This window comes from Rhodamnia argentea, chromosome 1, assembly GCF_020921035.1.
Source record: "Rhodamnia argentea isolate NSW1041297 chromosome 1, ASM2092103v1, whole genome shotgun sequence".
Classification (NCBI taxonomy): domain Eukaryota; kingdom Viridiplantae; phylum Streptophyta; class Magnoliopsida; order Myrtales; family Myrtaceae; genus Rhodamnia; species Rhodamnia argentea.
In genome coordinates this window covers 3,863,375-3,987,073 of record NC_063150.1, presented here as the reverse complement: position 1 = coordinate 3,987,073, position 123,699 = coordinate 3,863,375, and the positions used below count along the sequence as shown (strand labels likewise).

Genomic DNA, 123,699 nt, shown 5'->3' with positions numbered 1-123,699 from the left:
CCCCGATGCGTTATAACGCGGGGTTTTGATATTATCCCGAGGCGTTAAACGCGGGATTTGACCCGATGCGTTATTACGCGGGTCTTGCCAAGTACCTCAAGATAGCCCGATGCGTTATTACGCGGATCTTGTTATAAAAAAAAAAAAAGATTACTATACCAAGACGTAGAGCTTGGTTCTGAACCACCGAATGCCTGGTTATTGTGATTGTTTAAATTGCCAATGTCTATATCTGCACCCGCATCATATCTATATCGATTTTATTGACGTCTTCAGACGTCTTTGATTTGAGAAGTAATTCGGAGGTACTAGTGGCTTAGTCTAGGGTTAGGGTTGATTTACCGAGATTTATTCTCACCCCGTCGTGGGATCCTTTTTTTTAGACCCCAAACCCCGAAGATGCTACCGTTTCGCCCGGGAGACCCCAAGGAGATGACCTCCACTTTTGATGAATTTCCCGATGGTAGAGGGTTTATGTACATTAGGAAGTGTACTACCGTCTGGGTGGATGAAGGAAAGGAATAGTTAGCACCTCATCGTTATGAGGCGTGGTATCGTGGGGTTAGGAACATTACAACAGGTCCACTAAAGCCAACAGAAGTCCCTAGAGGAGTAGTGCCCAACCGGTGTCACCCTATCCAAGATGACGTAGAGCTGGAAATTAGTATGGTTGGATCGACGAACATCCTGGAGAGTACTCATAAAGCTGAGGAGGACATAGAAGTGATTGAGATTTCTGACTCGAAGAAGGAGGAGGAGGAGGAGAATGCCATTGAGGTACGATCCGACAGTTCTTCCGATTACGACCCTGAAGCGGACCAAGACGAGGATGAAGATGAGACCGATAGTTCAGTGTAGTGGTGTTATTTCTCTGGGATCTTGGTTGTCTTTTGCTAGAGACTTTTGACGAGACCAAGTGGATGTCCGTTGTATTTTGACCCGACCTTCCCGTAAGACTTTGATGCATATGTTAATTATGTGTGGGGTACCTCGATGTACCTTTTGTTTGTCAGAGTTATTTATTTAGATCCGCGTGTACATCTAATTCGAGTTTTATCATTGTCCGGATCCTGGAGTATGATGATCGTAAAGGGGATGTGGCGAGCACTAGGGTACGCGAGCGTGACACCGGCTTTGGGCTAGGTGATCCTTGCCGCGGATGACGAGGTCGCAATGGCCTCGCCGCCAAGGGCTTATGGGTCATGTTGATTGTCGACGAGGGTGCGGGGGCCGCAACCCTCACCGATAAATGAAAGTTAAAGAAAGAAAGGAAGAATCATAAAAAAAAAAATTGTAAGAAAAATTCTAAATAAGGATTTGAAATGTCATCATTTTCTCAAATAAGTGCATGAAGTGAATCTTATTTCAAATAAGGCCAAAATGTCCCGATTGTTTCAAAGAAGGGCATGGCAAAGGACATTTTTATTTTTTATTTTTTTATTTGTTGCGGTTGATGAGGCCTTCCCTCACGACCATCTAGGGCATCCTTGCCTCGATGGCCACAAGCGAGAGATGATGTCGCATGGGCAAAGCAAGGTTGTCCCTCGCGGGCCGCGTAGCTTTGACAGCCATAGGCGGGAACGGCCGTAGGCGGGGACGGCCCTAAGCCTGTGGTCATCGAGGGCAGCCGCACCGATCCCTCACCGGTGGCCGGCCATCACCCGAAACCGGCCATAGGGGAAAATGAAGGAGAAAAAAGAAAGAATAAAAAGAATAAAAAGGTACATGATAAAAACGTCTTTGGTTAGGTTCTTCTTTGAAATAATAAAGGCACTCTAATCTTTATTTAAAACAAGATCCATTTTAGGCCGTTATTTGAATTTTTTCCAAAGTTACAAAAAAAATATATCTAAGTTAGCAATTTCATGCTAAAATTGGCCAAATGGACTAAATTGACATAAATATAAAAAATACAAGATTAAATTAGTATAATAAAATATTTAAGACTGAATTGACGTAAATACAATAGGTTTAAGACTTTTTTTTTGTTCTTTTCTTCGTGACAAATAAAGTTCAAAAATTTATTGCACCAGTGATTCACAAGTTACCGTAGAATATATTGTGATCGTGACATATGAAGATGTTTATTGGTTGGTCCAAACAAAGCATATGCGTGATCGGTAATATTTTAGGAGTAAAACGCCTACAATAATTCAAAGAACGATCGCTGGAGAGGCGAGTTGCTATGAATGCACCATAGAGAGCTCGAAATCCAACTCACCTTTTTCGGAGATATCGAGTTGCAAGACCGATGGCAATCGATTCCTCCGAGCTCGTGCAAACTTCCCGAAGTGGTCCGAAGGCTTGATTTGCCCGGGATTGTCCGGCCTGAAGATCCAGAGCTCTCGATCGAAGCTCTTATTATGGTATCTCTAGAGCTTCGTGAGAGCTTCTCTCTCTTCCTCTACTCTTTCTCTAATCTGCTAGTGGTCTGCGAATAGAATGAGCCTCCCTTTTTGTCCAAAAACGCGTTGAGTTGATAAAGTCCAATTCGAATGAAATTTACATGCGGGAGGAGCTTCACCGACTTAGAATCTCATGTGCAATTTGGTCCAAAAGGCGCCGGGGACGGAGAGAATTCCGTCCAATTCCATTTACCTCTCCAATGTGCGCAAATTGAAGTCCAATTTGGACGGAATGTAATGGTTGACTTTTCTCAACTTCTGTGGCATTGATCGGCTTCGTCGTCGCAGCTCCAGCAACTATTGGTCGCAAAACTTGGCTTGATCGCCGCAGAGTGGTTTGGTGATTAAAACCCTTCCCTAAGCTTCGTTGATTATAGGCGCTTGATCCCTCAATTTTGATGTTGAAATTTGGCCTGCAAATGTTTCAATTGCGCGGGAACTACTAGTTGGGGAAGAAGGTCGCTCGGGTTGCTGGGTCGGACTTGGCTAGATCCGGTTGACCTAATTTTGTCAAATTGACTTGGTGTGACGCTCCGAAAATTCGTAGTACGTAATTTGCCCAAATTCAATAAAAGGAAGAAAATTGAATTTCGATCTGTCCAAATTTCGGATCGCAAGGACGTAAGTGACGAATTTTGGACGATTCCCGATTTGTCGTTCGGTTTTGATTAGGTCTCGAAATCTCGGTTACCGCGATTTCGGATTTTTTATCCTCATGCCCGAGCCTAATTTCGACCGAGCTCGATCCGTGAAAAGATCAAAATTATTTTTCTGTTAGTTGAGCCAAATGTCCAACCAATCCTATATTACTTGATATTCGAATTTTCCTTCAGGTATTTATTCGCAAAAAGTCAAAAGACTTAATGGTAATGGGACACCACTTGTCCCATCACCATCAAACCACCCACCCACTCTCTCTCTCCTCTTTTCCCTCTGCTGCACGCGCGACCAGACGCCCCCTCCTCCCCCCACATGACTTCTCCTTCTTCTTCCTCTTCTTCCTTTCCTCCCCGGGTTTGCGACACCCCCCCTCGAAGCTTTCTTCTACTGCTGCTTCATCGCCCGTCCACGCTCGGCCGCCACCACCTCCACGCCATTCCACCGTCGCCTCACCGCCCGACCTCCGGCTTAGCTCGCCGGTCGTCGTCCACGGGCTACTGCAGCCAGCGGACCCGCGACCTCCGAAGCCGACCTTCATCTCTGCCTCTGTTCACTCGACGTCGATCGCCACATCCTTCCCTCTTCAGCCGCAGCAACCGTTGAGCTCACTGTCGCCCGATCGTCGGGTCATTTGGCCGCCACCCTCGCCGAGCTACCCCGTCGGACCCGCGACCCATCTGCGACCCGAGCCTCGGGAAACCCAGCCCGCCTATCCCATGCATCCGGGCGCGCCGCCCTCCGTCCTCGTCGCCAAGCCGCCACCGAATCGTGCCTCCACCACCAGCCCAACAGACTCGAGGCCGTACTGAGACCCGACCCGAAACCTCCAGCCCCGTTTTCCCCCGACCCGTGAGTCTTCGTCGTGGTCGCCCTCCTCCATAACGCCACAACGTCGAGCCCGAGCCAACCCAAGTTCGTGAACCGCCACCAGCCACCGTCTCGAGAGCGTACCGTCGAAATTACTGTTCCGTGAACAGCACCGATCGTGAATAGTGCCCCCGTAAAAGGTATCCCTCGTGAATAGTATCCATGAACAGTGCGGCTCGTGAATAGTAACCGCGACCCGAAACGGACCCGATACCGACCGCCGAATTTTGGGTGAGTTAAATCCCTAAACCCCGATTATGGCGCTAATTGCGCTTAGTTAGTGTAATTAGTGTAATTAGTTTAATATGGCGCTTATGTAGCTTAATCGTGGTTGGTTAAATAGAGACTTGGTTTAAGTTAAATGGCCACGATTAATTAAATCGGTTTGCTAGTTAGGTTGTTTGCGGCTATTTAGTGGTTAGATTGGACCGATCGTTTGGGCAGCAATTACCGGTGTGTGTTTGCGAGCGAGCGATAGGACAGAGCCAAGTGGACACTTGATTGCTGGTTGGGTTGGACCGTTGATAGTTCAATTTTCTGAAATTGTATCGGTATGTATCGTCGGAATTGTGGAGCATGTCCGGCTATTTGTCTTGATTGTTGCTTGCCCGAATGTTATGGTTGGATTGTTGGATGTAATGGGTGAAAAGTGTGGGTGTCGGTTCCACGTTTTCTAGATACAAAGTCTGGTGGATAATCTACGCATTCATGCGAACCGAGTGAAATCAAACTACATATTTTAGCATGAAAACGGCTTGGTGCCGAGTCTTTGATCATGATCGTATGTGCATCCAGCTAAGTGTAAAGATAAGAATTTGACCGATTGTTGTCGGATGCGCTTGAGTGGTGACTTAATGGTTGTTCCTCACATGATCGTGCTGTGTCGATCGGAAGTACACGACTTGTCATATGCTCGTCAATCCGTGTCGTTGGGTTGATCGGATGCTGGTCGCAACTTGTAACGGATCGATGCTCATTTTGGAATGCTTGCTATGTCGTGTCGTGACGATCGGAATTGCACCGGCATAGTAGTTGCCGTCGCCGAAGTAATGAGACGATGCATGGTCCTGTCGAGAGAGCACCAACCGTATAGTGTGCTAGGCACCAATTCTCCGGTGTGCCAAGCCATGTGACCTCATCTGTTAATAATTGGACTTCGTGTGATGTCTTGTGCATACAAATTAATGTGATGTCTTGCCGCTTGTTTGTCAATTGTGGTTGTTGATTTGGGGTCGAACATTGCATTATGCATGGCTGAAAACCGGTAAGTTTGCATGTGGTTGAAATATCTGCTCTTGGATGATGCGGCTGTTTGTTAGGATGCCCGAGCGAATCAACGTCATAGCCGGGCTTAGGCATTGAATCACCGAGATTATTCTCACCTTATCGTTGTTAACCATTTTTAGGTCCCGAGTGATGGAACCAGTGAATGTTAGGGCCTAGTTGTTAGAGCAGCTTTTTGGGAGTATATATGGGTTTAACCTTACTCGACCGTGTACCCTTTTGAGGTCCTAGTGAATCGCCCTGAAGAATGAGATTACATATATTTTTTTTCGGTAGCTTGGTAGGGTTAAAACTTATCTACTTTGACTTTATGAATGAAATTATCTTTTGTGGATGACTGTCATGTTTATTTCCTGCTTTACTATCTCATGTTATTTGTCGATTGGAGAGTTCACGTTTCCGCGTGTATCGTACGTGCGAAGGTCGATAGTGTACCCGAGATGCTATTCTTTATGACCCGTGACGAATTGGTAGGGATGTCGCAAGCTCGAGAGTCGGGGCGTGACACCCGAAATCCTTGAGAATTTTTTAAATTAAATAATATAATTAGAATCGGGGGCAAGAATTCTATTAGAAAATATGATTTTTGCCAAAAACTTGCAAGGAATTGTAGAAAAACCCCAAATTTCCCATTTGACCTAGAAGCTGAGATTGAGCAATTCCAACCCCGAATGGCCAAATCGAACACAGCCACCCCCACCAATCGATTTAGAAGGTTAAAAACTAGTGGTCTTCTCGTGTCCCGATGATCCCTAGATTTTGGTTAATTTCAATTTGAACGAAACCCAAGGACTAAATTGAAAATAATTTGTGCATTTAAGTCCAATCTGCGCAATTCGCGTAAGTAATCAAACAAACTAAATTGCAACACAGGGTATTAAAATCAAATGCCATGACTTTAAAAATGCAAAGATTGCAAATAGAATGACTCAAATTGTAATTTTTGGCTCGATTTAGGACTATGCTCAATGAAGAGACATGGGGTCCTGAATTGAATTTTTGTGGTTTTAAGAGGCTAAAATGAAAAGGGAATTAAAAGAAAAATATTGGCTATTTTTTAGTATTTTGTGGCCTCAATTTCAAATGCTCTTTTTCTTGAATTTTCAAGTATTTTTCTGTTTTTCGAAAATATTAAAAATCATGAAAAATATGAAAAATTATTTTTTTTTTGTTCAAAAGTGGTTCCCTAAGCTTAGCTAGGGTTACTAAAATTGATTTTGTAATTTTTTGACTTTTTATGAATTTTCGACAAATAAACTAATTAAAAATTAGGTGTCAACAGCTATATTTTTTTGAGAGGGATCTCAATAGAGGTTACTCTTAAAGACAAGGTGACACCCGAGTCTTAATCAACTCAACCGAGGAAAATTAAAAAACAAGTCATGACATTTAACTCTCATACCTTTACATGTAAGCTTGAGTCTAAGTGAGATCACACTGGCTTGAAAGACAGGGTGCTCCTTTTAGATTCCGAGAGAGATAGAGTAAGAGAGAGGGATTTACCCGACGCTTACCTCCCGATGGCTCGAATGGCGTTGATTTGTGATGATAGATGAAAAACCAAATGATTCGTTATAAGAATACCTAAGGTAAATTAAAATTTTGACATGTATGGTGGATCTAACCAAGAAATGACTCTTAAGGACAGAGATAGCCTATGAAAATATCTCTTAAGGACAGAGATAACGTATGGAAATATCTCTTAAGGACAAAGATAGTCTATGAATATTTCTTAAGGACAGATATAGCTTAAGATTGAGTTATCCTATAGAAAGGAGTTACCAAGGAAACTACCCTAATGTCGCATTTTGGGATCAACAGAAGCGATAGGAGATTAAAAGATTGGGTTATCCCGTAGAAAGGAGTTACCAAGAAAACTACTGTAATGTCACCTTTTAGGGTCGACAGAAGCGGTAGGAGATTAAAAAATTGGGTTATCCTATAGAAAGAAACTACCAAGGAAACTACGCTAATGTCACCTTTTGGGATTAACGGAAGCAGTATGAGATTAAAAGATTGGGTTATCCAGTAAAAAGGAATTTCCAAAAAAACTACCTAAATGTCACCTTTTGGGGTTGACAGAAGCGGTTGGAGAATAAAAGATTACCAATAGAGAAATATGATCCTAAGGCTTGGGGAGACTAGGAATCATAATAGGATATATCAAATTGGATTTATGAAGGAAACTTGTCCAAACACATTATCATATAACATTTAAGTTCAAAACTCCTCTGGGGAACATTTTGAATCACATGATTTAAACATTTTTTAAAAAGGTTGTTTCAAAAGATTCAATTGGAATACCTTCATCTAAGAGAACTTCTCACAATTTTCAAAGGAATTTTTGACTCCATGCTAGGGAAGTATTCTCAACAAAACACTTGAATTTCCTCACGAAATCTAGATCTAGGATTTCGAGATTATTCGCAGTGCATACAACTTGATTGATCCGAGAAGGTCTTTTCAAAGGACCGTAATCTAGGCTAGGTTAAAGAACCTCGAAGATGAGGTAAGACAGGATTGTACTTACTTCTTTATGTAGTAGCTTCTCGTGTGAACTCCCATGTTAATCCGAAAAATCTCGATTGGAGAAGTCTTCGGGAATAGTTGTAATGCTGGTTCATGGTAGGCTAAACGAAAGGCCATTTTTAGAATGAGGGGTGAAAAATGTTAGTGATTATCTTTGCATCATTACTCGCTTTCACATCCACCGGGGATATCCATTTTGGATCTTCTAAACCGAACACATGCTCGTTTTCTTGCACTAATGAGACTTGATCTTTTCTCTCATCATATTTTCATAATTTTTGTCTTTTGTGCTTTACTGCTCATAAAGTTTCTTGATTTTTCTTAGAAGTGGGCTTCGGCCTTGTTTTTACCAGGCACTTTGCTTTTTCTTGCCCATGAACCCATACATTCGATAGCTTTTCCCGACTTTTCACATTTGAAACTTTTCTTAAGGCTTTGTTCAAAGATCTTAGAAATTATCTGCTCTTGAGGTAAATCATATGCATTGCCCCAATGTAGGGAGATAATCACCAACGGGGCTTTAGAAATGGGAGATTTAAAGGGTCAAATTGGCTTAATCAAGGGACGAAGTGTTTAGGTAGAGAAATGAACTGCTTTTCTGCACTTCAAGATGTTTCGAGCTTTCACGGTATATCACATGGAGCTATCACAAAAAGATTGATGCAAGTTAGCACAATAAAGTCCTTCTCTATCTTTACCTCCAATTTGTCAACTACGAACCTCCAAACATGCCCCCCAATGTGGGATGGTTCTTGACAGGGTTTACATTCAAAAACTTCATTTGGCCTAGAAGGATTTGCATGGGATTTAAAAGTGTTTTGAGGCTATGAAATGAATGAATTTCGTCATTTCAACCCATATAATCACTGCGAATTATCCCTACGTCCAAAGATCATGATTTTCTTTTCTCAATCTTTTCTTTTCGCACATCACTCTTAAGTGTGTGGAATGTGTTTGGGATTAAGCTTGCCTCTTTTCATATGAGAGAACACCCTTTTGGAAATCCATTTAGAACTATCCCCTTTGAAGAATCTTAGGTCATTTTCATTGAAATTGACTCTCTATGGGGATTTTCACCATTAAATGTATGTTCAAATGTGTTTGGACAGTTTTGGGAGAAATTGACTCTTTTTGGAGATAGGATCATTTTGAAATTTGTGGGATCTTTTTGGAATATCAGAATTTTGACGGTCCTAAGCTCTAGGAAAATTTCGACTTCCAAAGAAGAGGGTTTCAGCTAACCTCCTTGTCTCATCGTCGGACGAACTTTCAATGGCGATCCCTGGGGAATAAAAATCATCAGAAGTGATCGAGGTTTTTTTTTTTTTTGTAATCAGCTGTTTCTCTATCTTTTATAACCGTCGGAGGTTCATGCATAATTTATCTTAAAGAGCAATTGAGTCGTAATTTTTGTTTATAAAAAATCCGACTAAATCCTAAACCTCTTGCGTTTGGCTCCATTTCTCGTTCATCCAATCTTTACTGACTTAGCGAGCTGGAAAGCCAAAGTTGCTTTTCTAAAATATATCTTGAGCACACGAAATTTTTATTAAAAAGAAAAAGGAAAAAAAAAGGAGCGAAGTCAAATTTGAAAGGAAAATAAAACAAAAAAGCTATAAAAAAAGGACTAGGATTTGCAGCGGCATACGCCGCCGCCCTGTCTTAGCCGGTGAGGTCATCCGGATCACCTCAGCTAAGACCGGGCAGTCAGTCTCAAACTTGAATACACTGTCCCAAGGAGAGAGGTTATAATTTAGCCAGCATTAGAGATGTTGCGCTCGGCTTCTGTAGCCATGGCAATTCTTGCCATAGGGACTTAGCCTTAGTGGTACAACAAAATCCCCGAGAAAACGGTCATGTGGATCGCCATCCGGCACGACCCTGTCAAAGATACTTCAGGACATGTCGGTATCGACAAGCTGGGGAATCTCATACTCTACTACACAAAGAGAAGCATCTCGGCATCTACGAGTACTTGCCCAACTAAAGTTTGGACTGCTTCATTTTCAGTATGGCCTCACCTTTTTCCTCTTCATGCTAATCTAATTGCTGAAACGCCTCACCATCGGCAACGATTTCATGACATACCAGCCAGTGAATTATTTTTTCCTGGCATTGGATCACAGATGAAGCAAACAGGACAGCCCTTGATTGGAACCAACGTTTCAAAATTACTCTTGGAATTGCCCGAAGAGTTTTCTATCTTCACCAAGATTCAAGACTTAAAATCATAATAGGTTGTTCTATTCGCATTTCTTTTGGAGAAGACCAGATCCAAGCAAATACAAACAGGGTGGTCGGAACATAGTAGGTTCTTCTATTCGCCTTTCTTTTGGGTCTTCAGCAAGTCCGACACCACCACTCGGCAAAAGGGGATAAGTAGTTCCTCTCTGAAAGGGAAAAAATAAGAATTGTGACGGACACCAAACATTCAGGATTCATGACACGGTCGGGCTCAACGTTCTAAAATTGTTGGCGTAATATTCTATAAAAAAAAATTCGAAAGATAATCAATGATGTTAGTATAATAGAAAAATAGTGCCTCAACCATTTGTTTTCTTTTCATCAATTATTATGTTAGCGGGCGAGCTCGAGCCTCGCCTGTGGCCGGTTGTCATTTGATAATAATTCACAATGGCCAGACAAATATTCTAGCACACTCAGACGCAGTCACCAATCTTTGCATAAATATTTCGACCAAAAAAAAAGAAAAGAAAATTTGCAAATCACTTCCATGATAGGGTGCAATTGAGAGAGGGCCCCGTGAAGGGGAACCCTTCGATCGGTTGCCTTCTTATCTATAAATAACATAGATAACTTCCAATGGCCGACTGGCGTTAAGAAAACGCGTTCATCTCTCTCTCCCACAAACTCAAAACAAAATGCATATGCAATTATTTTGAGAATAGATCGCATTTACGTTGTGGAACGTGGATATTTTCCTTTGGCCGTCGTGGGTTTGAAGATACATGGACGCATTATAATTCAACGACATTTCTAAGCAATTCTGCAATCGAACGTCGATAGAGGCTATTCGTACTTCTAGATGGATAATTCCCACACTTTCCTTATCAAAGTCGAAAAAACATCGGTTGCACGGGTAACCATCTCTCCAATGTTTAATGCAGCACACACCAGCATATTGTGCGTACTTGGAAGAAAATCTGGGTCTCACCAGATCCAAAATATAACTCATGGTGTATATCGGTGTCATTTTATATTAGGTTTTGGGATTAAGTCTGACTTTGACACTCCCTTTTACGCCAACTTTAAGGCAAAATAGAACTTAGTAGTTAAGTGGGTTCCAATTGTATTATTCCGTGGTGGATCAAAACTCAAACTTCAAATTATCTACGTAGAAGAATATAACATAGACTCGCTCTCGTGAAAAAGGAAAATGTTTTTCTGACAATCCGATAGTATTATCGGTTATTTCTGATTGTAGATCCACGTACCAACACCCCGTATTTTGTATAAAGCACTAAGTAATTAGAATGTTAGTGAGTCAAAAATAATGACAGTACTATCAAACTGTCGAGCTAGCGGCTTTCATGAAAAAAATAGTAGAAAGTATGTTTATCTTGAAGCGCTTTTTACGCTAGGGCCATAGGCGAAGATTATGATACGAAAAGACTCAACTCAACTATTTCGTTCATCATTTTTACAGTGGACCGGAGACAGATTGCACACCAACATGGCAGACGTCCAAGACAGGGTGGTGACGCCGCTCCTACCACTGCAAACCTCACCTCACCGGCTAAGACAGGGCGGTGGCTCGTGCTGCTTCAAATCCTAGTCTTTTTTAGGACTTTTTTGTTTTATTTTCTTTTCAAATTTGACTTCTCTCCTCTTTTTTTTCCCCCTTTTTAATAAAATTGTCGGGTGCTCAAGATATATTTTAAAAAAGCAACTTTGGCTTTCCCGCTCGTTAAGTAAGCAAAGATTGGATGAACGAGCAATAGAGCCGGACACAAAAGATTTAGGATTTAGTTGGATTTTTTTAAAGAAAACAATTTACGACTCAATTGCTCTTTAAGACAAATAATTGATATCTCACGAGGCACAACCATTGATTAAAAGATATATTTACGAGAAAATCATGCTTTTACTTGGCAGTTCAAACAATGACCAATTCGACTCCCAGCGGGAGCGGGATCGCCTTGGCTAGCCTTGATGCGTAATCCCTCGCTTCTCTTAGCTCGGCCGGCATGGGATATTGCGAAGTCGTTGTTCCTAACAAGGATGGTACGCGGGGATCCACGACGAGTCGCTTCAGCGACGATGTGTTCTCGAGCCAGTACCGGAAAAGCATGACGGCGAAGAACCTGATTCGCGGGTCGAAGCCGATTATTTCCACGACCTCCAGAGAAGCGTGAGTGTACAGCATAGGGCCCGGGATTTCCAAATCCTCCTTGTTCGGAGCATCCAGCATCTGCCAAGGAGAGAATGACATCATCATATCGTCCATCCTGGGATAAAATAAATAACAGTCACATGCAAATCGGTCTCGGATTCATCACGCACCTGGAGGGTGAGCCTGTTTAAAGAAGGAGCTTTCTCCACAAGGTAACTATACAAGGAAACGGGGTTGAGATCGTCGGGGTCGAATTGATCAGAAACGTCCAACGTCAAGTGCTTCAATTCAAACAAGGCTCCATCGATGTTAAAAAATACCGAAAGCTGCAAATAAAAAAAGAGGGGCGCGGATCTCATTAGAGATTAGACTCTGAATGTTTTCTTTCTTTGCGGGATGAACCATACATACCAGCTGAGCTTCTGACACCTTGAGATGCAGCGCTTCGAGCTGGGGCAGGTAGTGCCAAAGGGAATGTTGAACAGCACTGGTGAATCCACAGATGGTGAGTTCCGCGAGCCGAGGGGCGTCCTCGACGTGGAGTTCCACGCTGCTTCGGTCGTATCGAAAGGAAACGAGATTTGGAGTCGGGGCTGCGATGATGATGCTTTCTAAGCGCCGGCATCTGGATATGTCCAGGTGCTTCAACTCGAGAGGGGACGGGCCGGGAATTATGAGGTCAATCAAATGGTCGGAGCCCGACACGCACAACCTTTCGAGAGACGGACACTGCGAGAGAAAGAGCTGGAGAACTACGCCTCCCACGTTAACGTGTCTCAAGCACAGGGACTTAAGCGATCGCATGCTGGCGAAGTCGAGAGAAGGAATCCGCGGGAAAGTGTAACTCGCTCCACAAGGTTCGGGCCAGCAGGGCGTGAGATCTATCTCGAGGATTTGCACTTTCTTCCCGATTGCGAATCCAAGCCCCGAAGACTCGTCCAGAACCACGCGAACCCGGAACTCCTCCGGTAGACGACCTCGGTGTCCTTCTTCCAAGGCATGTCTGAGTTTGACCCAATTGACTCCCAAAATCCCGGGGTTGGCACCTCGAATGCTGAGGGCTGGCGAGACATTGAGATCCAGAGATAGCACATGCTTCCACAGATCTCGCCACGCGCGCGACAGAACACTAGTCCTTGCCGCTTCTTTCATCGGCAAGAGATACAGTATGGACACCAGAACGTCCCTTGGCAACTTGTCCATTCGAATGAAGCACGAATGTGAATTGATATCTTCTCCCTGTTCTATGACTGCACAGAATATATGGAGAGGGAAAGAGGTGCGTGGATATTCTACGCCACATTTTCTAAAGCCTACATCTAAAAGATAAGATTAGATAACAATCTACGCAAAATAAGCAACGATCAAATGAAATCAAATCGAATGAGAAGATTAAAGATTAACTTTCCAAGTTTGAACCGGTATCGGATAAGGATCTCACACCGGAGGACTCCCTCGCGGGTGATAGGCTAAGGCTGGACTTGCGGCGGTGTTTGTGGGTGGTATTCGCCGCGGAACTACTTTCGGTCACGGTGGTGTCTGAAGAAGGCAGCAACGGTGATCGAAGACGGAAACCTGCAAAAATAAAGTCTGCAAAGAGGGGCTGCTCGACGTCGGGCTTGCTGGTTGAAGGCTCAGTAGGTGGTGCTCAGCCGTGCTCAGTGACGATCCCCGGAAGAACAGAAACTGTACGTCAGCTCTTTCGTTCGTGTGATGACGAAAACAAATCAGAGAACGAAGCTCTCCTATTTAAAGACTAAACTAGGGTTTTTATTTCCTTAAGCAATTTTCTGAATTGTTTTTCAGGTGATTAATAATTCAATTATTCCAACTTGGTATTTCGGCCATAATGGGTTAAGGCCTTTCTCTAATTAAATTTTAAACGGGCCGTACTAAGCCCGAATTAGGCCAATTAAGGCCATTTAATTTTCGGTTCATAGCCTCTCATGCCCAAGCCGAATTCTCTGATGGGTTCTGACCCAGCCCGCACGTCAATTACCGGTCCGCTCCCCACCGTCGGTCCAATGCAAAGTGAATGCAGAAATTAAACTATCGTATATAGAAACTATATATAAAAAAAATGATTTAAATGCTTTTGAGATTTAGATTGAATCTTCCGATGAGCTTGCATCGAGGGGGTTTTTTTTTTTTTTCAAAAGAGAATTGTATTCATTTCTCAAAAAAATATATATGAGAGGTAAATATGTTTCATAGCAAAGCAAATCGGAGCAAAACATAGCCTAGAATACTAAAAGACAAAACCAAATCCAAAAAATAAAGATGATTAACAACACGGTTAAACATCCACTGGCTTTGAAGTGCTTTGAATTGTGAATTTTTTTTTTTTTTTGTCAGATTGAATTCTAGACTTGAACGTGCAAATCTACTCACAAAGAAAATAGGAACCCGATAAATGTGGCAAAATGGGTCAAGAGCTCATATCTTGACAATTGAATGACATGTTTTGTTTGAGAATGTAGGAAAAGCAAAGAATAATTATCATTAAACATTTGTCGTGACCCTCTCCTCTCCTCTCTCTTTCGGAGGTTTCTACGAGGGCTAATGGGTCGTCATCATCCACACTCGTAATTGTATTTCGAAGGTGAGGCAGGCTCCTCTCAAGGCCCATTACCCAATTTACAATGGTGAGGGAATTGAAAATCGAGATCGATCTTAGTATGGTCGGGTGACATGTGTATAGTGTGCATGCCAACGGAATCGCCACCAACCTTTTTTTGAGGGTATGGTCGGAAACCCTATGGAGCGATCGAGAGAAATCATTTGATTTTGCGGAAATCGGAGAAGTGGGTTCAGAGATTTGGTTACGTCGAGATTTTTATCAACGCCATTTTGGTACTTAAGTTGAGTGATTCCCTAGACTAAGATTTCATGCAAGCACGTCGGGAGATGAGGTAGGCTTTAACGATCTATGGGTTTCATGCGGATGAGAGTTCTATCCTATCAATCATAATCGTTATGGAAAGTATGCAAATCAAGGCAATCAAGAGCGTGCGGATAAAACACACCAAATCATTAATCAATATCAACATGGCATGTCGGTTCGAAAAAAAATTGGGATGAATTATCCAAAGGGGCAAAAAGATAATTTGAGAAGGCTTGGGAACTTAAAAATCACAAAATTGAATTGGGCTAGTTGAATGTGGCCTTTTTTGTGAATTTTTTTTGGAATTTTTCCTTTTTTAAATTTTTTAAATTTTTTTGATTTTTCTTATTCTTATTGAATTTTCTATTTTTCTATTTTTTATTTCTTATTTTTTATATTAAAAATTTTTGGACCGAGTTGAACCAACCCTTGCAAACCGGCCTCCCGGTCCAGATTGGAAGGGTCCCTAACCGATCTAACAAAAACGAGACCGTTTCATACATTTTTTTAATTTTTCTAATTTTTTATTCATTTTCTTAGAATTTAAAAAATATGATACTAAATCCTATGGTCCAGACTTGCCCACGTAGCTAAGCCATTGCCTTCGGATCAGTCGACTAAAATCTACAGCTTAGATTAAACGAAGACTCGATTTAGCCTGTCCGATCTAATTACCAATACGGATGGTCACAATTAGACGGTGAGACCAATTCTCGACTATCCTATCAGATTCTATTTTTTTTATTTCTAGAAATTATTTTAAATTTCAAAAAATGATTTTTAAATCTAAAAAATTTTCAGATCGTGACACTTGGCCTAATGCCAACCGTTCGATCTGGATTTTATTATTTTTATGAAAAAAAAATTAGGTTATCCTCCATGCTAACGTGGCTGCCACGTGTTAGGGCACGTGGCGCCACGTTAGTGCCACATGGGATGTTGACCAAGTCAGCGCGGGCTGACTGGTCATCATCTTCCTCGCGACGACAACACCGAATGAACGGCCGAGATTTCTCCCGCACCGAATATTATGAGAAAGAGACATAACTTGGGCGTTTATGCATAAATTAAAATGTACATCGACTTTAAATTAAGTTTAGCTTGGCTAACTCGACGTATGACACTAAGATTATACTTTTGAAAAAGGGTCATCGCTGGGGACCAATCAAGAGTTAATCTCAGCTTAATTAATGTGCTTTTTGCTTAGCAACAAAACACAAGCTCCAAAAGGGTTATTGACGACGAGGGTGGGTTTTTTTTTTTTTTTTTTATGCTTGTGATGGTCATGCGTTTGATTGTTTAATAGGAGTTAGTGTGGCGTCGAAAATGATGTGATTAGCTCGATATTACTGCGGTGTAATTATGGTGTCATACTTTAAAAAGTTGAAAGTCCATAACCGTTTGAAACTAGGGTTGGATGACTCGCTCACGACACCCGCAAAACAATAATACAAAAGGTCACGGATAGTGAATGAAAATTTTACCTAATACTGTAATACACTTGAGTTATTGGGCGACCGACGGTCGAGCTTAATATGTTCACCAAGTCCGCCCTTGATATAAAAGTGAGATAAATTTTTGGGTCAAGTTTAGATCGCATTTTGAGCATTGATGGCCACTCGGCGATTGAATCCATTTGTATTTTTAAATTTCATCATTAGAAACCATGTCCATTGCGTTCATAATTGTATCTTCTCTCCCTAACTTGGCTAATCGAGAAAAAAAGAAAAGAACGGGAAAATAGAGCTTTGCTATCATGACAACTCGATAAGACTGTCATTATTTTTGACCCCATGATTTTTCAATTAATGAATGTTTTATGAAAACACTCGGTGATGGCGTGTAGATCTATAATAAAAAATAACTGATAGTATTGTCGGACTATCGTGGAAGTATTTTTCGTAAAAAAGTATTATCATATATAGTATTGATCCAAATATAGAATGAGATTCGACCAATACATATTTGTATATGATCGCTCATCAAATCAAAAAGCCCAGCCCACATCGTACCCATTTATTCAGTAAGCCCATGGGCCCAAATCCACAGTATCCCCCAGTTGTGTTCCTCATCTGTTCGCTCGATGGAGGGAGCTAAGGTTCAAATTTTTTTCGTTCGGGTTCGAGGGTTGCGCTTGGAGTTGATTCATCTTCTACTTCTGGGTAAGCCATTCTTCGCCGCTTGGATTCAAATGACTGAATCGGAACGATGTTTTGACTTTTTGCTTTAAAGGGTACTCATGTCTGTTCGCCGCTGCGGGCCCTTCCTTCTCTGCCTGGGCATTGCATCTAACATGTTCGACGTTTTGTCCCGCTGGGTTTCACTCAAAAGGAGAGGGGTTTTTGTTAGTTTTGGGTGAAATTTCTGCTAACTGCCTCGATGAAACAGATGGAGAAGTGGGGAAGTGGAACTTGTGATGATTAACCTTGAGAGGGTTGAGTTCAGACCTCAGAAAAAAAAAAATGAAATTGACCATCTCCATTGCTGGGCTTGTACATTTTTGCAGGGTAGTGGTAGAATTGAAGGGAAAAACATGGCAGAATTAAGCATGGGTATACTCGTGGATATCGTGGATGAGGAATGGATGAGAGACACTCTGCCTGACGATGGTATTCTGCTTTCCACTCCCTTCACTTTCATGATTTTGCTCTCACTTTGCACCCACTTGGTAAATGAATATGTACCGCTGCTTTGTTAAGGATTCAATGTCTGAATTGGTCTCCACATGATTGCGGTGCTGTTGCAGATCTTCCCTTGCCCCCTGTGTTGCTTGTTCGAAATGAAGATGTTGAAGATTCGAGTATGTATTCGATCACTTGTTTGTACTGATCTTTGCAAAATTCATCATGTATTCTTATCCTCTGATGCTCGATCTGATAGTAAGTCTTCACTTTGTTATTAATTGTTTGTATAGATGCCACATGCTTTTTGTTCAATGAAGAGACCAACCAACATCGTAAGCGAATTACAACACTCTAGTTTAGATGCTACATGCTTGCTATTCAATGAAGAGACCAACAACATTGGAAAAAATGAATTATGACACTCCAGTTTTGACTGAGCTGGTTATTGGAGTTTCTCTATCTATCTGTTGCACTCTGCAGAGAGCTTCTTTCATCCTTCTGCTTTTACATTGAGTGAGTCCACTGTCACTCTTGTTGATTATAGTGATGCATCATTGTTTGGCCATTGAGCGAATAAGCTTGAGGCTAGAGAATTCCTTCCTTTGTACAGAATTGACATGAACATGTATAAATTAATTTAACTGTGAGGATTGTGCAATAAATTCCCTGAGCCTTTTTAGCCAATTGTTTGTTCTTATGAAGATCACAATTCTAACAATCATAACGAAGTCCCCAGTATTAAGGTGGTGCTGCTGTGAGTATTTTGATATCTTTAGTTGGTTGAAGCAGAGACAAGTGAACATGTACATGATGCGTAGGAATTGTTTGATGCTAACTTTGCTAAAGCATAGATAGAAGAACATGTAGAAGCGGTTGCTTTGTACGTTTTTCCTGAACATTTTCTCATGCGCGGTTTTTGATAGATAAGTTTATGCTCCTCATTTATGGTCTTGGCATATTTAGTGCTTTGACCAGTGTTATGCTTTGTCAGAAGACATGGATGATGACACTAGATACAATGCTTGCTGCATATTCTTATGAATTGACTGGCTAGTTATAGACTGTTTGCTGCATAATCCAGATCAGGAGACTAAACAAGCTGATGGAGATTCTTGGCATGATCTTGCTTTAAACGCCTAGTGAAGTATTACTGAGAGGCGGGTGGTTGATCCTTGAAACGATGTTTGGGTGCTGGATTTTTGTTATCTTAGCGACATGACTTTCTTGTGATGATGTTTCTTTATGTGTAGTTAAGCACTAAAGCGACCTATCTCTTCATTTTCAACTTGTGCGCAAGTGTTAATACAGAGTACTCGAGTGGCAGCCGAGAATCAGGTCCACCTAAGAGTGGGAGGAGTAAGGGTACAGAATCCGAAGAAAAAAGAAAGGTTTTAGTCGGGTTCGAGTCATCAAATCCCTGTTGCTAGACGTTTGAATTGCTGCAGTGTTCGACCGTAGATTACACACGGTCTGGCTAATTCGTAAGTCCATTAATTTGCTTCCAAACACCATTTGAATTTACAGCAAAAAGGCTTGCCATGCTCGTGCTGGTGTGATAAGCAGAGAATCATCATTTGGTCCGAAAGTCATCCGGACAAGTGGGAACTTGCATTCCCGGTTCAAAAGGTTGATTGAAACTTAGACAATGGCGCTGGTAGCACAGAAGTTTGAAAATGTATCCGTGACCGATCCTCGTGCAATATGCAGTTGTCCTACCGTTGATGCAAAATCAGTGGCAAATTATTTGCTTAATTTAAACATCTACAAACCACAATTATAGAAGTTAGTTTTCGAAAGAGTAGTTAGTAGTGCATACATTACCACTCTGCCTGAATTTTTACGATTGTTATCTACGATAGAATAGCAAATACAAATGCATACGGAGCATTACTAACTTGCATAGGCATTTAACAACTTATTTAACTTTTTATAGGCTGTCATTTAGCAAATTACTAAGATCCGTGAGAAAGTTGCAAAGTTGCCGGTTTTTCGCCGTGATACTATTGTGGTCCATGAAAAAGTTAATAATTTCGATGAAATGTGTCAATCTTTTTTCCAGTACGGGTAAGTCCAACTCGATTCTATGGATATGATATTTAATTCTCCGTTAATGCCGCGCTTCGGGTGATGGACTTCTTCATAGGACTGTCAAAATGGATGAAAAAATTATATTGTAAATCATGTTTATGGAAGCGAGTCATAAATTGATTAGCTTAAATTTAAAATATGGATTTGAGTTCTAAAGAAAAAAGGCCAACAAAGATGGACTTTAAAGAGTTATTTTTTTTTTTTGGTCGGATAATAAAGAGTAAATTTTTTTTGGTCGAAATAGAGAGTTGTTTTTTTTGTTTGTCTAAAAATGAAGAGTTAAGGCTTTTTTTTTTTTGGTAGAATAAAGAGTTAATTTTTTTTTTGGTAAAAAAAAATAAAGAGTTAATTTTTTTTTTTGGTCAAAAATAGAGAGAGAAAGTTCACAAGCCCACTTTCAACCCAAATGGGAAAACGAGCGTGAGTCCCCCCCGATCGGACGATCTTCACCTGGCAAGGCTACGCTCATGACTCCCGTCTCTCTCTCTCTTGTCCTGTTTGTTGGATGATCAGTGCTGCCTATTTCAGGCGAACAATCGTCACTCGAAGGTACATCTCGTGATTGCGTCCTCATGCCTGCGTCAAGCTTTCTCATCGTTTTTGTTTCCGAGTCGTTCGTTTCCCTCGCTGATTTGGGCATTTTCAGTTGCGATGCTCCTTACCCAATTGAATGCCGGATTACTGTTGTGATTCGAGTATACTTTGATGTGCGCAGAAGCACTTTGAAGGAGGCTTGGCTTCAATCTCTGTTCCATTGTAGATTCTTACGCAATCTGATTGGCTTCTGGAAACCGTCTTGTGATCTCCAGTTTCTACGTCGTTTTGGCTTGCAAAGTTGAAAGCACCCCCTTTCTTTCGCTCGTCTGCCGTGTCCTTTCCCTTTTGATCGTGCGATTCTTGATTTTGAACGGCGGTTGCGTTGATTAGTCACAACCTGCTCGACGATATTCTCACGAGAGCGAATCCCGTGAGGTTTTGAATTTTATGCGTCCCCGTGAAGTTTCCTAGCAAAGTTGTCATTGTTTTGACTTGGAGATGACTTTTTGTGCCTTTGGGACCCAGTTGGATGAATTAGCATATTTTGAGTTGATCATCACAAGGGGTTGCGACTTGCGAGTGGTTAAAGATTGTGTGCACAAATTGAGGACTCCAGATTATCTGGAGTTCGAGCATTTGAAGCTACTCAAACTGAAGCTCTCTCTTTTGTGAAGGCAGAGCTTGTCCGGGGTTGCTCTTGTTTCACCAGAAAACATTCTTGTCCGATACTCCACCGACAACGAACTTGGCGCATGTTAGTAGAGTTCTTTATTAGTATTTTAATTTATAGATTTTTTTTACCTTCTTTTATTTTATTTGCTAATTTATTTTTATTTTTTTAGTTTGATGTAGAAGTTTTTATCCAAATAACATATAAAAGTTGGTTAAATCCGTGGTTATGGGTTTTTCTAGATTGGGCTAAATATTAACATGTTATGGGTAGGGGTTTGGAGTACGAGTCGAGTTATTAAATTCACATTATATGGAATAGGTTAAATGGATCGAATGGGTTAGACCATTTTCGAGGCGACCTAATTCATCCATTTGATGGCCTTACTTTCTCACGATAGCTAAGAAACGATACTTTTAAGTGGTCCAATCAGTCTAAGGTAATCCGTAGATTAGGAATCGAGTGGGGGAAGTGAGCTCTACACGAAACTCTAAATGCCGCCCTGCCGCTTAGGGGATGGGATACTTTTTCCTTTTCGTCTAATTCGAGAGCTGGATCTTCTCGAAGATCAGCTTACTAAGCTTTTTCAGCAAGGCAAAAAAGGCCTTTACTATTTTACATAACCTAAAACGCCCTTTTTGATGGTTATAAATACTAAACGAGAACCGTACTAAATACCCTCAAGTTTATTTCTAAAAAAAGCAGTTCGACATGTTTTTTTTTTTTTATGTATTTTGCATTTCATATTTTATGGGCTACTGTTTTGTACACAAGCACGAAGATTAGGAGAAATATTCTCTCTATAGTAAGTGATCACATTTTCTTCTTATTTTCATCTTTAGAAACTACATACATTATGTTAATAACTGAATTTTATCTCTGCAACTCAGCTAATGGAAAAAAGAATTATCACATCCAATACTAATCCCTACATAAAAAAATAAAATTCACTCATTTTTAGTCTACAAGTCCATTTTTCGCCTGACGAGTTGTTAATTTCTTTTTGCTCTCTTTTTCCCTACAAAAATCTATTGCAATATCAGCAGCCTCGGCAATTTTCAACTTTTCACGAACAATGTCAAGAACGTGTGATCAGTTATCGAATTAAAAGCCCAGCCCATGTCTCATTGAACCCATAGGCCCAAATCGACATGATGCCCGACCCGAGTTCTGTTCCTCGTCTGTTCGCTTGAGTGAGGCGAGGCACGATCGGGAATTCGATCGGAGTCCAATTGTCTGAGGTACTCAGCTTTCTTCTTTCGCCGTTCATTTTGCACCGCCGGCGCTGTTCTCCGGAGAGATTCGCGTTTTTTCTCTGGTCGGCGATGGGTTGATGTCGATTGGTGCTTGATTTCTTCTCCGGCGATGGGTTGATGTCGATTGGTGCTTGATGTCACTGGTCGAATACGATCGTCGGAGACAAATCTGCAGCCGTGCCAAACCTGATCCTGCCCACCCAATTTGCCACCTCTGAGGTGCCAGTCGTGCCAGCATTAATCCACTAATGGTCATCCTGATTCTGAACTAGTTTGCTTGGTTGAAGATCGAGTTTTTATCTGTTCCCAGTGCTTCATTTTCACGGTTGGTTCTACATTTGTCCCTTCTCTTTCATTACTGGATGATGGGTGACTCTTTCAGCTTGATTTTGCTGGTTGTTTTAACGACATATGTACTTTTTTTTGCAGGCACAAGCTGACATCATGTGGCTCTTGACTTTTGCATCACTATTCTTTGTATGGTTTGCATCTTTGATAGCATACTTCCCCAGGAAACCTGCGTTTCTGATTAGTGGTTGGTGATCCAGGTCATGACTTGTCTTCTTGTCGAGTCATCTGTTGTTTTGTTTGTAATCGTTTTGTGGTAATAATCAGGCGAAAATGCTAACAAGCGCAATGTCTTGCTGGTTATAGCCCACCCTGACGACGAGTCCATGTAAGATTTTCCTTTGAATGTTTTCAAACCGAAAAGCAAAGCTGATTTTATCGTATATTGTCCTGTTAATCGTTCTGGATACATCCATGTCGGAGGCTCTGAGTTCAAGATTGTATACTATAGTGTCTTTTGTGAGCTGTGAAAATTACTCGTGTATCTTAGCAATTTCCATTTATGGAAAAATGTATTCATGGTTTTCATTTTTATGACTACACTATAGTTGTCCACAATCCAACGTGTTTAAATGGAAAAATGCTCATTATTTTATCTGTAAAATATTGAAATGCTCTCTCTCTCTCTCTCTCTCTCTCTCTCTCTCTCTCCCTCTCTCTCTGTATTGAAGATTTTCTGGATGATTCAATTGCAGGTTTTTCTCGCCAACAATAAGTTATCTCACTTCAAGGGGACATAACCTTCATATTTTATGCTTGTCAGTTGGTAATGTGATAGTTTCGTCATGTTATTGCATTAGGATTTTTCCAAAGCCCTTCTCTTCTTCACTCAAAGAGGCAATGCACCTGGTACTTGAGAGCAATATTAGTATGATCTTAGCAAAAAATAAGTTATTGGATCAGAATTTCATGCATCAGACCGCGAGCTTCCAAATGTTTTGCTAATTGTTTCAGTGATGTTGTTTTGTGTCATCTCATCGCGTGATAACTTGGGGAGTAAAAGGTTTCTAGCACATCTTCTCATGGTGCCTTTTTCTCAAGGATCTCCTTAGAACAGTTGTATCTTTACTCTGTGATTTATTGTGCATGTGCTTCTCTTGCTTAGCTTCATTTGCTTTTAAGGTGACGCTGATGGCAAAGGAAATATAAGAAAAGAAGAGCTTTACGAAGCTTGTGTGACTCTCAAGGTGATTTTCAGAACTTGTTCATATATTGTGTCCACATTTTTGACTGTCGAATGTGGAATCTTGTATGAAGGTTCCACGCCAACAAGTTAAAGTCGTGGACCATCCAGATTTGCAGGTACTACCTGATCAGTGAAGTCTATTATTGTCTATATTCATGTTATTAGAAATGTCGGCTTGACTTATCTTTAACTTTATCTATAATCTCTAGGATGGGTTTGGCAACAAATGGAATCACAACTTATTATCCAAGATCATAGAACAGGAAGTTCTTGATTGTGGCATTCATGTGGTAAGATATTGACTGAAAGTAGGCACTTTAATTAATCTTTCTGAAGTTAGATGCTCTTCGCCCTGTTTCTTTATTGGCCTTTGGTAATTAATTCTGGTAGTCGTGAAATTTCTTCATTTGTGTTGTATGCATTGAGCATCTTTATCCACTATGTCAAATTGAGAATTCTAGTTGCTCTGGTAACATGGTGATTGACGTTGTTTATAGGATGATACTCATCAAATGAGCTTCTCAGGTTATCACTTTTGATGACTATGGTATTTCGGGCCATTGCAACCATCGTGATGTGCATTATGGGGTTCGGTTAGTGAAACGTTTCATCTATTGTCTTTCCCTATCTGTTGCATCTTATAAATTTTCCAGAGATGTCCTTTATGCATGTGAGGTAACTTTAATATGATCAACATGTAACAGTACTAACGCACTGTATAATCTCCCTACCTCCCTCCCTCCCTCAGTGCTTTTCTTAATGCAATCTATGAATTAAGCATTGTCTATGGCTTATCACTCACCTTGCCACTTGACATTGGTTGTCCACTGCTAATGGGGGATTGACCTGTTCCAGCCGCAATTCTTTACCCATGGCGCGCCTAAATTGTTTATAAGTAACCTTATTCTTCTTTTCATGGCATTCTGGTGTGAGCAGGAAGCTCCTTCAAGAGACGGCGCGAAGAGATATTGAGGCCTGGGAACTTGTATGTTTTCTTTCCCTTGCTATGTCTTACCTTTATTTCTCGCTATCACAAGCTTTGGTCTGAAAGCCTGTTGTTGTAAAACAGTTCAACCTTTGGAATTCAGCTTCGTAGACTCTTTGACTATAGATTTACTAGTTGTTCTCTCTGTTCCGCAATTCAAATGATAGTTTTTCTTACTTTCTTTTTTTGGGGGTCAAATTTTCTTACTTTATTATGGATAATTTTGTTAGGTTGATGTGATATCCTCGGTCTGCGAGATTATGATCCAGCTGCCAAATGTTGAATGATTGTTATATTTCTGTCTTGGATATGATGTACTGTGTTGTATGTTATCTCGATATCCTTGGTGTTTTGCAGTTAAGTACCAACCTCTTACGCAAGTATAGTGGACCAGTTGATTTTTGGATATCCATGTTGTTTGCCTCGCGTAGCCCCACTGGGACGGTGCATTGCTTAATGAATGAGAATCCTCGCAGGAGCTTCATTGCTATGTCGCAACACTCGAGTCAATGGGTTTGGTATGTGTCCTGCCCTGTACCGACTTCAAAATTGTTCTGAAGATTTCTCCTCTCCTCTTTTACTCCTTGTTCTACAAGTTTTCCTCGAGTTCGAGCAAATCTTGGCGAAGGATTTCTTTCCTTCAAGTGGATAAGCTATGCTTCTTGGCATTGTAGGTTTCGCAAGCTTTTCGTTTCCTTCTCTAGCTACACATACGTGAACACGCTAAGAAGCATCGACAGATCGGAGCAAGTGCAACGAAAGGGCAACCATCAAGAGCTGTAGCATTGTATTTTCAAATGTTTTAGGCATTTTGCTGATGCTGAGGTTCTCCGAACACCGCTCGCTCTACAATTTCTTGGGATTGTTCATGATGAATGTCCTGTTTCGAGCTTGCTTTTCGGATAAGTTTGTTGCGGAGGCGACGTCAACGGTTTTGCTGATCACTCTGAACCTGTGTGATCTGTCTGTCCATGTGATAAGTCCGTTGACGTGTTCCTGTGACATCTGTGACACTTGTGAAAAAGACCAAGTCAAAGCATCTGAGGGGCGACAGGACAACCTGCACGTGTAATGCATGTGGAAGCCCACACTTGGACTTCAGGATTAAATAGGATCGCTAATCACACGCACCTCAACTATGATATTCAGGGAAAAACCCAATTAAAGAATTGAGGTGGATGGCCGGACTCATGTTGAAATTTGAACGGAGGAATTGGATTCGTGGTTTTAATTGACGGATTTCGTTAACGGGTATTCCTGGAACACCTATTTACTAATGAAATAAGGGAAAAAAAAATGTAAGTATTGCTACAAAAGTACAATTGAGTCTTAAAATTTTTAAAAAATATAATCAAGTCTGAAAAGGAAAAGTGCAATCGAGTTTTAAACTTTCAAAAGGTATAATCAAGTCTTAAAATTTATTACGAAAATGCAATCGAATCTTAAAAGTTTAAAAAAATGCAACCAACGAAAGGACTTGATTTTGTCGGCAAAAAAAAAAAAAAAAGGACTTGATTTTATTAGATTAATAAGTTTTAGTACTTAATTACATCTCTATATTAAGTTTTAAGATTTAATTGAACTTTTAAAAAAATTTAAGACTTAATAATATTTTCGTAATAAGTTTTAGGATGTATTTATTTATTTATTTTTTTTAAAGTAGTTTTCAATAATTGGGTAGTCGATGAAAAGTGAGACATTGTGGATGCCCCGGATACGCCACCAATAGAAGAAAGAAAAGAAGAGGGGAAGAAGCAAGCGCGTCGTGATGGCCGAAAAGTTAAATCCGAGATTGGTTTCCGGAGATTTTTAAGGGGGGATTGAAAAAAAGAAGGGAGTTCTTCAAGTGGGTCTCGCAATCATCGGCCACGCGAAGGAAAGGACAATCGGTGAGAGTTTTTTAAAGGCGCAAATATCAATGTTACCGTTCGAGGAAAGCAACGTTGCTTTAAACTCCATTTGAGCATTGGGCCACAGGAGTTGAAAAAGCTTCCTCCTTTCCAAGGGAAGAGAAAAAACCCAGTTTCGAATCTTCTCCCCCTTCTTCTTGCCGTTCTATTTGCTTTTGGGTGGTTTTTTTTCTCGGATTCACTCCCTTCACGCAGAAGAAGAAGAAGAAGAAGAAGAAGACAGGGTGAGACTGAGTTTGGTTGTGGAAGAAGAGGGAAAAGAGAAGGAGAATTGAGGGAAGGGAAAAATGTCGACTTTGACTGTCCCTCCGGTTCTCACCTCCCCAAGAGACGATGCTATGCAACTTTACCGTGCTTTCAAGGGTACTTCTCCTCTCTCTCTCTCTCTCTCTCAAGTTGATTGATTTGTTTGGCAATCAAAAGGGTTGTAATTCCGGTTCCAACTGTAAGTGTTGGTCCCCTTTTGTTTTACTTTCAATTTCTGCTTCGTTTTGCTCTTTGTTTGTGTTGACAGTTATCGAACGAAAGTTGTCGTTTGTTTTGCAATTTAACGAAAGATGGAAGAGTTCTTCAGGGTGGCATGTTATCATTGTGTTGTCCTTTTGGGAATTGGGTTTACTCACTCTTTCATGTTGTTGGTTGTGTGGGGTCAAATTTTAGCTTTTAGGCACATTGTGATGCTTATAGCAGTTACATTTTGGCCTGCTGTTTAGCTTAATTGGACCTCAGATCCTCCATCAGTCTCGCAGTTAGTAGTGCCTATGATTGATGGTAGAGAGAGGGTACGCTGTGTGTCTTGATATCTGTTTACCACTGGAGGATTTGTGAGGAGAAATCTTTGCTGCTGGCTTTTTCCTGTTGGATATTATTGATTTTTGTGTTCGTGTATTGGGATGATTTATGTGTAAAATGTGGCTATGCAATTTACTTTGAGGGGCTGAACAGCACTTCGAGACATAGTTATGAATGCCTACGCCTGTGGCGGCTTTAGACCCTGTTTCCACGGCTCTAAAAGTCAAGTAGCCTTTAGGAATGGGCTTGCTGGGCTCTCTACACTAAGTTTTCCTCTTTTTTCAGTTCTATGTTTCAAAGTAATAATTGAAAGAAGATATCGGATATTAGTATTACTCGAGGAAGAAGCTTTATAAAGGAGCTTTGGTAGGTGACAAGTTCTCTATTTCACATTTCAGGTTTGGGATGTGATACTGCAGCGGTTGTCAATATTCTTGCCCATCGGGATGTCACACAACGTGCTCTTATTCAGCAGGAATATCGCACCATGTATTCTGATGATATTTTCAAACGCTTAGAATCGGAACTGACTGGCAAATTAGAGGTATCAATTCTGCTCTTTCTTTCATAGTATGTTCTGCACTTTTTGACGCAATGTTACCGTTTTTAATCTTAGCATTTGTGGAGAGCTATTATGCTTCATGATCTTGTATTTTTTTGTCCATTTCCTTTTCCCAGACGGCTGTTTTGCTATGGATGCATGACCCAGCTGGACGAGATGCCATAGTTCTAAGGCAGGCCTTTATGGCGTCATCAACAAATGTTCAAGCTGCTACTGAAGTAATATGTTCTCGAACTCCATCTCAGATACAGACGTTTAAGCAACACTACTATTCCAAGTTTGGGGTTCATCTCGAGCATGACATTGAGAAATATACCTCTGGGGACCATAAGAAGGTGAGAGCTCTTCCGTTTTTGTATTTCTCCTGTTTTTAGCTCTTTTTGTGCATGGTTAGCCTTGGAAAATCGCTCTTTAGCTTACAGAAATCACTATGGTTTGTATTTCTTAGTTGAGGACTTCTTTATGACGTGTTCTGTTTTAAACCCTACCTACTCTTTGATTTCTTTTCAAGATTTTTTTCATGCATGCTGTTGTAGGGATGTTCCCGGTAATGAAAGACAGATCATGTTTAACACAAAGATATCTGCCAACTTTTAAATTTGTGTCTACTCAATACTAAGAGATGTTCAACCAAAAAAAATAATTATACAAAGAGATGTATATGGGATGGAATGATCTCAATTTTGTACAAGCTCTTGGAATCTTTCTGCAAATAGAGACAAGCTATCAATGGGACAGCATATCAAACTAGATAAATCCAGTTTCTGAACTTTAAGGCTTTCCGCAGCTTCTGCTTACATATGTCGGTACGCCGCGCTATGAAGGCTTTGAAGTCGATAGGATGGCCGTAGAACATGATGCAAAGGCTCTTTTCAAAGCTGGGGAGAAGCGGCTGGGGACCGATGAGAAGACTTTTATCAAGATATTTAGCGAAAGAAGCAGGGCACATTTGGCTGCTATTGATTCCGCTTATCATAACATGTATGGCAGTTCGTTAAAGAAGGTGAGTTTTCTTCAGATATACTTGCATATTACATGTCTGTTTTTTATTTATCCTTTTGTTAAGCATGATGCCTAACCAGAACATGAACCAAAGCAGGCCGTGAAGAGCGAAACATCAGGATATTTTGAGTATGGTCTCTTGACAATCTTACAGTGCTCTCAGAACCCTGCCAAGTATTTTGCAAAGGTATGTTTCTTTAATCTCATCTCAGGCAAAGCCCTTGCTTGCTTAGCTGCTGCTTAAAAATTTGTAGCCCATCAGAGTTGCAACCCTTCATGCATACGTACATTACGTTGCAGGTATTACACAAGGCGATGAAAGGTCTGGGGACCGATGACACGACGCTGATAAGGGTGATTGTGACGAGGACCGAAATCGACATGCAGTATATAAAAGCAGAATACCATAAGAAGTACAAGAAGACTCTAAACGACGCAGTTCACTCCGAAACATCGGGCCACTATAGGACTTTCCTGCTTTCACTTCTTGGCCCCAACCATTAGGATCATCGTCCATGAAAAGTTAGTCTGGGTCAGAAGCTTTGTGTGCTCATTTTCTTTCAGATGGATGAACTTGTATTTGGGGAATGGGTTGGTCAAAAGTATACCTTGGTGGAAGTGAAAACTGAAATTGCTTCTGTTTGTAAATTTCTGTCTGAGAATTGTACCGGTGCCATGGTTGTGTTTACCCTTCTTAAGGATAATGCTAGTGTGGTTTTCGAGACCCCTTATTCTTGAAAGGATCTTGTTGGGACAAGTCAATTTATTTTCAAGATATAACACGAGAGCGGTCAATCAATTTCAAGGTACTAATTGTGCGAAGACAATCAATGCATTGAAGAACTGACTTTCCTGTAACTAGGCCTTGACTGGGTGCCCCCTACTGTTTCTATTTATGGAATTGATCGATTTTTTACTTTCAACCATGGATGCGCGAATTCGGGAAACGGTAATGGAGAAATCGAAAGGAAATTTTACCCGACCAGGTATGGATGTAAACTCGTAAGCTATTGAGGATAGGAATGATGGTCCAGGCCCTGTTGTGGAACAAAAAAGCCGCTTATGAATTTCGTTAATTGTTTACTTGACGAGTGTTCTAAGACATTCGGTAACAAACTCTTTAGAATTTCAATTTTCATTCATCTTATTGATCATCTATATGAATTTCATATATCAATCAATTACACTGTACAACTGAGGGAGCTATCTCCTTCATTTCAATTACCCTGTACAATTCCATACATGAATGATGTACGCATCCATATTCTACAACTTTCACTTCAAAACGCCTCGCTGTGGCCCGTAGGAATAACCGTGTCCAGAAGCGATTCTCTGAAGCAGATCGTAGCCCGCAAGAGCTCCAGCGCCTGCCATACCAAAAAGCATATTCGCGGTGACTCCTCGATAGAGGGCCCTCAGACCTTCGCGTCGGACAATCTCCTGAAATGCATGCACAGAACTTCGGTACTTGACGGGTTGTCCAGATGTGAGCATCATTCTTCGCCTTACAGTGTCAAAAGGATAAGCACATACTCCAGAGACGGTCGTGATGCTCCAACCAAGCAAGAAGCTGGCAAAGAAATTCCCCTGCAGAAAAACAGAGGACCCAAAATAAGTCCTCCCACAGGCGAAATTGAAAATGAATTGGGTCACTTCCAACAGCATCAAGTAGAAGATATCTTGATAAAACAGACAAACAGTAACTATAAATCTTCAAGTCATGTTAGCATCTATTCGAGATTCTCGGCATCAAAAAGAGAATCTGGAGAGCTGCATACCTCAAGAGCACCGATCAAAATGATAGGCTTCATCGTGTCATAGATCCCAAAATACATGCCACGATACAAAGTAATTCCCACGATTGAAGCGCCAAATCCACGGTAAAGACCTGCTATTCCATCGGTAGATACAGTTTTGCTATATACATCAATTAATCCTGTGAACTGCCGTCGACCACGAACTGGACACTCCCTAGCATCAGTAGCCAGGCGTGTCCTTGCATAATCCAAGTGGTATAGCAACAGTGATGAGGTAGCTCCAGCGGCACTTCCCGAGGCTACATTTCCAACAAACCACTTTATATATCCATCTTTCTCTTTTGAATGGCCCAAATAACTTCTGAAATAACCTTTGAATGCGAAGTTGAAAGCCTAGGGACAGTAAAAGCTCTGTCAAATAATCAAAATCAGTGATGAATATATCGAATAGGTTCAAAACCAAGAGCTGCTGTTCCAAAGACACTAATAATCAAAGCTTGAAGTCCTGCTTATAACTGGGAGGTAGCCAAAGGCACTGATTCTACAATAAAACAGCAGCATTCTTTGCTAGTTCGTATCTATTGTAAGCACCCGATTTGGCTGTTCAGTTAAAAGTTCATTATTGTCTTGCAACCTCTTGAAGGAAGTATTTTGATATAGAGTAGAAATAAGCAGACGACTCTAGTGCTTGTGGGAGGAGATCACCTAGCAGTTAAGAGCATGGAATAGATATCTTATCACTGAGGCAAGCCACTAGCCTGTATCAACTAAACAAACATGTCATGAGCCCCAGTTCACTCTTCCAATCACAAGTTGTGGACCCTTGTTTTCGTCCTAAAAGTTCAAATGACTGGCATTTTGAAAAGACCGATGGGCATTACTTTTCCAAAATCACCGCTCCAGATGAAATCTCTGAAAGCGTTTCTCTTGACTAGGAAGGATGGACAAAAATCTAACAGGGACATCACATGATCATCCCCAAAGACAACCAAGGAACTTCTGTCAGCCAAAACGTAATGCCGAAAGCAGCCAATCAGGATTGCAACCGGCTATTAAGGGGGACATGCTGCTTATCGTTTTGCCTTTTATCTTCTATTTTTCTTCTCTCCATTTGCCTATCAAATTGTAGGTAAAAAAGCAGGCTAGTTCGGGTAATTCCATCCTCTTTCACTTCACATTCCATATTCCATTCTCACTGGCAAATCAGATTCCAATATTCTAGTAGAAAGACATCATGCTTAGTAAGAAGTTCAAAATGGAACATTCTCCATTGGAACCAACTAAACCATGCCAGAAATTTTTTTGTTTTTGGTCAAAAGCCATGCCAGTTGAACACCAACCTCTGAACCTCCCACTGAAACACCATTTAAGCCACTTTTTCCCACAATCAACCAAATTTTGCACCCAAGTATCATTTGCTGCCAAAGAATCAACAATAACATCCAGCCATAAAAGTTGTTCTACCTACAAAGCCCCAAACTTTTCTTTCTAACTTCAAGAAGACAACAAAAGAACGACAACCCACGATTCAAAAAATGGCAAGAGACGAAGTTTTAGCTCTTACCTGAGTTGGGAAATAGCGAATCACATTGGCCTGATTGCCTCTCCAAAACGACAAGAAACCGTCCTCTCTCAAGACCCTCCCGAAGCAATCGGCGATACCAAGGTAGGGTCGCCTCAAGTGACCCCTCCTCATCATCTCCCCTTGATTCTGCAGCAGAAGCTTCACTCTCTCGATAGGAGCGGCGGCGCTCTTCGATATCACGGCGGCCACTCCGCCCATCGCGAAATCCATCGAGAACTTCTCCGATTGCCTCGCCATTCCTGTGGTATTATCACCCCAAATTCTTTCCTCGAAATTTCTCTGGCTACGTGCACATGGCCCCTGCATAAGCAATCTGGTGAGAGACGGGACGGCGAAGGTTAAGGTGCGGGGTGGGCGGAGTTTTGGCTTCTTGTGGGATAGATTGTGGCGGTGATTCGATTCGGCCGCGCAATTTGCAATAACAAAACCGAAACGAAGCTTGAAATGAACTAATCCAAGGACTGTCGGATCCAATCCGACGTCGTTAAGCTCGGCTTAAAAGGGTCTTGTCAGATAGACATCATCGGGCGTTCGATGCGGATCTGAATACGCACAAGCCCGTGCCTTTAAAGATGGTCACGACAGAATGTGCGAGGACGCATGAAAATCGACATTCCGATCCATAACGACACATTATAAAATCAAGCTGCGATCGTTGAGAAGACGACGATGACGAGTAAACAATGCCCGAAGATCTTGGAGGACTTACATTCGTGCATGAGGATAACGATGACACGAAGGCACAAGCAGAAGATAAAACAATCTCAAGAAAGGTCAAACAGATGAGGGCAATGAGTAGCACACGTGTCAAAACAGTATTTTTGGATAAGTAAAGGAAAATTTCAAATAAAGATTTAAAATGCCCTCATTTTCTTCGATAAGAATTTAAAATGATTCTGTCACTCTCAAAAGAAGGCTTGACATCACGTCAAGAGCATTTTTGTCCTCTAGTTTTTAATTTTTCTTTCTTTCTTTTACTGTTTTTCAAAAAGAAAGAAAAAGGACAAACCCTTCGCGTGTGGCTACCACCGTTCCATCATCGATGGGGCGGGGCCGACTGCCAGCAAGCCCTCCCCTTTGGTCACCAACCATCGCAAATCCTCTTTCGAATTTGGGCGATTATTTTTAGAAAAATATTTTTCTAATTATTCATTTTTTATGGAACAAATGGAGCCGAAACTCACATAATTCGACTGACCTAGCCCTCGCTATAAAAGTCTTCCTTCTCTCTCTTCATTTTTTGGCCCCCTCATTTTCGTGGAACACCCCCACCCCGCCAAAACGCTCTCTCTCTCCCTCTCTCCCTGTCGTTCTTCCACCAATGACACCAAAGCTCGACGCAGGTGTTCCACGAGGCCTTCAACCACCATAGCTTATTAGCTTGCCCTCGACGTCCGCTCTCTCTCCCTTCCCTGTCAACCTCAACTACACGGCACCTAGGAAGGAACAAGGAGTTTAAGCTCGTCCGGATGGCAATTCGAGCTCCGTTTCTTCGTACGCATTCCCAAGGCAAATAGACCTCTATCCCTACGACTAGATTGCGCATTAATCGTTCGTTTTAGCGCATATTGTTGATTTTGAATATGGGTGTGTTGAACGATTGTTTGGCTCGCATGGTGAACAAGAAGGAGTTGCATGCGCGATCTGTTGGTTGAATTGGCCTCTTGGGGTCTTAGGGAAGTATAATCGATGCGTTGATCGTCTTATTTATTGTTCGGGTGCGACGAATTGGAGTGTGAATGTATAAAGGGAGGTTCGGCCATATGGTTTGGGGAAGGATCTATGAGATTCGACGCTTGTATGATGAATTCGTTGGTTATACGGTTGCCATCTGTCTTTGGGTAGGTTCAAAGTAGAGTGGGATTGCCCGATAAGTCACCGGATGGATGCGAATTGAAATTGAGATCACATGGGTGTTTTGTCGAGAGGCTTGGCGGAAAGGAAATGGATCCCCTAACATTGATCAAATCGGGCCGTCCAAATCAAAATGAACGATTTGATTTGATCCATGTCACCTCTTGAAAAGGGAGAGGGGGGAATTTTGAACAAGAATTTTTAAAATTTTTTGAAGAGGTGACATGGATCAAATCAGGCGTCCATTTTAATTTGGACGGCCCAATTTGATCAATGTCACCCATAACATTGCTATTGCAATATTATGGGATCCGGATCGTGGTGGAAAGGGGTCATGGAGTTTTGTGTTTTTCATGCTCACCTTGTTGGATAGATCCCTCATTATTCTACGGCTTCCTTGTGTATATGATCATGGTGGCTTTCCTTTGTATTCTGTTGTATGGTTGCCTGTTGAGATCCGCTTGATTGAATGAATGCATAGATTGCCTAGTTGTTTGGTTAGATGTTTATTTGTTGAGTTTCGACTCACTCCCGTTGATGTAACTCTATTTCGGATAAGCTCTCCATTCAAGAAGTAGTAGACTTCGATGATGGCATTGAAACTCACAGAGAATAATCGTGGATAGTACTCCGAAGTAGCCACTCCCCTTTGGATTCCTCCTAGTGTATTCTATGGTTTCGCTTTATGAAAATATATTGTAACTAACGGGTGTGTATATATATATAAACTTAGAAATTTATTTGCTGAGTTTCGACTCACTCCCGTTGATGTAACCCTATTTCGGATAAGCTCTCCATTTGAGAAGTAACAAACTTGGATGATGGTATTGGAACTCTTAGAGAGTAATCGTGGATAGTAATCCGGAGTAGACACTCCCTTTTGGACTCCTCCCGGTGTATTCTGTGGTATTTGTGGATAATGTGTGATTGTGTGATAGGTACAGGTTAGTGAACCCTATGAAAAGCCATACTCTTTTAGGCGTTATGCCTACCGTCTCTTTGCATGCATTTGCGTTCTATATGGCCACCTGGAGTGTTTTTAGTTTATTAAGTTTTTGCATGTGCCCTCTATTATGTATAATATTAGATTAAAACAGAGCTCATTAGTAAAGTGACGCCCTAGGACGTCACACTAGCGACCTCCGCAGGCCATCGACGAGGCCCGGTAATGGTCGGCGGGGAAAAAAATAAAAAAGCAAAAAGGAGACAAAATCAAAATGTTCAAAAAATATTAAAATATCATTAAGAATTGTCCACTTCAGCTCCAATCGTGCCATGCATGACAGCCGACGCCCATATCGGTGATTTTCAGATAAAATTGGCTAGATCAATTAGCAAAATGTGAAAAAATTTAGGACTCAACTTGCAAAATTAAAATGTTTGTGACTAAATAGATAGAAGTGCAATAGGTTTATAACTTTTTGGACAATTTTCCCTCACTTCATGTGATTGTAGATCTAACTTATGTATGTAATTTAAACCAACGCAACTAATATGTCCCAAGATTTTTCGAGCTTTAACAAATGCACAACATCGAAACAATTCATGATATTCAATCGAAGACATATTGCTTAAAGGTCCAATTCTTGTTTGGTGAAAAATCTCTAGTTTTAATAAAAAAAATATTTTTATTATTGACAACAACTTATGTATAATCATTTTCATTTATGATGAAAATATTTTTTTATATTTATTTTTGTAAGCGATATGGACGATCATTTTTAGGAATATATTTTTCAAATTATCCATTTTTTAGAAACAAATGGAGCCAAAGTTCATTTCGGACGGTATTATAACAACTTAAGTTTTAGTACATGAGGACTAGTAACACCAAACACTTCGTTCAACAAAGACAAGCTTTATCGAACTGGGTTCACCTCAAATTGCCCATCCGAGAGAATCAAACAAAGCAGGATGTCTTTCATAAATCGATCAAAAAGACGATGAAAAGCAAAACCCTAAATGGAACACCTCAAGTACCAGCGTGCGAAAATTGATATGCTTCCACCCTTTATCATTGTCATCTACTTTAGCCTTATTCGATCGGACATGAACCATCAAAATCCTAATCTCAAAATAAAGCAACTTTACTTTGCTAGAAAAGAGCGACGCCAGGAAAAGAAACGAGGCAGTCGGATGCAGTGGTCGTGGAAAAAATGACTTCGTTAAATCAAAAAAGTTATATCATTAATTAATGTGCTCTACACTATTTCCCATCTATATGCATTAAAAAAACATTTTTTTATGCGTCTAATTAGGAGTCATATACATTGCCACGCCAATCGGATCTCCCTAGGCTGAACTCCAAGCTTGGAGCGTTCATATTCAAGCTTGATCTCGTACAATCTCTCTGTTGGCCCATATACTCCACCTGCATATATATGGAAAACTATGTCATGTAATGAAAATTTAGTTTGAATGACTGTGTTTAAAAAGATTAGCCAAACTATAGAATAACATAAGATCACAGTGTGTGGAATCATTTGTTCAAGCTCTCTCTACTCTTATATACTTAACTTAGGCCGGATTTGTTTACAAACCGAGTTAGAACTACATGTAATACACGAGTCGACTCATTCAGACGTTCAAGTAGACTTTGTGCATGTTCTGCCGAACGGCAACTAATCAGCAGTTTTCAGCTCAAAAGCGATCTGAAACTTGTATTGTATAATCCGGCGATGAGTTGCATCCTTGTGCCTAGCTGTGGAAGCGACAGAGGCAAGCCCTCCGTCACATCAGTGGGACAAATGCATTGGTGACATCTTCATCTTGACGAGATCATACAAGAACCTAAGTATAGTTAAATGTCATTAGCTATGCATAGTTAGTTTGTGTACTGATCTATCCTCGAATGCAGTAAGCAATTGTTACTACAGTATATTAGGTTTAAGAGTAAGCTTCTGGCAGGAGCATCTAGTAATATATCGTGAGCTTATGTATCGACAAAGGTTCCGTATACTGTCTCATTAGTGTGTCGAATACCTTGGCATTGTCTATGCATCCAAAGTTCGAAAGAGGGACATAAGGAAAATCGCCTATTTGTATAAACTGATTTGTTTATCCAGTTCTTAGTTGTAATATAGACTTTCTTAATCTTAGTCAGTTTAAATGTTCTTTGTTCTTACTTAGACTGAATAGGGTTTATCTAGAGTTGTCAAATTTTTTTTTCACTTAAACTTTTGATACAGCGACTCGGATCTTGCTGTCATCTATTCATTGTATAATGTGATCTCTCATTATTGACTAATGTGAGTATTTTGAGAAAGTTTTTTCATAGCTAGAGATCCTTACCATTAACTGTCAAAAGTTATAAAGAAAAAGATCAATTTTACTACTTGTATTTGGGAGTAGTTAATTTGCCTAAATATACATATATTGATTTTGATTTTGTCAATCATGAATTCTGAGAACTATCGCCTCGACTGGTTTATTTATGCGAGTGGTCAATTGCAAATGAAAATTTATCGTCTTAATACATCCTTATAAACTAAGGTAATCATAAATCACGCAATAATGTAATTAACCTTCTTTCCGTAGAGAAGACAAACAAAACATATATTTCCTTGGACTATTATTTGACTTTATATGTCTATCGTGCATGTCGCAAAGATTAAGGTCACTCCATAATTTTCCTTTCTCCATACACGGTTGTCTTTTCTTAGTCTATCATTAGTTTATGCATATGATCGACGTAGAAGTATAAATATGTCATTTATGCGTATATATTTGAGCGACTGGGATTCTAACCTCAGAGTTATGTTGAGATGAAATGATTTCTGGCCTTGTTGTCCCATCAACATCTCTAGAATTGGTGCTATGCGGCCTCTCTCCATCGCTGCAAAAACATGGTTCCAAACAAGCACCGTTAGTTATTTCTTGATTCTAAGTCGTTTTTTCACTCATATACTTAAACTACCTTAACTACAATCAAACCATGTTCAAGGGCCTCAAAATAACATAAGCCAAAAGTAAATTTTGAGACTAGATAAAATCAAAGGCGCCCATGACTTTACGGTAATCATGATCTAATGTATGCATACCAACATTCCTCTTGTTATATCCAAGTCTCGACATCCCATAAACGACCGATTATTAAGTAACAAGTACCCAAAAAACAAACGCCAAAGTTTCCTTTTTTCGGATTTTTGTAAGATTGGAGGACTGCAAAGATATAGACATCTTGAGAAACAATTTAAAAATGTCTTCGTTATAGACTCCGGACCGTCAAATTTCACTTTGAAAAGACCAGAGAAGTTGCACAAAGGTGGTCGAACAACTTACTTGAGAAACTAATGACTATGATAATCGGCTAACTCCTCAAGTTTCAAAAGATTCCCAATAATTGTATCCAAAAGAAAAGGAGATTTACATAATTGGTTTTTGTAATTGGCTAAGGAATAGCTTCATGGACTAATGTATAAGTTAATAATGAGAATGAATAGATAATAGCTTAACGTCCCTAGAAAAATATTCAGCTTTTAATGCTTTCAGGGTGCTGGTCCATGCATGTGTCCTCGTACATTATATTATTTAGGAGGATCTTGGACCAGAGAAACAGGTGACTTAAAGGTTAAAGAACTTGTTCTGAACGATAGGGGAATCCAAGACTACAGATCTAGGAGTATGTCAATTGATGAGAATTGCTAAATTGTTCCATGAAAAGGAGACAACAAAAAAATGACAGTGTTGTATTCACACCAGTTACACTAATTATACACGGTTCCAATACTCTAATAATGCTTATGGACTCTTCATTTTTTTGGCTTAAGTTGTATACATTATGTAGTAAGTCATCTAGTTGAATTCATCCATAAGAATCTCTTGGCAATGGCGTGGTAATGGAGAGAGAAGGAACTCGGAACGAATCCAAGTCAACAATGCCAGTAGGGCTTTAACGATAAGCATATTTCCTAACGCCGAAATTAAGGGAAAAAGAGGCCGTTGCTATGTCTTCTAACATACTTTGAAATTTCCATAGAGAATTGACGGCAAAAGGGCGGATCATTTTTCATCTGTGTATAATGTGTAGGCGTTAAGTGGTATTGCCTGGTCGCAATATCTACATATGCAAATCGTCGTGTATCTTCGGTATCTCCTCTTTGTCAATCATGAACATGATTTTAAGGTTGGTTTGATCTACTCTCAGTCCATATTTTTAGTCATACGTCTCATCTTGAAAGTCATGATGATACATACTAGAATCAGATATTGAAAGACAAATGAGGAATAACTACTAGAAAGTCAAAGGAAACGCCTGATGTTTTGTAGATGATGGTGATTAACTAAAGACTACTGCAGCTCTATCATCACTTTAGATTGCATTACAGGAGAATGAAGAGAAAAGCCAGAAACTTTGCGAAACTTTGCTATGGCTATGCTTTTCTTCGACTGCATGCAAATATGTTTTTATTATCATTCATGTTTGATTTGATAAAGTTCCTTTACTTCTCAGCACAAGTCCATATAGATCAAAACAAGAAAGAGTGGAAAAAAGGAAAGCCAAGTGAAAAGCCAAAAACAAAAGCTGTGTTAGCACTTTCAAGTTAAAGAAAAGACGTTTCAACCAAACAAAGAAAGAGAAAAGATAAAGAAACTTCAGAAAAGGGCAATGATTTGATTTATTTTCACATCAGAAGTATCAAATGCAGACAAACAAATCCAGAAACATATGATGTGCTCATGACTCAGAAAGTTAAAAAAGAGAGAAATACAGTATGATAGCTTTCCATTACCTTGAACAGTTAGTCCACATGTTATGTCCAGTGGAAGCACTCAAATCAGAACCATCAGCTCTGTGGTTTCCATTTTGCTGGAATGTTTTTAAGGGGGGCAAGAAGTCTTCATCACCAGATCCATCTGATTTCCACTCAAAAAAATTAGAGGAAAAATAAAAGGAGGAACACAAGAATAGAGGTTTAGGGCATTTAAGAAGATGCTTGGGCATGTAGCATGTGTGCATGTTTGAACATGTCTGATCTTGCGGGGTGAAAATGCATGTGACTAAAATATGTGAGAGAGAGAGAGAGAGAGAGAGAGAGAGAGAGAGAGTCTCCTAAAGTTTTCAAAAGATTGATGGATGATAAAAGGCGCAAAAAAAAAAGTATCTACTTAATTGATTAATTCAATCTATACAGTAGCTTAAGACAAGGTAAGATACTTATTAATGTTTACCTGAGACCGCAGCTCCTTTGTCAGTGTTCTTAACAGTCCTATACATCTGAAAGGAGCAAAATAAGGCAAAGGAAATGAACAGAGGATGAATAAAAACACACAAAAACAAAAATTGACCAAGAATAAAGCAAAAGATAATGAAAAAAAAAAAGTCCACCTTTTTTCTTATTTTTTTCCCGTTTCTTAAAAGAAGTGAGCAATGTAGAAGTGAACATTAAAAGACACCCCCACTCCTAGTCAAGGAAAACCAAATCGGATGCTTCTTCTTTCTGGATTTTTCCTGGGTTTGTTTATTAACCACGAGGTTGATGTTTGGTGAGGTCAGTAATTGCTTTGTATTATTGAGAAATGATGGCTACTTTTTTCTCCTCTCTCTCTAAAAAGCAGCTTCTGTCCTGTGTATCAGAAAGACCAGAGAGAGGGAGAGAGGAGAGACTTCCAACTGTTCATTCACTGCACGTTCATCGACTCCCGTGCCAGTCGGAGAGATGCAGTCTTTAGAAACACTCAGAGAGAGAGAGAGAGAGAGAGAGAGAGAGAGAGAAACTGATATTTTTGGTTTCTTTCTGCTTCTTTTTTGGGGGGAGCAATATTAATTCTGAATTGTTGTTTTGATGCTTTGATCTCTTGTTCAACATCACCTTCTCATCCTGCTAATTTTCTTGAAGAAATTAAAGACATCTCAGCAGATGAATAATGAAGAAATGCAGCAATATATGTTACCTGCAAATGGCTCTTCACATGAGCTAGTGTTAGGTCCTTCACATCCATTAGCTCCAACACTGATTTTGGTGTAGCTCCTAGAAGATGAAAAAATCAACCAAAAGCAAAACATACCCAACAAAAATTATGCTCAGGAAACTTGTCTCTCATTTAGACAGCCTCATCAAAAGATAAGGAGAAAGAAGAGGATAAACCACGAGAGAGAGAGAGAGAGAGAGTTTACTTTCATGGCCACCAAGAAGCCCAACGGCGTGAACAAAGCGGGCATGGAGAGAGCTAGTCCAACGCATCCTCGGAGCCCTCATGTTCCTCTTGTTGCTCTGCAACTTGGGCGCGAACCTGAATCTCGAGACCATCGATTCGCCCGGCGATCCATACTGGTGGTGGTGATGTATGTACTGCATCATCATCATCTGCCTTGACTTGAAATTGTGGTTCAGATTATCCATCGTTATCCCGTTGAATCTCGAACCGCCCCCGTCGCCGCCGGAATTCAACACGTACATGGGCTCAAAGTAATTGCTTGGACTACTAGAACTATTGTTCATGTTCATCATGTTGTTGCTTGGCCGGGGCAAATTGCAACATGACTTCGGATTATTGTCCCTCGTTGTCATCACATCTCTGGGGAAATTGCGATCTGCCTGCAGAGGAAACGGGAAGGAATTGCTACAAGCGCCGGTGTTGTACACGGGAATGCCCTTGATCGGTCGAAGCTTGTCCGAGACACCGAGGAGCGACATCCCGCTGCTTATGTGGCCGAGACTTCCATTGCCAATCACATGCCTCCTGTTGAAATAATCTTCTCCTCGGTGATCTCCATTGTGCACATCGCCGACGGTCCTCCGCCACGGGCTCTCAGCCTCTAAAGGGTTGTTCGCGGCCTCGGCAGCGGCGGGGTAATTCGATAGGGAGAGCCGGGTGTCCGCAGCGACATCGGCCTTGAGGATGGAACTGTCGCTGTGGGACCTTAGGGCGTAGCGATAGTCTTCATCGTCATCCCCGGCGCCTCTCCGCCAAATGTTGAAGCTCGAGTTCGAGTCCCCTTCGTTGTTACCACCGCCGCAGATCGAGGAGGGGGCACTGTTGGGGGGGCTTATGTGGAGGGAAAGATCAGGAAAGTAGTTCTCTTCTTCCATCTGGACACCAACTTAGAGTTCACACAGAGATCAGAGTACGAGCTATGAACTTTTTTCTTGCTTGCTTCTGGTCTTCTGTAGAGAAAACGAGATAAGGGTCACTTTGTGCTCTCCCACACAGCTGAAAACTGGGGGTAGAAAAGGAGAGGAAGTTGTCCTGTGCCTTCAATTTTGAAAATCTGGGTTTTTTTTCCCAGTCTTTTTTTTTTTTTTGGTGGGGTTTCTCTATATCTTGGGAATATAAGAACAGTGATGCCTGTTTTTCTTTTTTGTGGGTGGGTTGAGAGAGTTGCAGATTACTGGAAAGAGATGGTGGTATGATGAGCTTGAAAAGGTTATAGCTGAGAGAGAGAGAGAGAGAGAGAGAGAGAGAGAGCTAAATGAGACTTTTTCTCGAGAAAGAGAGAGAAAGTGATGGGAAAATTTTGGAAAGAATTGGAAAAGGGGGAGGAATTGGAGGGGGAGCGTGTGTTGCTCCTGCTGCCTCGAGAGTATATATAAGAAAACGACACTGCAACAAAGAAGCTTGTCCTCTCTCTCTCTCTCTCTCTGTGCAATAGTCAAAACAGCATAAAGTTAGGCAACTTGGCATCTCTCTCACTCTCCCGGGGAAGACGGGCTGCAAGTGAAGTAGCAAATGCTCCGAGCTCACATACAACTTCACATGGTAGAATACGTATAAAGAAGGGCGAATTTTTTTATATAAAATCCCGAGAATACGATCATCAGTGGATCGTTCTTTGATGGTCTTTGAAGTTTTTGGCGGTACAACATTTTGTGTTTGATGCGCGATAAGTTGTACCGGGATACATAGCCTTAAGGATAGTAGATCGGCCCCTTCGAGGATACCCAAATGAGAAACGGACCATCTATCCCTATAATGTCCAACCCAGTCTATGTCGCACCATCGCATACATAACATCGCTTTAGCTCTACTTGGATGAGGGATATGAGGTTGACAACTCTATCACGAGGAGATCGCCAAATCAGAGGTCGAGTACAAGTATATTAACATACCTTATCGGGATCGTCTTTACTGAAAAAGCTTACCCAATTGAGGAGAAAAGTGTAAAAAAAGTCATAAACCTATTGCATTAGTATCAATTCAATCATAAACCTTTTTTTCGTATTAATTCAGTCATAGACCTTTCGTATTTGTGCCAATTGAGTGCTAAACATTTTATTATTGCCAATTGAGTCCTAGACCTTTTGGATTGGTGTCAATTTAGTCATAAATTTTTTTTTCGTGCTAGTTCAATCATAAACCTTCCGCATTGGTGTCAATTGAGTGCTAAACCTTTTATTGGTGCCAATTGAGTCATAAACCATTTGGATTGACGTCAATTTAGTTCTAAATCTTTTTTTTTGTCGCTAGTTCGAGTCTTATACCTTTTGCATTGATGTCAATTGAGTCATAAACCTTTTATTGTTGACAATTGAGTCTTAAACCTTTTGGATTAATGCCAAGTTAGTCCTAATTTTTTTTTGCACTAGTACTAATTGAGTCAATCCGGTCAATTTTGATCGGAAATCGTTGATGTAAACGTTGATTGTCCTACGTGACACAATTGACGCCGACGTGGACAATGTCAAATAATATTTCGGATGCAAAAATTATTACTAAACCGACATCAATCCAAAAGATTTATGATGTAATTGGCATAAAAAAAAGTTTAGTACTAAATTGACACCGAAAAAAAGTTTAGAACTGAATTGGCACCAATGCAATAGGTTTATGACATTTTGAACACTTTTCCCTTCAATTGAGTTATAACCTATTGGTAGATTAGGTTTATAATAAATGACATAATTGTCATTGTATTGTGTTAACCCTAAACCTTATGTATATATTGTAAATTACTTCATCAATGCAAGCTAAGTTTGCCCAAACTCTACATGGTATAAGAGTAGTGATCCATGGGGACCATCTCTCACGTCCATCTCTCTTCGGCCTTTTTGCTCGTGATCATCCGTTATTACCGCTACGGGGATGAGACCATGACATTGATGCCCACCTATGCCGAAATGGCTTCAATCGAGCACTAGGATTTCTTTCACCTGCTAGCCCCCGAATCCTCTAGATCGGCAAAGTCCGCTCCGGATCCGCAAGTCACCATGGCAACCGTGCTCCGTTGCCTTGCATGAATTCCTCATCCCATGGACCGCATAGCTCTCTTAGCACTCCCGCTCCGTCCGCTAACCTAGCTAAACGGACAAACACGTCTTGTGGCCGAGAAAGATGCACCCACTGTGGCATCCTAGGACATACACAAGATGTGTGTTATCGACTTCATGGCTTTGCTCCTAACCAAAAGCAGTGCTGTGGACAGCCATCTACCTTCTCTCGACCCGCGGCCACTTAGTCTAGTTATACTTCCGATGTAACACCTCCTCCGTTCACAAATAATCAATATAAGTAATTGATGCACTTGCTACAAGAGGTAAACATACTGAAAGCCAACCTCTCATGTAATGTTATTGGCTTATCTTTGAATTCATTTAATTTCGATACTTTGGTTATTGACACCGGTGCCACCAACCACATCACATTTGAATCCCGCCACCTTACAAACCCAACACGTTATCCCTCTCCACATGCCACCGTTGGAATTCCAAATGGTGTTGGTGTCCCGCCGACATCACACGGTTCAATCCCCCTTACCCCAACTATCTCCCTTGATAATGTCCTTTGCGCTTCCTCTTTCAAATACAGCTTATTATCAATCTCCAAGCTCACTTAAACCTTAAATTGCTTGGTCACTTTTTTTCATAACCATTGTCTTTTTCAAGACCTCTTGACGAAGAAGATCATTGGTTGGGGCCATGAGCGTGGTGATTTTTATTACCTAGAGATTCATATCGGATCTGCCGTTCTTTCTGCTACAACCTCTTCACTTCATCGTTGGCATGCCCACTTAGAACATCCATTTGAGTCAGTTTTATCTACTTTGCAACAAACTTTATGTTTTAGTCCAACAAAACAATTAAATCCATGTGCTGCTTGTCATTTATCCAACCAAACGCATCTGTCTTTTGAGTCTAGCATTGTTACTTCTTTACATCCTTTTCAGCTCATTCATATTGACATTTGGGGACCTTATTCTCATTTTACACATAAGATGTGTTGTTATTTTTTATCTATTGTTGATGACTATTCGCGCTATACTTGAATTTTTTTACTTACTTTTAAGTCCGATGTGATTGATTCTCCAATTCGCTTCTTTGCTTTTGTTGAAACTCAATTTCAAACTAAAGTTCAAAATCTTTAATTTGATAGCGGGACTAAATTCCTTTCCTCTCACTTACAATAATTTTTTTGTGCCCACGATGTTCACCACCGGTGCTGTTGCCCTTATACCCCTCAACAAAATGGAATTGTTAAGCGTAAGCATCATCACTTGCTCAATGTTGCTTGTGCATTGCATTTTCATTCTGGCATGCCTCTTCATTTTTGGGGGGATTGTGTCTTAACCGCTACTCATCTCATTAATAGACTACCTAGTCCTCTCCTATACAATGAAATCCTATATGACCATCTCTATAGCAAACCACCTTCCTATTCTCATCTTCGTGTCTTTGGCTCATTATGCTACGCTTCTACCGGTCATCTTCACTTCGATAAATTTAGCCCCTGATCTTGCCGATGTGTTCTAATCGGTTATCCCACAAACCACAAAGATCACTATCTCTTTGACCTCCAAGACCAAATAACTTTTACCAATCGTGACGTCATTTTCTATGAACAAGATTTTCCTTTCCGTCAAACCATCGAACGGACTCCGGTAATTCCATTACCCATACCCAACCTTGGTAAAACATCCATCTCGATACTTGTACCGACCTCACCTTCTCAACCTTTTGCACCCACGGTCGCACCATCACCCACTGAACTCGAAGCCGTACCTTGGCCATCTCGGCAACGCCATCCACCCGGATATTTTCGGGACTACTACTGCACCGTTGTGGCCTTCGATCAATCCTTTTCGGACTCTAAGGTAACTAAATCAGGTACTCTTTATCCCGTATCCAAAGGTTTATCATACTTGCGATTTTCACCCACTCATTGTACTTTTTTAGCCTTTATATCCTCCGAGCGGGAACCCGAAACTTATGACGATGCGTGTCAATCTCCCAAGTGGCGGGAGGCAATATCTTCCGAGATACAAGCCCTTGAACGGAATGATACTTGCAAAATTGTTTCTCTTCCACTTGGAAAACACCCAATCGGATGTAAATGGGTTTACCGAATCAAATTTAACTCTGATAGCACCATCGAGCGCTACAAGGCTCGGCTTGTTGCAAAGGGTTATGCTCAAACAGAGGACATTGATTACCATGACACATTTACGCCAGTTGCTAAAATGGTAACTGTTCGTACTTTGTTAGCTCTTGCTTCAATTCGTCATTGGCCTCTCTACCAATTAGATGCAAACAACGCTTTTCTGCATAGTGATTTTGACGAAGAGGTTTACATGAGGTTTCCACCGGGTTTTCATAGTAAGGGGGAGAATTTAGTCTGTCGTCTTTAGAAATCACTCTATGGCCTTAAACATGCATCAAGGCAATGGTTTGCTAAATTCTCTTCTGCACTATTTGATATTGGTTTTCAACAATCCAAGACGGACTATTCACTTTTGACATTGGTTCGTGGCTCTCTCTTGACCATTGTCCTTGTTTATGTTGATGATTTGGTAATCATGGATGATGATGAAGATATGATTCAACTTCTCATGCAATTTATTGACATATAATTTTGCATTAAGGACTTGGGTACTCTCAAATACTTCTTGGGCATTGAAGTTTCTCGTTCCAAGTTTGGGATTTTTTTGTTACAAAGGAAATACGCTCATAATATTTTGTCTAACGTTGGTCTTCTTGGAGGACGTCCCGGTGATACTTCGATGGAACCCAATATACAATTTTCAGACTCCTCCCCATCTCTTAAGGATCCATGTTCATATCGACAACTTATTGGTAGATTATTATATATTACAAGAACTCGTTCGGATTTACTCTTTGCAAAGCAACATCTTAGTCAATTTATGCACTTTCCTAATGAAGATCATTAGAATGCTGCCCTCCGCATTGTGCGGTATCTCAAGCATGATCCCGACATTGGTTTGTTCTTCCCATCTCATTCTACTCTCCGACTTAATGGTTATACTGATTCCGATTGGGCATCTCATTCTACATCCCAACGATCTGTCTCTGGTTAATGCATGTTTCTTGGATCTTGTCCCATCTCATGGCGTTCCAAGAAATAAACCATTGTTGCCTGTTCCTCAGCGAGAACCGAATATCATGCTATGGCATCTGCTGCATGCGAAATCACATGGCTTTACATGCTTTTCTCGAATCTTCACGTCAACACCGCCACTATTGATCTTTTTTGTGATAATAAAATGGCCTTCCACATCGCCACTAATCCTGTCTTCCACGAATGCACCAAACACATCATGATTGATTGTCACTTGGTTCGTGAAAAAAATTCAAGATGGCACTTTGCGTACTCTTCATGTTCCCGATCACTCCCAACTCGCGGACTTATTTACGAAACCGGTTACACGTGATTTATTTTGTACTTTTAAGAACAAGTTGTTAACATATTTACATTCACCAACTTGAGGGGGAGTATTGGTAGATTAGGTTTATACTAAATGGCATAATTGTCATTGTATTGTGTTAGCCATAAACCCTATGTATGTATTGTAAATCACTTCATCAATGCAAGTTAAGTTTGCCCAAACTCTGCATAACCCAACTAAGGTTTCTCCTTGTTGTGCAATGCGGGATTGATTCCCGCCGACCGCTGCACCTATATAATCACCACGGATTGGCTTATGTGATGGCACGCTAAACCTAGGGATGCATTGAGCATTTTGAAAGTCGGAGTGGACCGGCTAATTCAACCGGTTGTCCGTTGTGAAAACTTATTCAATTTGTAGTGCGTAGATTTTGAAAGAGACTATAATATTCGCCTTCGACTCATGGTCTCTTCCTTGGAGCCATGATGCTAATCTACCGCAAGATTCCATCCTTGACAGTTTCATCAAAGACCAACATATTGGGGACTCATGCAATTAATTATTGTTCTGGTACCAATTGGTTGAGACATGAAACGAAATCTAAGACATATATTGATAGAAAGACCGCAAAAAAGAGCTCCAATCCAAGCTTATTAACATCTTTGCTAGGTCGGCTTTCACTAAAAACTTGAGACAATGAGTTTCGAGCCAACTTAATATATCTTCGGCTCGGTATCATATGAAGTATGTTATTCGAGGCTCTTATTTCACTAAAACGTTCACAAGTGCACATTAGCAAAATAAATAATTAGAGATGCATTTGAAGACAACATTTCTCCTTTAAATCAAATTTTCATCTTTAAATAAAGGAACTGAATGCATTTACATCACATCTCAAATCATTCCGTCTTGCTTTAAGTATTCATTTTTTTTTCAAAGATGCTAATTATCTAAAGTTAATCAACGAAGTTGGTATACAATGTAATTTGATAGACTTTTGTTGAGTATTGAATATACATCGATCACTTATTAATGTGAATGCTCGCTTGCGGTTTGCAGCATTACCTAGTAGACCGCCGCATCTTAGCATTTAGCGTGCCGATTTTGACACGAGTAATGTTAACAATAGCAAGATTAGGCTGAAAGTTTGGTACCTCTAGTAACACGGCGGATTGTAAGTGGATGTTCAAATAAACGGGGTATTCCCAATCAAAGCCAAGACACGCCACTTGTTATACTTAATACCAAATTTGTACATCCATTTTAGTATACCGAGATATATAACAACTTAATATACCTAGTATTATTGCTCTTTTATGTTTTTTTTTCTGATTTTAGGTATGGTGTTAAGGTAATTTTGGAGCGTTTGATCACTATTCTCTCAAATGCATTAGCCAAAGGTAGGGTTCTTGGGTCTCCAACAACAATAAGAAAAGGTAAGCCTCCCTTTGTGACAAAGAGATTGAATGGGGTGCAATTAAATTTCTTGCTTAATAATGTATCATTTGACATTATGGGATCTCCGTGACACATGTCGGAGAGTTGACATGGCTATCCCGAGGGCACACGATGTAACATTTGTGGACATGATACCATAGTCTTTTTTTTGTTTTTCTTGGTAAATGCATAGAAAATTAAAAGGTGTGGGTGTTATTGTCTCCATATATTGATTTCTCAATAGACCCATTGACCTAAATGTGTGTAAGAGGAGAGAGAGAGAGAGAGAGAGAGAGAGAGAGAGAGAGAGAGAGAGAGAGAGAGAGAGAGAGAGAGAGAGAGAGAGAGAGAGAGAGCTTAAAGGTTTGTTTGCTTGCTTTCACATGGTGACCATTGCTCCCAAAGAAAACCCTAATTCGATGATATACCTTTGTAAGTTTCTATTATATTCCTTATCATTCTCCCAAATATTCCCCCTTCTAAATCCTTCAACAAACATCGTCTACCATTTGATTTATATTCGTTTGCATTGATTGTCGTCTCATCCCCACATGACCCCTCCCTCTTGCACCTCCCCACATTGACTATCAAACCCTAGAATTGTTTCTTTATTTCGTCTCTTGTCCTTCTTTCAAAATTCTAGAGCAAATCAAACCATAAACTAATCACAAAGACGAAAGAAACCCTTCTCGTTTTCTTGTCCCGATCTCTTTTTTTCTTCCTGAATTGCATTAAATACACATAGACTTGAATCTGTACCTCGAGTTCAACCCAAGTCTTGAAGTCACATCTAGGAATTTGAAAATAAAAATAAGGAAAAAAATTTAGAAAGAGAGAGAGAGAAGGATTGAATATGCTTATGCCCTTTTTCTTTTTCTTTCTTTCATCCGAATTGCAAGGTCCCAAGCAGACATCTTAATTGCTAGAAGCCTAGAAGGTGGTGAAAACGCCTCTCTCTCCAACCCCGTTCCTACTGAAGATTCTTCCAACTCATTAATTGCAGCTTGTGTTCTTTCTTTTCCCTCGCATCTTGGACCAATAGATAAATGTTTGTCTTTGGTGTTTTTACTTTTCTTGTTTGATCTTGATCACATAAAACAATTTTATCGTCTTGAAGACTTTCGATGTAAGATAAGTTATTGGGAGCATCATTGTTCTTCATAGACGTGGCTTCAGTGCGTGGTAGCCCATTCACACCGTCTTTAATATCAAGCCTCTAGCACGAATCATATCACGGACGGACCTCTGGTAAGTTTGTGCCTTAGGCATTCGTTGCATCGTGTTAAGAAATTTCCAAACTAAGAAATGAATATTCTTATTAGATTAAGGGTTTATAAAAGACTGGAAAAAGAGCTCGGTAAATTTGCCTTCTTGTTTCCATAAATCTCTTTTTTTTTTCCTCTGCTTAATTTTTTATATGTGGAATTAAACAAAACACAAAGTTCCTGTCGCCATGAACCGCCATGGGATTTAGAATTGAATTTCGCCGGCACCTTCACTACAAATCCGGGAGGTAACGTGCTCGGCTATCCAATCCCATCATTGATAAAATCATGGCCATTCTCAGTAAAAATAATGTGTGTTTGTGTGTGTCAGGTCCTCTTTTTGTTTTTTTTTTTCCCCTTTTTTGTGGGACAAATATATTTGAAGCTTTTGAATTTAAAAAAAAAACATTTTTTATAACATAGTTGTTGTAGCTACTGCTAGGGTTTTGAATCTTCCCACGCCGGTCAGCTAAAGCAGAAAACTAGGATTACCTGCAGTGACTTTAATTGCTTGTCTTTCCTTTTTGCCCTTCATTGAATTGCACCACCGAATGTGGGGAAGAAGAAGGAAGAAAGAAAGGAAGAATGGAATTTTGGAAGGAGGAGGAGAAGAAGAAAAGGTAATAATAATGACATGACACCTCACTGGTTCGGCATCTGTTGAAAGTTTTATTACATTCAAGCTACCACACTCCTATTTATTGTTTCTCCACCTTACAAGTCAAGGCTATCAAAACTTGTTCCCTCCCTCTTTTTCTTGCTTAGTAATCTAGGGTTCCCTTTGGATTATGGCAAGTATGTTCCAAAAGTTATTCGGTGAACCTAATTCCTGAACTAATGTGGGACGCCCCAACGGTTCAGGTTCGTTGTCATTTTTTTTCATTTTTTTCATTTGCGTTTGAAAAAATGACAAGGATTTTCGTGAGCGAATGCTCGAGATATACTTGTCAATTATTATTAAGAAGATTTCGTAGGTTTAGATACACTGAACACTCTTTGCTTCTCTTGTTATGTGTAATCATACTTTGAAAATTGAATTATCAAAATAAGTATATTTTTAACAATTACGAATGTCCCAAAACATGTATTAACATGATCCATGCATGAAAAAAATATATATATTTTTATGTGTTTTAATTTCTTGTTACAAGTAAATTTGTTGCGCTAAACTTATATGCAGTGCCTTAAAAACATAGGTTAATAAGATATTTGTTTCATCACATCTATGTGAAATCATTTTTCACTTGATTTTGATCTCGGTTGAATCTGTCGAGAAAGATAATTTCAGCCGATCCTCATCTACTACCCTAGCGTATTGGAAATGCTATAAACGAATGGTAATTCAAATATTTTCAATGGTTAGGGTTTTATGGTGAGATATGGTTAGGAAATGTTGGACACTAAACAAGTTTAACGGGGCATTTGCTGAGATAACCAAATCGAGTAATGTAAACCCTTTTTAATTGCAAATGACTTGGTTCGTCCACCAACTATTTTTATAGACCCAACAAGCAAATGGAATAGCAGTGATTATGACATTCTAGGGTTTGAACTACCAAATGGGGAGTCTTGCTCTTGACCACGAATTTTCATAGTTTATATATTGAGGAAAAAGACAATGATTAGTGTGAAAAATGCCACATTTTTGTGTGCCGCTTATGTCATTTGAGATCGTAATCCTGAGATGTGACAAAAGATTGACAACAGCTCCTACCAAAAGGTTGGAGAAAAAATTTCAAAGCTAAGCTTTTTTGAAACTTTGTAATCATATAGTATTTGCAGCCGACTTTGGACCATGCTTTATACACCCCTTAGTTTGGCTTAAGACTAATTGAACATCTAAGTTTACATGAAGACCAGGGTTTTCTTGAATATTTGCGCTTCTACAACCTTAAAATGCATTGTCATTGTTAAGTGATATGCTAGATGTACATTGGATAGACCGAACGATTTGTCTAGTACAGTATCAGGGCGCAATTCCAATCCTGAAATCTAATTGTCTCTTATTATGTTTCGGCGGATTCCTCCCTCATTTCCACTTCATTGTGGCTATGCCTACGATTATGTTCATCTTCTATATGTCAAGGCTCAACCGACATGAGAAAAATGCTAAATCTATATATTGGGAGGGAAAAGTATCGAAAAAGTCATAAACCCATTACATTGTGTCAATGCAATCCTAAATCTTTCAATTTGATCGATTTAGTCCTAAACCTTTTACATTCGTTTCAACCGAGTTTATCCAGCCAATTTTAGCAGGAAATTGTTGAAGTGGATGTTAGTCGTCTTATGTGGGGCGACCGGCGCCGATATGGATGCTTTCTATTTTTAAAACCTTTTTTGAATTTTGAATTTATTTTTTCCTTTCATTTTGATTGGAGAGGACCAATAAGCTCTCACCAGATTTAGCGAGGGCTGTTAGGAATCGTACACCGATTCCCGAAAAATAATCTTAGCAAACAATCTACGTTGACAGAATATAATAATAAAAAGAACATAATCAGAAGAATACACCATAAAATTTGTTATCGAAGTTCACCCAAATTTGGGCTACATCTCCGCGCAAAGACACTCTGCGAATCCACTAATCTTCAATAAAAGTAGGAATACAACTAACAATCTTCTCATAAGATCGGAGCAAAAAGAAATTGAGAACATTCAAGAATACCATCACAGCCTCTCTTTTTCTTTTTCTCTCTATTCGCTACTTTGTGCTTCTCTCTCTCTCTCTCTCTCTCTCTCTCTCTCTCTCTCTCTCTCTCTCTGCACTTACGATGGCTACTATCTTTACATCGCTAATGTAAGAGATATAGCTTTTAACCTAGGACCAAAAAAGGACAAAAGAAAAAAAGGCCCTTAATGAAATATTTTTGACTTCACATGCCAACAAGGGCTACTTAGCCAGCAGCAAGCGAGACTGCGAAGGCCTTCGCCCAAATCTGGCGAGGGTAGCCGACAACCCTTTCCAACCAAAATGAAAGAAAAAAGTAATTAAAGTTTCAATTTATACATCAGCATCACCCATGCCACATAAGATGGCTGGTGTCCACGTCAATGATTTCCTGTTAAAATTGAACAAGTGGACTCAATTAACATAAATACAAAATGTTTATGATTAAATCGGTCCAATTGAAAAGGCTAAAACTGAATTAGCACCAACGCGACATGTGTTTAGGACTTCCTTTTTGGTACTTTTCTCAATAATGGACTTGCTTATTGACAGCTTAACCTTTTGGAAAAAAATTACAAGCAATTACAAGTGCTTAATTCGAGTTATTTGAATTGATGAAAAGGGTACTTTTCCACTTGCCCGCCACGGCTAAAAAATTGATTCATAGGCAAGCCAAAAAGTGACAAAAAAATAAAATAAAAGTCAAATACTAAAAGATAAAAGTGTAAGTCAAAAGCGAAATGGAAAAACCATCAAAACACATGCTATGTATTTGTTGTGACTTAATTTTTTAAACAAAATTTGATTCGAAACCTTTTTCATTCCCTAAAAGATGAAAATAATTCTAATTTGTTGTGGGGAAATTTAAAAAGCAAGACTTCAAAGAAGTTGATCTGCCTCTGTTACACAATATAGGAAGCGCAGTCAAGACCAAAACGGTTCAAGCGAGAATGATGGTCGAAAGTAAAGCCGACAATATAATTTTTTTTGTAGTTCATCGGTGTGCCTACTCCACGAAAAGAGATCGACGAGAATGTTCCGCTATAATCAGCAAAGAGGAGATTGAAATGGCTCATTCACACTCACTCACAAGAATTTCCCACTTCGACTACCCCGGATTAAGACTCACAATAAATAATCAAGAAAATCTTCATCCCTTGATTTCTTGTGATGGCTCTCTAAAAACGCCCGAACAAATCGATTCGAACCCACAGAAGCTCGCCTTGATTGGCCACTTAATCTGGATGTCGGCCATGCAATTTAGGATGTCCTTAACATGTCCTCGCGCGCTCTAAATTACTTTTTTTTTTTTGGGTCGATACGCTCTAAATTACTTCGCTCGTTCCGGATGTCCAGGAATCCAATTCAAGCTGTTTCAAACCAAATCGGCTCTAACTTCGAGCCACATTCAACAACCACAAAAATTCACTTTTTTCCTGGCAAGTGAAGTCACTGTTAACAACTCATAAGACTCTATCCAGCTACCACTTCATTTAGGCAGTTGAAAAGACAGGAATGAGGAGTATATAGCTGGCCGAAACACCCCAGTTTGAAAACAGAAGCTATGCTGAAAGTATTAGAAGAGGAAGAAAAATGTGTTAGTATCACGAAAAAATCTTAAACTAGTATACTTGTGATAAATTTATTTCAAATTAATTTATTTAAACACAAAAAACTTCAAACTCGTGCAGTTTTGACGAATTTACCCTAAACTAACTTTTTAATCACTAAAAATCTCAAAATAATATACATGTGATAAATTTACCCCGAACTAATTTTTTTTTAATCACACAAAACCTCAAATTGGTACAAGTGTGACGGATTTATCCTAAACTAACTGTTTAATCACTAAAAATCTCAAATTGATTCACATGTGACAAATTTACACATCGTTAGTTTTGGTTAAATTAGGTTAATACCAAGAAAAACTTTAAACCGATACACTTGTGACAAACGTAGGCTAAAAACCCCAAATCGGCACACTCATCAATTGCTACGTGTCATTCAAGTCAGCAATTTGACAATAAAATTTAATGAAAACTAATTGAGGGATAAATTTGTCATATTTATAACAATTTAGAGTTTTTTGTGATATTAAGCCTAGAAAAATTTATATAGGTATGAACTGATGAAAAAAGCCGCACACACCCAATGGACCATGTGGCATCTCTGTAAATACAGAAGAGGGAGGAGGACAGGGGAGGAGAAAAAAAACGATAGAGAGATAAGGCCAACCTAGCAAAGCAGATGGCACAGGAAAACCTAATCAGTAAATGAAGGGAAGGAAAATGATTTTGCAATCGATGGCTTTATGATTGAAGGATGTGAGAGAGAGAGAGAGAGAAAGACAGACTTTATCAACAATTCCAAGGCTTTTCTTCTTGGACACGAGAAAGAAGGGCTACTGATTGATAGCCTCCTGTCTCTCTTTAAGGTGAAATTGCTGTTTTTTTTTCTTTTCTTACTCCTTTTCTTTTTTGGAGCTCTGCCTTTATTTTCCTCCTTTTTTTAGTCTTTTTGACTTTTGGGTTTTCTCTGATCTCGACACCCAATGCCCACAAAAAAGAGAGAGAGAGTAGGGAAAAGAATGACAAAAATACAGAGGTGGTCAGAGATGAGTGACTCAAAGGGGTGAGTGCAAAGTGCAAAGTGGGCTGTGAACGAGCTTTCACGTCAACCCCCAACAATGAGATTTGTGAAACTGAGATGGATGGAGACATTGCCTTGCATGGATTTATTAGGGGACCAGCCAGTTCTTTTCTTCTAGGGTTTCTGTGGGTGCTACTGCGGCTCAGCTGCTGTTACTACCTTGGCCGTTTTGACTCAGTCACTAGCCTTCTCTTTCTTCTTCTCCTCCTCCTCCTCCTCCTCCTCCTCCTTCTGGTTCACGATGTTGTGAGGTTTTTTCTCCAACCATGTTGGTGAAATTCGTCTTCCTCATTATTTGCGCAGCTCGTGTCTTCCTCATTATTAGCACAGCTCGTTCTGTCTGCATTATGTCCTAGGTGAAAGGCGCATGTCTCAAACCCTAGCTAGCAAGGCAATGGATATGGGGCAAGCCTAGCTCCAATGTAGTCTTAGGGTTTATGAGTTATTGGGTCCGTGGGCAAACATACATGCATTCAAAAAATCAGCTCTTGGTTTTCAATAATGAGGTGGGGCGTGATGCATTGGATTATTGAGTTGCCGATAGTAGACTCTCCGGTCAAAATACCCGATTGGACGGCATTCAAAACCAAAGATAAAAGAAGGCTCTTGGACTTTGTCCTAGGAGGAACGCCCCGATGCTTAAATCCTCGATATTGTTTGTGTAGACATTCGATAACATCTGGTCTAGCAACCGGGATTATCCCCATCTTCTGATAACATAAGTAGGGGTGGGTCGATTGTAACCATTGTTGACAAAGAAATTCACCCTCTCTCGTCTTTTCTTTGTTTTCTTTTCTTTTCTTTTCATTCGATTGCGTGGATAAAGAATTTTTTTTTGGTAGAAGTACTGATAACGAGTTGGAGAGACGATTTATTTGGAGGACTGAACGTGACAATTCATGTTTTAGATATGTTAACTCGACTCTGTCCGGATTCCCTCTGTACCATGACGTCGATCAAAAACATGATCCGCTCAGGTACACGGGTCAACCACCATTTCGGGTCAGAAACCTGGGTCAAACATTTGACAATTGGTTGGACCTCGGACCCCGTTATTTACTGCCTCTCTCTTTCTCTCTCCCTCACATCGGCTCTGGGTTTGGGAATCAGGAGCTTCAACTTGGGCCTTTTTAAGTTGTGAGCTAGAAGCTGATGTCCGGCCCGCCATCTATTTGGGCCATCTTTTCTGGGCCTACCCTTTGCCGAGCCCGTTAAACCCGCCAGTCTTCGGTTCTCCGGGTACTTCTGCCGTGTTTTCACCGGCGGCCCTCGGAGTGTTTTTTTTTTTTTAAGCAGGGCATGGCGTTTTGTAAGAAACTCTCCTTTCCCCGAAGAACTACGACCAAAAGCGGTGGCCTTGGGGCACTCGTTTTAACATGGCTCGACGGCTCGTGATTTTGAAGACGATAACGAGGCGAGCATGAGCGCCGTCGCGACCTTAATTCCGATTGTTCCCCAAGTAAATTAATTTTTAGATCTTTGCCGAGTACTTTAAAAAGAAAACAACCATCGGTGTTCGACGTTTCGAATTTTCCCATGACACACGGAATCGATGCGTCGACCCGTTAATAAAAGAAAATATAAAAAAAAATACAATATAATTAATTATAATTTCATTATTTGCCAGACAAAAAAACAATAAAAATCTACAAGATAATCTTATTTAAATTCAACTTGCCAACCCAAGCCGCTTGGATTTTACCGAGAGAAGACAGCCCACCCGTTTCCCAAAGTGGGCCTCTGGTCCAGGATCTTGGCCTCAGACATTGGAATATTCCATGATCCGACATTGCGGGATTCGATTGATCCCATGGCATATTCGCATTATTCTCTGTGAATAATGCCAGCACTTTTTTTTCTTTTTATCAAACGACGGAATAAATAATTTGTGATTATCTCAATTAACTATCTTTATGAGCTCCTAATTCTATCCCGGCCATTCTAAATTTTGTCCTTCTTTTTGTCTATATAAAGAAGGGCAAGGGAGCTCTTGCTTCTCGCGGCCGGCGTTTTGCCTCTACGGATTTACCGACTCTTTTGAGGAAAATAACGAGCCAAAGAAAGGGAGGACAAGAAAAGGGCGAGCCTCTACTATTTTATCCAAGAAGAAAGGGGGAGGTAATTCGAAATTCGGCAATGTTTATTGGGTAATTTTATTTTCTTTGGATCAAAGTCGAATTTATATATAGGCATGTCTACCGCATTGATCGATGATTAATGAAAATCTTTGGAGAGACAACATTTACTGTGGAGTTACCAAAGCAAATTAAAATGTCCAATAATTTTAAAAAGTATCGAGCAAGATAGTCAATAATAGAGTTGGAGATAAATCAAATTAAGAAAGTGGGCCTAATTCATTAGTGAAATGAAATCCGATGTTGCAGTTGGGTGCGATCAGGTTCAAAATGGATGGGTTCTGGCCTTGTTACCTAACACTGAATAGTTTTTATACGGTCGGTTCCAGATCTGTGGAACCGATCCTATTGACCCTATAACCGGCCCGGGACTTGACCGGCCGGTTCTGGCCGATCTGATTCCCCGTATAGACTAGGATCCGTGTTTGCCCTTACTTCCGCGATGAATAATGAATTTTATGATAGCCAAAGAGTGGTTGCCATGGCAAAGACGTGGCAAAACATGATTGGCGGCTCGATCTTGAACGGATGTCATGATTTATTATTAGTTCTATTTATTTTCGGGCAAACAGAAGTCACTGGTTAACGATGGTTTCGAGTTATCTTCCACACATGACTCGGATTTATTCCCCCACAATATACGTGGCCAGCTTTTTTGTTCTATAAAAGGGCACACTCACTTTCCTTAATGTCGAAATAAAAACCGCAAAAAAAAAAAAAAAAAAAAAAAAGCAAGGGGTCCATCACCATTATCGAGAGAGAGAGAGGAGCACTATCTATATTCAACGTTGTTGGATCTCCTTATTCTTCATCCTCTTCTTTGTTCTGAGCTTTTTCCTTCCTTTCATATTCAGAGAGAGAGAGAGAGAGAGAGAGCCATGGGAGGAGATTTGTGCAGCAGAGCCATGGCTCTTGTGGTTGGTGCGGGGCTTGTGCTCGTGTTGGCGTTGGTCTCGGTTCATGCAGAGCTGCAGAGATTCGAGCAACCCGTTAAGCCCGACGGGTCGCTCAGCTTCTTGGTGGTGGGTGACTGGGGCCGGCGTGGTGATTTCAACCAGTCTCAAGTTGCTCTCCAGGTAATAAAACCACCTCTCTCTCTCTCTCTCTCTCTCTCTCTCTCTCTCCCCCCCCTCATTTGTTCCTTTGTTCAAATGATGAAGGTTTGTGTCTTTACCTTCTGATTTCCTATCGAAACAAGAAAAGGTTCGATTTTTTCTGGAGTTGTCAAGAAAATGGCTTCTGGGTTTATGCCAAGATCATCATAGCCTCTCTTTTTTCCCCCATTTTTAGCCTTTTTTTTTTGCCAATGGAAGATAGTTCCTCCCCTCTCCCTCTGTCTCTCTCTCTACCTGACATAATGAAGAACCTACTATTCAAACCTAGCATCGATAATTGCAAACTCGTGTTTCTTCTCGTGACCCACTAAATTTGCAGGTAGTTGCACCCCCACAATCACGTGATATCTCTGACTTTGGAGGACCAAGCACAGCTGTTTTCTTTTCCTTTTTTTTTTCTTTTTGGCAAAGTGGGATTATAGCCTAATGACGGGTCATTTCATTAAAATACCATATATTAAAATTTACGTTTTTCGTGTTGTTTTATGTTTTGGTGCAGATGGGGAGAATTGGGGAGGAGCTTGACATAGACTTTGTGGTATCAACAGGAGACAATTTCTATGATAATGGCTTAACTGGTGAACTTGACCCTGCCTTTGAAGAGTCTTTCACCAACATCTACACTGCCAAAAGCTTGCAAAAACAGTGGTACAGTGGTTAGTATCACCATTCACCACCTCTCTATCAAGATGGGTAATTTAGTCTGAATCAATTCTTTTGTGAACTTTTTGGTTTTCTGGGTTTTCCTCTTGCAGTTCTGGGCAACCATGATTACAGGGGAGATGTAGAGGCACAGTTGAGCCCTGTCCTGAGACGAATTGATACGAGATGGCTCTGTTTGAGATCTTTCATTGTCAATGCAGGTTGATCTTACGTCCTTGCAACGTTTTTTCGGTTGCCAACATCACCTAGCTTCGGCTTGGATTTGGTTATCTGATGAACACGTTCATGAATTAAAGACCTTGATGATTTTCTTCTTTTGATTCTCCTCAGAATTGGTTGAGATCTTCTTCTTGGACACCACCCCGTTTGTCCTATCCTACTTCACCGATTCAGAGGGACATACCTACGATTGGCGCGGCATTAAAACACGCAGGACCTACATCGCCAACCTACTTAAGGTAATCGATTAAGACGAGCTTCATCAAGATCATGTAATCAATTTATTCAATGCTCATTTGATAGCTAAGCCAGTGCTCTTGGACATATGCGGCATGTCTGAGCCTCGGTTCAAACCTTTTGTGTAGGATGTGGAATCCGCGCTGAAGGCATCAACCGCTCAGTGGAAGATCGTCGTTGGCCACCATGCTATCCGAAGCATAAGTCATCATGGTGATACTAAAGAGCTCATCAAGCATCTCCTCCCGATTCTTCGGGTAAATCAAAGTTCCAAAACTGCTATATCTTTTTGCTAATCAAGCAATAGAAGGGTTTTCTGCTGCTTAAACTCGATCTAAAAGCTTCAAATTTGTTCCTGAATTTCAGGCGAACACGGTCAACTTCTACATGAACGGGCACGACCATTGCCTCGAACACATCAGGGACTCCGAAAGGTAATTACCATACAGACAAATTCCCTGTGCAGAGATGTGCACAGCAAATTGGTATCCTAATTTACTAAGTGGCTGATGGTGCATTTCTCTTTTCTTTGTGCAGCCCAATACAATTCCTAACGAGCGGAGCAGGGTCGAAAGCATGGAGGGGCGATATCAAACAGACTAACAGAGGCAACGTGAGCTTCTTCTACGATGGGCAAGGGTTCATGTCAGTGCGCTTGACTCGGTCCAACGCGGAGATCGTCTTCTACGATGTCTTCGGCGAGGCCTTATACACATGGAACGTGTCGAAGCAGCTTCACTCTGCCATCTAGAGATAACCCATTTGAGCAGGGAGAGGGATCAATCATCCATTGCAGGAAACAATGGCAAGATCGATGAAATCTGAAGGAATTGAGGGGGGCAATTTGTTTAGCAGCTCCCATAGCGAAGCATATGAGCTAGCAATTAGCATTGTAGTTGGAGACCGGTCAGTCGTTAGGATTGAGGGTGGCAAGGGGTTCGGCCATTCCCTTGATTTTGTACAGTGGTGAAGGCTGACATGAATAACATAAACCGAAATTCACTTAACAGCCTACGGGCATGGAGGCAATTACAATACAAAACAGCGTACAGTCCGAATGCAACAAAAGGAAATTTCCACGAAATTCAACAACGAGAGAGAGAGACAGAGACAGAGACAGATACCATTTACTTGAACCCATACAGTGACTGGCAAGCTTGGCTTTTTGCATGCTCTGTGCAGTTCGTTGCGCCGTCGTCTTAATGCAAGAGCCAACGGCTGTGTTTTGCTCCATTGTAAGCGGTTTGGTAAAGATTGTCATTTCCAGGGACCAACATTAACGAAAAAGGAGAACAGGCATTAAGGGGATTCAAAGTTCACGCTGCGGCAAGTGCAAAAGTAGGCTTGTGTCTGTGTATCGGTTTCATTCGGAGATCGTCGGGCCAAGCTTCAGCAATACAATCTGCTTAGCTTTCTGGGGTAGGAGCTCACAATCGATGTCAAGTTGCATTCGAGGCTTCCTGTTCTTTGTTCTTTCTATTTCTCAGAGTAGCCAAGGCATAGACCTTTAAAAGGTGCGTCAGATGCAATTTTCACCATTGCATCCGGCAAAATAGGCAGCTTGAAAGTAAAGCCGTATTCGCCGCTTGAAACTACCGACCATATTCGCCACTAGCAGAAACTTCAGTGAGATCAACAAGCACGACGCCGACATTCACACTCATTCGGGACTAACCAACCTTTGAACCTTCGGTGTCGATTTGGTAAGCAACCACCACTGAAATGATTGCCATTTTCACGAATAAGAAAAGAAGATGAAACATCCACACTGCGAAGAAATGAAAAAGCCCACTTTCATCCGCACAAAACGTAGCAGGCAGTTAGCCATTGTTTATGAGAAGTGAATAGCTAAACTAGATCATCCAACTAATTCACCCGCATGACTTATTTGCATGCAGCGTTGTCCAACTTCTATCAAGCGAAGTAGGTCCAAAAGCATTGATAAACTGAAGGGGTGACGTGAAGATACTGTGATGGACAAGGCTTCACATCAGTTCAACTTACTCGAGCTGACCTAAAATTAATGTTTCCCAACATTTTCAGCAAAGATACATCATCTAAATTTTTCCAAACCTATGTTCTCGGTCCATAGTAATACCTAATTTAGCACGCTCACTCACAAAACACAGCTGCAAGCCAGAAACCAGTAGCCACCTCCTTACACTAATGATCTCAAACAACTAGCAAGATAAAGCGGCATTTCACAAATATGAAATATCAAGAGACATAAAAAAATCCTCTTGGCTCTTACAATTATCCAACTCGGCGAAAGAGTTTCTATCAGCATGAGATAGCAGACACATAACAAAGTAGCTAGCGATCAATCTAGCAGGAAAGTTCAAGATATGATCTCCATGCATCACTCATGAAAATGCAATTGAATGTCAACAAGCAGTCACTGAACGTTGGCAGAATCTCTCTGTCATTAGTAAACAGTGACAAAAAAACAAGGGGGTAGATACCATTTTTTGCTGAAGTTGAAGTGGACAATGAATTTTACATATCCTTCAAGTACCATGCTTGGTTCGACCAAAAAAAAAAAAAGAAAGTACCATGTTTGGAGGCTTCTGTGCAACTTATCTCTGCTTTGGCCTTAAACATACTCCAACTCATGGCGTCTCACCTCAATGCTATACTAAATATATAGATAAACAGAACACACCTGTTGAGATATTGCTGGTTAATTAGTACTCAGCAAGTTTGTTTCAACAACACAGTCATACCAATTGTACAAGTGTTTCCTCCTTCTAAAGTAGACATTGATTTTTCCCTCTGGACTTTGAAGTTCTTTGGCTTCTCAATCACCAGCAGATAATTGATCAACTTCAAATGTATGAATACCATTTATTTCATATAACATATTCGAGGGTCAAAGGAGAAGGTAGTTTCCAAAAAGGTAACCGGATGAGTAATTGCATTAGTACCAAATTTGACTTTCTTCAATCCTTAGCAAGAGCAATCCCATGCATATGTACAGACAAGTAGCAGAAGCTATAGCCAGCTCTATCACCGGCGTGTTACACTCTATTGTCCAAGATAGCCAGTTGTGCAATGTCATCGGATTTCCCCAGCAAACATGCTTCAATTTGTCACAAAATGATATCTGGAATCAACAAAGCTCTCAACATCCCAGAGGAAAGAACCAAAAGTTACAGCTTCCAGGACAAGTCTCTTCAAACCACCAAAGCTGATCTTGATAAGCTCGTCCCTCGAAGAATCTACTGTGCCCTCAGGTGTTATAACAATCTCAGGTCTTCCAAACAAGGCCTCTGTGTGCTTCTCAATGATGCTCACAGCTTCTTTCGATCTGATCGTTGCATATCTTTGAAGTGTCTCTCCATCAAAGGACATCACGTAGGTGCGCAACCTGGAGGGTTTTAATCCATTACCAAAACCCCCGGGGCTCATGCTGCCAGGCCACGAGGAAGCTCCAGGATGGGACTGCACTGTCTGGAAAGTATCATCTCCAGTGTTCGGCTTTCTGTCTTCTCCAACAACTTGCTGAATGTTATTAACCTCATTATCATCTGACGCACTAGGAAGAACTTTCATTGTTTTCTCAAGCTGAAATCTCTGGTCAACCCGATTGAGGAAATACCCATACATCACTGAAGCTGCATAGACCTGTCCAACCCTGAGTTTGCTTATCTGGGCAACAGAAGTAGTATCACCCATGCGGTTTCCCAAAATGAGAGCCAGATGATTTTGGATCATTTCATAGGCTTCAGGAGAGTGAAGCTGCTCAAGCATCTCTTCTTGAGTAGGCCAACCGTCAACTCGACCTGAAGGGTCTGAAGGAGGAGAATTTATGGACGGTATCAAGGATACATTTGCATCCATGAATTTTTGCACCACCAATGCATACAATATCTCTTCCAGAACCTTTCTCCTTTCGTTAGCCTTTACCTCAGCAATTCTCCTGATGGATGAAAAAAATTATAAATTACAAATTATTAGCATCTAGAAAGATTATTCATGCCTTAACTGATTACACCGAGTGATATTCTTCTAACCTGTACAAAACCAGCTCTGTACCAGAAGCAGAAGGTTCTTCCTTTTTTATCTCAGCATCGCGGTCGGTTTGGAGCTGTTCAAGCTGCTGCTCAACTGCAGCAGGCACAAGATGTGGATGGCTCGCTAAGATCTCTGATAGAAACTGCCCAATGGGTGATTCCAGCTTAAGTGGTGCAATAGGAGCACTAGAACCCGCTGATTCAAAAGAAGCCGAAGCTCTAACAACCACGCATCTCCTGCTTCCCACGGCCACTCTCCGATGGCCTGCCCTTGAGCTAAGACTTGAAGTGTAACGCTGCTGCCATACATCAATTGATCAACGAAATGAACAAGTCAAAATACCAATACATCGCAAATCACCACAATAAATGTTCAGGCAACATGAATTTGCAAAAGGAAAACACGATCACACAATGAACTTAAAAGAATAATATCATTTTTGTAACGTTGGCTCTTTCCAGCTGATTCTGAAGCAACTGGACTTGTCGGGATTCACAATATGTGAGTTAAACATCCCACTAACTTAAAGAAGGAATAAGACGCCAGTAGAGAAACCAGAAACCTGATGTAACAATCTTGACAAAGCTCCATCCACAAGTCCAATACAAATCATGAACAATCAATTCCATTTGGCACTACATAGACAAATATATACTTGAAGTTTCCCAGAGACGCTTGATAAGTATATTGCAGGATAGAAGCAATGACATTCAAAAGCTTGAATATGACATTTCAACGAAACAGGCCCTGAGCTTTCACCAAGAAATGTTCCTCCAGCACCCATTTTACCGATTTTTTCGTCATATGTAAGACTCTGCTCCACAAACTCCAGCTAAAAAACATGTGTGGCTGTCGCTAAAAGAGAACACAAGGGAACAGGGACCGAAAGACACTATCAAAGCATTTGACCTGTTGGAAAAAAGTTCATGAAGAAACCACAATCACAGAATGAAAAATCTGGACATCTCATGCGACCAGCAGAACTCTCAGAATTACACTCGGGTTATTCGAAGTAAGCCATATCCATCAACCGGGTTCAAATGAATTCGACCGAAATCGCGAGGCAAAAGATAACCTTCGACGAGGCAGGCAATCCGGTGCCAAAACGCACAAAGTTAGGTCCATCGGCCTTCAAAACACCCGATCTACACATGCACGACGAGCGCCTCGACGTGCCGATCGGCGGCTGAAAGGCTGCTGCTGCGGCCAATTCCATGTTCAGCTCCTGCGAAAACCCGAGAGAGATCTAATAAAAAACTCAATCAAAACGAAAATCAAGCTCCCAGCGGAGCGATAAGCATCGACTACCGCTTCCCCCGTGACGGGAGCGATCGATCGCACCTCGAGAAACAATCGAGCGCAGAGACGAAACCGGATTCGTGCGGCAGGATAAACCCTCGCGAGTGCTGTCGACGCGCGGGAAGTTGGTGAGGAGAGCGAGCGCGGCTTCGAGAGATTGCGAATGTGGCGAGGCTCGGGCGACGAGGGCGTCTTATTAGTGTATCCGTGGGCCAATCAGAATGCTTCGTATAGTGTTTTGTGCATGTGAACGGCGATCCGCGTTGCCAGATTGCCGGTCCGTGCCCTTGGGTTTCCGTTTAATTACCAAAGTGCCTTCCTCTCCAAATTTTTTTTTTTTTAATTTCATCTTGTAACTAAGTAATTCCTATGGAGAAGATAGTGAGTTGATTAAAAAGTAATTGCTAATCGATAGACAGTGGTGGATGTATAAATTGGCTAAAGGAAAGATTAGTTCCAACATGTTGATCTGAAAAATTACAAAAAAAAATCTTAAATTTATTGTGTTAATTCTACCCTAAATTTCTTTTTCTTTTTTCAATTAAGATCTAAATCTTTTTTATTTGTGTCGATTCAGTCCATCCAATCAATTTTGAATGAAAATCGCTGACATGGATGCTAGAGTTCTTAGTGACTCGACTGGTGTTGACATTGACATTGTTTCAATAATATTTTGGCAAATTGTGGCCAACGTGGGTCGGTCGGCTAGCGACCCTAGCTAACCCTTTGTTAAAAAAAAAAAAAAGAGAATGAAAAAAACTATAAAAGGAAAAAAACTACAAAAATTCAAAAAATAATGAGGATATTATTGAAAAAATTGTCCACATCGGTGCCGATCGCATCATATGAGACGACCGACATTCATGTTAACTATTTCCTCCCAAAATTAGTTGGATAGGCTGAATTGGCATAAATGCAAAATGTGTGGGAATCAATTGGCAAAATAAAAAAAAATTATGATTGAATTGACATAATTGCAAGATATTTATGAATTTTTTGTAATTTTTCCTTTTAGTCATTCAGATATCGTAGCCATACTACCAGCATGGAATCGGAATTGTGTTTAATTTTTAGCTTAATGATCGATAGCGTGGAAAGAATATTTCATTAATTTTTGAAAATTGCTAATATTTGAAAACATGACCTTGAAGACGCATGGTATTAAATTGCGGTAAAATAATAAAAGCTTGAAAATGAGTGTAATTGAGAAAAAAGCATCACCGTCCTCGTACGCAGTCTATGAAACGGAGAAAAGATGAAATTCGATGTCTGGACGGGAGGGGCATGCGGGTAATTTAGGCGCGGGCGAGAGATCTTTCCTTTCCGCTTGCGTACGTGGGAACGGTCCGGACCACGCACGCTTCTGGAGATTTCTCGGTCTTTTGCGGTGCTCGCTTTGTTCGCGTTCACAAAATCCGCAGAGAGGAACTCGTGGGTGGCTTCGCAACTTGACATGAAATTTGGCTGGATGCGGCGTGTTCCGTGTTCGGGTCGTAATGTCCGATTTTACAACGATGTCGGGCTTAGTTCCGTCGTTTTCGTGATGAAACGTGCGTTCGTTGCCGTGCCCGCATTCGACGATAGGTCGGGGTGGAAATTCGCGTTTCCCGTCGGGTTTGTATCTAGCGAATGGGGAGAAGAAAGGATCCGAACGGGTGGGGTCCGAGTTAGATTTCCACGCACCAGATGACAGTAGAGCATGCCCCCGTGCCATGTGGCCTTCGTATGATTTTCGTCCTGAACTTCAACCGTATAGGGACAATCAAAAGGGCGGAGAAAATAATCGATATTTACGGGTCACCGATCCTTGCCTGTAATTCGAGTCGGGCTACTTTTCGAGTAGGTCGGCCTCGTTTCAGGAATTGCTCGAAGTCAGGTCGCCTAGTTTTGGAGTCAAGTTCGAGCTCGCTAATACTAAAAACTCGACAAGCTCGCGAGTTTAATCGAATTACTATTATTTCTTCCATGATTACAAACTTTTCCTCCATGATTGCGAACTTTTTGCACGAGCTCGAGTTCATGTATGTATGATCTTGTTATAATCGAGTCAAACTTGAGTTGAGCTCGAGCAGTTGGAAGTTCTATTCGAGCCTATTTTATGTACTTGAAGTAAATCAAGATTTAAGCGAAGAGCATGCTAGTCCGGTCGAGCTCGAGATTGATACTGTGACGTGACCTCGCTCAACTACACACTTGTATGGTTAAAGTACATGGTACATTTTAGTTATGCACTTAAGCATATGTACTATAGATAGGGGCGGCAAGTTGACAGTGTATGGGCTATGTTGGACTCACCCAATACATTACGTTGGGTCAACTCGACATGCTAGAGTGCCGAAGCGCGGCCGCTCATGCCGTGCCAGGCCGGCCCATTCGTCACCCTTCCCGTTGATGTACTCAGCACCTTTTTGTATTCGTGAAAAATTAGGGACAAGACTAAGAGCACCGCCGGTCCACGTAGTTCTTCGGTCTCCCACCGGAGCCTAGCAGCCCCGCCCGCCGCAACGACAGTTTCAACTTCGACGGCCGTTACCGTATCTAACGGAGTCAGAGTCAACTTCACTCTCCGCCGTTAGTCAGCTCTGTTTACTGTCTCTCTCTCTCTCTCTCCTCAGCAACTGTATATCTCTCTCTCTCTCTTCCATCTCTCTGACTCTCTCTCCTCCAGCTTCAACTTTCAACGCCATCTTCTTCTTCTTCATCATCTCCTCCTTCCTCCCTTCACTCTCGCGAGAAAACCAAACTGAAAATAAGAAAGAAAACCCACTTCCATCCTCAACGCGCATGGCCTCAGACCTCGAGGACGAGCGCGGGACCGCCTGGGAGCAAGTCCTCCGCAAAATGCTCCCCGCTGGCGCCCCCCTCCCCGACGAGGACCACCTCGACTACTCCATCGCCGTCGAGTACGAGGGCCCTCCGGTGCTCTACGACGTGCCCCGCGTCGATCCCGTCGAGATCGCCGAGCCCGTCTCCGTCCGATCCCCTCCCCTCGCCGATCTGTCAGCGATCCCCGTTGCCGCCCCGATCGCTGCGAAGATCCCCCGATTCAACCGCACGAGGAATGGCGTCCCCTTCAAGGACTCGCCAGTGGAGAGTCAACGAGCGTCCTCCGTCTCGAAAGCTCAGCTGGAAGTGGAGAATGAGGTTGAGGGCAAGAGCGAGAGCTTGTTCAGCGCGGACTTGTGTGCCCTAGATACGAATAACGGCGAGGTGGGAGGCGAGAATGCGGAGCCGAGGCGAGCTGCAGTGGTCACGTTCACTACGCCAAGGGACTCCGAGTACTCGGAGGAAGATGAGGAGGAAGCGCACAATTCGTCTTCCTCTCCAGTGTCGACTGCTGCCACCGAGTCACCGGCTGTCGCGAAGAAGACGCCACAGAAGCGAGGCCTGTGCAGTAGGTGTGGGAAGGGGAACAGATTGAAGGAGAGGGAGGTGTGCTTGGTTTGCAACGCGAGGTATTGCGGAAATTGCCTTTTGAAGGCGATGGGATCAATGCCTGAAGGTAGGAAGTGTGTGAGTTGCATTGGAGAGCCAATTGATGAAGCTAAGCGGTCAGGTTTGGGGAAGTGTTCAAGGATTTTGGCGCGGGTGTGTAGTCCATTGGAGGTCGGGCAGATAATGAGGGCAGAAAGAGAGTGCGCAGCGAACCAGTTGCGGCCAGAGCAGCTTGTGGTGAATGGGAGGCAGTTGAGGCAGGAGGAATTGGCCGAGATTCTTGGGTGTCCGATTCCGCCGCAGAAGTTGAAGCCTGGGAAGTATTGGTATGATAAGGATTCTGGGTTATGGGGAAAGGTAAAAGAAAGCAAATCGTTGATGAACAACTGATAGTAACATTTCTTTTGAGGTCCTGATTTTATTGCTTGATTATTTTAGTTTCCTGATGTTTTAATGTTTGTTTCTCAGGAAGGAGAGAAACCTGATCGGATAATAAGTTCCAAACTTAACGTCGGGGGCAAGCTGCGGGTAAATGCAAGCAATGGGAATACGAAGGTTTATATGAATGGGCGTGAAATTGCAAAGGTGGAACTGAGGGTTTTGAAGGTAAACCTCGAATCTTATCGTAAAGATATCATCAGCAAAGACAAATAAATGGATTAGGTATTTGTGCTTGTGGATTTTCTCAGTGCAGTGTTTTGGAATCATGGTAGTCGATAATGCAATGGGAAATATCTGTTAGCCGAAGATATGCTTTCTGCAGGTTATTTGAGACAAAAGCATGCATTTATGATCTCTGTGTTGTTCGCAGCTTCATGGGCACATACATGATTATTGTTCTAAGATTATAAAAATTAGGACTAGTGGGAAAATACGTTGCTTTTTAGTCTTTCTAAAAGATTCCATGAGTAATGTCTGTCATGGTTTCTTCAAATGTAAATTGTTGTCGGATATTCATTCATCATCAAGTATGTGTTTTGTCAAAGTGATCATTAATTTACTGAGAACTTTGATCCTTGAGAAAGGCTGTCACTTGGACTGGAGTTGGAGAGGGACAAAAGGCACCTGTATTTGCAGTATGAGAGACAAACCCATTGGAACGAATTGACTGAGAGTTAAGACTGAAAGATTGAGGTTGAGATCAAATCTGGAGAATGAACCGTTTAACTTATATTTTACTTTGGAGAACTGGAGGTAGATTCTTTATCTAAGTTGTTTAAAGGCGCATCTCTTGTTATTGCAAAGAGTTTGTTAGTACATGACAACCAAGAGTTGCAATACCGACAAAAAGATGAATAGGAGCGACTGAACAAAGAACGAATTTCAAAATTGTCTTGACTAATCAGCTGTAAGGTCGCTTAACTTTGTTAAATGATAAACAGTTTTGCCGAAATGATCTGGAAGTTGTTATCCAGGAAATTTCACTGGAAGCAAAAGTATTTCCTAATGTTAGTCAGCGGGCCTACCCTGATGTTTCACTTTCCTCACTTGCATTGTCAGCTAAGTGTATGAGTGAAGCAAAAGCTTTAACTGCAGGTTCCTATCCCTTTTAGCAATATTGTGGATGATTATTATCTGCTGGACTGTGTATTCGCATCTCAAATGACATTATGAAATACGCAGCGAGCTTTTCTTTGACCAGTCAAATGCTGAATCTAGTTTGCCAGCATAAAGCAACCACCTCACCGCACTATTTCTGTCTCGTGGGAGTACTTGCCCTCTGGGAAAGATATATGTAATGAAGCTACTTACTTCATATTTAGCAGAAGTCATTTTAATTGTCCCACATTTGCCCCAGTATTTATTCAGTGAGACGATAAAGTGAGCTCACAATGACAATCAATCACCGTCTGTTTGGGCTAGGGCGGGCTTAAACGGAAGGTGTGGAAATATAACTTTCCATCACATTGAGCTTGAGAAGTGCTATTTATTGCAATAGTGCCATCAAGCTATGCTTCTCATAGAGGGTGGCTGTTTTTTGGCATTTAGAATCATCTTCGGATATGGAGTTTTTGGCCTTACCCTCCATATTTTTTATGCATTAGCAGATTTGGTCCCTCGAAAGTTATCATATTGCAGAATCTGTGAGAATCGATGCCATTGGTTACTGCTATATTTGTCTACCAGCATGAATCTCTTCAATCCTGCAGCATAAACCACACTTCATAAGAAAAGAAAGATTCGTGTGCTTTAAATGATTGAGAAATTATTCGTTTGGCAATTCATGGGCTGATAGATCGACAGCTTCTTACCTCTTTAACAATATCTCGATTCTACTTCCTGCCCTTAGGTTACCTCTTCAACAATATCTCAATTCTACTTCCTGCCCTTATATGGATTCCTTTGACTCGAACTATTCTGCTATGCTGGTGTACTGCCATTCAGATCTCGACTTTTCTTATCGCGTCACATTTTATACTGCTCTTTTACACCGATGTTGTCTGTGGTGGAACATTTTCCTGCATTATCTCTTTGAAAGTGTCATTAGACATGTGATCTTTTCCCATTTTATTTCAGCTGGCCAATGTGCAGTGCCCTCGTGATACTCATTTTTGGGTGTATGATGATGGTTCTTATGAGGAAGAAGGGCAAAATAATATAAAAGGGAACATATGGGGAAAGGTTCTCTCATCATCTCTAACGACAAGCTACTCCTACCATTTGTCAAGTGTAATTTGGAATATGTGTGAATTGATTTTTTATACTGTCAACCTTTGTTTTTCGGTAGGCAGGCATCTACACGTTTCATTTGTTCGCTGTTGTCGTTACCTGTTCCGCCTGCAAATCCTCATGGGACTAAGGAAGATCCGTCGACCAACTCAGGTAGATCAGTGCCGGAATATTTGGAACAGGGAAGAGTTCAGAAACTGCTGTTGTTTGGTCTGGAGGGATCAGGAACAAGCACCATCTTTAAGCAGGTATTATTCAAATACGACCGTCCTTTACATCAAACAGTAACAATTTCTTCCTTTTATTTTCTTATGTTTGCCCTTTGTAGCAATGGCACACCATTCGATTAGTTCTCATCATCCTCAACATGCAATCACCATTTTGAACCAATATTTTCAACTTTATCTGTAGGGTTTGTTAGAACTGTACTTTATAAAGAAAGATATACATTTTCAATGCATTGATTGTGCATAACACTGAAAAATAGTGTTTTGGAAAGGACAATTTCTTTATTCGGATGTTTATTTATAAACATATAAAAGAAGGTTTGGATCTTCTAATGGAGCATTTGTGTTTTTTCACTGTCATATTTCACTTTCAGTGTAACATGACAGTCCATTTGCACGGTTATAGTTCTTTGACATTCGGCTATATTTTTGGAGGATGACATGTGAATTATTTTTCAATGGTGACAGGCTAAATTTCTGTATGGCAATAAGTTTACTCCTGAAGAGCTGCAAAATATCAAGCTTATGATTCAAAGCAATATGTACAAATATCTCAGCATACTACTTGAAGGCCGAGAACGGTTTGAAGAGGAAACTTTGATGGAGAGACAGGATGCTACCAATGTAACCGAAGAGTCTGCATCAGGTATCTAATGCTGATCTTTTGGCCTTTTCCTGCGGCAGCTGAAAGTAACAGGTTATAACTAAGTCAGGGCTATCTCTGCCTCCTCTCTTTCCTCAGATATTAAGGTCCAGGTTAGATATGTTTTAGCTTGCAGAAAAGATGCTTTAATTAATTGTGGAATAAATTTAGGTGAGGAGGAAGTTCATGAAAGCCAGCAATGCATTTACTCAATCAACCAGAGGTGCAAACACTTCTCTGACTGGTTACTGGATATCATGGCAACTGGAGACTTGGATGCGTTCTTTCCTGCTGCAACACGTGAATATGCTCCTCGTGTTGATGAGGTCTGGAAAGACCCTGCCATCCAGGAAACATACAAGAGAAGAGAGGAACTAAATGCCCTTCCTGATGTTGCAAAGTACTTCTTAGACCGGGTATCTTCATTGGTTACTTCCTGAGCCTCTTATATACTATCAAAAGTGTTCATTTTCTGCCTTTAATTTATCCCTGTAAGCTTTCATGGATTCAGGAGCTCCCCCTTTGGACATTGCTAGCCTCTTGATGTAACTTTTACCTATGTTCATTTATAATTGAAAGGGAATTAATATTTGATTACTAGCACAATTTTTAGTTCCAAATAACTCTCTGGGCGTTCAATTCTCAAAACTTATACATGGGCATGTATTTATGGAAGCATTTTTCCATTTCCCTGGTGTGCTCATACATGTACTGGGGTTCTGTGTATATCCAAGTCTGAAATTCCATAGTTTAGCCTGATCTGACTGACAATGTAACTTCGATTAGTGAACCGTACTTGATCATTTCATCTAACAAAGCCCGAAACAGAGAACTTGTTTGGAATTGTCAACCTGCACTATAGTATGCAACAGATTCGGTGACCATAACTCATAGTTTATGCTCTTAACTGTAGTATGCAGCAAATTTGGTGGGTAGAACATAACTCACAGTTTATGCTCTTAACAATATGCACATATCTCTGTTTGTTTAAGATGTTGATTGACACTGGTATTTTATTTTATGCAGGCCGTTGAGATATCAAGTAACGAGTATGAACCTTCTGAAAAGGATATCTTATATGCTGAAGGGGTCACACCAAGCAATGGACTCACCTTTATCGATTTCTCGTTCGATGATAGAAGTCCCATGTCTGAATTGTACAGTGAAAACTTTGAATGCCCCCCATCCATGACAAAGTAATTATCGCTAACTTCACATTTTGCTACTTAATCTGTTTGTCCATTTTGATTTGATGGAATCTGTCTTACCTCAATCACTGTCCTATATCAGGTACCAGCTGATTCGGGTAAACTCAAAAGGACTTAATGAGGGTTGTAAATGGCTGGAAATGTTCGAAGACGTGAGAGCAGTGATCTTCTGCATTGCATTGAGTGACTATGATCAGATGTGGGCCCAAGGTGCTGGTCCTCTCTGCAACAAAATGATGGCAAGCCGAGATTTATTTGAGAGTCTAGTGATGCACCCTTCGTTCAGAGACACTCCTTTCGTGCTTCTTCTGAACAAGTATGATGCTTTTGAAGGCAAGATAATCCATTCTCCCTTGTCAACTTGTGAATGGTTCACCAACTTCAGCCCCGTAAAGCCCCACAACAACGGTCAGGCGCTGGCTCAGCAAGCATACTTCTACGTGGCAATGAAGTTCAAGGAGCTGTATTATTCATTAAGCGGCAGAAAGTTATTTGTGTGGCAGACCAGAGCTCGGGAGCGTACTTCTGTTGACGACGCATTCAAATATATAAGAGAGGTGCTTAAATGGGATGACGAAAAGGATGCTAACACGTACGGCTTTGTGGGAGATGAGTCGTTCTATAGTACAGAAATGAGTTTCTCTCCTCATATAAGGCAAGAATAAGCATCGGATATAATGTGATTCTGCGGCGGAATCTGGTGCGAGTCGTAAACCATGGAAGCACAGAACCGGTAAGCCCTCCGTGCCCTATGCAAAGACGTGATTTAGCTGTCTTTGCAAACCGAGTGCCAAGTGAAAGAAGAGGGATGCAATTTTGCCGCTCCGAAGAGGAACCGACAACTGAGCCGCATGCCTGAAAAGGCGGATCGACAAATAGTTTATACATGGGAGTACATACTGACGAGGGAGTTGTATTTTTGGGTGCTGTGTTCGAATTTGTATAGCATTTATTTCCCGGCATGAATAAAGCCAGCTTAGATAGTTCTCGTGCGATTTCCATGTAAATGTTTGGTGAATGGAGTGCTAGTGGTAGAAAACGGTTCAGTTTGGCCCTACCAACTCGGTTGGTTGTCTGTAGCATCTGCAAGATAACTCCGACGTTGAGAGGCGTCCGATTTTTTAAGAATCTCTGAAAAAGATTGTTGTCTGATTACAAAACAAAGAAGCCGGTCGCTTTCTCTTGCTCCATAATCCAGAAAGCCTTTTTCTCCTTTAAATTTCGTTAAAACGAATCATTTATACATGAAAATGCCTGTTTAAAAAGCAAAAATAAGAAGAAATAAAAAAAAAGACGGACCGGGAGATTCACTTGATTCTAAGGCTTTTTACCCGGGCACACACTTGTACATGCATGTTCCTCGAGTTTTCTCGAGACGCTTGTTAAGTTCCGGCATGTATTAATCAGACCGTGAGCACCGTGTAGGTTTGGTGGAGCGTATGTCGACGTCGTTGGAATATGTTTCTCGGGACCTTTGTCGTGGGGAACGACGCATGTTGAGGGAGTCAAAAGACGTGTTTTAAGCTGGCCATGCACACAAAGGAGAGATTGAATTGACCAGCAATTTGCAGAGACTTAGCCCCAGAAGGGGCTTCTTCAGTAGAGTTTGACGACTTCAGAACTTGGGCTTGTCAAGGTTGTTGCTTCCTTCCACGAAAATGTGATTCACAAGGGTAAACATGTTTGGAATCAAGATTAGGTTTTTTCTCCATCGAGCATTGGAAATTTCAACTTGGGTAACTTTTAGACTAACCCAAAAAAAAAAAAAAAACTTTGGGTAACTTCGGTCCCCTTTGTACGCGGGGCTCGCCATGGTCGAAGGCAAGGCAAATTTGACTCTCTAGTCTCTCCTCTCTTTCTCCCTCCCTCCTCCTTTGGCTTAATACTTGATTAAGCAACAAAGCCTCACCCAAATCTTATCATTAAGCATTTGCTGGGGAGGGAGATTAATGCGTTAATCCATATAGGGGTGTGTAATAAACATCAGCGACCTCTTTTGAATATGATCGGCGACCTAGGTGGTTACCGTAGACCTATATGGAATTTCATTTTCTTGATCGGCGACCTAGGTAGTTACTGTAGACCTATATGGAATTTCATTTTCTTGATTGGCGACCTAGGTAGTTACCGTAGACCTATATGGAATTTCATTTTCTTCCTCGCATGTTAGTTGCATGATAGATGCATTTCCTTCATATTGGTGGTGCTACTTGATGAGAGTGCATCAATTTGAGTGAAGCAACCAAGATCATTCCTGCAATACGTTCTGTAATGGACAGACGTGTGTGATATTTCTTTTTGTCTGTTTTTTTTTTTTTTTGGTCAACTTCTAGGCTTCTAGATTTATTCAAATCAGTGCTCTAAAAAAAAAAAATTTTTTGGGGAGCAAAATAAAAGGGTGGCCCGAAAAGTTAGAGACCATGCTAAAAGACAGGCCTGCCCGACACTTTTGTTTCTGTATGCTTTTGAAGTCAAAGGAATGGAAAAAGTTGGACATCTCATGAGCTCAAGTCAGAAATCCGTCCGTGTGAATAATCCCTCCTTAGGTTTGTAATTGTCTGTTAAGTTACATTAATTTCATCTGCTCGACGGACTCCCATTCAAAAGTCACGTGGATGATCCAAATTTGAAATTATATCTGCATACCAGTGTGAGAAACGCACGGCATGCAGCGTGTTCTGTGGTTATGCTCCCGTCGTTTCATGTCGTTGCTAAACGTATTTTAACTTTACACGAGGTTATTGTTACCACACGGTCGGTAAAAGCATCTCCAAGTCTTTGCCGGTTTCGGGTGCGTCGTGTCGAGTCCTGTTCGAGCTTTTCTTGGTGAATTCGAATTGTGTTCGAGTCGCGATTTCGTGTGAGGCTAGGAATCATCAAGACTAGAGAAACCGAACCTTGTGTAACCGGGTCCTTACCTATTCCATACACACATGTTTGTTCCTCGACTACTAAGATCTACATTACCTGAACCCATTCGAAAACATTAAGTCGACTTCTATATACATGACTTCCCATTACACGGTATGAAATATTTGCCATGTCACAATCGAGTATTCACAAGAAAATTGTCAAAAAAGCCTTAAATCTATTGTATTTTTACCAATTCAATCTTAAACCTTCTTAGTTTGACGATTCAATTCTTGATATTTTCACATCTTGCCAATTCAATCCTATTGACCGGAAACTACTGATGTGAATGTCGACGGTCCTACGTGGCACATCCAACGTTAACGAGGATAATTTTAATAATATTTTAATTTTTTAAAATAATTTTAGTTTTTCTTCTTTTTGTTTTTTTTCCTTTGTTTTTTTCCCTCTAGTGTCGGAAGAGGGATGCCCACTCTTGCTCGGAAGAGGGATGCCCACTCTTGCTCAGCTAGGGCGTCTCTCCTACTGTGGAGGGCCAAAAAGAAAGGAAAAATAATAATAAAAAAAATTATCCACGTTAGCGCTGGTGGATGGTCGGCGTCCACATCAGCGATTTCCGGCCAATAAAATTAAATTAGGAAAATGTGAAAATGTCTAAGATTGAATGGACAAGTTTAGAAGGTTTAGGACTGAATTAAGAAAATTGCAAAAAAGTTTAAGATTTTTATGACAATTTTCCTGAATATTCAAATTAGATAGGGTAATAGGGGTGTGCAAAAAAATAAAAAAATCACCCAAACCGCTTGAAACTGGATCGGACCGGCCCAGAAATGGTGGTTCCCAAGGGAACCGGACCGATTCTTGGTTTCAAGTGTGAAACCGACCACCAGTTCCATTCAATTGAATCGAACTGGTAATAAACATAAGTTAGAATTTAAAAAAAATAAAAAATCTTAAATTCTTAATTTGAAGCTCGCTCATTTCATCTTAAACTCTCTCTCTCTCTCTCTCTCTCTCTCTCTCTCTCATGTCGGCCTCTTCGTTTGCGTCTTCGTCTCTCGACTCCCATCAACTCTCGGCCATGCATCCGGGTGTTCATTATCTCCCTCTCTCACTCTCGGTCGCCTCCATTTGCTAGAAGTTCGAATTCCTAATCTTCAATCCACTCACAAAATCCCTAATTTTCAATCTCTATTTAGTCGATGAAGCTTGGTGGAACCGGTTTCATGGACCTACCTAAAAATCGGGTCGGACTAGCGGTCCGGTTCCCGGGCGAATCCATGGAATCAATGGGCGATTCCAAGTTCTAATTTTTGGAGATTGATCCTTAGTGGGTGGTTCCCGATTCTAGGGTGGAAACCACCCACTCGGACCATACTCATCTTTTCTAGACCCAAAATGAAGGGAAAGTTGTCCAATCAATCAAAATTCATCGAACGGATGTCAATTTGATTATAAACTATTCGATATTGTTAATCAAGTCATAAATCATTATTCAGAATTTCAATGTAATCTTTCCAGCCAATTTTCCATTGCAAGTGGCCGACGTGGCAATCAATAATGACTAAAATCCCACTTCAATAATTTTCAATCAAAATTGATCGGGAGAACTATATTAGAATATCACGCAAAAGTTTTATGATTCAATTGACAAAAATCAAAAGTTAAATATCGAATTGGCATCGTACGATAGGTACATGATGAATTGGGCAATTCTCCAGATTGACCAATGACCCACGCGCGTGATTGATAAAACCTGGCAAAGCAAGTAACCCTTTTCATACGATACTTGGCAACAAAAAGCTCATGCAAATAAACAAAGCAGGAGCAGAATCTCTGTTGACTCGTCAAAACCACACAAGTCACGAGGGAGCGGCCCCACTTCAGGGTCAAACGTCAAAGCAGAAACCCTTGTTTACGTCCTGTTCCTGCGACTCGCCCGATTAGTATTTCTCTGACATGGGGGCTTTGACAGGTTCAGCGATCTGCTAAAATTTTCATACCATTGGCATTCCCCCGCTGCTTTGACGGTTGGATTCATACCATCGCAAATCCATTCAACGGTCAATATTCAAAATCTTGCGCACCTGATCAAAAATCCTTCAAGGAGCGCGTCCCCCCCTTCGTTCCCCTTCTTCCCCTCCTCCTCAGTCTGAACACACTTTTCTTGAATACTTCTTCTCCCTCTCTTGTCCAAGTCATCGACCGATTCTCTGATTAATACCGATCTGTGCTTGTGTGTGAACTTTGAACACCGTGTGAGGATGGCAAGGGAAGAAAGAAAGAAAAAAAACAAGACATTTTCAATCCAACCTGAGATTTATTGACATATAAAGGCTCGGCGCGCCTCTTCTCTTTGCCTTCCCAAGTCGAACCCACAAATCAAAATCCGATCTTTGGCGTCGCAATCTCTGCAAAATCTCTTCTTTTCTGTGTTGGTTCTTAGTTAAGCCGGAGTTTCGAAATGGGTTTTGGTTGGAGGAGGAGGAGATCGACTGCAGGTAACAATGGAGGCAAGAAGGTGGAGAGCGGCATTGGTGATCGTCGGGAGCTGGAGCTGGAGGAGCTTGCGATCCCCAACCACTTCTTGTGCCCGATCTCGCTCGAGCTCATGACAGACCCGGTCACGCTGTCGTCCGGGATCACTTACGACCGCGAGAGCATCGAGCGGTGGCTCGAGGCCGGCAACTTCACGTGCCCCGTGACGAACAAGGTGCTCTCGAGCTTCGACCAGATACCGAACCACGCGCTCCGAGGCATGATCCAGGACTGGGGTACCGAGAATTGCCGACATGGGGTCAAGAGGATCCCCACCCCTCGCGTCCCTGTCGCCCCGTTTGAGGTGTCCGAGGTTCTTTCAGGTATCGAAGGCGCGTCGCAGCGTGTCGATTGTGCCGAGTGCTCCGAATTGGTGGGGAAGATCGAGAAGTGGGGAGGCGAGAGCGAGCGGAACCGGCGCTGCATCGTCGCAAACGGCGCGGCGAGCATGTTGGCCCGGGCATTCGACACATTCGCGGCCACATCTAATTATCGCCAAATCGGCGGAAATCTGTTGGAAGAAGTATTAAGTGCATTGAGCTGGATGTTCCCACTTGATATTGAAGCTCATCACTACTTGGCATCACGATCATCTCTCAATTGTTTGGTTTGGTTCTTGAAGAATGGAGATATAGAAGCCAAGAAACATGCCATTTTAACCCTCAAAGAGCTTTCTAGCGATGAGAAACAGACAGGGGCATTGGCAGACACGGAAGGATTGCACGAAACATTGGTCGAGTTCATCAAACACCCGAGTAACCCGACGATCACGAAAGCCTCTCTCTCAGTGACGTTGAACCTCATTTCTTCTTGCCGTCGTGGTGATGAGGAGAGATTGGTATTTGTCGAGATGTGTTTGGTCTCCAACCTCTTGGAAATCCTCATCGACTCCAGCGATAAGAGCGTATGCGAGAAGGCTCTCGGGGTTCTTCAAGGACTGATAGGGTGCGAACAAGGGAGAGAAAAGGCTTATGCGAATCTGCTGACCGTCCCAATCCTAGTGAAGAAGGTCTTGCGTGTATCGGCGACGGCGACTGACTTTGCGGTATCGTCTCTTTGGAGGCTTTGCAAGGACGAGAGTAGTAGAGATCATCAAGGGAGGGCTTTGGTGGATGCTCTTCAAGTTGGTGCGTTTCAGAAGCTTTTGCTAGTGTTGCAACTGGGTTGCGCCGACGAAACAAAGGAAAAGGCGACCGAGTTGCTGAAACTGATGAATCCGTCTCGAGCCGGGTTGGAGTGCATCGAATCCGCGGATTTCAAGAACCTGAAGAGATCATTTTGAACTTTGAAGGGAGGAAATGATATTTGTTCGGTCATTTGTTGATTGTTATATCTCTCTTTTTTGGTTTGTAGAGATTAATTATTCTTTTGATGAATAGCATTAATCGTTATTAGTGTTCTTTGGGATGTGCCAAAGGCAGGTTTTGAGGTTTGGTTGTATGTTTCCTTCTAACAAAACTTCTAAAGGAAATTATACCGAGTTTTCACACGAGTTATTTTAGTACGGCGAATACGAATTGTTCGAGCTTTACTCGTCTACGCAATAGTTGGTATTTACTCTGAAAATAGATATGTACCAACATTACCATGTGACCGCAATTTAAGTGAACTTGTTGGACATATTGCACGGACTTAGGTCTTTCCGAATACTATAGATATTGTTAGAGATGTTCTAATTTGGTATAAGTAATTCAAATAAAGTTGTGTAAAATTGTCAGAGTCATTTTAGGAACAGGTAACCTAAAATATGCTGCAACATGTTTCAGAATGACCGGCACAAGTCGACAGAGTCGGAGAACCTTCATTCCAAAGTGCAAAAGCATGCTCTTGAATTGTTTTCCCTCTTGTTGGATTGTACCGAAGACCATGCACTATTTTCAACACAAGTGACAAATTTTTCTCAGCTTTACCAAGCTGATGGACCGCCATGTCGTTTCGTTTTCTTGGAGCTACGAACGGGGTTCGATGGGGGGGAGACAGATGGTATATTTCCCCTGATCCCCATATGCAGCCGTGAAAGAAGGGGTCTTGAAGAGACTTGACCATTGAATCGATTGACGATTGGTTTCGGAAAATCCGCAGCGGTCGACATGATCTCAAAAACTTTGAACGGGTACAATGCGTGTTAGGCTGTTAGCTGCAATCCACTGCACACCCCCAGGTTATTAGTTTGAAACCGTGGCTATACATACACCCGGCCGCGAGAAATACAAGCCGCATTTTGCGATGGACCGACCATCTTTCCCCAAGACCCGAGCCGGTCATTTTGTCGAGCCTCGCATATTCACTTGCTCTTTAATGTGCGGGTTTGCGAATTTGGTCGAAGGGATTCCGCTAAGAGTACCTTCAGGGCACCTGCTAAATAACCAAGTAAGGAAAAAGTTGCGCACCGAGTTTTCTCAATCTATGCATATTCGATATGTTAAAAAACTCAAAGGTTCCATGTGCTTGAAAAGGGCTCGTATATAGAGAGTCTTGCCTCCTTTACTTGGGCTGCATTTGCTAACGTCTACATAGAAATATGATAATCCCTTTTTGCTATTCTCGCATTCAAACCAATGTTGGAAGATTCAAATTGTGAGTGTTTAATATTAAGTTTTAAGGGAGTCTGACGTTCCTAGATATATGAGGTGGTTAATCAAGGGCTATGGCATCGCAAGATTGTTTAGGACTGGTATGTCAGATTTCTAGAAGCAGGTAGGACCGCCTACACACGGTTTTGTCTGGTTTGACAAGCAAGTTAGTATACAGCCGTTGGTTGTCTGAAAGATTATCGCTCCAGAGAGTCAGAGAAAACGTCCGATGGAGAGACTCCGCTCAGCTCTTATCCTGTCAAGCTGATAACCCCTAAAAACATGTCAAGATAGCCGTGTCCTGCTGTGGTTTCAAGTCGAGGATGAATTGTCACAGCACAAGCTATCTTTTTCTTTCCCTTCTTCTTGCTTTTCCGGTGGTTAAATGCCCTCAATTAGAACATGGATTTCTCACCGTCATACATCTAAAACCTGAAGGAAAGGAAGGAAGGAAGAAAACTAACCAAAAACAACGAAGTATATCTGGGGTCAAATTTCGGATCCATCCCTTTTGATCCGATTACCAACAACCTGGTCCACTCCTTCCATTTTAATATGGAAGCGCTCCACTCGTTTTAATTCAATATACAACTGACGTTGTCATATTGGACTGCAACTAGTAGCCCCGCAAAGCGGACCTGAGATGTTCAACCACCCTGTCGAGTCAATGCATTTCCAAAGGCTTCCATGGCCCCCAGCAAATTTCCATAGGTGTTACGAACAAGGAATGTGGAATCATCCACCATCCCGCTCTCGAGAAGGGAGGTTTGTACACACTATGCACATCACACGTAAACTCATGATGATCCTCTCCACAAGGTATCCAAGGTGCTCAACTCTGAAAAAACCCGAGAAATTCTAACGACACCTGTGAGGGACCTTTGCATTTGGGAACTGTGAAATGCTACTCATCAAGTTTTGGATTGTTTCCAGCATCAGGCTCGCGGGCGATGTAGTCAAGCGGCTAGGACCAAAACTGAGAGGTTACCAAACAAGCCTGACTCTTACTTAAGACCCCAAATCAATTATCAGATGGTAATCCGCTTAAATCCGGCACCTGCAATGTATATGGACAACTCAAAGCAAGAAACAAATAAGCATCTTATATCCAAACAGCTATATGCATTGGTAGAGTATCTAGTCTAAGCTGGAGGAACTTAACGTCCATGAAAGTCAAGTATGAAACTGGAAGTACACAAAGATTACAAAAAAAAAAAAAAATAAACACGGGTCACGGCAAGAGGAGATTTTTAAAGGCAGTGGCTACTTCATCCAGAAGTTAACTCAGTTGACCATCTGGAGGAACTAAAGAAAGCGCATGATATTACAGATCCTTGAATTTCTTCTCTATTTCCTCCAACCTCTGAATTTCTTTGTAGTACTTGCAAATGCGATAGATACACCTGCATACATATGTTCACATCCGCATCATCAGCGTCTATGTGCAATTTCAAATTTTATATATATATAAAAACTCATTAGTATTTTCGACATGGCTGCATACCAGTAAAGAAGGCAAGCTGAAGCACATAGAACCACATTCCTTTGAGCTTTATAGATCTGTAAAGCAGCATAAGTGCACCCAAATGTCAATTGGTGAAGGGCAAATTATAGTACAGGAACATCATTTGCAATGGGATCAAGGGAAGCAAAGAAATATAACGTCCCTAATATGGCTAAGAAAAATACCAGCACTAGAGCCCATCGTCATCCATAAGGATCTAGATAAGGCCAAGACAAACCCAGTGCAGTAGTGCTTTGGCATGCCAATAGTGGATAAACGTCTCAAGAAACATCTTTCTTGAGTTCCAAATCTATGAGTACATTGGACCCATTAAGTTCACTCTAACTGCCTAAGTACCAGGTCATTATCAGAAGTTAGATAGCAACCTGATATAAGTGGAAGTTGTATTCAATTTCCCCACATTTACACTACATATTTTCACTTGATGTCGACCAGCAGGGAAAAGTAGCAATGCCTTTAAAAGCTGTGGAGTAGCAAGACGACCTTTTATTGGATGAGGCATAAACATGAGAAACAGAATAATTGCAAGAAAAAACATGACTGGAAGAAACTGCTAATGATTAGCTCACTACAGGCATGTACTCAATGTGAGCCTACTCAGGTTCTGCAACAAGGAGGAATAATAATCTTCTTTCGAAGGAGAGGGGAAGTTATTGCAAAGGCACTTTTAAATCAAAGGTAGAGAAAGACTAGGACATCAAACACTGTCATCTACATGAAGTTGATCAGTGAGCCAAAATCTCAGGAAGAGGATGGAAATATCTAGTTGATCATTGTGCAGATTCAGCTGTCATCCATCGAATTCAAACAGCTTCCTCACAGGCTCATGAAAAAACTATAATTTGGTGCTCTATTTTCCTTAAACTGAAAAAACAGACCCAGCCAAACTGAGGTGAATGACATTGACATGCCAGAGTACGGAGGCAACAAAAACATTCACGAGGAAATCCTTTTTCATAGAAGAGTAAGTACATTAAGGTTAGTGTACGAAACTGGTATCTAAGTAATGTGGCAGACTGCAAATGGACGTATAGTGCAAGCGTGTTATGTTCAACACCCCCACAAAAATATATCACCATATGAATTAATGTACCAATTGGGAAAGGGTCTCAGTAAAACTAGCATTATCCTTCTAGGAAAAGTTTGTGGGATTGAAACTTATATGAATGGTTCACCTAAGCATATAAGCTTATCCTACTTCTCGCTGGCCAAACTTAAGGTGAACTATTAAGCTACCACATTAATGAGATAACAGAAAAACGAGAAAATTGCTTTTCTGCAGCCAGCAACTTTTCTTACTCTTTCTTCATGGCATCAATTGACCTTCTTGGATGAACTAGATCCCTTCTTTATCATGCAAATACCAACTCTGAATTCTGCTACATGATACTTAAAGCGGAAGTTCAGTAATTCCTTTTTCAGAGCATGATTCAACCTGTGAATGCTTGCCATGGAACTCACACAAGCTGTCCGCATGAAACCTTCAACTTTTCCAGCGAATTGTGCCATCTTTCCAACAGAATTGTGCACATATACCTCGCCTGATTTTATTTTGACATTAATTTCTGTACCATTACGAATTACGGCTACTTGACATCATTCTCATCGCTAGTCAAACTTAATTTCGTTAAGTCGATCATAGTGTGACTTCAATAGCAGAGCAAGCGTCGTCGCATAGAATCCTATGAACTATCAACGTCCCCTATCTACATCGTAATGCTCACATAAAGCTACAGCAGGAACACCCAGATCTCACACGAAATCAATCTTCAGGAACTTAAGATAAAGTGAAGACAATTTACTCACCGATTTCTCGTACCGGTCTCTCTCGGAAGCGGTGCAGATCTCAGAGGTGCACATCAAGCGGTGCTCATTCTTCCAATATATATCTGCAAACAGAAACCGCAACTCAGAAACACAGCGCGTACAAAAAACCCGAGCTCCCCCAACGAGATCAGAGAAGCCGAGCGATTCAAATCCAATCGGAGCTCACACACGAGCAAAGCCGAAGAATCGATCCGATCGGAGGAGACGGGAACAGACCTAGGAGCTGGAATCCGGCGAAGGGGACGACGAAGAGGGCGGGCTGAAGGATGAGGGAGACGAGGGAGACGAGATGGTTTTTCAAGAGCTTCGGGGAAGGGAGGGTCAGGAGGAGAGCTAGGGCTGCTTCGGCGGCGACCACGTACGTCAGTATCATCCACTGCAACGCCATTTTTCCCCCCTCTCTCTCTCTCTTTCTCGAGCTTCTCCGATCGACGAACGCAGCCGCACCCTCTCTCGATCGCTGCTGCTTCTTCTGCTTCTTCTTCTCCCTCGTATACCTCTTCACTTTCTGAGGACAACGCGCAACTTCTTGTTTATTTCGTCGATTCGTTTCTTAATAGCCAAGGCTATATCTCTCGCGCTGAGACGAAGGCAAGCGCAAAATGTGGTTGAGAAGGCGAAAAAAATCTCCAACCTACCGCACTTATACCAATTCAATATTAAATCTTTAATTATGCCGATTCATTCCTAAATTCATTTATAAATTTTCAATTCAGTTATAAACTTTTCAATTATACTAATTTGACCCTAAACCTTTTGAAATTTACCAATTTAGTCCTAAATGTTTTGAAGTTTTGCAATTATAATCCTCTGAGCACGTTATCCGAGTAATCCGGTGGAAGGAGTAAATTGATAATTCATGAAAAAGTTCAAAACTAGTTTGGTAAATCATTAAAACGTTTATGACCAAATTAGCATAACTGAAAGGCTTATCACCGAATTAGAAATTTTTCAAAAGGTTTAGGACCGAATTGACACAATTAAAAAGTTTATAAATAAACCGGTACAAGTGTAATAAATTTAGGACTTTTTGGACAAATTTTCTCAAAATTGGTCATATCTTACATTTTATAAGAACTCGATACTTGGTGCATCAATTTTGCATAATAAAGGTCCTTGTATAGTTCTCTAACAAAACAGGACTTGTTCAACTTGACTGATTTACGACCAAAAAAAAATTCACTCGCAATTTTTTTCTCATCGATCGTAGTTTACTTGTCACACGTCATTTCGTGGCTTTTCTTCGGATGATGCAATTTCCGTTTCAGTCGTCACAAATTTCGCGAATCGCATGGTTTGCAATATTCGACTATAAAATAGTGATCTTCCTAAAGTTTAAGGCAATATTCTTTTTCCTATGGTTAGTAAATTACCTAAATTAAGTTTATGGCGAAATTCTTTTCCTATAGTTAGTAAATTACATAATGGATCGTTGATTCCTTTGGGCATATATGCTTGTACTCGTGAATAAAACTAATTCATCTTTGAAGGTAATTCATCTTTGGAGGTAATAAACTCTCCGGGTCATGTGGTTCTTCTAATGTAAAAAAAGTAATCTATCTAAGTTAATGGAGAATTTCTTTTGTATTATTTACCAAATAAATTTAGGATATTTCCTCTTATTTTTTTATATATGTTTTGAATATGCATATCTAATTTGATTTCCTTAAATAGCAAATCTATTAAAGCCAGTAAATATGCTCTTTATGTACTCTTTTTAAATATAGAAATGCACGGACATCTCACAACTTCGTTTTCCACTTATTTTTAACTTTATTAATAGCACGCTATGATCTTTCGTTACACTTTGGTGAAGTTTTGCAACCTATGTTTCAGCAATTTTCCTTGCTCATCATAATTTTTTGCTTCCCCGGCAGACCTGACACTGTCGAGACGGTACAATCTCAATTGCAGATTTACACATCATCGCCGCGTGTTTTAGATGACATTACTATAAAATTGTTTTAGAAGATTGCCGGAGCACTTTGACGTGTGACCTCGGCTGATCTCTTTCTTCATTCTCGACTAAAGAAAAGGGTGACGATACAATCTAAATCGTAAATCTACACACATCACCATGTGTTTTATATTAAGCATTCATTGATTAGGAAATCGTGCGCTTAGATGACATTACCGTAAAATTGTTTTAGAAGATTGTCGGAGCACTTTGACGTGTCACCTCGGCTGATCTCTTTCTTCATTCTCGACCAAAGAAAAGGGTGAAGAAGGGAGTTTGAGTGAGAAAGCTAAGTATAGATGAGTCGAACTTGGGACCTCATCAATTTAACTATTTAAGGTCCAAGCACCTCACCAACTTGTCCGACGCCTCATTGGCATAATGTTTCTTGTTCTCGATACTGTGACAAAACAAGGAATCATGAGGTTTCATTTGTGAGCAAGTGAGTTGGCTCCTCGACTGCATCTGCAGCACAAAACGCCCTGGCCGGCCATCCACTCCGGTGCCGCTGCTCATCGCGCGCTGCTCACCAGGAACAGATTCTGACCGTCGCCGATCATGTCCACGTCGGTTACTTTGCCACCATTTTCTGTTAAGATGCACGAGTCGGTTGAGACGCCGAGCTGCTGTTTCGCCGCCTCGATCAGCTCTTCCAAGGTCTGAGGAACCCATAACACGATCCCTTGCATTCCTCTCTCGTCCCACGGGCAGGAAGGAAACACGGTGCATTTTGTTTTCTGCATCCTATCTGTTGCGAACAACAAAAAGAGTTCTTGTAGTTTACAGAGATGGTTTTGAACTAAAAGGGCCTTCTTCATATGTTTGAGCCGCTTCAGCTATAGGAAGAAGATGCGATGAAGATGTAATGAATAACTAGAATGCCCTCTTCTGAGAAAGAGTAATACTATACAGATGATATCACCATCCTGTGACCATCGAAAGCGGAAGATTGGTGAAGAAACGGGTACTCGTCCAATCCATTTTGGATTTGATCATAAACCCCGTGTCCGATACAATATTTTCGTACTATACGTACCCATGCTGTATCCTGGCATACTATGGTTTATTAGGAGGTGAAGTCACCTTGGAGATGGCATGAATCTGCAAACTCGGAGATTTGAATAGCCCGCGCATCTTCGAGCAGCTTGATGAGAGTCTTGTTTCCGCTTAAACGGCCTTCATCGAGTGGAGTACTTCCCCATCTACGAGAACAAAGAAATTGATGACTTATGGCGAAATGCGACAGCGTCTGGGAAGTTAAAACCCCCTAAACTAGCCCCTAACTGCTTTTGAATAAATTGCATTTCGTTTTAAACCTGTCTTTGGGTAAAACGCTTGCTCCTGCTTCTAGAAGCAAATGCGCAGCCAAGTACAACCCTTCAGAAGCAGCTACATGAAGCGGCGTTCGGGAGTCGTAATTTTTCGCGTTCGGGTTGATTCCATTAGCCAAAGTCCTCTTCAGGAGATCTATGTCCCTTCTTGCGATGGTGGTACAGAGGAAACCACCAGCATCATCTATTATCAGTGAAGCGCCTGCCTTGACAAGTAAAGAAACAACCTGATCGTGGCCGTGCTTGATAGCTTCCAACAGCGCGGTGTTTCCAGATTCATCTGATTAGGTAGCAAGCAAACCGCAACGATTTACTAATCGTGTGTGTAGGACGCCAATGATATGGAAAAACAGTCACAGTACATACTATAGATGATAATGAACTAAGTGGTTAACCTGAACTGTCAATGCATACGTGCTGTTCGATGAGGAAAGAAACGATTTCTTCTTGTCCCCTTGAAGCAGCAAGATGCTGTTTGTAGAAAACAGAAGGAACGGAATTTCAGGCGGCATGCTAAGAAAATTCTTTGTTTTACGTAGCTGGCTTTTTGAGTTCTCTTCATGTTCTCATCTAGGAATGCCAAATGTTGTGTTCCTCCTAAGCACTTTCATAATTGGATTTTTTCTGCCACCCTGACACAGATTATAGATGCCAAGAATGATCAAGCAACTGAGAAATCATACCAAAGGCGACTTCCCACTGTAATCCGTCAAGCTAGGATTCGCTCCAGCAGCTACCAGATGCTTCAGGCGATGTAGATCTCCATCATAGGCTGCACAGTTCAGCCTCGTCGCCAGCTCCGACTCGTGCTTCATGATATAAAGTGTGATATCCGATTCCAACAGCTTCTTGCAGACGTTCGAGTCTTTTCCCTGTCAATTTCATAGATGCTGCAAATGAGTAAATCTCGTTTTTGTTTTTTCGCCAGAAAAACCACAGGAACTGTGACCGGTGAAAGAGTCGCCAGGAAAGGAAGAAGCAAAACAATTAGGCTAAGAATCGGCGCATGAATCACCTCAACAAGGTTGTTCAAGATGATGCGTCCATCAGAAAAATATATCTCGAGGATCTCGGTAAAGGATTGTTTGCTGAGGCGTAAGAGCTTGCATAGTTCACCTGCCTGAACAGCATAAGGCAAAGTGGTGTTACAGAGTAGGGGGATTTCTCCTAGCGTGCCATAACTTGGCAAGTTCAGAGGGAACTTTTCCTCTTTATCGTCTTCTTTTCCAACTCCTTCCTGCCAACAAATCAATCAAGCCACACAAATAAATCCAATTTGAATACGATAATGAAAGGTTATCGCTTTTTTCAGAAGTTACATAGCAAATCGCGACGCTAAAAGTTCCTTGTTTTTTTTTTTGCTGTTGTTTGATCCATACAAAGACATTTCAACAAAGTCCCAGTTTCGAACAGCGAGGGATCTAGACATGATCTCAATGATGCCCCGAACATGCATTCTGGTGGTATCAATTTTTTGACTTTACTCAGTTGCCATACATGTAGACAAAATAATAAGCCTAAATTCCAACTGCAAGAAACTATTCGCGGTGCAAATCGATTGAGGCTGGCTTCACTTGAAATGGTGTTATCCTCAGCTCATTTCCATTCAAGAAAGTACAGACTAAGCCAATTTTACCAAGTGTAAGATCCAGGAACTGTCACCAAATTTAGATAGCTGAGTTGGGGGGACATACAGACAGTTTTTTAAAGGAGATTGACAGGAATGAAGTATAGATAGTGCAGATTCACTGGTAGAGAAGTCATACCAGATAACCATGGCAGAGGATGAATAGCTGGTCAACCGCAGTTTCCTGTTCTATGATCACTTCTCCCGGGAGGAAATATTCCTCGTGCACTCTCACTGCCTGACAAACAAGAGAGACAGCAGAGGCTTAATTGACTAAGTTCTCTTCCTATTAATGTAATATTTCATTTGTTCATTAAGTAGACGGTAAGCAGAAGAGAGCAGGCAGCTAGTACTGTCTTTTTGCGTATTAACGTAGTTGAGTACGTTTAACAAATCGGCTTACTATCTGCTTGATGAATCCTGGAGAACAGCCCTTGAAAAGAGGGACTTTAGTAATGTCTCGCTCATACAACTTTTGCTGGATCTGCGGCATAGAAAGGACTAGCCATTAAACATGTATTCCACCGACTTTGAGCAGAAAGCAAAGAAAATTATGCAGCCGATACATGACACATATCAACTGTTATATAATTAATCACCATATATGACATCAAACACAACGATTTTTGGGTCAAGGTAAAAGCTATGAATATTCAGCTCTTGTGAATTGTAGTCGCGTAAACAGACAACGTGACTACAGTGCAGGATGCACTGGTTGATTCTTTTCATGAAAGGTCCGATGAGAATAGTAGGGGCCGAACGAAAGATGCTTCATAGACAAGTTAGTTCTGCTGCATACTTATTGGAAGTTTGAACGAATGGAACTTATTTCTATCTCTAGGCTTACAAGCCGCACATGCTAATTGTCATGAGACTGAGATCCTAGCCGGAACATGCAGCTCGCCATTTGCCCTGTCTGGCTGTTGGTCTACCCAAATCCACCTCAAACTAAAGGTTGAGTCTGACTCTCCTGTCCTTTTATCTCAGGAGTCGAACAAGAATTGACTCCAAAGAAGCATCTCAATATGATTTTGTAATTGTTGAATGATACATTTATCAAATACCGATCTAGTTAAGGCGAGAAATAGGCACACTATATACTGATAATTTATTTACCGACGAAGATAAATCCACTTTTGAACCTTACCCTTAGTTTGGCTACTAATCTTTTAAGTGAGGGCGTATAGCTATCTTCTGTCCTTAAATATAGCAAGGAGGCAAAAAAGATTGGTTGTACAGTCTTCATTTTGCTTTTCCTCAACTCACACTTTAGGTTAAATTGCTCTTTGCTGCAACTTCAAACTTGCTGCTGAATTTTCAATTACGAAAATCAAATACATTTGAGATTGTATGTCCAGGGAAACTGTCGAAAACAAGTGTATAACCGCATCAACATGACTCATATCGAATTGCCAAAACACGAGATTGTGCGAAATGGTGTTCATCTTCCAGGACAATATGGAATGCTTTGATTTGTGGTAGTGTTTTCCGGAAATGATACAGAGAAATGCATCGAGATATGGCCATACCTTCGTGCGGATAGAGTTTGGAATATCCTGAAGAACAGTAGCCTCAGTGTACGTGTGACAATACTGGAGTCGCAGATGGTTTTTGACGTCGTTACTAATTTGCTTTCCGAGCTTATTCTTATTCATGTATCTGATAAGTTCGGTCATTTTATCCCTAAACCTCTCCGTCTTCGATCCTTTCACTATCAATGCCGTCATGTTACCAAGCAAGTAAGCACCGAGGATCATGTCGAAAGACACATAAACCATTATGAATATCATCTCCCTGACATTTACTGCATGTATCTCTCCATAGCCTGAAAAACAGAACCTGGATCAGCCCCATAAACGCACTTTGATTCAAAATCATGAATCACGAGACTGGTTCATCCACAGATTAACATTGTCAAGGTGATAATGCACCTTGTATTCTAAAAACAACAGATCAAGTCATATTGCCGAAAAAACATTAGGAAAGATCTTTACCGACAGTCGCCATCGTGACAATTGCGAAATAGAGAGATGTGACGTAGCGCTTCCAAATATCGATTTCTCTGAAGTGCGAATAGCTATAGTCACCCATCTTCAAGCTCCCGATCCAGGTGTATCCTTCCATGGAAGGAGGCAAGGTGGTGGCAAGATAGTAAAAGATGCAAGCCGCCGTGTGCGTGCAGTAGAGCTCGACGACGAGAAGTTTCACTATCCTGGTGAAGAGATAATTGATCCGAATGTCCTTCTCCAACTTCTCGAAAAACTCCGTCACCCTGAGCGCCCGACTTAGCCTAATCCACAACATGTACCTGACCGGCTCCTTCTTCCCACAAGCCTGATCAAAGGAAAGGAAACTCAACAACAACACAGCAGCGGAACCATTCGCGACTGTCCCTAGTGAACAAAATCTCCATTCTTTGTTTGCAAAACTCAACACTTGGGCTACTTGTATGAAACTATCAACTGTTTGAAACTCCGATTCAAAGGTTTTGCTTTCTCCCCTAAAATTAACTAAATTCTGTTCTGACTCAGCTTTAGTGGCATATTTTTCCCCATATCACCGTTTTGGCGTACCATTGCACCATCAGATAGGCAGAAATGATCACAAACTAGCGATCAAAGAACGCGGCGATGACGGCGAGAACTAGGGCAACAGAATCAATACCTTATAAATAGCATCCCAGGGGAGACAACCCAGGAGATCAACGCTAAATCGAGACTTCAAGTACCTTAACAAACAACAAGCAGTATGCAGTAAGCCCAACATGAAACGCCGAAACCCAGCAAAATTTGAAGATCATAAAGTGAACAACGACAACCTCAGGGCGATCTGGGAACGATCGTAGACCATGTTGTGGGAATGGGAGTCCTTGTAGGCGACGAAGAAGCGGATCACGATGTCGACGAGGAAAGCGAACTGTCCGGCGATGTCGAGGAGGAAGAGGTTCTCCGGCAATCCCCTGAAGAATCCGAACTCGAGAGGGGTGAAGAAGGAGGAGTACACCGCCCATATCAGGATGAAGTGCGTCCATAGCACGTACCACCTGCATCATTTCGCACAACGTCACCGCCGTTTGTGTTGAGCGCGCGCGACAGAGAGTGGTGCGTGTGCATGGCGGCTCTGTTTTTGGCGCCAATTATTCTTCGGGGGCTAAAATCTTGAAAATTTTACTTTATGAATCGAAAATGATAAAATACTCTCTTTTTTTCATTTATATTGTTCACTATTAGAAATATCCCCATGGTCAATATTCAGGTAAAATTCCGCATTTCTGTTTTACCCTTCTATAATTACTACTAGTTAATTAATTTCCCGCTTTTGACCCAAAAAAAGATGAATTTTCCACATTTGCAAAGTTGTCGAAATTATGACTTCTTTTTATTTTGCAATAGCTCTTATTTCTTACACTGATTTCTCCGACTTTTTGCTCTGTCTCTTTACAAAGTATCAGAGTCGAACCCCGCACCTATGATACTAGCGTCTTCACTTCCTCAATCCATTTACTAGGGCCGCATGTCCATTGACAATAATTGCCATCTTGCATGTCCATTTTTTTTTCCCTGAGAATTATGTGAATTTGCATGAGAAAGTTCTCTCGGTCACGTGCATTGTCGGGGCGTTGGCCCAAAAGAACAAACCTTGTCACGTGCATGGCCATAGAAAGCTCCTGTCTATGTCCCGCCCGTGGAAAGGAAAATACAAAGGCATTTTTTCTATGTGCGTTCATGATTTACGGTACGGGTAAAGGTAATCGCAAAGGTTAAAATCACGTGCAGCCCATTCCTGTAAAAGTTCCTAAAAAAAGAGGATGGCAAAAAAAAAAATTTTGAAGAGAAATGTTTAGTCATACGATCGGCTGGATGCCGCCGTGACAACCAAATGAAAAAGGCTAATCGAATAGGGAGCATAATCTACTCGTTCCGCCTCTTCTTCTTTATAGGAGCCGATTGTCGTCCGACCATTTCATGCAACTATAATTTTCGAAAGACAATCAAGACCACCATATATATATCTACGAGCGAAAAACCGTGCTATGGACTCACTTTATATCCGGTTAGACATATAAGGAAATCACACGCCACGGGAATGCATCGTGTCATGGAGGTAGTGCTTTGTCGAGACGAGAGTTACCAGTTGTCGGGATGAATGACAAACCCTAGCGGTGGAGAAGAAGAATGAGAGGAGTCCAACCTCGCGAGCGCGCCTCTCCAAGAACACTCGTTCCTCAACATGTCCCCAAACCACGACCTCCACGACCGCCTGGGGGAGTCCGGTCTCAGCGCCACCTCGTACTCGCCGTTCCCTCGGGCTTCATCTTCCTCCTCCGACGAGGACGATCCTCGTCTTCCTCTGCTCCTCCTCCCGCCTCCGCCATGCATCGTCGATGACCGAAAGCTCGAGCGCTCCTCTGTTCAGGTACAGAAGGATGGGCAAAGGCAAAGCCGTTGGGAGAGAGAGAGAGAGAGAGAGGTGAGAAGGCAAAGGGCGTTATCCTCCGTGTGAGTGCAGGATTTAATGGGGTCGTTCTCGTGCGATGTGTAAAGTAAGACCCTTCAGTTCACAAGCTAGAGAGAGAGAGAGAGAGAGAGAGAGAGAGAAGACATACAGACAGAGTAGTAATGGCGACAGCTTTTATGATTCGCTTTCACTTTCGTCGCCGAATGCCCACGTAAGGAGATTGGGTGTGCGTATCGGAATTTAATCACCGGCATTCTCCACCGTAAAAATTCATGGAGACAGAGAGAATCGCGGGACTTTGCGCGCAGTTTGATTCCTACGTTCACGCGCTCCCCGGGAAAATTATCAAAAAGCCCCTCGAACAAGTCGAACTTGTTATATTTTTACGGTTCTATTCTAAACCTTAATTACGATAACTGAGCTCTAAACCTTTTTTTTATGCTTTATTAATTGAATCAATCGGATCGATTTTGATCGAAGATCGCTGACGTTGACACCAATCCTTTTACGTGACACGAATCGACATTAACTTTCACAATCTTTTTAATATTTTAGCATTTGTTTCCAATTTTCTTATATTTTTATTTTCTTCTCTTTTTCTTCTTACCCTTGCCGGCCACGGTAAAAAAATAAAGTAAAGAAGGAAAAGAGAAAAAAAGGAAAAAAAATTGAAAAGATATTATAATGTTATTAAATTATCTTCAAGTCGGTGTCTACCGTGCCATGTAGGATGATTAGTATCCTCGTCCACTAGATAAACTCAGTTGATAAAATGTGAAAAATGTTTAGAATTCGATTGGCATAATTAAAAGATAAATGACCAAATTGATAAAAATGCAATAAATTTTAGGACCATTATTGTAATTTTCCCCCGCACCCTGTCTTGTCGGCCGCGTAGCATATATTGTTTAGCGCAGGAGAAGTGAAAAACGTCAAATGAAGTCTCGTCATTCATCTAATCGCCAATATTCCTCCAAATCCTATCTTAACCTACGGCCTGATATATGCCCCTCGGTCCTATGTGACAGATTCTCTCTTTTCACGCGCAGAATACTCTCTGGTGCAAAGCACGCCCGATCACGAGCCGGGCGACCCGATCGGCGGGACCGAATGGACAACACTGCTTTAGGCCTTTCGAGGCCGGGTCGAATTCGAGCAGGTGGCTTTCGTCGGGGAACCTGCGCCCGTCAAGGCATATCTCATGTTGAGAAGTTTAACTTAGATTGAAACTATCATGGCCCAAAAACCTTAGTAGGATAGGCTCGCCGAGGCATATCTAATGTTTGGATCAGGAATGTTCACAATGCAAGGATCTATGCTAGGGCTTTGATTTTAGTTTCGAAGGAGAGGAGTTCCATAAGCGGGTAGGGCCCAATGGGCCACCGAGTTAGTCCAAGCCCACTGAGAAGATCCGGGGCCTATTCAGCCCATTTGATGGTCTAGGGGAGTCGAACACGTCAGCAAGTGCAACCCAAAGTACGCCGGAAAGCCCGCTAAAGAAGCGGTCTCGGGCCGGAACGGTGTGCGGAAGCCTGGGCTTTAAGAGTTGGGTTACGTTTTAGCGTTTGCATACTGAGCTCGATGCTGTTACCAGTCGTCATACAAAGCATGGAACAAATGAACATGACGGTAATTTTCTGTTGAGACCTGTTTTGGATGATTGCAGGAGGTTTTCTAGGAACGTTGGTGGGAGTATCGACCAAAGAGGTAACTTAATAAAACGACGTAATCGTCTTTTGCTGGTATGATATCCGGCCAATTTTGACCGAATATCGTTGACATAGATATATGATTGGCCGGATATCACTAACATAGACATTTAACGTGCACAAGTTCTAATTGGCAAGTGGTCTCTATTGGGATGTGGGTTCATACTCCCTAATAACAAAAAAGCACACAAGTCGTCCACGAATAGTTATTGCTGTATATACTATTTCTTGCTTGCGGTTGAGTGATGGAACGGAAGGTGTCTAAAGAGGTTTCGAGATCCTCAAAACGCAACGGAATATATTTATAAACCTAAACCCTAGACATGATCCATGCGTATATTGAAATCAATAGGAGTTCAAGACTTACTTTTTGCGGTTTGAAGATAAATTGACAATCGGTTGTGTCCGGATTAGCCCCCCAAGTGTTGCGCCTTTACCGGTATTCATGCACACAAACCGAAGTCTCCAACGATCAAAGTGCTAGTTTACGGATCTTGGAGCTCATCTTGCTTGATTGTCTTTGATCTTTGAGACTCTCTCAAAGATCTAAAAACAGAAAACGATTCTTTGTCTTTTTCTCCTTCGGAATATGACTTTCTTAATACTATGAGGCGTCTCTAGGGTTTTTTTTTTTCTTGTCTCAAGGGGTTATAATTGGCTATATATAGCCTCAATATTTACGCGTAACAAAAGAAGCGGAGTCGGGCGATTTGGGCCCGCCAATCGTCTATTCCAATCGTGCATTTAATCGTTATATCATAACATGCACGATTGCGCAAATATTTAGAATAGGAGAATAAATTAAAATCTACTTCTTAAGTAGATCAATATGCAGAGAAAATATGAACTCGGTTCGCTATTGTATCCGACCACGTAAGTTCACTAAACATTAGCAGTGTGCTCAAAATCCTTTTTAGCCCACAAGTCATAAGCGGTCTCTAACAACATATTATGATTACCTAAGTATAGTGAATGTCGTTTTTCGAAACAACCTAATCTACAACTAATATTGGAGTATCAATCTTGAGTAGTTCCTAGAGCAGACCGCTAACGGTGCGATGTGCTAATTATGGTGAAATCCTCTGTTGGACGTAGCTCTAATTTAAGGATGAACCAAAATAAAACCTTGTATAGTTTTCTCTTTCTCGTTTTTACATTTTACTTCGTTGTAGTCAGACATCAAATCCTAACCTTTTGAATTTCTAAAATACAAAAATGTTCAGGACTCAATTAATAAAATTAAAAGATTTAGAATCGAATTGATAAAATTATAATAGGTTTATGACTTTTTGGATCACATCGTCGTGCAAAAGGATCCCATCTTACAAGGAGACGGGCCCCCATTGGCAAGAAAGCAGAAAGCAAAGGGGTGGGCTTATTGTTAATATCAAAAAGCACGGCTTGCGTGAACGCTCGGACATTTTCATGTGAATCTTACGTTGTGTGGGGTCCTTGGACAAGTGCTAATTACTTTTTCGGTATTATTATCAGCTGATTACCTTTTCGATAACCCGAAGCGCTCGAATCTCAGGGCTTGACCCGATGCCCACGGATACGCGCAAATCATCATTTCTGCGTGCGTGCGACGTCGAATAAGATTCCATCCACAAAGCGGACATCGTGGTTTCCGAAATTAATATGAATGGGAGACAAACCGCACAACGGACTTTAGGATTCAACGAGCTAATTAAGTTTTTGTCGTCACGAGGTCTTTCCAACCCCCGTCAACTTCACGGGGCATTAGACATCGCTTCCAAGGTAACGAGTAATCCGGAGTTGACGTCATCCATGACGATGAAAAACTGACGTCACGCGTGAGGTGGCTCGCTCGCTCGTTCGCTGCGGCAACGTAGGTTGTCCGTTTTCCATCTTTCCATCTAATGTTCCACTATGAAACGAATTGAGAGGTCAGACTAGTTCACGCAGCATCATTTTGGAAATCTAGAGTCGCAATCCAAGAGAAACTCTCTCACACCAAGAATCGAGATTTATTACTTTGTCTTGCTTACGTCACATGGAGTGCAATAAAGGAGCTCAATTAGCACCGGCAGATGAAATTATCTGATTGATCCAAAATTATAGTGCGGATGTCAATTTAATTCTAAACTTTTCATTTTTTTTCAATTCAATCATAAACATTTGCACAAGAATTCTTCTTTAGTTCGTCTAGCCAATTTTCATCGAGAATCACCGATTTGACAAAGTGCCATGTAGAATGGCCGATGATGAACGGACCGCCATGTCGGCGATCTTTGGCGAAAAATGGCAAGAAGGGCTATATTGAAATTTGCATAAAAATTTAGGACTAAATTGATAATGTTGAAAAATAAAGATTTTAAATTAGAATTCATATAATAAATTTATAGCTGATTGGAACTATGTATCTAGCCCTTATTGTATGCGGAAAAGAGATCATGGTAATTACAACCTTAATGCATATGTGCCTTTGTTCCTTTAAGGAATTTTTAACATTGTAGGCATATGAAAAGTTACAATTGTTTTCGAATTTTAATCCTCCATCCTTCAAATTCCTCTTGGTAAGTCCTAGCGACAAGATCTTAATTTCATCTTGTTGGCCAGCCTAGAACTGGCATGAGAACCGCCGTCAAGTGGACGATGGTCATGGCCTACGCCATTAAATATTGATGGGATTCAATAATGTTTATCGGATTATTTAACTCGTGACATGACATGGACGTCAGGAGAATTACACCCCTAAGGCTAGTCATCGACGTGGGAGAGCCTAAGGCACTGTAAATCACGCGTCGAAATCTCATACCATTATCCGTACTTTGTAATTCGAAAAAATTGACACTAATAACACTTAAATTTTCGCCTAATACGTAATATCATTCTTACATTTTTTTTAATTTGTTCATAGTAGTCTTATACCATTTTAGTGCCTAAACTTTGAATTTGTTCTTATCCCTCAATTTTTCGTACAAACGTCAAATTTTTTTTATAACTTCTCTATTGTCCCGATTTCAAACTATCTTTTCATTTTAATTCATTTGATAAATCAATAGAAAAATATGGCTATCTTATTGATAAATTTCTAACTTTTTGATCTTTTTAAATATTACAATAGGTCCATTCAAGTGTACTTTAGCTTATGCTCTCTATAATAGGAAAAAGTAGAACCTCATTTAGAGTTATACCGGGTTGATATTCCGGCTATTTCAATATTTTATTTATAGATTTAATTATGTTTAATCAAGAACACACGAAATTCAAAAAGCTCCAAAATTTTATCTATCTAAAAATTCAGGAACAAGATTTAGATAAAAGCACAAGTACGAGAAATCTATTGATAAATTAATTTGGTCATTAGATGTTCTTTACATGAGAACACTTATTTTTAAAATAAAAGGAATACGAATACCACATAACTCTAAATAAGGTCGTATAATTACTGTTACAGAGATCATAAGTTAAAAATACATTTAAATGAGATTATAGTTATATATAAGGAGAAAAAAGATAATGAAAAGATAGCGTATTCTCTTTTTGTTAATTTAAAAAACTGGTTGATATGAAAAGATATTCTGAAATCTAGACAATAATGTAATTATGAAAATTTATGGATAGTACCGAATTGAGTTGGTTGTGGAAAGTCGAGGGACTAAATCGAAGAAATTAAAAGTGTAGGGGCGCTTGAACATTTAGGAATAGTATAAGGATCAAACCGAACGAATTAAAAATTCAAGAATGACCTTACATATTTAGTTAAAGTTTAAGGACAACTAGTATCGTTCTCATTAATAATGATGATCAAAACCAGATGGATGCCTCGACAGTCAAATATGACGACAATCCCATTTTCTTGTTCTTTATAGTCAAAGAGTAACACGAAAATGACGTCACACATGACATGGCGTCCTCGTGTGCGGCGGCGACCTAGGTTGTTCGTTTCGTATCGGAACCCGGGCAGCGAGTACCGAGGGGACCAGACCGGTTCACAACGATATTTTCGCTTCTTCTGCGAAGTTCGAATCGTCTACAAAAAGACGCTCTCCCTTGAATCAAGAATCCAGGTCGTTTACGGATCTTGCTTACGTCACGCCATGCGTCACGGAGAGCGCGGTAAAAGGAGCTCCATTAGTGTCAGCAGGACAAAAGGACCATGAATCTGGCCTTGTACGAGGATAAAAACGTGGAGGGAATCTCAAATGTGTAGGCCCCTTTGCTCCTTCGAGGCGATTTTTTACCTATTAATCCATAGTAAACATGGTGGGGCCGCATGAAAAGTTATTATTATTCCGAATCTCAAGCTTCATTTCTTTTAATTTCCACGTGGAAATTCACGTGTTTTTTTGTTTTCTTCGCTAAAGACAAAAGAACTCGTAAAGTTTGTCGGTAGGGAATTGGCATCCTAACCCCCATCAAGTGGATGAGATCATGGCCTACGTCATTAAATGTTAATGGGGTCCAGTAATGCTAAAAGCTTATCCCAATACTAAAGTCGTGCATTGACGTGGATTTTTAGGAGAACCGCTCCCCAAAAGTTAGCTATCCACACAACGAAGTCTCGTACATACGATTTTCAAGTTCTGTATCTTATAATTAGGATCATGCAACTTGCACCAAAAGGTCCCCATGAGAGTGAACTATAACCACCAAACATTATGAGGAAGAAAATCTCATGGCGTGCACGTCATCGAACGGGGTTGGGAATGTTTAGCGGCAGTTGATGCTAGATGAATGCCTCCACGGCCGTGCCGCCCTTGGTTTTGGCGTCAAAATCAGCACAAGAAGTCGAATCACCCTTGACACTTGCGTTAATTGTCCTTTTGCGAGTTAACAAAGAAGCGGACATAAATGGGTAGTGATGGAGCCTATTTTATAAAATGGTATGGATAAGTTGATGAATCTACCACTACTTCTACTACTACTAACCATACCTATTTCAATTTTTTTTTATATCAGGATAGCGTCGACCCATAATAACTTGCACATAATTGATTAGATTTGAACAGATAGTCTCGAGTTCCCAAGCTGAAAATTTCCTAACACTGTAGTCAACTGGGGTCTCCAATTAGCTTCCGTAAATTATGCCTAATTTCCTAAAAAAACTCAATTTAAGATCCAGTCTCAATTTTAACTAAATATTTTTATTGTCTAGGAAAAATCCCAAATTTCAGGTCGGGTCCAAATCTGCTCCAAACTTTTTTTCCCTAAAACAACTCCAACTTTAAGTTTAGTCCCAAATCTGCTTTGAACTTTTTTTGTCCATAAAAAAGATTACAAAACTTTAACTTTAGTCCCAAATCCGCCCTTAATAGCCCTCCACACAAAAAAAAAAATCATCGTTAAATTGTTCTTAATTTTTATATCAAAGAACAATTTTGTAATTTTCCACACGAGCTTACTAACGTAGATTTGTTATCGACTTGGAAATACCACGTCAAACAATTGATTATCGATTTTTGGACGGATGGTCAATTGGGGCATATTTGAGACTGAATTGAAAGTTGGCAGTCTTTTTTAGACGAAAAAAAAAAGTTTGGGGCTGATTCGGGACTAGAGTTAAAGTCGATGATTTTTTTCAGACAAAAGAAGTTTGGCGCAAATCTGGGACCGGATGTAAGTTTTCTTTTTTAGACCAAAAAAAAAAAAAAAGGAACTGTGGCAGAATTGAAAGTGAACCTAACATGTGGAGTTTAGAAAAAGGTTGGGAAAAAAATTGAGAGTGGATCTAAAATAGAGGATTTTCTTTTTTCTTTTTTCTTTTTTGAGAGAATTAGGCCTATTCAATCTTCATTGTTTTTTTGCTACAAATCCTCTCAATGATTGGGGGGAGGGATTGCGAAACGACGGTTGGTGGCCGTTGATGTCCATCTCTCCAAATTGAATCCGACGGCATCGCGAAACCGATAAATGTTTATGCACATTAATCAAATACGAATATTTATGGCGTGTCACTCTGAGCATTATTATTATTATTATTTTAATCTAAAGCAATAGAAAAAGGAAGGCGGCGTGCGGGGGTCGCTGCTTCGGCTTCGGCTTCGGCTTCGGCTTCATCCCAAAGCAATGCAGGCAATATCTAATCTAATCTAACATCTAATATATTAATTAGATTAAAGCGTGGGACCCAATAGAAGTTAAGAAGGAGACAAAGGACGATGAGCTGGGAAGCAAATAAGTTGGTAATCTAATTTCGCATGCATACTCCTCGGACAATGTTGGGTAATTCTGACCAGGTAATTTTAGAATTTTACTTGTTATTTTTCTTATGATTATATGTAAATTGATATAATTGAGGGCCGATAATGACATTTTCTCATTTTTTAATGAAAAAATTTAAGCAACCGGTGCTTTTTTTTTTTTCTGGTGGAAAGTAATTCATACTTTATTCCTTGAAAAAAGTGAAAGCCGCGTACTCCGATAAAAATTGACGGTAGCAAATTAATAAATTAGCAGTCAAAATGAAGTATAGGATTAAATTTCTATAAATTATTTGCATTCTACAAATAATATAATCACGCCCATGTTTGCCACCTCCGCATCACGTTGGCACCACCTCATCAAATGCCATGAACAGATATATAATACCATCTATACGCCAAAATTTAGAAACGGAAGATATCGATCGAGTATTGCATTTTCTATAAAAAAAAAAAAAGATGTGGTACATAGGATTCACTTACTTAATTCTCGAATTCTGTGAGTTGGACGCATGACCACATGCTTTCAAGAAAAAAAACTGTCATCTTAATATGTCGATTATATTGGGTTCTCGACAATTATTTTCATTTGTGGGAGCGGTTGGCTATATGCCGTCACATGCTATTAGTTTATAAAGGAATAAAACAAATCATTATTGGAAAGATCTCTCCACGAAATCCACTAGGTCATAATTATAATATATAATTATGGATTAGTTTATAGGATTATCGGAAATAAAGAAAAAATGGAATTAATCCCATTTCCACCTTCCTTCCTCCAATATCAACATCACTTTCAGATGCCTTTCATAAATTATTTATTATTATTTTTTTTGTAATTATCCCACGTGCTTCTCTCGCTCCGCTTTCCTCCGAGAATCCGCAATATATTCACTCCACTCGTCGGTCTTATCCCTCCGCTCTCTCTCTACCTCTCTCCCTCTAATGGCACTCGTCCGCGACCGCCGGCAGCTCAACCTCCGCCTCCCGCTGACAGAGCTCTCCAACCGCCGCCCTCGCTTCCCCCTCCCCCTTCCCCTCCCTCCCTCCTCCTCCGCCGCCGCCGCCACCTCCTCCTCCACCGCCGGATCCGGCGCCGCCGGCACCTCCCTCTCCGACCTCGAGAGCCTCGGCGTCCTCGGCCACGGGAACGGCGGCACCGTCTACAAGGCCCTCCACAGGCGCACCTCCGCTGTCTACGCTCTCAAGGTCGTCCAGGCGGACTGCGACGCCACCGTCCGCCGCCAGCTCCTCCGCGAGATGGAGATCCTCCGCCGCACGGACTCGCCGCACGTCGTCCGGTGCCACGGCATCTTCGAGAAGCCGAACGGGGACATCGCGATCCTGATGGAGCACATGGACGCCGGGAGCCTCCAGACGCTCCTCGAAGCCTCCGGTACCTTCTCGGAGAAGCACCTCGCCGCCGTCGCCCGCCACGTGCTGAACGGGCTGAACTACCTCCACTCGCACAAGATCATCCACCGCGACATCAAGCCGTCGAACCTGCTCGTGAACTCGGCGATGGAGGTGAAGATCGCCGACTTCGGGGTGAGCAAGATCATGTGCCGGACCCTCGACGCGTGCAACTCCTACGTCGGCACGTGCGCGTACATGAGCCCCGAGCGGTTCGACCCGGATAGCTACGGCGGAAACTACGACGGCTACGCCGGCGACATATGGAGCTTGGGACTGACGCTGCTGGAGCTCTATTTGGGTCATTTCCCCTTGTTGGGTCCCGGCCAGAGGCCCGACTGGGCGACGCTGATGTGCGCAATCTGCTTCGGGGAGCCGCCGAGGTCGCCGGACAGCGCGTCGGAGGAGTTCCGGAACTTCGTCGAGTGCTGCCTGCAGAAGGAGTCGAGCAAGCGGTGGACGCCGGCGCAGCTGTTGAACCATCCTTTCGTAGCCGGTAAGGATCCGGGAGCCTGCAGCTGAAGCGCGCGGCTCGGGTCGAGGCAAGAATTTTTCCGCCGGAAAACCCGGAAGGTCGAGGCGCGAAACGGGGCCCGGTCGGGACAAATCAAGTACGGGTCGGGTCGAGATCCGCATCATCGTAACTTCGATGGACACGTCGCAGCGATGATATCATTATCATGCTTAAAAGGCTGCCCGACTAATGAGTTCCTGTACATAAGGGGGCGGACTTCGGGTCACGAATTTCGGGCTCTCTCTGTCTTTTTGTACTTTGTTTTAATGTTCCAAGTTAGGATGCTTCGGACAGTGAAATTGCTGTTCGAGGACTAATGAAGGAAGCTTCTTGACTAGTTCAACTAAAACTCTCTCTTACTCACTCGGATATATTTTCGAATATTCCTTGCGCCGTTTCGAAGTTTTGGTGATTATTGAGAGGGTTAATGCCCAAACAGAAGTACTAATTTTGGGTTTTTCACTAAAAAACGCTCCAAAAAAAATCGATCGATTAGCGAAAATCAACTTCGATTAGGAGACATGATGCTTGCCGGAGCTAAATTTTTGGATGGCTAGAAAGTCGCCGTCAAATTTAATATGTTTTTCTCGTAATTAAAGAAACGGGCGAGGAGGGACGAACGGTGTGTTTCATCTTAAATGGGTGGTTAAATTCAAGGTTGTTTTTCTTGGGGTCGAAGAAAATTACTGGGTTCAATTATGGTCGGGAGTGGCAGTAACACTTATGACTCGGGAGGTCAAAATCAATTGACGGTCACACAAGTACTACGTAGTCTTAGAACTAGATGGAGAATTAATGAAAGGTTTAACCAACTGCACAAATTTTCAAACTTACATGTAAGCTTGAAACTCAATTCGAAAATGGTCAAGTAATTGTAATTTCTGGTCAATTTGAAGATTCCAATGCCTATGCCAATGCCAAAAAAAAAGATGTTTTGCACGACAAGTGTGAGCAAGAGAGGGATTCCTCAATTTCTCGGGGTGGTTTGGGAAAGAACGTGCAAGCAACCCGCAGGTTTCACAAATTGCACGTGCTTCTTCATGTTTTTACTTGCAAGCAAAATTAAAAGGTAAGGGAAAGACGGTGACATCTTTTCTTGGAAACATGTCTCTTTCGATGGGCTGGTTCGATGCATCTTCTCCTGTCCCCCCCAACTTGCCAAAGTTTCAATTCAGCCACCTCGACAGAGAAAGGCACGAGTTGCAAATTAAATGTAGGGGGGGTTGGGACAGTGACCCGTCTCGTAGCACTTATCACTCCGGCCAAATTGACCCCGAACACCAGGGACGGGGACGGTTCGCGTGTATCTTCGAAACAAATCGAGCCGATAAATCGTCGAATGTCCTGGCACGATGTCACAACAAGAAGATCGTTGTCGAAAACTCTCGACGAGAAGCGGCTTTATTTGGATTGGTCTATACTATGCCGTGACGGCATGGATGCCGTTATGATTCGGAAACGTTTGGATCGTGGATGTCGATCATCATCGGCGATTGATAATTCGATAGGTGACGGCCGAAAGGGCGTGAGAATTCTCGGAGAAAGGAGGGGGGTTTCTGTGAAATTGACAGGATTGGATGGATGGATGGATGGATGGATGGTGGGAGTTGATGGGCAGATGGAGCCATGAAAGGTATTGTTGCAATGGGGCACACGTAAGGAAGATGGTGACTTTTGGTGACCGTGCGATCCACGTAAAAGGAGGATGTTTCCGGACACCTTCTAACTCATGTGACAACGGACAAAATTCTTAATAAAAACCAGTAATTGTGCTAATTACATTTTATTTTATCGATCGAGTCATAAATCTTTTATATTTATGTCAATTCGATCCATTGGCCAATAGTGATATGGACATCGACGGCGGCGCTGACGTGGACATTATTTAACAATGTTTTAATATTTTGTTAATCTTTTTTGTTTTTATGTTTTTCTTTTCTTACTCTTTCATTTTTTTTTTAATTTCCTTCCTTCTTCTTCCTCCAGCAGGCGAGGTGAACCTCACTGGCCTTGGGTGAGCTCGACATTGCTAGAGGGCGAGGTCGGGCCCTCGCCTACCGACGACGAGGCTCCCCCTCGCCCGCGACCTCACCGTCGATGGGCCGGGCTCACCCTCACCAGTACCAATGGCCGGCGGGGGCGAGCTTGCCGGTGGCCGACGGGGATCAATCTTGTCACCCAAGCGACCGGCCGCAAGAAGGAGGAGAAGAACAAAATAAATAAATTTGAAAAAAATATTATTTTTAAAAATTACCACCTCGGCGTCGGTCCTCGTCCACGTCGGTATCCGCCGGCCAAAGTTGACCGAATGGAATGAATCGATATAAATAAATAAAAAAAATTAAAACTCAAATGATAATAAAAAAATAAAAAAATAGGACTTTTTGGTAATTCTGCTCTAGGAGGAAGATGGTCACTTGGGTGAGTGTGTGATCCACGTAAATGGGATGTTTCCAGACAGCTTCTAACCCCATGTGCGAAGACAGACAAAATCCTTAAAAGGAAAAGGGCAAAAGAGCAGAAGAAGTTGAATTGCAGGTGAGGGGATGGCGGCTCAGCCCCCCACGTCCCCATCCAAACGCCACACCTTTCTCCAACCCAATCGGATTCAATCGTGGATTATGGTATGATCTCTTTGGTAATATAGGTAAGTTGGGAAATGGACGTCTGTGCTTTCTTATTCATTTTTAGTTAGGCTTTTCGAGATACTGTCCCCTAACCTAACGTTCTATTTTATATACGAAATCGGAAAGATCGACCGGCGATAACTGTTTCATTTAGGCGTTATTATATGATCTCGCACCCGTTGTTCGGTTCGTGGCTATCGCCAAGGGGAGTGAGCAGGGGAGAAAGAGACGAGATGACGCGAGGGTTCCGAGATATCGGTTGTCGGCCCCGGCCTGTAAATATGTCACTTCTTTGCCCAATCAATGAATGAAGTAAAAACACTTCTTCATTTTTTTCTATCCAAAGATATTTCGACCATCCACATACACTAGGTGAAATAATTACTTAGGTGAAAAAAATGATAGGAAGACTTACAAATCATAATAATCAAACAAAAGCCCTAAACTCGTTGTGCACATACCAATTTAGTTTTAAACATTTTAATTTGATCTTTCCTCTTTCTTTTTTTTTTTTTTTGTTGTTGAAAAAGAGCTTCATTCATCACCCATAATAATAATAATAATAATAATAAATGATAGATATACCAAGTGGGATTAAGACCGTAATAAATCCGAAGGGGCTTGAGGGGTTTGAAGACCCAATTAGAGGGGAGAATATTTTTGGATTTGGACTTTGACGACCCAATCCTTAACATTATTTTGCGTCGGGACATTGCGGGGTAACCGATCTGTTTCTTGAAATGGGTGTTTAATTTGACCAATTTAGTTCTAAATCTTTTGACGATTTGCCAAAATAGTCTTTTCTCTCAATCTTGGTAGGAATTTGTTGACATGGACGCCGCCCATCCTACGGCATGCCGGTGCGGTCTACACTTACTTGAACAAACTTTGTAATTTAAAAAAAATCACACATATATATATATATGTGTGTATTTATTTTTTTAAAAAAAATTACAAAAGATTTTCACTTCAATGGCAGTCAGGCCATGCAGGGCGGGCAATGTCAACGTCAACGTCAAAATTGATTGGAATGGCCATAAATAGGTACAATCCATAGAATCGCAAAAACCATCGAATCGTCAAAAACCTTAGGACTAAATTACTCAAATTTAAAACTTCACGATTGAATTGACATCTTTTTTATTTATTTATAAGTTTTGGATGATATGATATATATTTCTGAAAAGAGAGGAGGGGAGTTTTTTGTTTTTTTTTAAACATGTTTCGTGAGGGGGGAAATCTAAACAATGGATGTGCCCTTTTCTCGTCCTATCTATGACAGGAGACATGGCAGGCGCCGCCCAATGTCAATAAATGAACATCTCATGCCTTACCACGTGTAACATGTAAATAAACAGATCCCTCGATCTTGGCTCTACTTATTATGTAAAAGACAAATCATATCGATAATATCTCCGAGTTAGGTTTCATCTAATAATCTCTTCTTATTTCTGATCTCCTAAGTTCGGTCGGGAAATACACGAATATAATTCTCTTTTTATACTTTGCACCTCGAATGCCGTCGATATAAACAATTTTGACTTCAACAAAGCGAGTAGCTAGCTAGTCATAGCAACAGTTAAGATGGATAACTGGCACCAAAGACTGATTGTCAATTACCAACTTCTTAAATTGTTCCTGCCTGTTGCCGGCGGTCGGTTGAACTACCGTCCCGTCGTCGCTTTCGAAGTTGCTCGTTTCCTCTTTTCAATTCTTGAAATCAAATCTAGTGTTGTTGAATGTCGAAAAATGATACAAATGGTTAATGAACTTTGGTTTAATATGCAATTTGGCCCATGTGCTTTTTAATTTGTTCAATAAGATCTCTAAACTTTAGCCTATTGTGCAATGTGGTTCTTAGATTTTTGATTTTTTCAATGTGATATTTAAATTTTTGGTACACGTTCAATGTAGCCCCTAATTACATAAAAGTATTCAATATTGAAGAAATTAAAAGTTTAGAGATTAAATTATATATTGAGCCAAAGTTCAGTAGCCATTCGTAACATTATCCCTTGAATTATCGTGCGGAGACCCGAAAAAAGTTGAATAGAGTGAGAAACTAACCCTTGATAAGGAATTGAAGGTATAGGGTAGTAACGTTTCGTCTGTCTTAAGGTTACTTTAGCCAGTAAGAAGGAAAATTACACTGAGAGATAACGAAATGGACTGTAGGTGACCCTGTGAAATATATGAAAATCTTTCATTTCTCATCAAATACATGCTCCAATTCGAGGACTGCCCCGGTTCTTACTATACCGTGTACACCATCCCGACCTCGACGAGCGCGGCGTGGGGGATGTTCAGTGCGACCGGAGGCTCCCGGGAGTTCCTATTTAGGAGGAGATAGACCATGATCAAGAGCCGCTTCATAAAGTTCGAACCTTTACGTGCCACTAGATGGGACTGGCCAAGGATGTATGCGGTGCCGCTCTCCCTAGCGTCGACGAGTTGTTGCAACTCCTCCCGCACAGACGCTTGCATTTTAGGACTCTCCGGAGGCAATACGAACCGAACCTTCTTCCTCCTGACCGGGGCACTAGTGCTAGGACCTTTTGATGACCCGGGCTGGCACGAAATTGTCTCGTTTTCCTTGCTGGTCTGACTCGAGGATGCAGGGGACATGGAGTTGCTAACCGGGATGAGGGCATATGCCGCGTTCCCATCTGAGCCCGGCTTCCCGATCATGGTCATCTCCCCTTCAGCAAAAGCGTTGGACTCGAAGTCCTCCAGGGAAATGAATTCCCCGATGGAATGGATGATCTGCTCCTCGAAATCGTCTGTGTCCCTGATGCGGTCGCAGTATCCATATTGCACGATGCACCGGTAGATCTTGTAGTCCTTGTGGCCGACCCTGCCAACGAGGAATCGCTGGTCGCAGGGCACGTAAGGCAGCGGCTGAGACTTGAAGGACACGAAGATGAGCACCTGGTGGAATGCGGGAAGGTTCGTTACGAAGTGCGAGAAGAATGCCGGGACCCCTGTCACTATCTCTGTGTAGATGAAGCCGATCCCAGGGACCCTGGAGATACCCAGCCCCACGCTGAAGTCCGTGAGCCACTCGCATGAGACCTTGTTCTCTCGATTGAACTCGTACTTCTTCATCGATCCGTAATGCCACGCGAGCATGATGGTTAAGAACAGCACAGAGAGCATGACGAGGTACCACGCCCCCCGGTGGAAGTTCCAGATACATGCTGATAGGTACATGGCTTCGATAAAGCCGAAGAACAGCAGGAAACACGCGGATAGGAATAGGCTCTTTTCCCAGCACAGAGAGATCACCAGTGACATCAGGCAGGTTGTTACAAGCATTCCTGAAACAATGGCCATTCCTGCAGAAATTTGACCCCGTTTCTTGTTAAAAATCAGAGATGAGTATCGTATGTCCTAAACAATTGTCGTCTTCTCGCATATCTTCCCAGCTAAGTAGATAAAATTCATTACTTGCCAAGCAATGTATCGAACATACCAACGCTCGCTGTCTATATTTCCTGTCTAATTAACCCAAAAGTTTATAGAGATATATACATATTGCATACACGGAATCCAACCTGTTGCGTATCCAATTGCATCGATTTTGTGGAAACCGATTGTCACCGAAAGGCTCAGGACCATCAATAGCCAATTGAGCTCAGGGATGTAGACCTGCCCATGTATCTTATCTGACGTGTGCACCACTTTTACCTGGGGAAAGCACTTAAGTGCCAGGAGCTGGTTTATGATTGAGAAGCTGGCCGTTATTGATGCTTGGCTCCCAACTGCTGAAGAGAACAGAGATAACACCACGAAACCATGCCGAGTATGAACTGGGCACACAGTTAAAACCTTCTAAGCAATCGGGGTTCAAAAAGAAGGGGGGTCGGGAGATACTAAAAAAGAGAGAGGAAAATGAGAAAGATGTCATGATTGTATTAGTACCTACCTGGTATAGAGCTACTGAGATGATTGAAGTGTTTGACGACCCGCCAGTTTTTGGATATGAATGCAGCTTGACCCGCATAGGATACGAGAAGAACCGGATAAACGCAGCATGCGAAGGTTATCTGCAGAGAGACAGAATCCAATCATCTGTCAAATCTTTGGCAATGAAAAAAGAAATTACCAGAGCAAAAGCTCTCTATGAAGTAACCTTAATTGACTTCTTTGAAAAGCGACCTAGATTCGCAAACATCGCTTCTGTTCCTGTCAAAATCTCACACCAGCAGAGAAAGCAGTCAACATTTTCACAGACTAATTGTAATGTCCATTCCAGTAGCTAAGAAGTGGGAGGGAAAAGAAATGATCGATCACACTTACCTGCTACGCAGAGAAGAATGCTTCCCAAAGATCTCCAACTACGTTTTTTGATATTTCTCACGAATCTGGACATGTATGCCGGGGATACGGCGCGAAGAATGTCAGGGTTGTAGTGCACGATATTGTATACACCTATCCCACTGATAAATAAGAGCCAAATGGTGACGATCGGCGAAAATAGGAACCCAATTTTATCAGTTCCATAACACTGCAGCATGAAAAGGCATATCTGTATGATGCACGCAGAAGGAACAGGAACATCTGGGACACAAAAGGAAAAACAGAATAGATATCAAACAAACAGATCGAAGTATCTAAATGTTGCTTCAAGAACAAGCATTACCGGCACATTCCGCCTTTCATTTGGTGCGAACAGCATTGGGTGACCAATTATACACATTACAAATTAAAAAAGGAGAAAATGAACAGAGATTGGCGTTCAGGGCACTCGAAAGTATTTTATTTGTATTGTAGATCTATAGTGAAGACAAGAAAGAGAATCAGTAGAGCAAGATATCCAAACGCATCCCAGAGAAGGAATTGAGAATGGCTATACACTCACATTTTTTCAAGGCATTTGTTATGGAATCTTGAGTGGCTTTCGAAGCGGAAGCTGGTAAGATCCAAATGCCAAGAAACATGAGAAATAGGTCATTTCCAAATCATTATTTCCTTCTTTATCATCTTACGACTGGATATATCTTGTAAATCTTACATGAATCGACAATCTCCGACAATGACCGCTCAACGCCACTAGAAGCTGACAGTACTGGGTCAAACATAAAAGGATGAAGACATGACCAACTTATTCAAGTCAAGTGGATTAGTCTCAAAAGTCAAAAGGATACGGGAAAATTGACAAGATTAATTAGGGTTTCCGAACCAGATATTGCGGGGGTAAGCACTCCGTCATTGATAATCATACAGGAACCAAACAGAGCTAAGAACAGCATCAGGCTCTGACTAAATCGGTGCTTCTCGAGAGCCCTTCTGGCCCTCGATTCCAACTTCATCCTAGATGGGGTCTCCATCGAATGCACAGCCTTGTCGGTAAACCGATCGTTCGGAAGCAGACCCACTTTCGCATGCCTGCACAATAGCGAGTATAAAGCGAATGTACCACCTGCGACAATTTGCAAGCTATATCAGCGCCACCGCAAAATTCATTGTAAAAACCGACCCCATACTCTAGGATGGAAGTAATCTCTTACCCTCCCCATCATCATCAGCCATCAAGACTATAAAGGCATACTTCAGCAGGGAAATGACGGTGATTGTCCAGAAGATGAAGGAGAAGAACTCATATGGAGTCTCATCTGACACGAAATCCTTTTCGGGGATTGTTCCAAAAACATACAAAGGTGCAGTACTCAAATGGCCATAGACTACTCCGACGGTCTGAAATGATAAGAGGGCCAGATGCTTCCATGTTTCTTTCTGCATGCGTAGCCGAAAACATGTTCTCACATGGCCAAAGGTATCAAAAACTTAAATGCAAGAGCTAACACAAACGGCTGCAATTGATTTGTATACACATAGGTGCTGATCAAACCCTGCGCACATCTGAGGCAGAAGTTATACAGATCACATGCAAGACAGTATCGAAACAAATAAGCTAGAGAAGTGAAAAGGAATGATGAGTATTAGAATAGTCCATTTCACCAGTTGGTCCCTCATCCAGGAAACAATGATAATCCCAGGACGGAGTCGGAACTACTCGCCAAATAGGCACCATAAACAGTTAATATGGTTGATGCCAAACCTTGAAAATGGTAACCGACAATCACCTGCGATTTTAGAGACATTTATCTATATCTCAGAAAACGGGAACTTTACCTGAGGCTGGCGAGAGAAAGTCCCATGGTTCAGCGGAGGATCCATGACCAAACAGAGCTTGTCGAGAAGAGCCAGAGAGTGAACTTGGCTACTGCTATAAACGTGATATCAGCCCCGAAAGAGAGGAGTGAACTCTCATGTGAGGGATCAGACAGATGAGACTGGCAAGCTATGGCGCCAATAAGCGCCCAACTGAGAAAACCAAGTTTTTTTTTAGAGGGACAGAGACTCGTGAGATGAAGTTTACGGACTCTGTGCTTCCAGTAGATTCAAAGCTTTGGCTGATATAACAAAGAGAGGGGCATCAAGGACGACAGAGACTGCGAAGATGTTCTTATTTTGGATTGTTTCTCATGTTTGAGAGGGAAAGCCAGAATAACGGAGACGGCCATTCTTGTCTGGAAAAGAAATCTTTAAAACACAACGTTTTCTTGCTGCATTTTTAAACATCTATAGGGGAAAGAAGGAACAAAGGGAGAGCAACACAAAACAGTGACAGGCTGAAGGGAACATTCACATAAATTCCATCGTAATGAAAGGACGGCATTCTATAACTTGCAATGCTAACAAATTCTTTATTTCTCCTCACCAGGAATTAGACATTCGAAATGCCGTGTTACTTGATATAACAATTTTATTGACCCTAGAATTGGTTTCATTCAAGAATTCACCACTTGGTCTTATTCAATCTAGGTTGTCCACATTCTATCTCACCACTTGGAAGAGACGAACTGCAAATCTTTGTGATCCCTGGACTAATTCTGCAAAAACTACAAGCGTTCATGTGCCTGAACAAATTGAGGGAAAGCAAAAATTTCTCTAGAATCAAGAGACAGGATCTGAAGCAAGTCCTCGCTTCATTACAATGCGACATTACTTGCAGAGCCATGAACGTCCTTTCCAAGGAAAAAAAAATGGCAAAGAACATTCTTCATCTAATCTAGATATCAAAATGAAAACTGTCTAAGCCCCATTAGCAATGGTGGATACACCTGAAAATCCAAAAGCCACCCCTACCCACCCAACCACGCGGACACACAAAAAACAGGTGCTCCTGATCCACAAAGCTGAAATGCAAACACTTCATTCGCAAGCCTCCTCCCAGTCATCAACTACTTCGGCCACCTCCACTTCTCTGGAAACGAGTCCTAGCGTTCCTTCCGAACTAGACCCACCAGCCTTCGATTCAGATCCTACCACAACCTGACCTCCAACTTTTATCGAACTGATCTCCTTTCCGACTGACGGAGCAGAGGAGCTCGTGGCGTTTTCAGAATCTAAGACGCTCCAACGATTCACGGAAGCAGATATAGGAGCTTCTTTATCTTTCAAAATGGAGCTCTGAGAATCAATAGACCACTCCTCACCACCCCATGAATCTTCCTTCCAATCAGAAACCTCCTGCACAACAGCCCTCTTCCATGGATTGCCCTTTATAGCTCCAATTGAAGCCCCTTCCTTGGCCGGAACAGCTCCTCCCCACACATTGGGCATGGATGCGGCACCTCCATTCTGAAACACAACAGCCCCATAATAAGCTGAGCCGTGATCCAACCTCCTCAAAGCAGTTGCAGCACGAGCGGGGTCACTAAACACGGCCAACGCATTCTTATCATTCAACCAGACCAACTCACATTCCCCCCCAAATCTCAGGACCAGAGCGCTTATATCTGCCTCCCTAGGCAAGTCAAGGAAAGAAACAACAAGCCTAGGGTCCATGTCAACCAACAGGTCGAATGTGGGTGGGTGTGACATGTTTGAGGTTATAGAGCCCCTACCTCCGAGTACACGAGCTGGTACTTTAGACTTCGAAGTGGCGTGGACCACAATAAAACGTTTTGGTTCCCAACCAGCTGCGCTTACCACAAGCTTCCACCTCTCGGCAATAAGCCTCACTGCATCTCTTTTTTCCTTCAGCATTGAACAGAACACATGAACTTTGAGGCTAGTGGCGCTTCCTCTGCTCTTGCCAAGAACTAAAAACTTGCATCTCTCCTCAACAGCTAACACCCACTTAGGATCACGCCTGAAGAGATCCATGACTGATTCTGACACGGAAGAATTCTCCCCGAAATGCAGGGCTTCCAAGTTCGGAGGGTTGATGTCAAAAGCATCTGCAAGAACTCGCTTGCGCTCTACTTTAGCGCACTCATCATCACACACCAGCTTCCTCTGCCCAAGTGGAGTTCTCTTCCCAGTAGCTTCTACTGGTAGAAGTGGCACAGGCAACTTTTGCATTATGGAAGCTTCAAAAACGGTGTCAGTGCTAAAATTGCCATTGGCCCCACCGGCATCACAAGGTACACTTGCTGTTACTCGTCCACAAGAACAAGTTATTGTGACAGGGAAATCACATCTCACATCAGGACACGACGCTGAAGGGTGACAAGGTGCTTTGCAAGCGTGCCTGCAATCTCTTCTAGGAGCACCACATACCTGTCCACATGAAACTTTGAGACTGGTTACACTGGCTGAGTTGTCAGAATCACAAGGTGGTGGGTGACAAGTCCGGCCACAGGCATGCAAACCACACTGCCTGGTCTTACCACAGGGTTTGTTACATCTGATGTCTTTGGACCCACATGGTATGTTCCTAAGAACCACATGTCCACCAATGCACTCTTTTGCCACTGGAACTGAACAGGGAGGGCATTCTCCAAAGTGACAGCTGTGAGTGGATAAATGCCCACAAGGTTGAGGGATCAAGCATGGTAGCTGACACGAAGGCGGGGGCGTGCCACAAGGCAGAGGAGGAGGAATCGAAGTTTTACCACATGCACAAGTTAAATCGGTAAAGATCGTTTCAAGGCAAGGAGGGCAGTGGCCACTGTGACAAAGTGATTCACATGAATGCTGCCCGCATCTAAGCTTCTTGCCACAGACCATGGAGCAAAGATGAGGGTCCCAGTCACTGAGAGGAAGGTTGCTAGAATTTGACAAAGGGCAGCAACGCTCGCTACAACGATGCCTACCGCAATTTTTCTTCCGCCCACATGGTTTATCACAAGTGAATATCTCCTCCTTTGTTCTGTGGCATTCAACAGTACGAGAAGTCAAGCCACAACGACATTTTTGGGCAACAATCACCATACAAGGAGGACAAATTCCTGCATGACACATTTCCTGACAAGAGTGTATTCCGCAAGGGAGTAACTTGTCACAAGCTTGTGAGCAAGTTGGGATGGGGTCCAGACAGTTCTCTCTTTCATCCATCAAATTCATTTTTCCACAATAGCACGTTTTAATCCTGCCCGGTAATAAGTCACACTCCCCACAAGGACCCGGATGGCAAACTTTGTCGCACAAATGATTACCACAACTAAGCAATTTTTGACAAGTTGAATTGCAAGAAAAAACACCACTTTCCACATCAACTTCTCCCTTCATGGCCATGTCTCCACAGAGAACAACCTCTATCTTCTTTCCGCAGAAGCATGAAGCATTCAATAATACTTGGCAAGGATCACATGGACCCACATGGCAAATTTGCTTACAGCGATGACGCCCGCACTCAAGAAGCTTATCGCAGCACTTACCACAAGTAAGAATGGACCTGCGATCAGAGCATCGAGTCGTAATTGTTTCCTTCCCACAAGGGCACAGCCGTGGAGGGGCAAATGCCTTGCAAGGAGGGCATGGACCAGGATGACATTGCAAGACACAAAGATGGGGGCAAAAATCCTCCTCCCTCTCACCAGGATGCAAGATATCCCTTTCCAATGGCTTCCCACAAGGTTCTCCACATGAATGTGGTGTCAAATATAAATCTGAAGGTGGATCTGTCCTATTTCCGCAAAAGCACACATATCGAATCTCCTTTGATGATGTCAGTTGCACATGCTGACATCCAGGACAACGCCAATTGATACCTTGATTCTTCTCGGCAGAAAGATCGACTGAAGTGGGCGCCCGAGCCCACTTCTTGATGCAATTGAGATGAAAAATGGAGTAGCAGCTGGAGCAAGACCAAATGGGTGCAGACCTCCGGACCATATCATAGCATATCATGCACTCCACAGTACCCTTCATCAACTTCTCCTGAATTTCTTGCACCAACTGAGGCAAATTCGTGTCCTTGAACACTTTCTCTTCATTGAACTCGCTCCTCACTTTTTCCTTCTCCCTTCTCTGATTCAAAGGTCTTGCAGGGTGACTTCTTGGACCATGATTACCCCTGGGAACAGAACTGTGATTCACAAACCCATCATTTCCTCGCAAGTTCCCTCTATGCCCACTATCGGGAGAAAAAGTGCGAAAATTTGATGCATGCCCACTATCAGACAGAAAAGTTCCATCATCGGAACTGGGGTTCAAGTTCGCTGGTGCCGGAGGGTTTGCAGGTGGAGCATTTGGTGCAGACCCTCTGGGAACCCATTCTTGACGGGCACTCTGAGCAGGTACTCTAGGTCTTCTATTGTTTCTGGCATGGTAGTTCATAGTCCTCAACGAACTCCGATTCCAAGGTATACTATCTGACAAAGCGAACTAAAGCGTGAGTGGATTGAACGAACACGAAGTAGGATCGAAGGATCAAAATTTCGGGTCAAATCCCTCCGAAGCGGCAACCAGGAACGAAATGATCAAAAAGTTCCAAAATGCCAAGTAAAAACTGATGAGATCAGAATCGCAATTCATCGCCCAGAAAGGAAAAAGAAAACCCACAGGGATCGCAATCACTAAAATGAAATCGCATCACTCCCCAATATTCACTCGTCAAACAATCAACCGATGCAGGCGTATAGACACGGATCTCCTAAAGGCCTTTCGAGAAGCCAACCATCGAGAAAAGCTAGAAACCCTTCACAGACAAACAAGCAAACACCTCGCCGGCAGGATGACTAAAAACACCAAAACCATGAAATCGCGTAGCGATTCCAAGATTCTAACTAAGCACCCGCACGGAAAATGAACGACCCACAGTTGCGAAAACATTCAACCGATGGATGAAAGTGATAATTACCTCAACAACCTTCTTTGCAAAAATCCCAGAAGTATAGGAATCACTTCCCCGATTCTCTATCCCGATATAGCCACTCCTCCTCCTCCCTCAGATTTTCTGTTCTAAAAGCGGATCTTTTAACCTGGGGAGGAGCAAACAAAAGAGTATTGGGCTGAGTTTGGGTCTTCTTAGACTTCCTCCGAAACAGTTAAACCGACCCGACAAGCGAGCGCGAGAGAGAGAGAGAGAGAGAGAAAGAGAGAGACAGAAGAAGAGGCAGAAGAAAGTTAAATAGAGTCGGGAGAGAGAATTTATAGCGACCACATCCTCTTCTCGTCGCTCCTGTGATTTTTGAATCGTGGGTGCGTGTCAATCTTGAACAGCCGACGGCCACAGTCGGTGGACTGGAGCCCATAGAGCCCGATCGATGGATGCTGGGCCGCCGCGTCATGAAGCTCCCACGGTTAGGAATGCCTTAGCATCTTTGAATTTTTAGCTTCAAACTATGACAGCTTTGATAATCTTCTTGGGGAAAATGAAACTAGTTTTGTCGAATCAAAAGCAACTCGCACAGAAATTATCCAATTATTCCAACTATAAATAGCTCGGTTTGGTCAGATTGGATTCGGCGCCGATACCGAGAGGATATGACTTTGAAGATAGTCCGGGACGATGGCCGGCCGAGCTAGCACACGGTAAAGTGCATTCCACAAGTTAGTGTCAGCCCGATTGAGCATGGAATGGATTAAAATATGATGCTCTGAAGTGATTATGAAAATCAACTTCGTATGTAACTGTTCGAGTCAAGTATCGGGTACGAGAGATTAATCGAGAAAATCCAATAAAATATCGCAAGGCAGCCGAATTTTCAATTGAATTAATCTGATGTCGACTTTTTTCGGTGGTTTGGTCCAAAGCATCGATTGATCCGGGCGATGAGAGAGTTCTAAGTTTGAGAAATTAAAGGCAACTATGAACACTAATCCAATTATGTATTCCGCGACGACGACGTATTACAACGGCCCGCCAAAAAGGCAAACCCATGACCGTCGATCTCTCTCGAGTCTCGATCTCAATCAACACCAACGAGATTTCCATTTGTCCTACGAATCGCCGACGGCGATGGCTCTACCGGATAGCCCAAGAGGCGACGGGGGGATCTCCCGGAGATGAGGTCTGGTCGGGAGGAGATGGGGCCACCAGTCGACGATCTTCTCCGACTCTCGCTTGATCTTCCTCACCCGGCTATGCACCGCAAGCTCCGCCTCCTCCTCCTCCTCCCCCTCCAGGCCCTCCACCTTTCCTCTGCTCTGGCGGTCGGCGACCCTCCGTCTCTGCTCCATCTCCCTCCGCCGCTACTCTATATCTCTATGCCGGAGCCTGTTGAGGAGTTTGTTAGTGGGTGGCGAAGGGATCGCGCGATATATAAGCGCAAAGAGAGAGAGAGAGAGAGAGAGAGAGAGAGAGGCGTAGAAGGTAAGGGAAGAGGGAGGGTGGTGAGTGAGTGAGTTGAGTTGGGTGAGCGAAGTGGGCGAGATGATGACGAGTTTGTTTTTGGTTCATGAACGAGTTCCAGACGACTACTCTGCTGGACCGTGTTCAGCATGCGGGAACGCGAAGTGATCGTGTGCGGACGCCTCTAGGGTAAGTTACTTGGTCCGCGCTTGCTGACCGTTCGATCGCGAGCGGCGAGACCCGTGCATCGTCTGTCAGAAATTATCATTTCATCGGCTAAACAAATTTCAAATGGGGGACGGGCCAGCAACAATGTCCCTACCCATTATAGACGACTAAGAATTTGGACATATTTTACGTTCGAAATTTGCATAAGCAAAGAGATCTTTCTCATAAATATCTTTCGATTGCACCCATCGTGTGATCCAAATATTTGGAAAGTTCTCTTGAAACCCTTCTTCCGTTGAAATTTTCATGATCTCAAGTCAGGCTTTGGTTTATGATTTTTACTCCGTCACTCGATCAGCTATCCTTTTTTTTTTTTTTATAAGGAAATCGTGATGTCATTATCTCATGATAATTCGGACCGTTTTTGCAGTAATAATATATTTCTAATTTCTCCATCTATTTATATATGACAGAATTATAATTCAAGGATTTATGTATCCATACGATGGGATATGGGAGGGACGATGAATGGCATGATGTGGCAGCCATCATAGGTATGCCGTGAACGCACCATAGAACTTCCCACCAAAGCAGGCGAGGGGTGTGGGTGTGCAAAATGAGAAAAATATGTTCTGAGTCAAGTTCAAAGAATTTGATGGCAATTGTTGTTCTCAGAGGTTAACCGAATATGTACCGACTCTTCTAGGCCAAAGATGAAATTACAGAAATCCGCCGTTGACCGTGCTTAAATCATTGGGGAAATGACAAAACTAGTCACTAAATGTTGACTTTATTATACAATGTCACTGCTGGACTTTAAATTTGTTCGACGTGATTCATGAACTATCTGTAAACGTCCAACGTAATCCTTTTCGTTCGCTCAAACTAGAAATCATAATAAATGGGTTGTCGTTTGAATTGATGTGCAAAGCTTTTGAATGCAATCCTGAAAAATCTAACATTACCATGACTAAAGTATTGTCTGTTGTTGTGATATAATAACTTATAAGGTACACATCGGGTTAGGAATAAAAAAATGTAGATTTTGGAATATAAGGAGGATTTATTAATGAAGAGTAGAGTTGAGGTTGATTTTACAATTATTTATTTATTTTATGGAATACAAGTGGGTGTTTGGATAATGGATTGAATATACTTGGGGAGAATTACAAAAAAAAGTCCTACACACATTGTAATTATGTTAATTCAATCATAAACTTTTTTTTTTGTACTAATTCAGTCCATTCTACCACTTTTGATCGGAAATCGATGTGAACTTTAGAGGTGCCACTTAGACACGTCAGACGAAGACATGGACATTTTAAATAAATTTTTTAATTTTTATACTTTTTTTATTTTTTCTTTTCTTTTCGTTACCCTTTTTTTTTTTCTCTTCTGCTCACCCCGCACTTAGGACTGGCGAGGGCGCATGGCCTCTCACCCAAATTTGGCAAGGGCCGCGACGCCCTCGCCAAATTTGGCCAAGCAACGGCACCGCAGCCCTCACCAGCCCTGGGGGGAGTAAAAAAATCAGTTGACTAAAAAGGCCTTCAACATATTATTTTCAGCAAGAAGGGAAAAAAAAAAAAAAGAGAGAGTTGCTCTTTATGAAGTTATTAAGGTATGAGAGACCCTTGAACTTTCTCATGTGCTTCTTTGAATTCTCTTTTGAGCAATAACTTCTTTTTATAATTCCAAATCCCCATGAAAGATTTCCCGTAAATAAAGATTTCTTAAGTACAAAATCCCCTCCATTATAGTTCTCGTTAGGTATAAGCTTCTCTTCGACCAAAAAAAAAAAAGGTATAAGCTTCTCGACTTTAAAACATTGTACAAGAATTTTCTTCAGCGGATTGATCGATCATCATTTGTAGACTAATTTGAGAATCAAGCAACAAAAGTTTTAGGAGCTAGACGTCCTATGATATTAAGAAGTCGTGGATGAGTTCAAGGAGGAATTACTGAGATTTCTCATTTATGCCGTGCAAAAATTTCCTCTTTTTTTGTCGGGTCGTGTGCACCCAAAGCATGGCAAATAAATTTAAGATAAAATTTGGGAAAGAAAAATTTGTAAATTATATATTAATTATCTTCTATATTGAAAGATTTTCCGTCTTGTTTCCTCATTAGTCAACCCTACCCAAGCGAGCGAGGACCGCCCCCACTCGCGGGGGACCCTCCCCAGGCACATTGGAGCCCCTGCCAACCCCCTGCCCAGGGTCGCCCTCGCCTGGGTGGGCAACTTTGTACTACCCAACTTTAGATTTAGCGTTGAGCAATGTTGGTCGGCGATGCTCCGCCAGATTTGTGCGTTAGGCAACACTGGGCAAGGTTTGGTGACGCCGAATCTGTGCTGCGTGGGGCCATGCCAGGTGGCGTCAAGCAACGCCGGCAACTCTGGATCTAGGGTTGGGCGGTGTCGAGCAATGCCAGGCGGCACCGGGCAATGTCGGCCGCCCTCTCCCTTTTTTTTTTTTTTTACCGAAAGCGGAGAAGTATTTTGGTGACGATCGTACGCTCCGATACCATGATGAAAAACATAATCGTCATTAACTCAAATCAGATTACATCATCTCTATTTATAGAGTGAGCATTAGGGCTCACTAATTATGGAAAAGACTAGACTACCCTTTCAATAGAGGCTAAACAGGAAATCAGTGTGAATGAGGTTGTAACTTTCTTGGATATGTGGACATCGCTTCGCAACTGCGATGCGTAGATAATTAAGAGTTTGGGATGGTCAATACTATTACGGATATGGTAAGTTCCAATTAGTCCATAGCTCCGAAAGTGTTGACCCTAGCTTCCATAGGAACCACCTTCATGACCCAAACGGGGTCTTTGACGGACGCAGCAGCAGCAGCCGCATACTACACTCGATAACTAAGGGAGACAACCCTGTAAAAGGATCAGATTAGATGGTAGCATGTATACCTCAAAATGAAGATCCAATGTAAACAAAAGCTATCAGATGAGAGGGACCGATTAACTCATTACTAGAACTAGACAGCGCGCAGGCGGTGGTTTACAAGTGAAGAAAAGTGGTCTTACGAACTATAGGTCACGGATAAAAAATGAGTTGGGTTAGAACCCATATTTGAATAGGCATTATAGACCTAAATCCATATTTGACCCATTTTTTAAATTTGTTGGACCCATATTTTGACACAAATTAATAAAAATGGATTAAAAAGTAGGTCAAAGACCCCGTATTGACACCACTACTCATTGCTACAAAGAAACTGACTGAAACCTAGTGGGCTGACCAAGTGAACTTCTAAATTCGCTTTCCTATTATAAATGTGAAAGATGTTAGCCTCACTAGAAAGGCGAGTAAGGAAGCTAAGGAAATGAAAACATCCATCTTCTTTTCTCAATTAAGAAAATCTGACCGGTAATGAGGTATATGTAGCGATTAATTAAATCCACATGTCCTACATTTTCTTGTTTCAAGAAGTTGTGTCTGAACAGATCCGTAGGGAAAAAGACTAAACAATCTTCTAGAGCCCATCACTACATTTAAATATTCATACCATTTCCAAAGAGCACAAAGTAACGGTTTTCTTGCAAGTTAAAAGCAAATTTCACTACTGAAATATGTCAAACATCAATTCAAAACATTCACCAAAAGGATAATAACCATTGAAATCACGCAAAATGATAATAATTGTTCTATAATCAACACACCTTAAAAAAAAAAAAAAAAAAAAAAAAAAAAAAAGGAAGAAGAAGAGAGAGAGAGAGAATACCAATCACTTGCTCTGGAAGTTGCCTGGTTCTATATCTGCTTTTATTTAACTTAGCCCTCTTAAATGAATAGTCATTCTCGAAGTTGCCACTCATCATCATCAATTATCATACAAAATAATTTGAATCGTTTCATTTATCCTTCTAGGTTTCTCACCAAAATAGGAAAAAAAAAATTGGACAGAACCATAGTATTTTCGAATATCGCCTCATTTAACATTTCATAAGGCTCTTTAAAACCACTGAATTCTTATATCGTCTCACTTCTTCTTCCAAACTTCATACTCAATCCCCTTGAGGAACATCATACCATATCACACAGCTTTCTGGACCCTAAAGTGGCGTTTCAATCAAATAGGCCTTCATTCAAAGTTCCAAGCAGTGCTGAAACTAGACATGAAAAAAGCATACGATCGAATTGAGTGGGATTTCTTGGAAGATTGCTTGCTGAAATTGGGATTCTGCACAAAATGGGTAAACTGGAAAATGCAATGTGTTTCCACCGTGTCTTTCATTGTATTCGACAAGGGGAAT

The 123,699-nt window shown here is 41.5% G+C and overlaps 14 protein-coding genes and 1 long non-coding RNA gene across 21 annotated transcripts; 8 read left to right on the top strand and 7 right to left on the bottom strand.

The window, feature by feature from the left end:
- Positions 1-11,862: 11,862 nt before the first annotated feature.
- On the bottom strand, positions 11,863-13,302 carry LOC115748760 (F-box/LRR-repeat protein 13-like). The gene is made up of 3 exons (XM_030685375.1): positions 12,511-13,302; positions 12,270-12,425; positions 11,863-12,177 (listed from the first exon to the last, which is right to left on the bottom strand). Exons 1-3 carry the CDS (start codon positions 13,300-13,302, stop codon positions 11,863-11,865), a joined length of 1,263 nt encoding a protein of 420 aa, XP_030541235.1.
- Positions 13,303-16,995: 3,693 nt separating this feature from the next.
- Positions 16,996-18,983, top strand: LOC115748769 (anaphase-promoting complex subunit 13-like). Its single transcript, XM_030685384.2, has 4 exons — positions 16,996-17,145; positions 17,490-17,592; positions 17,730-17,783; positions 18,689-18,983. The coding sequence occupies exons 2-4, from the start codon at positions 17,517-17,519 to the stop codon at positions 18,745-18,747; spliced, it is 189 nt and encodes a 62-aa protein (XP_030541244.1). The 5' UTR covers positions 16,996-17,145; positions 17,490-17,516; the 3' UTR covers positions 18,748-18,983.
- Positions 18,984-22,298: 3,315 nt separating this feature from the next.
- LOC115748737 (N-acetylglucosaminyl-phosphatidylinositol de-N-acetylase-like) lies at positions 22,299-25,513 on the top strand. The gene is made up of 11 exons (XM_030685343.2): positions 22,299-22,483; positions 22,588-22,693; positions 22,774-22,834; positions 23,202-23,272; positions 23,629-23,693; positions 23,764-23,808; positions 23,902-23,982; positions 24,218-24,285; positions 24,629-24,677; positions 25,035-25,195; positions 25,352-25,513. Exons 2-11 carry the CDS (start codon positions 22,603-22,605, stop codon positions 25,458-25,460), a joined length of 801 nt encoding a protein of 266 aa, XP_030541203.1. The 5' UTR covers positions 22,299-22,483; positions 22,588-22,602; the 3' UTR covers positions 25,461-25,513.
- A 988-nt stretch (positions 25,514-26,501) lies between these two features.
- LOC115748735 (annexin D5) lies at positions 26,502-29,667 on the top strand. Its single transcript, XM_030685342.2, has 6 exons — positions 26,502-26,950; positions 27,778-27,923; positions 28,058-28,276; positions 28,729-28,944; positions 29,041-29,130; positions 29,244-29,667. The coding sequence occupies exons 1-6, from the start codon at positions 26,875-26,877 to the stop codon at positions 29,445-29,447; spliced, it is 951 nt and encodes a 316-aa protein (XP_030541202.1). The 5' UTR covers positions 26,502-26,874; the 3' UTR covers positions 29,448-29,667.
- A 420-nt stretch (positions 29,668-30,087) lies between these two features.
- On the bottom strand, positions 30,088-32,783 carry LOC115748733 (ADP,ATP carrier protein ER-ANT1). The gene is made up of 3 exons (XM_030685340.1): positions 32,265-32,783; positions 30,722-31,093; positions 30,088-30,530 (listed from the first exon to the last, which is right to left on the bottom strand). Exons 1-3 carry the CDS (start codon positions 32,589-32,591, stop codon positions 30,219-30,221), a joined length of 1,011 nt encoding a protein of 336 aa, XP_030541200.1. The 5' UTR covers positions 32,592-32,783; the 3' UTR covers positions 30,088-30,218.
- A 3,503-nt stretch (positions 32,784-36,286) lies between these two features.
- Positions 36,287-42,625, bottom strand: LOC115748730 (probable transcription factor KAN4). Of its 2 annotated transcripts, none has more exons than XM_048286019.1 (6): positions 41,257-42,625; positions 41,034-41,110; positions 40,311-40,356; positions 39,872-39,995; positions 37,887-37,974; positions 36,287-36,510 (listed from the first exon to the last, which is right to left on the bottom strand). In XM_048286019.1, the coding sequence occupies exons 1-6, from the start codon at positions 42,170-42,172 to the stop codon at positions 36,394-36,396; spliced, it is 1,368 nt and encodes a 455-aa protein (XP_048141976.1). In that variant the 5' UTR covers positions 42,173-42,625; the 3' UTR covers positions 36,287-36,393. The 2 variants fall into 2 exon arrangements, 1 of the variants encoding a protein (XP_048141976.1); XR_007199837.1 differs by having other exon boundaries at positions 36,464-36,510; positions 37,887-37,972; positions 39,858-39,995.
- A 6,016-nt stretch (positions 42,626-48,641) lies between these two features.
- Positions 48,642-62,554, top strand: LOC125316762. The gene is made up of 3 exons (XR_007199846.1): positions 48,642-48,652; positions 58,104-58,107; positions 62,361-62,554. It is a non-coding gene; the product is annotated as an uncharacterized LOC125316762 (long non-coding RNA).
- On the top strand, positions 49,443-61,092 carry LOC115748734 (purple acid phosphatase 17). Its single transcript, XM_030685341.2, has 8 exons — positions 49,443-49,489; positions 58,731-58,930; positions 59,469-59,625; positions 59,725-59,832; positions 59,963-60,090; positions 60,217-60,345; positions 60,455-60,522; positions 60,626-61,092. Exons 2-8 carry the CDS (start codon positions 58,733-58,735, stop codon positions 60,837-60,839), a joined length of 1,002 nt encoding a protein of 333 aa, XP_030541201.1. The 5' UTR covers positions 49,443-49,489; positions 58,731-58,732; the 3' UTR covers positions 60,840-61,092.
- LOC115748731 (UV-B-induced protein At3g17800, chloroplastic) lies at positions 61,971-65,617 on the bottom strand. Of its 4 annotated transcripts, XR_007199839.1 has the most exons (5): positions 65,444-65,607; positions 65,178-65,327; positions 64,102-64,400; positions 63,095-64,007; positions 61,971-62,100 (listed from the first exon to the last, which is right to left on the bottom strand). XR_007199839.1 is itself a non-coding variant. In XM_030685338.2 (4 exons), exons 2-4 carry the CDS (start codon positions 65,316-65,318, stop codon positions 63,170-63,172), a joined length of 1,278 nt encoding a protein of 425 aa, XP_030541198.1. In that variant the 5' UTR covers positions 65,319-65,348; positions 65,444-65,617; the 3' UTR covers positions 62,755-63,169. The 4 variants fall into 4 exon arrangements, 3 of the variants coding, with proteins under 3 accessions (XP_030541198.1, XP_030541197.1, XP_030541199.1); XM_030685338.2 differs by lacking the exon at positions 61,971-62,100 and having other exon boundaries at positions 62,755-64,007; positions 65,178-65,348; positions 65,444-65,617; XM_030685337.2 differs by lacking the exon at positions 61,971-62,100 and having other exon boundaries at positions 62,755-64,007.
- A 2,430-nt stretch (positions 65,618-68,047) lies between these two features.
- LOC115748758 (extra-large guanine nucleotide-binding protein 3-like) lies at positions 68,048-74,748 on the top strand. Its single transcript, XM_030685373.2, has 8 exons — positions 68,048-69,193; positions 69,305-69,442; positions 71,354-71,458; positions 71,569-71,754; positions 72,202-72,379; positions 72,548-72,792; positions 73,403-73,572; positions 73,667-74,748. Exons 1-8 carry the CDS (start codon positions 68,186-68,188, stop codon positions 74,247-74,249), a joined length of 2,613 nt encoding a protein of 870 aa, XP_030541233.2. The 5' UTR covers positions 68,048-68,185; the 3' UTR covers positions 74,250-74,748.
- A 4,044-nt stretch (positions 74,749-78,792) lies between these two features.
- Positions 78,793-80,518, top strand: LOC115748757 (U-box domain-containing protein 21-like). 2 transcript variants are annotated; one of them, XM_048280107.1, is made up of 2 exons: positions 78,793-78,976; positions 79,007-80,518. In XM_048280107.1, exons 1-2 carry the CDS (start codon positions 78,920-78,922, stop codon positions 80,273-80,275), a joined length of 1,326 nt encoding a protein of 441 aa, XP_048136064.1. In that variant the 5' UTR covers positions 78,793-78,919; the 3' UTR covers positions 80,276-80,518. The 2 variants fall into 2 exon arrangements, with proteins under 2 accessions (XP_048136064.1, XP_030541232.1); XM_030685372.2 differs by having other exon boundaries at positions 78,794-80,516.
- A 2,127-nt stretch (positions 80,519-82,645) lies between these two features.
- LOC115748738 lies at positions 82,646-85,449 on the bottom strand. The gene is made up of 4 exons (XM_048280117.1): positions 85,135-85,449; positions 84,898-84,980; positions 83,071-83,126; positions 82,646-82,969 (listed from the first exon to the last, which is right to left on the bottom strand). Exons 1-4 carry the CDS (start codon positions 85,304-85,306, stop codon positions 82,891-82,893), a joined length of 390 nt encoding a protein of 129 aa, XP_048136074.1. The 5' UTR covers positions 85,307-85,449; the 3' UTR covers positions 82,646-82,890.
- Positions 85,450-87,260: 1,811 nt separating this feature from the next.
- On the bottom strand, positions 87,261-94,319 carry LOC115748687 (potassium channel SKOR-like). Of its 2 annotated transcripts, none has more exons than XM_030685260.2 (13): positions 93,965-94,319; positions 92,652-92,876; positions 92,498-92,561; positions 91,828-92,167; positions 91,363-91,658; positions 90,237-90,317; positions 89,973-90,071; positions 89,222-89,443; positions 88,890-89,078; positions 88,602-88,677; positions 88,192-88,486; positions 87,959-88,077; positions 87,261-87,626 (listed from the first exon to the last, which is right to left on the bottom strand). In XM_030685260.2, exons 1-13 carry the CDS (start codon positions 94,210-94,212, stop codon positions 87,388-87,390), a joined length of 2,493 nt encoding a protein of 830 aa, XP_030541120.1. In that variant the 5' UTR covers positions 94,213-94,319; the 3' UTR covers positions 87,261-87,387. The 2 variants fall into 2 exon arrangements, with proteins under 2 accessions (XP_030541120.1, XP_030541121.1); XM_030685261.2 differs by having other exon boundaries at positions 87,261-87,623.
- An 8,747-nt stretch (positions 94,320-103,066) lies between these two features.
- On the top strand, positions 103,067-104,437 carry LOC115748688 (mitogen-activated protein kinase kinase 9). Its single transcript, XM_048280111.1, has one exon. The coding sequence runs from the start codon at positions 103,113-103,115 to the stop codon at positions 104,100-104,102; it is 990 nt and encodes a 329-aa protein (XP_048136068.1). The 5' UTR covers positions 103,067-103,112; the 3' UTR covers positions 104,103-104,437.
- A 4,467-nt stretch (positions 104,438-108,904) lies between these two features.
- Positions 108,905-117,810, bottom strand: LOC115748689 (NF-X1-type zinc finger protein NFXL1-like). The gene is given in 10 exon segments (XM_030685264.2): positions 108,905-110,056; positions 110,276-110,530; positions 110,647-110,767; positions 110,854-110,906; positions 111,021-111,281; positions 111,583-111,633; positions 111,736-111,789; positions 111,904-112,143; positions 112,232-112,482; positions 113,896-117,810. Coding segments are annotated over 10 exon segments (5,766 nt in total). The 5' UTR covers positions 117,294-117,810; the 3' UTR covers positions 108,905-108,974.
- Positions 117,811-123,699: the final 5,889 nt, after the last annotated feature.

What these genes read in the sequence shown, in the direction of transcription:
- LOC115748760 (XM_030685375.1), bottom strand. Translation starts at nt 13,302, where the DNA reads ATGGACAAGTTGCCAAGGGACGTTCTGGTGTCCATACTGTATCTCTTG. An exon ending in AGGTGTCAGAAGCTCAGCTG is followed by an intron (nt 12,426 to 12,510) that starts GTATGTATGGTT and finishes TTTTATTTGCAG; the next exon opens with CTTTCGGTATTTTTTAACAT. An exon ending in TAAACAGGCTCACCCTCCAG is followed by an intron (nt 12,178 to 12,269) that starts GTGCGTGATGAA and finishes TCTCCTTGGCAG; the next exon opens with ATGCTGGATGCTCCGAACAA.
- LOC115748769 (XM_030685384.2), top strand. Translation starts at nt 17,517, where the DNA reads ATGGCAGAATTAAGCATGGGTATACTCGTGGATATCGTGGATGAGGAA. An exon ending in AGACACTCTGCCTGACGATG is followed by an intron (nt 17,593 to 17,729) that starts GTATTCTGCTTT and finishes GTGCTGTTGCAG; the next exon opens with ATCTTCCCTTGCCCCCTGTG. An exon ending in TGAAGATGTTGAAGATTCGA is followed by an intron (nt 17,784 to 18,688) that starts GTATGTATTCGA and finishes TGCATAATCCAG; the next exon opens with ATCAGGAGACTAAACAAGCT.
- LOC115748737 (XM_030685343.2), top strand. Translation starts at nt 22,603, where the DNA reads ATGTGGCTCTTGACTTTTGCATCACTATTCTTTGTATGGTTTGCATCT. An exon ending in CACCCTGACGACGAGTCCAT is followed by an intron (nt 22,835 to 23,201) that starts GTAAGATTTTCC and finishes ATTCAATTGCAG; the next exon opens with GTTTTTCTCGCCAACAATAA. An exon ending in ATATTGAGGCCTGGGAACTT is followed by an intron (nt 24,678 to 25,034) that starts GTATGTTTTCTT and finishes GGTGTTTTGCAG; the next exon opens with TTAAGTACCAACCTCTTACG.
- LOC115748735 (XM_030685342.2), top strand. Translation starts at nt 26,875, where the DNA reads ATGTCGACTTTGACTGTCCCTCCGGTTCTCACCTCCCCAAGAGACGAT. An exon ending in ACTTTACCGTGCTTTCAAGG is followed by an intron (nt 26,951 to 27,777) that starts GTACTTCTCCTC and finishes TTCACATTTCAG; the next exon opens with GTTTGGGATGTGATACTGCA. An exon ending in AACTGACTGGCAAATTAGAG is followed by an intron (nt 27,924 to 28,057) that starts GTATCAATTCTG and finishes TCCTTTTCCCAG; the next exon opens with ACGGCTGTTTTGCTATGGAT.
- LOC115748733 (XM_030685340.1), bottom strand. Translation starts at nt 32,591, where the DNA reads ATGCAGGGGCCATGTGCACGTAGCCAGAGAAATTTCGAGGAAAGAATT. An exon ending in TTCGCTATTTCCCAACTCAG is followed by an intron (nt 31,094 to 32,264) that starts GTAAGAGCTAAA and finishes TACTGTCCCTAG; the next exon opens with GCTTTCAACTTCGCATTCAA. An exon ending in TTTTGATCGGTGCTCTTGAG is followed by an intron (nt 30,531 to 30,721) that starts GTATGCAGCTCT and finishes GTTTTTCTGCAG; the next exon opens with GGGAATTTCTTTGCCAGCTT.
- LOC115748730 (XM_048286019.1), bottom strand. Translation starts at nt 42,172, where the DNA reads ATGGAAGAAGAGAACTACTTTCCTGATCTTTCCCTCCACATAAGCCCC. An exon ending in CAAAGGAGCTGCGGTCTCAG is followed by an intron (nt 39,996 to 40,310) that starts GTAAACATTAAT and finishes AGTGGAAATCAG; the next exon opens with ATGGATCTGGTGATGAAGAC. An exon ending in ATGTGGACTAACTGTTCAAG is followed by an intron (nt 37,975 to 39,871) that starts GTAATGGAAAGC and finishes ATGTTTTTGCAG; the next exon opens with CGATGGAGAGAGGCCGCATA.
- LOC115748734 (XM_030685341.2), top strand. Translation starts at nt 58,733, where the DNA reads ATGGGAGGAGATTTGTGCAGCAGAGCCATGGCTCTTGTGGTTGGTGCG. An exon ending in GCAAAAACAGTGGTACAGTG is followed by an intron (nt 59,626 to 59,724) that starts GTTAGTATCACC and finishes TTCCTCTTGCAG; the next exon opens with TTCTGGGCAACCATGATTAC. An exon ending in ATCTCCTCCCGATTCTTCGG is followed by an intron (nt 60,346 to 60,454) that starts GTAAATCAAAGT and finishes CCTGAATTTCAG; the next exon opens with GCGAACACGGTCAACTTCTA.
- LOC115748731 (XM_030685338.2), bottom strand. Translation starts at nt 65,318, where the DNA reads ATGGAATTGGCCGCAGCAGCAGCCTTTCAGCCGCCGATCGGCACGTCG. An exon ending in GATTGCCTGCCTCGTCGAAG is followed by an intron (nt 64,401 to 65,177) that starts GTTATCTTTTGC and finishes GATGTATGGCAG; the next exon opens with CAGCGTTACACTTCAAGTCT. An exon ending in ACAGAGCTGGTTTTGTACAG is followed by an intron (nt 64,008 to 64,101) that starts GTTAGAAGAATA and finishes TTCATCCATCAG; the next exon opens with GAGAATTGCTGAGGTAAAGG.
- LOC115748758 (XM_030685373.2), top strand. Translation starts at nt 68,186, where the DNA reads ATGGCCTCAGACCTCGAGGACGAGCGCGGGACCGCCTGGGAGCAAGTC. An exon ending in CAAAGTACTTCTTAGACCGG is followed by an intron (nt 72,793 to 73,402) that starts GTATCTTCATTG and finishes TATTTTATGCAG; the next exon opens with GCCGTTGAGATATCAAGTAA. An exon ending in TGCCCCCCATCCATGACAAA is followed by an intron (nt 73,573 to 73,666) that starts GTAATTATCGCT and finishes GTCCTATATCAG; the next exon opens with GTACCAGCTGATTCGGGTAA.
- LOC115748757 (XM_030685372.2), top strand. Translation starts at nt 78,920, where the DNA reads ATGGGTTTTGGTTGGAGGAGGAGGAGATCGACTGCAGGTAACAATGGA.
- LOC115748738 (XM_048280117.1), bottom strand. Translation starts at nt 85,306, where the DNA reads ATGGCGTTGCAGTGGATGATACTGACGTACGTGGTCGCCGCCGAAGCA. An exon ending in CGCCGGATTCCAGCTCCTAG is followed by an intron (nt 84,981 to 85,134) that starts GTCTGTTCCCGT and finishes TTCTGTTTGCAG; the next exon opens with ATATATATTGGAAGAATGAG. An exon ending in TCAGCTTGCCTTCTTTACTG is followed by an intron (nt 82,970 to 83,070) that starts GTATGCAGCCAT and finishes ATATGTATGCAG; the next exon opens with GTGTATCTATCGCATTTGCA.
- LOC115748687 (XM_030685260.2), bottom strand. Translation starts at nt 94,212, where the DNA reads ATGCATGGCGGAGGCGGGAGGAGGAGCAGAGGAAGACGAGGATCGTCC. An exon ending in TGTCACGATGGCGACTGTCG is followed by an intron (nt 91,659 to 91,827) that starts GTAAAGATCTTT and finishes TCTGTTTTTCAG; the next exon opens with GCTATGGAGAGATACATGCA. An exon ending in TCTTGAACAACCTTGTTGAG is followed by an intron (nt 89,079 to 89,221) that starts GTGATTCATGCG and finishes TGAAATTGACAG; the next exon opens with GGAAAAGACTCGAACGTCTG.
- LOC115748688 (XM_048280111.1), top strand. Translation starts at nt 103,113, where the DNA reads ATGGCACTCGTCCGCGACCGCCGGCAGCTCAACCTCCGCCTCCCGCTG.